Source organism: Carcharodon carcharias, chromosome 22 (assembly GCF_017639515.1).
Source record: "Carcharodon carcharias isolate sCarCar2 chromosome 22, sCarCar2.pri, whole genome shotgun sequence".
Lineage (NCBI taxonomy): Eukaryota > Metazoa > Chordata > Chondrichthyes > Lamniformes > Lamnidae > Carcharodon > Carcharodon carcharias.
Genome location: NC_054488.1, coordinates 21540932 through 21685110, shown reverse-complemented (window position 1 = coordinate 21685110; position 144179 = coordinate 21540932). Strand labels below are relative to the sequence as shown.

General features: G+C 44.8%; 2 protein-coding genes across 5 annotated transcripts; one reads left to right on the top strand and one right to left on the bottom strand.

The window, feature by feature from the left end:
• Positions 1–3066: 3066 nt before the first annotated feature.
• On the top strand, positions 3067–57502 carry LOC121293765 (transient receptor potential cation channel subfamily V member 6-like). 3 transcript variants are annotated; one of them, XM_041217057.1, is made up of 15 exons: positions 3067–3364; positions 5195–5292; positions 9457–9579; positions 11571–11711; positions 18797–18895; positions 23291–23463; positions 28442–28591; positions 28693–28905; positions 31181–31267; positions 33519–33595; positions 35479–35644; positions 43033–43099; positions 43313–43581; positions 47311–47417; positions 56290–57502. In XM_041217057.1, exons 1-15 carry the CDS (start codon positions 3234–3236, stop codon positions 56510–56512), a joined length of 2124 nt encoding a protein of 707 aa, XP_041072991.1. In that variant the 5' UTR covers positions 3067–3233; the 3' UTR covers positions 56513–57502. The 3 variants fall into 3 exon arrangements, with proteins under 3 accessions (XP_041072991.1, XP_041072993.1, XP_041072992.1); XM_041217059.1 differs by lacking the exon at positions 18797–18895; XM_041217058.1 differs by lacking the exon at positions 31181–31267.
• Positions 57503–80329: 22827 nt separating this feature from the next.
• On the bottom strand, positions 80330–142616 carry LOC121293843 (transient receptor potential cation channel subfamily V member 5-like). Of its 2 annotated transcripts, none has more exons than XM_041217230.1 (15): positions 142545–142616; positions 137475–137572; positions 134886–135008; positions 133365–133505; positions 129398–129496; positions 125940–126106; positions 123481–123630; positions 123171–123383; positions 122282–122368; positions 116498–116574; positions 113469–113634; positions 103482–103548; positions 95080–95348; positions 83780–83886; positions 80330–81221 (listed from the first exon to the last, which is right to left on the bottom strand). In XM_041217230.1, the coding sequence occupies exons 2-15, from the start codon at positions 137566–137568 to the stop codon at positions 80981–80983; spliced, it is 2001 nt and encodes a 666-aa protein (XP_041073164.1). In that variant the 5' UTR covers positions 137569–137572; positions 142545–142616; the 3' UTR covers positions 80330–80980. The 2 variants fall into 2 exon arrangements, with proteins under 2 accessions (XP_041073164.1, XP_041073165.1); XM_041217231.1 differs by having other exon boundaries at positions 125940–126082.
• Between the last annotated feature and the right edge of the window lie 1563 nt (positions 142617–144179).

The following is a 144179-nucleotide window of genomic DNA, read 5'->3' as shown; positions in this document are numbered from 1 at the left end:
ATCTCACATCTGGTAGCTATGATGCCTGTATCTGACCTCACACCAAGTCCCATTCACTCATCAACCTTGTGCTTGCTGATCTGCCTGGCTTTCTGGTGAAGTAATGCCTCAAATTTAAAATTCCCATCTTTATGTTCATATTTCTCTATGGCCTCACCCTCCCTACCTCTGTACCCTCCAACTCTATGATTCTCCAACATCTCTGCGTTCCATCAATTCTGGCCTGTTGTGCATCTCCAACTCCTTCCCCCCTCCATTGGTTCAGATCTTGAATTCCCTCCATAAATCTTTTCACCTGCCTCTCCTCTCCTTTAGGATACTTCCTAAAACCTCAAAATCCTATTATCGCTGTCAAATTTGGTTTGATCACACTACCATGAAGCACCTTGGGACATTTCACTCTGTCAAAGGTGCTATATAAATGCAAGTTGCTGTTGTTGGATGTGGTGCTCCTCTCCTGGTGGAATGACCAGAGCAGTTTACAGCAATGTGGAAATAGAAGTGAAGGCATGGAAGTCTTGGGGAGGTCAAAGGAACAATTGTGAAGATGCATTTCTATCCAAAAATACTTTGCCTAGAATTACCTTCCCCTTTAATTCACAGGATATGGGAGAAGTGGCAATGGCACTAGCATGAGATTGTTCATTGGGAAATACAGTACTTCAGAGGATCTAAAGAGGGACTGAGTGAGATGTAGTGTCACATATTCCAACCCTTCCTCTCGGGGAGCTTCCCAATGTACATGACTATCCCCCTCAACCCTCCTCATCACACTCCCAATAGACTGGCTGTGTCCAGCAGCTCACAACTGAAAACAATGGATGAAGCACAGCTCTCTCAGTGATACTCAGAATCCAGCTGAAGTCTCACTTCCTCCTCAGCACTAGCCCTCCACAAAGCTCATGGCTTTCAGCCTCAATTGGGAATAAGCTTGTTCTGAGAACTTGGAGGAGTCAAGATTTATGGAATGGAGAAAGGAAGAAGATCGATGAAATAGAGAGAGGGTGACATTAAAATAGAGAATTTAAAGTAAGACTTTTTAAGCATACAGAGTTGCTATATGTTCATTCCATGAGATCACTTTATAACATATAGGAGTTTAGAAGAACAGCCCCTGACCCATCACTTGGTCTCCCCCAGCCCCAATTCTGCCCGGCCCCCTCACACTCCTGGCTACACAGATCTGCCTCTTTGTGAAAATCACCCTTTGTCTTCCCAGAATTTTCTAAACTTATATCATGGCACCTTAAAGCCCTAGACTATGGGATCAAGAGTGGTAATTTCTTTATTTCCTGAGTTAGATGTAATCAGTCCAAGTCCAGCTTTAAAAATCCACTCAAAATATTGCAAGATAATTCAGAAATGAAGAAAAACATTTGGCCCATTTTAATCCATCAATCCAGAGAGCTGGTAAGGTCCTCCTCTTGCAGCATACAACCCTGGAACTCACTTCCTAACAGAACTGTGGGTGTACCTACATCATATGGACTGCAGCAGTTCACTTTCTCAAGAGCAATTAGGAATGGGCAATAAATGCTGGTCCAGCCAGTGACACCCACATCCCATGAATGAATTTTTAAAAATAAATCACTTTACATTGTTGCTGTCACTGGTCACTCAAACCAATTCCGCTGGGTGGGACATGTGTTCATATGCTGGACACCAGACTCCCAAAGCAATTGCTCTACTCAGAACACAGTTACAGCAGGAGGCTCCCAGGAGGACAGAGTAAATGCTTTAGGGGTGAACTCAAAGCATCCCTGAAGAGGTTGAACATTCCCGCTCACTCATGGGAGACCCTGGTTTGTGACTGACCAAAGTGGTGAAGGGTCATTCAGGAAGGCACTGAACTCATTGAGACTTCGTTGGGAGCATGTGGAGGCAAAGTCAAGGCATTGGAGGGAGCACACAAACCTTCAAACGCCTCATCCACCCAATCCTTCAAGCACCACCTGTCCCACATGTGACAGAGTCTGTAGATTGCGCATTGGACACATTAGTCATCTCACAGTGCACATCTAACTGGACTGGAAGCTAGTCATCCTCAATCCTGAGGGACAGCCTAAGAAGAAGAGAGTCTGCTTGGAAGTTTATTCCACACATTGGTCCCTCATGATCACATTGTGTCAGCTATGACTCAGTTGGTAGCACTCTTTGAGACAGAAGGTCGTGGGTTCAAACCCCACTCCGGAGACTTGAACATAAAGCCCAGGTTGATACCGAGTGCTGCACTGTCACACAGGTGATCTATTGGATGATATGTTTAATCAAGACCCATCTGTCCACTCAGCTGAATGGAAAGGATTCCAAGGCAATATCTTGAAGAGAAGCAGGAGACGTCTCCCCAATGCCCTGGCCAATATTTATCCCTCAACCAACATCACTAAAAGGCAGATGATTGAATCATTTCAGATTGCTGCTTGTGGGAGCTTGCTGTGCTCAGATTGTTGCTGCATGTCCTATGTTACATCAGTGACTACACTTTAAAAATAACTCATTGTCTATAAAGTGCTTTGAAACAGCCTGAGGATGTGAAAGGTGCTACAGAAATGCAAGTTCTTTCTTTACAGCTGTAATTTTGACTTTGAACGACAGTATAAAATGGGCGATATCTGATTCACTGCCCTTTACATGTCTCTTGTGACTTGCATTTCTAGAAGTCATTGGAAATGAATATTAGGAAAACTGGTTGGTCTGATAACACCCATTTTACATGTTGCACAATATCAAGACTACTCCCTCATGTGAAGAAAATCTTTCTTGCATCTGTCCCAAAATGACCTTTCACTAGTCCAACTTTCAGTAATCTAAAAGTGGGTGGCTATTCAGGTGAAGGATCAGAAAGTCATGAATTTTTTAAAGCGTTTGTTAGATAGGGGGCCCTTCCTATGCTGCATTACATTGACCTGGAAACACAGCCAGCAGGACTCAAAGAGTTAAGGCACAAATGTGGGAAATGTTTGTTGCTCCTCCCAAGGGTGTTCCAGTTCCTGCAGTGTGACTACATTATCAGCCTCTGTCTGAGAGAATGTGCAACAAGCTGGATGCACTGAGCTGAAGCTAACTTCGTATAAGATTTTATCTGATTGTTTGCCAACAAGCGGCAAAGCAAGTTTTTGTTTCCTAAAGCTAAGCTCCAACGTTTCATTCTAATAAATCAGCTGGAGACCATTGCTGGAAAAGGTCCCTCTTGATTTTTGGCAGTGTCTCTGTGTCTGGAGTCCAGGGACAAAATGCCGAGGCTCTTATGGGAATGCTGGAGGTTGACCTTCCTGAATTGGCTGCGTGGGCTGGTCCCGGATTTGCAGTCCGAGGAAGGGTTGGGTCCAGAGGTGTTCGAGCTGCATGTGCTTCAGCAGAAGAGGTGAGCGAGTGTGAGTGCGAGACGGTGATCGCAAACGGTGTGCTTGAGTGTGACAGCCGCACCTTGTTGGATGAAACCATTTCCTGCACCCTGGACACTGCCGCTTCACAAATCAGTTTGTGAGTGAGTCAGTGTTCAGTAGAACCCTGATCGAAACTGTCCCAAATCCATTGAGGGGCCAGAGTAAAATGGGAAATAAATAGAGGGAAAACAGTTGTGAAAGAATATATAATACGTGTAAGGATGAATTGTCTGAGGCAAAGGCAGACAGGAAGCACCAACCGGATGATCTAGCACAGAGACCAACCATGCTCCCAGTTTCCTGGGGATCCCAACAGTGGAGCTTTGCAAAGTTTGAGACCTGGAAGTTAAGCTGTGATATTATCAGATGGTAGTTCAATGGAACGGTGTCACATTTGTCATCTGCTAGTTTAACTGAAGCGCTGACCCCTTCTACGCCTCCAGCTTTCTAGGTCTTAAGTTCTCCCTGACCCTCCCCACCTCTCTACACTTTTCTCCTCCTTCATGACCCTCCTTAAAATCTACCTTTTTGAATTAAAGTTATGGTCTTCTGCTCTCATACCCTTTTTGCGGTTCAGTATCAAATTGTTATCTGATAAACATCCTGTGAAGCAACTATGTTAAAGGTGCTATATGCTGTTGTTGGTTCGAATGTTTTAGACCTTCATATGCTAATATTGTACAGTATAATGGGCACCCTGGCATTGCTGTTGGCTTGCAGGCTACCTCCTCATTCTCTCAAGGCAGGAAGGGCCTCACAGTAAGCAGTTGTCACCACAGATGCCATTGGTGCCACCACACACATTGGCATTGGTTGAATCAAGGTACCCCTTTCTCACTTAGTCTGACCCCCAACCAACTTAGAGTGCAGTGAATGCCAACTGCCTATGCGGAAGGAGTTGGAAAGGTCCATCCAGTAGCATTATCTGGCCCTTTGGCCCCTGTAATCAATGAGCCTGGCACAATAATCTGAGTGTACATACATGCAATTGAAAGCTGGAATACTGTAATGTGTGTCCATGTGTATTGTATGTGTGTGTCTAAGTGTAAGCCCATATTTACTGTGGCAGAACCTGATCGACTTACTGTGCATTTCCAGCATTTTTTTCAGCATAAATTTAATGGAAGGCTGCAGATTGACTGAAAGATTTGAGTCATATGCTATCATATCATTAAACTTAATGATCATGCGGGCCCCTCCCCCCCCCTAAATGGGATTGGCACTATTCCATAATTGTCACTAGGTGCCAGCACGAAGCATTCTGAGCTCAGGAATAACAAAGGCTGCAGAATACACTGGATAGACAATCAATTTCTGATAAACATCCCACTTGGGTAATTAAACTATTATTTCTTATTACAAAACTGAACTACTGCATACTCATAGTCTTTTCTGATTCTTTTTTTATACAGAATAGAGCTCCTTTTTTACTGTCCCCATTAAAACACTCCCAGGACAGCTATGGCACAGGTTAACTACAGAGTAAAGCTTCCAATACATTGTCCCCATCAAACAATCCCAGGACAGGTACAGCATGGATTAGACACAGGGTAAGGCTCCCTCTTTACTGTCCCCATTAAACATTCCCAGGACAGGTACAGCACGGGTTAGATACAGAGTGAAGCTTCCTCCATGTTGACCATCAAACAGTCCCAGGACAGGTAAAGCATGAGGGTAGATATAGTAGATATAGACAGCATCTGTCAAGCAGTCTGAAAATACAGAAACAGTGAAAGGATTGAACACAGAAAGCTAGAGCTGGTTGTTGTCAATATATATTAAGGTATCCACTCGTTCTTTATTAACAGGATCAATGAATCACCTCTACTTTTTGCAGCCAAAGAAAATAAAGATCAGGATATTTTTAAACTTGCACAATGTCCATCATTTAATCTTTTGGAAACAGGTGAGAAGGGTTTTAAAAAATATATCTACTCCACATGCACATCATGCCCAAATTTCTATTCTCACAGTTTGTAGTCCTGTTTTTATTTAATGTTAAGACTGCCCATGTGAGGATTTAGAATGAAAACTCTATGTACAACAGTTGCCTGTTTGTCACAATGTAGTTGCAGTAGTTTTCCAATATATGGTGCTGTGGAGCACGTTTCTGACGTTTCCCTCCAACACTGTTCCCAGCTTGTGCACAAAGTCGCTTTTTCTCATCAGAGTCAATTTATTAGACTTTCACAATCTTCTTTATTTCAATTTTAATTTCTGGGCTCTGTCATGGTACAGGGGTTAAAGCAGATGCAGAGAGTCCCGCTGGAAGTTTATGTAAAGTGAGGACAGAGTCAGACTATTCAGAGATGTCTCTATGACCTGTAATCTGCTGTCGATCAGTATTACTGCTGATTGCAAAAATATATCTCAGCAAGAACAGAGATAGGAGCAGGAGGGGGCCACGCAACTCACTGAATCTGTTCTGCCATTCAGTTATATCACAGCTGATCTGTACCTTAACTCTATCTACCCGCCTTATTGCATTATTCCTATCCAATTATTCACATCTGAAAAGCTGGAGACAGTAATATGTCTGATAATTATCTTATTCATTGCAATACATTAATCTTAAAACCCCATATAGAACAATGCACAACAACCTTACATCTAACACTTACATGTGTAGGATTTGGTGAGGGATCATGAGAATGCCTTCTCCAAGCCTGTTCATGCTCCCTGGTCTTGAAGGTAATGGAGCAAAAACATTACTCCTCCTTCTATATTATTTACTTAGTGGCCTGTTCCCACCACCCTGACCCCTACCCCACCCTGTTCCCAGTTGTTTGAATAGATTCCCAGATAGGGACGAGGGAGCCTCACGTCTATTCAATATCATACTGTCACTCCCTTTCAATGCTTGTCCTGAACCATAGCTTTGAACCGTAGCTTTTCAGTTCAGCTCTAAAACAACACATTGCCATTTTATATTGCAGCGACCTACATCCCCCCACCTCTCTCACCCCCATCTGTGTGTTTAAACCCTAACAATCCGTTGAGCTCAACATTATCCAACCAGCTTCTTTAGTTATTGATCCCTATGGACCTATCCTCACAGTGCAATATCTACAGCCCCGAAATTAATCCTTCTCCAAAGTCATCAATGCTTTTGAGGATTTGGGAGAACACAGTTGTAACAAATTTGATCTACATTACTGTTATAGAGTCATAGAGTCATAGGGGTCCACAGCACAGAAAAAGGCCCTTTGGCCCATCGAATCTGCACCGGTCAAACAAGTGCCTAACTATTCTAATCCCGTTTTCCAACACTAGGCCCATAGTCTTGTACGCCACGGCATCACAAGTGAACATTCAAATACTTCTTAAATGTTTTGAGGGTATCTGCCTCTATTACCCTTTCAGGCAGTGAGTTCCAGATTCCCACCACCCTCTGGGTGAAAAAAATTCCTCCTCACATCCCCTCTAAACCTCCTGCCCCTTACCTTAAATCTATGCCCCCTGGTTATTGATCACTTCACCAAGGACATAAGTTTCTTCCGTGGTGGAAGCAGGTACGATAGTGGTATTTAAGAGGCAGCTTGACAAATACATGAATAGGATGGGAATAGAGGCAAAATGTTTTAGTTTGACAGGCAATATGATCAGCGCAGGCTTGGAGGGCTGAGGGGCCTGTTCCTGTGCTGTACTTTTCTTTGTTCTTTGTTCTTTGTCTACCCTATCTATGCCACTCATAATTTTATACATCTCAATCATGTCCCCCCTCAATCTCCTCTGCTCAAGGGAAAATAACTGCAGTCTATCCAATCTCTCCTCACAACTAACACACTCCAGCCCAGGCAACATCCTGGTAAATCTTCTCTGCACTCTCTCTTGTGCAATCACATCCTTCCTAAAATGCAGATTCCAGAACTGCATGCAATACTCTAGCTGTGGCCTGACCAGTGTTTTATACAGTTCCAGCATAACCTCCCTGCTCTTATATTCTATGCCTCAGCTAATAAAGGCAAGTATCCCATATGCCTTCTTAACCACCTTATCTACCTGTCCCGCTACCTTAAGGGACCGGTGGACATGCACATCAAGGTTCCTCTGATCCTCAGTACTTCCCAGGGTCCTACCATTCATCGTGTATTCCCGTGCCTTGTTTGTCCTGCCCAAGTACATCACCGCACACTTATCCGGATTAAATTCCATTTGCCACTGATCAGCCCATCTGACTAGCCCATCTATATCCTCCTGTAATCTAAGATTATCCTCCTCATTATTTACCACCCCACCAATTTTCATGTTATCCACGAACTTACTGCTCAACCCTCCTACATTCAAGTCTAAATTGTTTATATATACCACAAACAGCAAGGGACTCAACACTGATCCCTGTGGAATCCCACAGGCATCCACTCACAAAAACACACCTCGACCATCACCCTCTGCTTCCTGCCACTCTGCCAATTCTGGATCCAATTTGCCAAATTGCCTTGGATCCCATGGGCTTTTACCTTCGTTATCAGTCTTCCATGCAGGACCTTATCAAAAGCCTTGCTGAAGTCCAAATAGATTAGGTCAAATGCATAGCCCTCATCTACACACCTGGTCACCTCTTCGAAAAATTCAATCAAATTGGTCAGACATGACCTCCCCTTAACAAAACCATACCGACTGTCCTTGGTTAATCCCTGCCTCCAAGTGTAGATTAATTCTGTCCCTCAGAATTGCTTCCAATAGTTTCCCCACCACTGAGGTTAGACTGACTGCCTTGTAGTTCCTTGGTTTATCCCTTCCTCCCTTCTTGAATAACAATGCCAGATTCGTTGTCCTCCAGTCCTCTTGCACCTCTCCTGTGGCCAGAGAGGTATTGAAAATTATTGCCAGCGCCCCTGCTATCTCCTCCCTTGCCTCACTCAACAGCCTGGGATATATTTCATCCAGGCCTGGAGATTTATCTACTTCTAAGCCTGCCAGACCACTTAGAAGCACCTCCCTTTCTATGCTAATTTCTTAAATTATATCACAGTCCTTCTGCCTGATTTCCATTCCCACGTCGTCTGTCTCACTTGTGAACACCGACATAAAGTATTCATTTAGAACCCTACCTACGTCTTCCAGCTCCACACACAAATTACCACTATGGTCCTTAATGGGCCCTACTTTTTCCCTAGTTATCCTCTTTCTCTTAATGTACTTGTAAAATAACTTTGGATTGTCCTTTACTTTACCTGCCAATGTTTTTTCATGCCCTCTTTTTGCTTTCCCAATTTCCTTTTTAAGTTCCCCCTACACATTATATCGTCCTCTCGGGCTTCTGCTGTTTTGAGCCCTCGGTATCTGCCATAAGCCTCCCTTTTTCTCTTTATCTAATCCTGTATATCCCTCGACATCCAGGGTTCCCTGGGTATGTTGGTCCCACCCTTTGTCTTTACTGGAATATGTTGGCCCTGTACTCTCCCTATTTCCTTCTTGAATGAATCCCACTGCTCTGATGCAGATTTACCTGAAAGTAGCTGCTCCCAGTCCACTCTGGCCAAATCATATTTGATCTTATTAAAATCAACCTTCCCCCAATTTAGAACTCTGATTTCTGGCCCATTTCTGATCCTTTTCCAATAACAACCTTGAATCTAACGGAGTTCTGATCACTATCTGCAAAACGCTCCCCACTGATACCTCTGCCACTTGCCCAGCTTCATTCCCTAAAATTAAGTCCAGGACCTTGTAGGACCTTCTACGTACTTGTGCCTTTCTTAGAAATAAAAGTAATGCAAAAGCATATCTATCTCCTTACCTAACATGTGATGTGCCAAAGAAGGGTCCAGCTAGAACATTCAGATTAGATCAGGGTAAAGTCGCCCTTCCTTGAGTAACAGCATTGGAACTGAGCAGATCATGCCCCCTATCCAACCCGCCATCTTGGAAAGTCACGGTTACCTGTCTCTGAAATGCCACCCCTCACCCTGCTCCCCCCACCACTCCTCCTCTTCCCCAAAATGGCACAGTGAATCTCTGGATTCCTCCCCAAGTTGCTCAACGTCTCTTCTCAGTTGTCTTTTCTTCCTTTCAGCACCAGCTTTACTAAATCCCACCTCAGGCTCTCTTCATTCTCTTTCTGCAGGCACTATGGGGGAGACAGCGTTACATGTAGCAGCCATGTACAATGCCAATAAGGCAGCGATCGCACTCCTTGATGTAGCGCCTGAACTCATGAACATTTCAATCACGGGGGAGCTGTACGCAGGTACAAGCTGCATTTCTACTGGATTTTCTTCCCATCTGCCTGAGGGGTTTTCAGCATTGTGATCCCGGGAAACCCAAATACAAGTACTGTACACCTCTGCGCATATACAGTATTGTGTGAGGAATAGAGAATGGGCAATGAGTGAGAAATGGAGGATGGGTATTGAATAAGGTGTGGGGGGTGGGTGATGAGTGGAAAATGGGGACTGTGTAGTGAGTGAGGAATGGGGGACGTATAGTGATGAGGAATTGGGGATGAGTAATGAGTGAGGAATGGGGGATGGGTAGCGAGTGAGGAATGGGGGATGGGTGGTGAGTGAGGAATGGGGGGTGGGTAGTGATGAGGAATGGGGCAGGGTAGTGAGTGAGGAATGGGGGCTGGGTAGTGAGTGAGGAATGGGGGAATGGGTAGTGAGTGAGGAATGGGGGGATAGGTGATGAGTGAGAAATGGGAGGTGGGTAGTGATGAGGAATGGGGGATGAGTGAGAAATGAGGGTGTGTAGTGAGTGAGGAATGGGGATGGGTAGTGGGGAATGGGGGATGGGTAGTGAGCGAGTAATGGGTGTTGGTAGTGAATGAGGAATGGGAGATGGATAGTGAGTGAGGAATAATGGGATGAGTGATGAGTAAGAAACGGCGGTTGGGTAATGAGTGAGGAATGGGGGGTGGGTAGTGAGGAATGGGGAATGGGTAGTGAGTGAGTAATGGGGGTTGGGTAGTGAGTGAGGAATGGGGATGGATAGTGAGTGAGGAATGATGGGTTGGGTGATGAGTAAGAAATGGGGGGGTGGGTAGTGAATGAGGAATGGGGATGGGTAGTGAGGAATGGGAGTGGGTAGTGAGTGAGTAATGGGGGTTGGGTAGTGAGTGAGGAATGGGGGATGGATAGTGAGTGAGGAATAATGGGATGAGTGATGAGTGAGAAATGGTTGGGTAATGAGTGAGGAATGGGGGATGGGTAGTGAGGAATAGGGGTTGGGTAGTGAGTGAGGAATGGGGATGGATAGTGAGTGAGGAATGATGGGTTGGGTGATGAGTGAGAAATGGAGGGTGGGTAGTGAATGAGGAATGGGAATGGGTAGTGAGAAATGAGGGTTGGGTAGTGAGGAATGGGGGATGGGTAGTGAAGAATGGGGGATGGGTAGTGAGCGAGTAATGGGGGTTGCGTAGTGAGTGAGGAATAATAGGATGAGTGATGAGTGAGAAATGGTTGGGTAATGAGTGAGGAATGGGGGATGGGTAGTGAGGAATGGGGGTTGGGTAGTGAGTGAGGAATGGGGGATGGATAGTGAGTGAGGAATAATGGGATGAGTGATGAGTGAGAAATGGTTGGGTAATGAGTGAGGAATGGGGGATGGGTAGTGAGGAATGGGGGTTGGGTAGTGAGTGAGGAATGGGGATGGATAGTGAGTGAGGAATGATGGGTTGGGTGATGAGTGAGAAATGGCAGTTGGGTAATGAGTGAGGAATGGGGGATGGGTAGTGAGGAATGGGGGTTGGGTAGTGAGTGAGTAATGATGGGTTGGGTAGTGAGTGTGGAATGGGGGATGGGTAGTGAGTGAGAAATGATGGGATGGGTAGTGAAGAATGGGGGATGGCTAGTGAACGAGTAATGGGGGTTGGTAGTGAGTGAGGAATGGGGGATGGATAGTGAGTGAGGAATAATAGGATGAGTGATGAGTGAGAAATGGCGGTTGGGTAATGAGTGAGGAATGGGGGATGGGTAGTGAGGAATGGGGGTTGGGTAGTGAGTGAGTAATGATGGGTTGGGTAGTGAGTGTGGAATGGGGGATGGGTAGTGAGTGAGGAATGATGGGTTGGGTGATGATTGAGAAATGGGGGGTGGGTAGTGAGTGAGGAATGGGGGGATGGGTAATGTATAATGTATGAGAGTGTTGGGTGTGAGTGTGATTTTGGCTGAAGCTACTGATGTTTTTTGTGAATAGATATTGATCAGTTCAGAAATGATTAGAAATCATTTTGCTAAATAGGGGAAACAGTCCTTCACATCGCTGTGGCAAATGGGAATGTGAGTCTGGTGAAAGAACTGATTAGTCGGAAAGCTGACGTGGTAACACCTCGAGCAACTGGGACCTTCTTCAGAAAAAACAGTAGGAGTATCATATATCATGGTGAGTGGAGCATCCATTCAGGCCTACTATTCAGTATCATTGGTAGAGCTTCACCCACTTTAATAGCTGGGGTATTGCGGTTTCTTTATGCCTGACACTCTGACAGGCATTTCCAGCAGACTGCTACTGGAATGACAAAGACAAAAATGTTGGCTTTAAATTTAGTAACAACATCTGACATCAATGAAGCACCTTAAATGTAGTAATCAATCCCAAAGCACTTCACAGGAGCATAATCAATCACAAAGTGACACTGAACAACGTAAGATGATATTCAGACAGGTGACTTGGTCACACAGGCAATGTCTTAAAGGAGAAAAGAGAAGTCAAGATATGGAAAGAATTAGGGAGGGAATTCCTCTGTTTGGGGCCTTGTCAGCTGAAGGCACAGCCGCCAATGCTGGGGCAAAGGAAATTAGTGATGGGCAGGAACCAGATTTGGAGGAATACAGATATCTCAGAGGGTTGTGGGGCTGGAGGAGGTTAAAGAGATAAGAGGTCATGGAGGGATTTTGAACATAAGAATGAATATTTTGAAATTCGAGGCATGGGCCAGATGCCAATGTGGGTCAGCGAACGTAGCAGTGTTGGGTAATCGAGACTTGGTGTGAGTTGGGTTATGGGCAGCTGAGTATTGGATGAGTGCAAGTTGATAGAGGATGAAACACCCAGTGGGAATGGGCTGAGTTGAGAATTCTTAAGCTTTGGAATGAAAATCGCAGGAGGCAAAGGTTTTAGCTTTGAAATTCCGATCAGCCTATTTCAATGGAAGTGCAGCATAGCAGGTTTTAAGGGCATTTATACCTGGCCAGGCTGCCTTGGCAATCATCCCTGTCATCCAAATGTAGGGCCAGCCCTGTTCGATACGCACCTTCACATTATTTTGCAGACCCCCTGGAAAGTCTGTTTGGACCGCCAGGGACCTGTGGATCCCAGTTTCAGAATCACAGATTCAGATCTTAAGCTCTGGAATTCTCTCTTATGCCTCTCCCCTTGCCATCTCCCGTTCATTCTTTATGGCCCTTCATAAGCCACATCTCCCTGACAAAGTGTGCTGGTTCAGTTGGCTGGGTGGCTGGTGTGGATCTGATTGGTGCCCACAGCATGGGGTTCAAGCCCTGTTCCTGCTGCAGTGGATTTGAATCCTGCCTTCGTGCTCTACCCATTGTGGAGGTTGTGGGGCTGTGGGTCAGACCTGCCTTCAGAAGAGAACTGAAGAAGATTATATGTTAAATTAAATCACCTCAAGGTTAAATTCCTCTAGCAACACAAGAGTTAACATGTTGCAGTACAGTTCAATTCTGCAGTCTCTTAGCACAGTTATTAGCTCATGGTTGCCTAGTGATATTCAGTCTTTATAAGTGATAGGCAATCACCATCACCAACAAGACAAAACCTAACCAAGTCCCCTCAACATCCAATTCCATTACTATCACTGAACCTCTGACTATCAGCATCCTGGGGGTTACCATTGACCAGAAACTGAACTGGACTAGCCATATAAATACCGTAGCTACAAGAGCAGGTCAGAAGATGAGAATTCTGCAGTGAGTAACTCACCTCCTGACTCCTCATAGCATCTCCACCGTCTATAAGGCACAAGTTAGGAGTGTGATGGAATACTCCCCACTTGACTGGATGAGCGCAGCTCCAGTAACACTCAAGAAGCTCGACACGATCCAACACGAAGCCGTCCACTTGATCTGCACCCCATCCACTACCTTAAACATTCACACTTCACCATCTGCAGAGTGGCAGTAGTGTGTACCATATACAAGATGCACTGCAGCAACTCACTTAGGTACCTTCCAAACCTGTGATCTCTACCACCTGGAAGAACAAGGGCAACAGATGCATAGAGACACCACCACCTACAAGATCTCAAAGCCATTCACCATCCTGACTTGGAAATATATCACCAGTCCTTCACTGTCACTGGGTCAAAATCCTGGAACTCCCTCCCTAACAGCACTGTGGGTGCACCTGCACCACAGGAACTGCAGCAGTTCAAGAAGGCAGCTCACCACCACTTTCTCAAGGGAAATTAGGAATGGGCAATAAATGCTGGCATCTAATGAAATAATAAAAGCAAAATACCATACTATTATTTTTATAGAACTGGCAATTTCAGTTGAGGCATTGAAGTGATGACTCATCAGTCTGTTCCTATAGCTCAGGCAGATGTTAACAATCCCTTGGCACCATTTGAAACATTGGGAGTTGTCCTGGTATCTTGATCAATATTGTTCCATAAACCAACACAATCAAAAACTCAATATCACAGAATCACAGAAGTCTAATGGCATAGAAGGAGGCCATTCGGCCCATCATGTCTGCACCGGCTCTTCAAACCAGCATTATGACTTAGTGCGATTGCCCTGCCTTTTCCCCATACCCCTGCACGTAGTTTCTATTCAAATAATCATTTAATGCCCTCTTGAATGCCTTGATTGAATCTGCCTCCACTAGCGCATCATTCATCTCTTGCTATTTTTATATCTTGCTATGTGCACCTTAACTGCCAGATTTGCCCACATAACAGCAGTGACTGCACTTCACAAAGTAATTCATTGGCTGTGAGTGTCCAGAGAATGTGATAAGACATGTTACAAAACCAAGTTCTTCCACCCTTTCTTTCATCATTGTCACTCTTTCATGAAAAATTAGGAACAGGAGAAGGCCATTCAGCCCTTCAAGTCTGCTGCACCTGCTGCATTCAATTAGATCATGACTGTTCTATATCTCAACTCCATTTTCCCATCTTAGCTCCATATTCCTTGATATCCCTACTTAACAATAATCAATCAATTCCAATCTTCAAACCTCCAAATGATCTCCACCATTCACAGCCTTTTGAGAGAGAAGTTCCATATTTTCACTAGCCTTTGTGTGAAAAAGTGCCTCCTGTTGTTCCCCCTCATTGTCGGCTCTAATTTTAAGATGGTTTAACACATTCATAGAAGTTACCTAAACGGAGAAACTCCCACACAACTGTATTAATTTAAAACAAAAACAGAATTACCTGGAAAAACTCAGCAGGTCTGGCAGCATCGGCGGAGAAAAAAAGAGTTGACGTTTCGAGTCCTCATGACCCTTCGACAGAACTTGAGTTCGAGTCCAAGAAAGAGTTAAAATATAAGCTGGTTTAAGGTGCGTGTGTGGGGGGTGGAGGGATAGAGAGACAGAGAGTTGGGGGGTGGGGGGGGGGGGGTGCGTGGTTGTAGGGACAAACAAGCAGTGATAGAAGCAGATCATCAAAAGATGTCAACGACAATAGTACAATAGAACACATAGGTGTTAAAGTTAAAGTTGGTGATATTATCTAAACGAATGTGCTAATTAAGAATGGATGGTAGGGCACTCAAGGTATAGCTCTAGTGGGGTTTTTTTTTATTATATAATGGAAATAGGTGGGAAAAGGAAAATCTTTATAATTTATTGGAAAAAAAAGGGAAGGGGGAAACAGAAAGGGGGTGGGAATGGGGGAGGGAGCTCACGACCTAAAGTTGTTGAATTCAATATTCAGTCCGGAAGGCTGTAAAGTCCCTAGTCGGAAGATAAGGTGTTGTTCCTCCAGTTTGCGTTGGGTTTCACTGGAACAATGCAGCAAGCCAAGGACAGACATGTGGGCAAGAGAGCAGGGTGGAGTGTTAAAATGGCAAGCGACAGGGAGGTTTGGGTCATTATTGCGGACAGACCGCGGGTGTTCTGCAAAGCGGTCGCCCAGTTTACGTTTGGTCTCTCCAATGTAGAGGAGACCACATTGGGAGCAACGAATGCAGTAGACTAAGTTGGGGGAAATGCAAGTTTCTCTGTTGTCTTGCTCACCTTCCTTGCTTTCCATTTCCCTCCTAGTGTTTGACAAGGTGTTTACTAAAACCCGCTTTCACAGCCATATCTCCTTTCTCAGTGACTGTCTCCGTCTCCGACTTACCCCACGTGGATTTCAACTGAAATTCCACCCCTCATGTTTCGAACCCACCCAGGATTACAGGTATCTCCGGGACATAAAACGTTTCTTGGACTGCTGTTCCCGTCACATTCTGAAATCCACACTCGGTGCCATGCGCCGCCATATGAACACACTCGACCTCTCCCTCCAGCAGCACCGCCGTACCCTTTTTCAAAGCTGCGTGCCCCCAGTTTCATTTTATCCTTCGGCTCATCCGACGCCTCAACAAGAAACTTTTTCTCTTTCTCTCAAGTGCTAAGGAACGCAAGCTCCAACAACTCATCGACACCAACACCCATCTAGGACCCTCCACCCCTGCCTATCCCTCCATCCCCACCCCATCTTCCAATCCCAGCCCCAGCCGTGTATTCACTATACCCCCTGACCTTCCCCTCTCCGATGCTGAACGTTCAGTGCTCAGCAAAGGACTTAGTTTCATACCCTTACGCCCTCACCTCAATGAATTTCGGGCTCGGCATGATACTGAACTCTTCTTCCGCCGTCTTCGTCTCCGGGCTCACTTCTTTGGGCAGGAGACCTCTCCCAGTTCAACGGATCCTTTTATCCATCTCCAATATTCTCCCTCCACCTGGACCCCTCCCTCTGGATTCTTACCTTCTCTCGATCTTTTCATTGAGAACTGTCGCCGCGACATTAGTCGTCTCAATTTCTCTGCTCCTCTCACCCATTCTAACCTGTCTCTCTCTGAACTTACTGCACTCCATTCTCTCAGGTCCAACCCTGACATTGTCATCAAACCCGCTGACAAGGGTGGTGCTGTTGTTGTCTGGCGCACTGACCTCTACCTCGCGGAGGCTGAGCGTCAACTCGCAGACACTTCCTCCTACCTCTCCCTGGACCATAACCTCACCACTGAACATCAAGCCATTGTTTCCAGGACTGTCACTGACCTCATCCCCTCTGGGGATCTCCCTCCCACAGCTTCCAACCTGATAGTCGCCCAATCTCGGACGGCCCGCTTTTATCTCCTGCCCAAAATCCACAAACAGAACTGCCCCGGTAGACCGATCGTCTCAGCTTGCTCCTGCCCCACAGAACTCATTTCTCGTTATCTTGACTCCCTTCTCTCTCCCCTTGTCCAGTCCCTTCCCACCTACATCCGTGATTCCTCTGACACCTTACGTCACATCAACAATTTCCAGTTCCCTGGCCCCAACCGCTTCCTCTTCACCATGGACGTCCAATCCCCCTACACCTCCATCCCCCACCAGGATGGTCTGAGGGCCCTTAGCTTCTTCCTCGAACAGAGGCCCGAACAATCCCCATCCACCACTACTCTCCTCCGTCTGGCTGAACTTGTTCTCACGCTAAACAATTTCTCCTTCAACTCCTCTCACTTCCTCCAAATAAAAGGTGTGGCTATGGGTACCCGCATGGGCCCCAGCTATGCCTGTCTCTTTATGGGGTATGTGGAACATTCCTTGTTCCAGTCCTACTCCGGCCCCCTTCCACAACTCTTTCTCCGGTACATCGATGATTACTTCGGTGCCGCTTCATGCTCTCGTCGGGACTTGGAAAAATTTATTAATTTTGCTTCCAATCTCCACCCCTCCATCATTTTCACGTGGTCCATCTCTGACACTTCCCTTCCCTTCCTTGACCTCTCTGTCTCAATCTCTGGTGATAGACTGTCCACCAATATCCATTACAAACCCACCGACTCCCACAGCTATCTTGACTACAGCTCCTCACACCCCGCTTCCTGTACGGACTCCATCCCATTCTCTCAGTTCCTTCGCCTCCGTCGCATCTGTTCCGATGATGCTACATTCAAAAACAGTTCCTCTGACATGTCCTCCTTCTTCCTTAACTGAGGTTTTCCACCCACGGTCGTTGACAGGGCCCTCAACCGTGTCCGGCCCACCTCCCGCGCATCCGCCCTCACGCCTTCTCCTCCCTCCCAGAAACATGATAGGGTCCCCCTTGTCCTCACTTATCACCCCACCAGCCTCCGCATTCAAAGGATCATCCTCCGCCATTTCCGCCAACTCCAGCATGATGCCACCACCAAACACATCTTCCCTTCACCCCCCTTATCGGCATTCCGTAGGGATCGCTCCCTCCGGGACACCCTGGTCCACTCCTCCATCACCCCCTACTCCTCAACCCCCGCCTATGGCACCACCCCATGCCCACGCAAAAGATGCAACACCTGCCCCTTCACTTCCTCTCTCCTCACCGTCCAAGGACCCAAACACTCCTTTCAAGTGAAGCAGCATTTCACTTGCATTTCCCCCAACTTAGTCTACTGCATTCGTTGCTCCCAATGTGGTCTCCTCTACATTGGAGAGACCAAACGTAAACTGGGCGACCGCTTTGCAGAACACCTGCGGTCTGTCCGCAATAATGACCCAAACCTCCCTGTCGCTTGCCATTTTAACACTCCACCCTGCTCTCTTGCCCACATGTCTGTCCTTGGCTTGCTGCATTGTTCCAGTGAAACCCAACGCAAACTGGAGGAACAACACCTCATCTTCCGACTAGGCACTTTACAGCCTTCCGGACTGAATATTGAATTCAACAACTTTAGGTCGTGAGCTCCCCCCCCCCCCCATCCCCACCCCCTTTCTGTTTCCCCCTTCCCTTTTTTTTCCAATAAATTATAAAGATTTTCCTTTTCCCACCTATTTCCATTATATAATAAAAAAGAACCCCACTAGAGCTATACCTTGAGTGCCCTACCATCCATTCTTAATTAGCACATTCGTTTAGATAATATCACCAACTTTAACTTTAACACCTATGTGTTCTATTGTACTATTGTCGTTGACATCTTTTGATGATCTGCTTCTATCACTGCTTGTTTGTCCCTACAACCACACCCCACCCCCCCACCCCTCCACCTCTCTGTCTCTCTAGCCCCCACACACACACCTTAAACCAGCTTATATTTCAACTCTTTCTTAGACTCGAACTCAAGTTCTGTCGAAGGGTCATGAGGACTCGAAACGTCAACTCTTTTCTTCTCCGCCGATGCTGCCAGACCTGCTGAGTTTTTCCAGGTAATTCTGTTTTTGTTTTGGATTTCCAGCATCCGCAGTTTTTTTGTTTTTATCTCTGTATTAATTTAAATGTCATCAGTTTCAGTTTCTGGCTGTATTTGTTTGTCCAGGTGAGCACGTGTTGTCTTTCGCTGCTTGTGTTGGGAATGAAGAGATCGTCCGGATTCTGATTGAAAATGGGGCCGACATTAGGGCACAGGATTACCTGGGTAAGAGTCGGAAAGGGGCGCCCCTCATTTTGATTTCACTGCTGAGTTGTTGAAACAATGCAGAAATGTTGCTCGATGGATTCATACCTTGGAGTGACAAGCCAAGATCTGCAGTGATGTGTGCATTGCACCAGCTGACAGACAGGCTTCTGTTGTGCTCAAATATCATTAGTCTAAGCTGATCCGATCTGCTCACAATAATGTTTGACTGTACGGGAACACTGTGAGTGCAATTGGTCTTCAGCAGTGGTTTGCAGTGAATTGACAGTCCGTATTACACCACACCCGATCCTCTTCTGTTTGCTTCACACCATTTCACCGTTCTGCCAGAAATTACTGCCACCGTGCCGGCGGTAGATCTCTGCAGCAGTGACTACAGCCTTCCTGGTCCTGGAACCTAGAAAAGCATCAGCCAGCAATCTGTCCTCCCTCTAACTAACTCTCTTGGGTGCTGGATTTAGATTTGGAGTCAAGGGATCCCCAAATTCAAACTTGGCTGAACTTCCAAACTCCCTCCCGTCCCCTGCCCCTGCCCCACCCCCATATACACCATTGCACTCACACTCTTACAGAGTCAATATAAACATTATGAACTGTTCAGGGTTTGTGGGGTGGGGGAGTGAGGGGAGTGTAAGGGAAGCATAATTACCTCCCCCAAACCCTCATACTTTGGCTGCCACTTATGCCAGGATTGACAGCTCCCCAGGGGCTTCTGGCTTGTCAAACTCTACCTGTGATCAGAACAAGCTCAGGAGGTCTCAGCACTGGCTCAATTGGTAAGGCTCTCACCAGAGTGACAAGGTGGAGGGTTAAGGTCCCGCCCCAGAAGCTTGAAGTCAAAATCTAGGCTGACACTCCAATACAGTACTGAAGGAGTGCTGCACTGTCAGAGGTCCCATCTTTCAGATTGAATCAAGTCTGCTCTCTCAGGTGGACAGGCAAAATCCCATGATGTTCTTTCGAAGAAGAGCAGTGGAGTTCTCCCCACTGTCCTGGCCAATAATTTTCTTTTCACAATCATCATCCCAAACAGATATCTGGCCACTATCACATTTTGAGGGATCATGCTGTGTGCAAATTGGCAGCCACAGTTCTTACAGTACAACAGTGACTACACTTCAAAAATACTTCATTGGCTATAAAGCGCTCTGGGATGTTCTGTGGTCGTGAAAGACACAAGTTCATTCTTTCTTGGAAAAACTCAGCAGGTCTGGCAGCATCGGCGGAGAAGAAAAGAGTTGACGTTTCGAGTCCTCATGACCCTTCAACAGAACTTGCGTTCGAGTCCAAGAAAGAGTTGAAATATAAGCTGGTTTAAGGTGTGTGTGTGGGGGTCGGAGAGATAGAGAGACAAAGAGGTGGAGGGGGGGGAGTGGGGGGGTGTGATTGTAGGGACAAACAAGCAGTGATAGAAGCAGATCATCAAAAGATGTCAACGACAATAGTACAATAGAACACATAGGTGTTAAAATTAAAGTTGGTGATATTATCTAAACGAATGTACTAATTAAGAATGGATGGTAGGGCACTCAAGGTATAGCTCAAGTGGGTTTTTTTTATATAATGGAAATAGATGGGAAAAGGAAAATCTTTATAATTTATTGGAAAAAAAAGGGGAAGGGGGAAACAGAAAGGGGGTGAGGATGGGGGAGGGAGCTTACGACCTAAAGTTGTTGAATTCAATATTCAGTCCAGAAGGCTGTAAAGTCCCTAGTCGGAAGATGAGGTGTTGTTCCTCCAGTTTGCGTTGGGCTTCACTGGAACAATGCAGCAAGCCAAGGACTGACATGTGGGCAAGAGAGCAGGGTGGAGTGTTAAAATGGCAAGCGACAGGGAGGTTTGGGTCATTATTGCGCACAGACCGCAGGTGTTCTGCAAAGCGGTCGCCCAGTTTACGTTTGGTCTCTCCAATGTAGAGGAGACCACATTGGGAGCAACGGATGCAGTAGACTAAGTTGGGGGAAATGCAAGTGAAATGCTGCTTCACTTGAAAGGAGTGTTTGGGTCCTTGGACGGTGAGGAGAGAGGAAGTGAAGGGGCAGGTATTGCATTTTTTGCGTGGACATGGGGTGGTGCCATAGGAGGGGGTTGAGGAGTAGGCGGTAATGGAGGAGTGGACCAGGGTGTCCCGGAGGGAGCGATCCCTACGGAATGCCGATAAGGGGGGTGAAGGGAAGATGTGTTTGGTGGTGGCATCATGCTGGAGTTGGCGGAAATGGCGGAGGATGATCCTTTGAATGCGGAGGCTGGTGGGGTGATAAGTGAGGACAAGGGGGACCCTATCATGTTTCTGGGAGGGAGGAGAAGGCATGAGGGCCCTCCTTATCGGCATTCCGTAGGGATCGCTCCCTCCGGGACACCCTGGTCCACTCCTCCATCACCCCCTACTCCTCAACCCCCTCCTATGGCACCACCCCATGTCCATGCAAAAAATGCAATACCTGCCCCTTCACTTCCTCTCTCCTCACCGTCCAAGGACCCAAACACTCCTTTCAAGTGAAGCAGCATTTCACTTGCATTTCCCCCAACTTAGTCTACTGCATCCGTTGCTCCCAATGTGGTCTCCTCTACATTGGAGAGACCAAACGTAAACTGGGCGACCGCTTTGCAGAACACCTGCGGTCTGTCCGCAAGAATGACCCAAACCTCCCTGTCGCTTGCCATTTCAACACTCCACCCTGCTCTCTTGCCCACATGTCAGTCCTTGGCTTGCTGCATTGTTCCAGTGAAACCCAACGCAAACTGGAGGAACAACACCTCATCTTCCGACTAGGGACTTTACAGCCTTCTGGACTGAATATTGAATTCAACAACTTTAGGTCGTAAGCTCCCTCCCCCATCCCCACCCCCTTTCTGTTTCCCCCTTCCCCTTTTTTTTTCCAATAAATTACAAAGATTTTCCTTTTCCCACCTATTTCCATTATATAAAAAAAAACCCACTAGAGCTATACCTTGAGTGCCCTACCATCCATTCTTAATTAGCACATTCGTTTAGATAATATCACCAACTTTAATTTTAACACCTATGTGTTCTATTGTACTATTGTCGTTGACATCTTTTGATGATCTGCTTCTATCACTGCTTGTTTGTCCCTACAATCACACCCCCCCACCCCGCCCCCACCTCTTTGTCTCTCTATCTCTCCGCCCCCCACACACACACCTTAAACCAGCTTATATTTCACTTTCTTGGACTCGAACGCAAGTTCTGTTGAAGGGTCATGAGGACTCGAAACGTCAACTCTTTTCTTCTCCGCCGATGCTGCCAGACCTGTTGAGTTTTTCCAGGTAATTCTGTTTTTGTTTTGGATTTCCAGCATCCGCAGTTTTTTTGTTTTTATTTCATTCTTTCTTTGTTGACCATCCATGATTAGGTTAAAGGAAGCCAGTATTTGAATTGCTAGTTTGTTTGCTAAACTGAGGCTTTGTCTGCTGTTTCAGTAATGTGGGGAGATACTAAAAATCCATGGCACTACTTGGCAAGGAACAGGGAGTTCTCCCTGCCAACATTCCTCCCTCTATCAATGCAAATCAAAACAGATTAATTAGTCAGTTATCTATTTGCTTTTGTGAGATCTTGTTGGGTGCAAAATGGCTGCCGCATTTTGTATTAATAATATTCACTGCACTGCACAAGTAATTCCTTCCAAGCATTTCTGAGTTAGATGATAAATCTCTATAAAAATAAAGAAAGCACTTATATTTATGTGGAAAGCAGTGTGAGATTGTTTGATTTACTGATGTTGATTGGGGGACAAATGGGGAACTCCCCTACTCTTCTTTGAATTCATTCACCTGAAAAAGCAGACACAGCCTCTGTAAATTTGTTATATTATTTGGAAAGAGCTAGGAACTAACTGCTATGGGGGTGTACATCCAGGGTGCCACATTTACTTCTGCACAGCAGTCAGATGCCAAGCAACAATGTACCAGTCCTCCAACCCCGTGGAGAGCAGTAAGAAATACACTCAAGGAAGCTCCAGCATTTTGAGTCTAAACGTGTGATTATGTCAAGCTTCAGGGAACTAGAATAACAGCCTCAATTTAATGTCTCATCTGAAAGACAGCACCTCTGACAGTGCGGCAAACCCTCGGTACTGAAGTGGAATGTTAGGCTGCATTTTGTACTCAAGGTTCTGGAATGTGACTGAAGTTGGAATGGGAACTCACAACCTTCTGATTCAAGGGTGGTAATTTTACTACCGAGTCACAGCTAACGCTTAATCTTCTTTTCGTTAATGTATTTAGGAGGTGGAGGCAGTTCTATAAAAGACTGAAGATCCAGTGGCTGGTGAGAGGTGATGACCAGAGGGGGGAAGGAGGATTGGCTGAGATGAGAGGGGCAACCTTTCCCGCAAAATAGAAAACCCTCTATCCTGATATGTCTTTTTTCAGGTAACACTGTTCTTCACATTCTGGTGCTCCAATCAAAAAGTCCTCTCATCCCACAGATGTATGATTTAATCCTGTCCTACGACAAGCCAGAGAATGAGACTGCAGTTGACATGATCGTTAACAGTAACAGACTGACCCCCATCAAACTTGCAGCGGTCGAAGGAAATGTTCAGGTCAGTAACTGTTGTTTCTGTTTACATTGCCTTGTCCACATTTCTTTCCTATTCTGTCCTTGTGACACTGACTTTATACTGAGATACGGTTCCACTGATGTTGACATGTTTCTTCATTTTGCTCCAACTGATGCTCTTCATGTTTGAACCGAGCAAGCGAATGTTGGGAGGCCATTCAATGGTGCAGGTGGGCGGAATTGTCCCAGAAGTGCGGGAGCAGGTGGGAAAAGGGACGTTTTACCCACTGGCCGCAATGGCAGGTTTTCACGCTGTATCGTCCCAATCCCTCATTAATCACGCATTCCCGGGAAACATGCCTGGCCCCGCCATCATCTCAATCCTTCATTAAACCGGGTGCCATAGTTAAATGCTGCCCCTGCAGAGAGCTAGCACTCTTCAAAGGATAGGAAGCTTCTGGGAACTGTCGGCTGCCAAAGGGAGGAAACATGCTTCCCCCAGATTTAGTGCTGCCTCCCTCAAGCATCCACTGGATGTAGTGGAGGCCCGCCGTGATGTCCTCTACCCCGACTCTGTGTGAAGGCCAGCAAGCAAGGTCACTAATCCAGCATGGGAGGCGGTGGCAATGGTGGTCAGCGCCAACACCCTGCAAAAGAGGACAGCCACCCAGTACCACTACAGGATCAATGATCTCATCCATTCCACCAGGGTAAGTCAATCTTCTCATCACTCTCAACTCACAAACTCACAAACCCATCACACACCCACAAGGATCTCACACCTCATGGGACAATAGCACTAACTCTCACACACCCTCACATCTCCATCAGGCTCATATCCTCTGGAGCCCATGTCCTTATCCCATCCATGGCTCCACTCAGCATACAAACATTCCACAGAGTGCCCTGTGTTCTGCTCACACTCTCTTCACCTGTTTTCATATAGGGGAAGCCTGCTCACAGCAGCAGGAAGAGGTCCCAGACCAGGGGTGGAGTGGCCCACATTAGGCCCCTCACTCACATTGAGCAGCGTGTCATTGTGCTGCCTGGTGAGGATGTGGACTGTGTCAGTGGTGACGGTGAGGTCGGTGGAGAATACCCTCGTGAGGATCCTGCACCACATCATCCCTCTCTCCATGCAACTGTGCTCCATGCTCTCCCTCTCCTGTTTTTGACTCTGCTGCTATGCACTAATTATCTCTACTTTTGTTCACAGGGAGCTCTGCCAAGTGACCAACACCCTCAGCCAGCCATTCCCTTAGCTCCATCCAGGTCCTCACCTCCGGCCAACAGGAAACCTCCTCCAGTGAAGAGCTGGAAATAAGTAGCCTGGAAGACCCATCACAGCGTTTACCCACACCCTCCACCAGCGCAGAGACACACACCTCGACCTAGATTCACAGCAGGCTCGGGTTCACAATCTGGTGGTCGCCGCACGAATATGTGTCCACAGCAGGAGGAGGCAAGTTCAGCCGAGCTCCCTGGCATTCGGAGGACTGCTGGGGAAGAGCATCTGTGAGGTCCGAGTCAGATGATGGGCCTCTGGATTCGGCCTTGCAACTCATCGCGGAGAGTCAGCAGAAGGTGTGGGAACATCACACAGAGCGGTTGGAAGCCCTCAACGCAGTGGCACACGAGTCAGAGGAGTGTTTTTGCCTGCTGTCTGATGAAGTGGTGCCCACATGTGTGTGTGTGTATGGAGGTCTCCATGGGAAGGACGGCAGACGCCATGGAGACCCTGGTCCAGCAGAATGTGGAGACGTGTGCAGACCTGCACTCCATTGCAGTAGCCATGGGTGAGTTCCTGCAGTGGCAACGTGAGACACGGGACACCTCAATGTCCCTCCAGGTGCTTGTTCCCCTCAAGGAGTCAGGCTGGGGCCCTTGGGCTCACAAAAGGAGGAGAAGCGGCAGCTGGACACCCCTGTCATCCACTCAGGAATCTCAGGGGATGTCCTCTCCCTCCGAGTCTCCATTGCCTGTGACCTACCCCTGTCACTGCAGAGGGAGCAGCCGGCCCACAAGAGGACAGCCAAGGCAAGCCGGGGCCCTCAAGGCATCGGTCTCCAGAGGACCCACGCTGAAGTCATCAGAGGCAGCCAGGCCAACCATTGCACAAGCTGTCTCCAACCTATTGCAGATGTCAGGGCAGCACCTAGAAGAACTGGTAGGCCTAAAAAAGTTAAGAATTTCTGATCATAAATGGTTGCATGGGTGAACACATTCTGTCTCTTTATAATCTGAAAATATATTCGCTTAATGTGTAATGGTGTCTTTCAGCTTCATTGACAGGCTTTGTGAGTCCTCCCACTGCATATCCCCCCCACTAGCAGTTCAGCTGCAGGCAACTAGCCCACAAGTGATTCTGGAGGGTGAGGTGTGTGTGTGGCAGGGCCTTTTGGAGCCTCGTGCAAGCACTCTCCCAAACATGGGATCCTTCCCCCATCACACTCATCTCAATGTCCCGAGCATTTTCAATGCTGCCGGTGGGGTTCTCTTTCAGTTGTCCATCTGAGCTGACCTGCATCTCCGCCCACCCATTGATCACCGTCCTTTGCAGAACCTCTTCTTGCCCAACACGAGGCTCTTTTTGCTTTCAAGTTTAGAAGCACGGTACTGGTAAAGTTTGTCTTCAGCTCCCCTGCCCTTTCCCCTCCCCCAGTCACCCATCCCCTTTCCCCCATTATTGTCAACTTCCCTGGCATCACCTTCCACCTCCCCACCATCACCTATCAACCAGAACTCTTTTCTTTCTGGGATGTCCAGGTGAACGTGCACGTTCCCTATATTCCTGAAAATCCTACTCCCATCCACATTGCCCTCCCAACCTCCTCCATCCCACCCCCAGGGTCTGTGTCTGCCTCCGAGTCCCTACCAACCACCCTCAACGTCCCTTCTACTGCTACCTCGTGCATCTTCACCACCCCATCCTACCGGCTCACTCTGCCCTATCTCATTCTCACCATTCCCTCCTACCCTACCCATCCTTATGGATTCCTTCCCCTTGTGAACTCCTCCCTCCCCTTGGACTCCTTCCTCCCCCCCGAAACTCTTTCCTCCCCCAAAGTCCTGACCCCTCCAAACTCCTTCCCCCCGAACTCCTTCCACCCTGAGCTCCTTCCCCTACACCTTCCTCCCCCCTTACACCTACCTCCTCAGTTGCTGCATTCTCCCCCATTATACCCTCTTCTCCAGTACTCCCTGCACCCTCCAACATCACCCCTACCCCCAACACCATTGTTCTCCTCCTCCCAACCTCATCTCCAGCCCCCACCCGGTACACCTTCCTCTCCCGCTCACAGCTGGACCATCCTCTCCGCCCCCTTGACAATAATCTGTAACAGACCACGGCCAAGACACGGATGTCCTGAAGCAGACCCTAAACGGTGACCTTCCACCTTCCGTGAGCTGCTACGCGGTGGTGTCATGTCCAGCAGAATCCACCCAGCATGTGATGCACATGTTCCTCCAGGGTCCAGTTGTTGTTGAGCTCCAGCACCTTCTGTTCCTCACATGTCCGCATGTGACCAAGGCCCTGATGGTAAGTCCCGAGTTCTGCACATCACACTTGTCAAGAGTTGTTCTGTACTGGCATGTTTTCCCACCGATTTGACGTGGAGAGATGATTCCGGTGAGCAGGGCTTATAATTAAATGCAAATGTATCAAAATGACGTTCCCAATGTGCGCCAGCGGACGTGCAATGGGCAGAGCGGACAATCACAAACTGGTTTCACGACCAATTCTTTGGCTTTCCCACCATATTGTCCGCTCACGTCTGCCATGACACCTGATGCCATCGGGCACGAAAAATACCGCCCCCTGCCCTTTCCCAAAATCCACACACTCCCACATTCTAGGAGGGGAAAAAAATTACAAGATAACCATCAAGACTGAGAACAGCGTGGAGAACTTATTTTACCCTTTTCGAGAGGAGTTGAAATAAAAAGCGAAGGAGTTATGTTAAACCTTCTATAACCTTGGTTAATCCATATTATAAAAGAAAGAGAATCTGGAGAATGTGCAAGCAAGATTTACAAGGACGATGCCAGAACTGAAAAGTTATAACCATCAGAAACGATGAACAGGCTGGGGCTCTTTTCAATAGAAAAGAAAAGGCAGAGGTGATCTGATAGAAGTCTTTCAAATGATGAAAGAGCTTGAATGGGTAGACATGGAGAAGATGCTTCCAAACATGCTAGAGTCTGGAACTAAATATCAGAAATACAAGATAGTCTCAACAGGGAATTCAGGAGCAAATCATTACTCAGAGAGTGGTTAAAAAGTGGAACTCAGTACCACATTGTGTTTTTGAGATGAATAGCAGAGGTACATTTGAGAAAAAGCTATAGAAGTATATGAGGGAGAAGTGAATGAAGGATATGTGGATCGGATTAGTAGAGGGCTGGGATGATGCACTGTGAAATATAAATGCCCGCACAGAATGTCTTCTTTCTCCGCTCTAGACTCCACGTAACCCTTCATCCAGAGCATTGTCATCAATCGTAGCCCTGCAACTGAAACCAACTAACTTGACAGAGACAGAGGAGAAGACCTGGGCGTTTCCTGCTTAGTTTGGTTCACTTTCACACCCAACTGTGCAAGTGACAGTTAGGACATTGGGACAGCTGGATGATTAAATCTCCATGCATGTGCACTCATCAAGGTGATGGATAACAGTGATGAAGGAATGACAGTCTGTTACACCAGGGGCAGAATTAAGTCCCAGAAAGGAGTCTGTACTCATTTAGCACTTCAAGGCAATCCTAAAGGTTTTCACAGGCAATCAATGAGGTTGGGAGGAAATGGTCAGTCCTGATGCTCTAGCTATCATGTGTGAGGAAAGCTTGAGAGACCAGGCACTCTTTAGCTGCCTATCTATTCCACCAATTTTGTACCATCATACATTTGTGTGACAGTGGGAAACAGACAATAGCAAAGGCCATTTACATCCCTTTTCATTTCTATATCCACCAAAGTCATTTTCTTTCAGTTGAGCTTTGATGTTCTTGCTCTTTTTCAGATGTTCCAACACCTGTTAAAGAGGAAGGAACATGATGTACAACAGCCCTATGGTCCCGTCTCCAGCACTTACTACAGCCTGTCTGAGATCGATTCATGGAATGATGACTGCTCTGTGCTGCAACTAGTGGTCACCAGTAAAACCAAGGAGGTAAATGGAAGAGCACTGTGGAGAAGAACTGTTAGAGTGAAGAGAGATAATAAAGGAAAATAAACAACAATCTATTTCTACTCTTCTGTCTCACTGCACAGGCCCTGAAAATCCTCCGCCTTTCCCCGCTGAAGGAGCTGCTCCATTTAAAGTGGAATAACTATGGGATGTATTATTTTCGGATCCTGGCATTCCTGTACCTTGTCTACATCACCATATTCACGTTCTGCTGTGCCTATCGCCCACTTAAACCAAGGACTGACAATGCCAGCAGTGAGAAAGACTCCACGTTATATGTTCCGAGAACACTGCAGGTTAGAACAGACCATCACCATCATGCCACTCACCCGCTTTGCCCCCACCACACTTCAGAGAACCAACCTTTCCACAATATACCCTGATTATGTTTAATTAATGGCCACTTGCATTTAATTGGCTCAATTTTGTGTCAGCATCAATTTAGTAGAAGGGCTCTATAAAATCTGTGATCAGACCACACTGGGAAAGGGCTTTGGGGCAACACTCTGATAACAGGAGGTGCAGAACTCTGAGTATGCATACTGGTGACCAGAGAAATAACTGGAAGGCAAACACTAAATATTGAAATATATGGTATACACACTCAGAACAGTGGGACATATAGAGGGGTCACTGGGGATCAGTGGGACATAGAGAGAGGACACAGTGGGGTATGTTGAGTATCAGCTGTGGCTCAGATGGTAACACTCTTGCCTCTGGATCACAAGGTTCTAGGTCCAAATCCCACACCAGGGCTTGGAGAGACTGGGGGACAGTGGGATATAAAGTGGTGGGATGTGTAGAGAGGGTATATGATGAGATTTATAGAGAGGACACAGTGAGGTATATTGAGTGTCAACGGTAGCTCAGTTGGTAGCACTCTTGCCTCTGAGTCACAAGATTCTGGGTTTAAGTCCCACTCCAGAACTTAAGCATAAAAATCATGCCTGACATTCTAGTGCTGCACTGTCAGAGGTGCTGCATTTCAGGTGAGAGATAAAAGCCGAGGCTCCATCTACTTGTTTGGGTTATTCCTGGCCAATATTTAACTATCAAAAACAAATTATTTGGACATTATCATATTACTGTTTGTGGAAGCTTGCTGTGCACAAAATGGCTCCATGTTTCCTACATTACAATGATGACTACAGTCGGGCGCACCCCCCCACCCCACACGAATGTAAAATAGGGCGTGATGACATGTCGGCAATATGACATCATCACGGCAATCTCCCAAATTACAAAAGGCAAACAGGCAGGGAAATCGGCAGCCTGCCATTTTGAAAGCACTAATTAACAAAGCTATTAAATTTGTTAATGACCCAATCATCTGGAGAGATAAACAGAGTTAAAAACAGAGACTGATTGGGTCAGCCTGTTCCTGCCCCACGGAACTCATTTCTTCCTATCTTGACTCCATTCTCTCTCCCCTTGTCCAGTCTTTCCCTGCCAAAACCACGATTCCTCTGATGCCCTACGTCTCCACTTCCCCCAACTCCTTACTCCCCCATGGATTCCTTCCCCCTGTTTTGAGGAAAACAGGCACACAAGAAGAACTTTTGCAGATAATCACCAAGAGACAATTACAGGTCTTTGGGCACATCCTTAAGAGTAAGAAACTAAAGCACCTGATAGTGACTGGTAAAATGCAAGGTAGCAGAGCAAGAGGGAGGCAAAAGAGCAAATATGCTGACAGCTTGAGAAGCAGAACGGGTGCAAGATTTGAGAACAGCACCGAGATGTTGGCTGCTATCAAGGAAAATTGGAGAGCCATGATCACCTACCGAGTAAAACATGGCACCTGAAGAGATTGATGTTTTTGGTCTCTTATACCAGAGCTCAGTGAGATCCTACTGGGGAAACAAAATCCAGGAAAGCTTTGTTGAAAGGTCAGAGGCCCTTGTTAAATTGTTTCCTTTGAATCATTGTTGACTTCTCTTTAAGCTGAAATGTCCTATTCTAGGTATGTACCTGAGTCCCTGTAGAGGCTGTTTCTGAAACAAATGATAAAGTGCAGCCTCTATGTCAAACCGAAATCAGGAAGATGTTGAGAGTGAACATTCCTCTGCCCTCTACCATCTGTACAGATAAGTTAGTCTCAACTCAGCAGTGAATACACGATCACCGGCCTCACTCCCACCACTCTTTCCTGTAACTTATGAGGGGATTGTTAGTTGGAGTCCTGACTGATGATTGTTATTCAGTACCTGTGTCCACATGTATGGACATTAAGTGAGAACAGGATTTGTCTGCTCATGATGACTCCTAATGGTGAAACAACTGTACAGGCACCTGAAGCATGGTGAATTGAGGGAGATGCCAGATGTTTGCCAATGCCTATGGAACTAAATGCCACCAAGAGGGAAGGATTGGGGGGAAACCCTCTCCTCTATATGTTATGACTATAAATGATTGGGGTGCACAACATTTTAATTTCCTTGTGTAACTCTGTCTCAGCTCTTGAACATAGAACAATTATCTCAAAAAACATAGTCTTAAGAAAGCCCTTGTTGGGAAAACTTTTATCAGAACTTTGACCAAAGCTTTTACCGCTTTCAATCACTTTGGTAGGAAAGTTACGTAAATCGTGAAGACCATGTGCGATTAGTGGGTGAGATTTGCAGTGTGCTTGGAGCTGTCATCATCCTTCTCTTGGAGGTAAGGGGCTGTCACATCTTTCCTGGCTCACAAAATCAATAAGGATGCTCAGCTCTGAGTCACTTAATCACCTGATTTTCCTGAACTAATAGGTCAGGTTCTCCTGTCAAAATAACCGTGAGGCTAATGGCACTCATCATTAATAATGTGTAAATGGTACAGCGACTTCAGGTGGGGGGCAGATGTGCAGTTAAACTCAAAAATCCATAAGTTGTTGTAAAAGATACCCCGCTCTGTCATTAGCTTCATAAAAGTGCTACCTTGCTCTTTGGCTCACTATTGAAATCATCAAGTGGTGTAAAGCTGGAGTATTTACACAGTCAATGCAAACTGAACTTGCCACAGAAAATTAAGTTCTGCCCATTTCACTCTAAGTACTTTTTAAACCACATGATAAGAGTTAATTACTGCTAGTCAACCTTTCTGGCACTGAAAATTAACTATTACAAATGTGGAGTCACAGTCCTCCAGGTTTTAACTATTGGAGATTTTAAAAATACAATATTATTTCTGTCTCTATTCCCTCTCTTAGTCCAATCTTTATTTCCCTCTGACGAAACCTTGCTGGAAATGTGAAAATAAAAACAGAAAATGTTGGAAATATTCAGCAGGTCTGTCAGCATATATGGAGAGAAAAACAGAGTTAATGTTTCAGGTGGATGACCTTACATTAGAACACTTTCCCTCTCTTTATTTCCCTTTCTGTGCCTGATTTCGCATTGAATTCACTCACTCTAATTTACATTTCCTTCTCAGTCTTGGTGTTGTTACTTCCAAAATTTTTAAGACTCTTTTGGTTAAGTGAATACACAGTTGTTTGCCTGCTCCCAGATGGCCAGCTTCTCTCTCTTCAACATTATCAACTCACACTTTCAGCAACTTGCCACGCAAACAATTTAAAAAGCTAAACATTCATGGGCAAGTCCAACAAACAACAGATGCTGTTCAATACTCTGTTACAGCTAATTATGATCCAATATGTCATGTTAAAAATAAATGTTGCATTGCACCAATCCAATTGTGAATCCACAATTTCTTTGTGGGATGCAGCAACATCACCAAAATGTCACCAAGATCATGGAGGGACACCAAATTGCTTTCCATGAAGTGGAGAGGCAAACCAGCAGTGTTCAAATAGTCATTTAATCATGGGAGACCATCACCCAGGAGATTGGGACATGATCATGAGCCAAACAATGCTGTAAAAATGTCTTTATGGTACCTGTGGAGGCCCTGACCACGGAAGCATCAAAAACCTTGAACTAGGAATGATGATTTTGAGAGGTAGAGAGCTATACTCCATGATGTGAAACGACTTTGATCATAATATTTTCACCATCTTCCATCCTAGCTTCAGTGGGAAATGAACAGGAGCATCTGAAAAAGAGGACACTTGATTATGTCAGATCTGCACCATTTCCAAGTTGCTTTGTAAGGGGCAGAATTTGAATTCAATAAGAATCTGGAATTAAAAGTCTAATGATGACCATGAAACCATTGTCGATTGTCGTAAAAACCCATCTGGTTCATTAATGTCCTTTAGGGAAGGAAATCTGCTGTCTTTACCTAGTCTGACCTACATGTGACTCCAGGTCCACAGCAATATGGTTGGTTCTTAAAAATGCCCTTAGATCAAGGGCAATTAGGGATAGGCAATAAATGCTGGCCTAGCCAGCTCACATCCCATGAACGAATAAATAAAATAATTTTGATTTGTGTTTGAGTTTGATTCCTGTCTCTGTTGGAGTTTGATTCCTATCCCTGTTGGAATTTGATTCCTGTCTCTGTTGGAATTTGATTCCTGTCCCTGTTGGAATTTAATCCCTGTCTCTGTTGGAATTTGATCCCTGTCTCTGTTGGAATGTTATTCCTGTGTCTGTTGGAATTTGATTCCTTTCCCTGTTGGAATTTGATCCCTGTCCCTGTTGGAATTTGATCCCTGTCTCTGTTGGAATTTGATTCCTGTCTCTGTTGGAATGTTATTCCTGTCCCTGTTGGCATTTGATCCCTGTCCCTGTTGGAATTTGATCCCTGTCTCTGTTGGAATTTGAATCTTTTCCCTATTGGAATTTGTTCCCTGTCTCTGTTGGAATTTTATCCCTGTCTCTGTTGGAATTTGATTCCTTTCCCTGTTGGAATTTGATTCCTGTCCCTGTTGGAGTTTGATTCCTGTCTCTGTTAAAATTTGAATTTTACCTTATTAGATTTTTGCCCTTTTATTGTTGAACTGATTGTTCTTTTTTCTTAATAGATTCATGACAAATTGAAATATGGACCCAAGGAATACTTTGGAAAAACTGCCCTGGGTGGACCTTTTCATGTTATCAAGTGAGTCTGAAGGCTAGTCATTATTTACATTGCTGAAACTCCTAGTGAATTGGTAGGGCAGGAATCTTCCCAGTCCCGTGGGGATGGGCTTGAAGGTGAGGAATTTCAAACGTATAACTTAGGTGACCTTCCTGGAAGCAGGCCCAGCAATGGCAGTAGCTAAGTTGTTTAATTAACTGCCCATTTGTGTCTGGAGGAGGCCTGCTGGTAGCTGGTCTGGGAGGTCCGTGAGGCCTCCTTACGCACAAACCCCTCCCAACGGACCTGGGACATTAATGAACCACAGCTGCAGCCACTGGGTCATCATGTGGCAGGGTTTCCACAGGAGTGGCCAGCTTAGCTGTGGCCGGTGTTTATTTTTAAACCATTTTTACATCTTGAGAGGGTACCTCAAGATGGAAGTGATCTCACGTTTCCACCACCCCCCCAACCCACTCTGTCAGTGGCAATTCACTGTTGGGACTGCCATCCTTCCAAGACTGCAAGGGCCTTTGACTGGATCTACAGCCCCTGATCCTGCCCACCATCCTTACTTGGATGATGGACTTGGAGGTGACCTCTTAATAGGCTGTCTCTGGTAAGATCTCCCAGGCAGGTGTCCTGACAGTCAGTGCTCAGTTAAGACCTGGAAATGGTCCTGATGTGTGTGTGTGAGTGTGTGTGTGTGTATTGGTACTAACCATGGCCAGGCCCCCAGGATGCATGGGGTCGGACATATCACATTACAGAGTAAATGACAGATGCAACCGAGACAGACTCCTTTGATTTCTCAGGAATCCACCCAGATGTTAGCCAACCAATCTCAATGAAACTTCACCTTTCTCATGAGGGTTTCCAGTCTCCACCTTTGAAGATCCTGCCTTGGAATTCTCTCCAAAATTCACTAGCACTCCCAAAGGTGTACCTTCCTTTGCTGTAACAACCCAAAGTATGGAGACAGTCTGTTAACTGCAGCGCTTTCTTTAATTTAACTTAACTGGTTCCTCTGCCTGTGTCCCTATCTTATCTGTAACACCTCTTGGCTGGCTCCCCTAAAGCTAAAGCTAACTGCCTCAAACTGACTCTCTGACTGACTCCACTGAATGACCCTTGAACTGCTTTTCACCAATCCATGAACTGATCTGAGAAACCTGTCAACACACTCACAGCGGGTCCCACCCTTGTCACTAGGCAATTACTGGGTATATAAATGTTGTTAACTTTGAGATATGTTTGTGTGCCACATAGTACCAGCTCACTGTCCGATTATACTGGGTTAATCTCCAGAGTGGAGATGGCCCCACACTGTCTGTCAGCTCCAGCTGTGGTGATCCTAAGCTAGTCAGAATGCGTTAACCTGAGCCATGCTGATGGCTCTGTCACTGAGTGAATGACAATTCACCATTATGTAAATCACAGCTTTTAAATATCTCGCATTTGTGGGATGTTTTATTGGAGTTACCCTGTTTTTGTATTACCCTCTGTCTCTTGCTCTGTCTGTACCTGTCCTCTTTCTGTTCTTTTTCACTCTTTCTCTTTCACATTTTCACTTTTTGGTCATTTTCTTTATTTTGTATTTTGCATTCTGCTTTCTGTTTTATTTTCTACTGGCTTTTCCTCTTGCACTTTTTCTTCCTGTCTCTCTAAATTTTCTCTGTTTTATTGTATTGTCACGTCCCCTTTAACTCTTGTGCTATTTTCATATTCTTCCACTTTTCTCTCTCTCTCACTATCTTTTGATTTCTCACTCTGCCACATTGTTTTATCTGTTTTTCTGGTGTCTTTCATTCTCCTTTGATGTGTTTCTTGCCTACTGTAACTCTTTCCTCTCTCCTGTCATCTCTGTTTCATGTTTGTCCTAAGTCTCTCTCTTGTTCCTTTGTCCTCACCCTTTACTCTCACAGCATCTGCTATGGAGCCCTAGTGTTGGCCGTACTAGCATTGAGACTGACATCCTCGCCTGGTGAGACAATCCCCATGTCCTTCGCCCTTATCCTTGCCTGGTGTAACCTCATGTACTTCGCTCGAGGCTTCCGCTTGCTCGGACCATTCACCATTATGATCCAGAAGGTAAATGGCAAAGGATTTATGGCTGTACAAATCAGGTAAATGGTTTACACTGAGATAAATCCAAAAGCTAATTCGATCAAGAGAATCAGATAGAATCAATGTACAACACAGCTAAGCAATGATTTGAATCAAACCAAACAGGTCATTAGTTAATGAACAATTCAAACAAAGTATTATTTGTCACAGAGCCATGGAGACTTACATTTCAGAAGAAAGTCTTTAGCCAGTGTGCCTGTGCTGAATCTTTGTTACAGCAATTCAAAGCTAATCCCACTACCTGATTCTTCTGTACATTCTCCTGTATCTCCCCTCGCTTCCAACATTTATTCTCTTTCCTTAGTAGATGTAATGATGTCTGCTTCAACCATTTCCTGTGGCAAATCTGTGACAACCTTCTGAGAAAGAATTTTTTTTCTAGTCCCTCTCTTCACTCCCTAAGTAACAATTTAATGTTGATGAGCTGGAAACAAGATTCTAGGTCACTTTTTTTGCATTTTGAACTAGACAATGCTGGACTTGCTTCTAACCACATGAAAGGGAAAAAAAAATCATATGACATACAAGGGCACATGAAAAAAACACCATATCCAGTGGAGATCTCAAGGGAATCACGTATTCACACATTGAGTTATAGCTTCATATAATTAGATGCTGGGGAGTACGGGCACACTCCTAAACATAAGAAACTCAGATCACTTATGGAAGTGACTGGCATCCCCACTATACTAAAGCGAACATCTAAGTCAAGATCCAAAACTTGCAACAGCAGCTGCATTTCTGTCACTCTGTCTGTCACAGAATCACAAAATTTTAATGGCACAGAAGGAGGCCATTTAGTCCATCATGTCTGCACGGGTTCTCCAAATGAGCATTATGACCTAGTGCCATTGCTCTGCCTTTTCCCTGTACACCTGCACATTGTTTCTATTCAAATAATCATCTAATGCCCTCTTCAATGCCTCGATTGAACCTGCCTCCACCACACTTCCAGGCAGTGCATCCCAGACCCAAACCACTCGTTGTGTGGAAAACTTTTCTCTCACTTCACATTTGCTTCTTTTGCAAATCACTTTAAATCTGTGCCCTCACGTTCTTGATCCTTTTACGAGGTGTCTCCATGCCCTCCCCAAGGCCATTGATATCCCCCTTCAAGGATCCCAGCACCGAGCCCTGTGGAACCAACTGGAAACAGACTTCCAGTTACAGAAACATCCCTCTACCATCACCCTCTGCTTCCTACCTCTCAGCCAATTTTGGATCCATCATGCCACTTTGCCTTGGATCCAATGGGCTCTCACTTTCTTGACCAGGCTGCCATGAGGGATCTTATCTAAAGCCTTGCTAAAGTCCATGTAGACCACATCAAATGCATTACCCTCATCAACACTCCTGGTTACCTCCTCAAAAAACTAATCAAATCTGTCAAACACGACCTACCCTTAACAAATCCATGCTGACTATCCCTGATTAATCCGTGTCTCTCCATGTACAGATATATTCTGCTCCTCAGAATTCTTTCTAGTAGCTTCCCCACCACCAAGGTTAGACTGACTGGCCTGTAATTTCCTGGTCTATCCCTTCCTCCCTTTTTTAATAATGGGACAACATTAGCAGCCCTCCAGTCCTCTGGCACCTCAGATGTGGCCAGAGAGGATTTGAAGATTACTGCCAGGGCCTCTGATATCACTTCCCTTGCCTCCCTCAACAGCCTGGGATACATCCCATCCGGGCCTGCAGATTTATGCACTTTTAAGGCCGCTAAACCTGCTAGTACCCCCACTCTCTCTCTATGTTAATTTCCTCTAAAATTTCTCAATCCTTCACCCTGATGTCTATATCTGCATCGCCCTTTTCCATTGTGAAGACTGATGCAAAGTATTCATTGAGGATTGTACCCATGTCTTCTGGGTCCACACACAGAGTGCCTCTATGGTCCCTAATTGGCTCTACTCTTTCCCTACTTATTCTTTTGCTCCTAATATATTTTAAAAACCCCTTTGGGTTTTCCTTTATTCCACTAACCAATGCTCTCTCATACATTCTCTTAGCTTTCCTAATTTCCTTTTTAAGTTCCCGCATGCGCTTTTTATTCTCTTCTAGGGACTCTGCCGTATTGAGCCCTCGATATCTGCCGTAAGCTTCTCTTTTTTCTTAATCCTAACCTTTATGCCCCTTGACATCCAGGATTCTCCGGACTTGGTCCTCCCTTTGTCTTTGCGGGAACATGCCTTGTACTCTCACTATTTCCTCCTTGAAGGCCTCCCACTGCTCTGACACAGTTTTATCTGCAAGTAGCTGCTTCCAGTCCATTTAGGCTAAATCATATCTCATCTTGGCAAAATTAGCATTTCCCCAGTTTCAAACTTTTATTCCCAGCCCAACCTTATCCTTTTCCATTACTTTCCTAAATCTAACTGAGTTATGGTCACTATCTCCAAAATACTCCCCTACTGATACGCCTTCCACCTGCCCAGGTTCATTTCCGAATATTAGGCCCAGAACTGCCCCCTCCCTTGTTGGGCTTTCTACGGACTGGCCAAAAAAGTTCTCCTGGAAGTAACTTAAGAATTTTGCTTCCTCCCTATCTTGCACACTAAAACTATCCCAGTTAATATTTGGGTAGTTAAAATCTCCTACTATTACTGCCTTATTATTCTTACACTTCTCTGAAATTTGATTACATGCTTGATCCTCTGTCTTTCCCTGACTGTTTGGGGGCCTTTGGTACACACCCAACAGTGTGTTTGCCCCTTTTGTGTTTTTTACTTCTACCCAAAAGGCCTCATTTGATGATCCTTCCAAGATATCATCCCACCTCACTGCAATAATCGATTCCTTGATCAATATTGCGACCTCCCCCCTACCCCGCCCCCCCCCCGCCATCTCTTCTATCCCCCTCTCTATCTCATCTGAACACCCTATAACCAGGAATGTTGAGTTGCCAATCCTGCCCTTCTTTTAGCCAAGTCTCAGCCATAGTATGATATCATATTCTCACGTGCCTATCTGTGCCCTCGGTTCATCTGTCTTATTCCTCAGGCTCCTAGCATTAAAGTATATTCCATTTAGCCTTACTAAACTCACTTCTTTCTTATCTAGCCTATATTTCCTCTGCCTTCCAGACTCACTTACTAGTGTTTAACTTCTAATTCCATCTCAGCTTCTCTCCCGTCTGGATTACTTTTCAGGATCCCATCCCCCTGCCAAGTTAGTTTAAATCCACCCCAACAGCATTAGCAAACCTCCCCACGAGGATGTTGGTCCCGTTCTTCTTCAGATGTAACCCGTCCAACTTGTACAGGTCCCACCTCCCCCAGAAACAGTCCCAATGCCCCAGGAATCTAAAGCCCTCCCTCCTGCACCATCTCTCCAGCCACACATTCATCTGCTTTATCCTTCTGTTCCTATACTCACTACTGCGTGGCACCGGGAGTAATTTGGAGATTACTTTTGAAGTCCTGCTTTTCAATTTCCTACCTAACTCCCTAAAGTCTGCTTGCAGGAGCTCAGTTCTCTTTCTTCCTATGTCATTGGTCCCAACATGGACCACGACCTCTGGCTGCTCAGCCTCCCTCTTCAGAATACCCTGCAGCCGTTCCATGATATCCTTGACCCTGGCACCTGGGAAGCATCCTGGAGTCACGTCTACAGCCGCAGAAGCACTTGTCCACTTCCCTTATTAATGAACCCCTACCATAATTGCCCTTCCACACTTCTTCCTCCCCCCCTCAAGCAGCTGGACCACCCACAGTGCTATGACCTTAACTCTGGTTGGCCTTCACAGAGGAACCGTCACTTTCATCGTGTTCCAAGGCCGAAAATCAGTTTGCAAGTGAGATGCACTCAGGGGATTCCCTCACTACCTGCCCTGTCCCCTTCTTCTGTCTGACGGTCATCCATTCCCTCTCTGCTTGCACTTCCTTAAGCTGTGGGATGATCATGTCCTGAAACGTGCTATCTACGGACCTCTTAGCCTCTTGAATGCGCCTTAGTGCCCCCAGCTGCTGCTCAAGCTCCAAACCCTGGAGCTCAAGTTGCTCCAGTCAGAGGCACCTCCTGCACACGTGGTCATCCAGACTGCCAGGAGCATCTAGGATTTCCCACATAGTGCAGGATGCACAAATCACAGGATTGAGCTCCCCAGACATATCTTAACCCATGCTTTTATTTTACCTTTTCTCCTACTTGAGTATAGACTTGATGCAAATCTTCTAGGTAGACTATATCCTCTAGGTGCTGCTGACTGCCTGTCCCAGAGTCCCCCCCCTCCCCCCCCCCACCCCCCACACTCTTCTTGAGGTGCCTCTGACTCCATGTCCCAGGATCCTCCTCTCACACTCTCCTCCAGGTCTCTAAGTGCTGCTGACTGCCTGAGTCAGGGTCCTCCTCTTGCACTCCCCTCCACACTTTATGCCCATATACACTGAGGTCTTTCTGCTCCTGCACCCTTTCAAAATTTCACTTCTTATTTTATATTGTCTGTCCATGTTATTTCTACCAAAATGCATCACCTCATACTTCTACGCATTGAACTTCATCTGCCACCTATCTGTCCACTCCACCAACTTCTCTATGTTCTCCTCAGTTCACAACACTCCCAAGCTTCGTATCATTTGCAAACTTTGAAATTGTCCCCTGCACACTAAGATCAAGATCATTAATATATATCAGGAAAAGCAAGGGTCCCAATACTGACCCCTGGGGAACTCCACTACAAAACTTCCTACAGCACGAAAAATTTCCATTGACTGTTACTCTCTGCTTTTTATTTTTCAGCCAATTTTGTATCCACATTGCTACTGTCCCTTTTATTCCATGAGCAATAACTTTTCTCACAAGTCTGTTGTGTGGCACTGTATCAAATGCCTTTTGAAAAATCAATGTACACCACATCAACAGCATTACCCTCATTGATCTTTTCTGTTACTTCAAAAAACTCCAGCAAGTTAGTTAAACATAATTTCCCCTTTAAAAATCCATGCTGGCTCTTCCTTATCAACCCATATTTTTCCATGTTGCCACTAATTCTATCCCAAATAATTATTTTTAGAATCTTGCCCACCATTGAGGTTAAACTGATGGGTCTGTAATTGCAGGGCTTATCCTTACAACCTTCTTTGAACAAGGGCATGATGTTTGCAATTCTTCAGTCCTCTGGCACCTCCCCTGAGTCCAGGGAAGACTGGAAAATTATGGCCAGTGTCCCTGCAATTTCTACTCTCATTTCCTTCAATATCCTTGGATGCATCTCATCCAGTCCAGATGGCTTATCAACTTTAAGTACTGACAGTCTGTTCAACACATCCTCCTTATCAATTTTGAACCCTTCTAGTGACAGAGTCTGTCACCATGGCCTGGGGAATATCTACCTCCTTGGTAAAGACGGATGCAAAGTATTCATTTAATATCTCAGCCATGGCCCCTTCATCCATGTATAAATTCCATTTTAGTTCCCTAATTGGCCCTACTCCTCCTTTTACCACCCTTTTACTATTTATATACCTATAGAAGATTTGGGATTCCCCTTTATGTTGGCTGCCAGTCATAATCCTGCTTCGCTTCTCTAATATGCTCTTTCACCTCCCCTCTGAACCTCTGTATTCCTCTTGGTTCTGCCTGCCTGTCTGTCTGTCTGTCTATCGATCTAACCTGTCTTTACTGGTGGAACAGAGAAAGGAAAATTGGGTGGGGAGAGTCTGACCCCAGCAGTAGAACTCACCTTATAATCCTTCCTTTAATTTTAAAAAGCATTGAACAGTGATTGGGCATTAAACTGGAGATTTATGCCTTAGTCCATTTCAGAACGGAGGCGGGTGGGGATTTAGGAATGACGAATGGGACCCAATTCTGGGGTTCCTGCTCCATTCTTGTTGCGTGACAATCGCACCCTTGCTGGCTCCATTGTTGGGGTGGGTATTTTAGACCTTCTGCTTTTTTTAATGAAGTTATGCCCATTTTGATAGGTGACATGGTTCACAGCTGCTCAGAGGTGTCGTGAACAATGGGCGAATCCCAGTCAGGAATTGGGAAAGCTCTGATAGATAAGTCAAAATGTGTTGACAAATTCACATGCCAAAGTTAGAATCTACGTGATTAGTTAAGCATGTTTTAATGCAATGATTAATGATAGAGCTTTGTTTAGAATAGGCAAATGACCATTAACTTGACTAGCATTTTGAAAATGGAAAAGTATTCAGATTCATTAGAATGCTTTCTCTAGTGGTTAAAGTGCTCTTCTAAATTATACAGGATTGAGATTTGAATTTGAATGTGTTAATTGGACCCCGTGCTTTGATATTTACATTGATTACCAGCCATCTACTGAGCCTTTGAAATAGGTGAACAGATGGCTGAGCTCTTTGACTGATACCAAGTCATCTGTTGAACCTTTGAAGCAGTGGAACAGATGGCTGAGTTCTTTGGTTGACACCCAGCCATTGGTTGAGTCTTTGAAGCAGTGGGACAGTAAGCTATCTATGCCACTATTTCAAAGATTTTAATGCATTCAGCCCTGGAGGCTTTGTTTTTACAGATGTACAATGGTATCCCATTATGAATGCTTGCCTGCACTCCAAGCCTCACGAATGGATTCAGCTCAATGCTGCTTGTTGACACATCTGTCAAGAGGGCTGTTAGCTTTGTTTTGATTGACAGTTTTTTAACATTCGATAGAATTATATTTTTGAAGAGGTTTTTGAATGGCTGTTTGTTTATTTTGACAGTTTCATGAACATCTCAAACATTTCACAATGTTATTATAGTGTGCATGAGTTCTGTCGATGGTGGAAACTATGGGTTATGGAGGGAACATGGGGGTTGGTGAGGGGCGAGTGGTGAAAGGTGTGGTCTAAGGTATCTCACACTTATGTACAGAACTGGGCCAATAAATGGGTCTTTTTCAAAGTGGCAGGTGTTGACTAGCGGAGTACCGCAGGGATCAGTGTTTAGGCCCCAAGTATTCACAATACATATCAATGATTTGGATGCGGGAACCAAATGTAATATTTGCAAGTTTGCTGATGACATGAAATGCAGGCAGGCCTTCTAACCTGCCCATCTCGGTCTCTGCCTGCCTCTGTTCCTACCTTGGACCTTCTTCAGGAGGTGGTGGCCCTGACTCCAGCCTGTCCCCACCAACCCAACGTGAAAATAGCATGGACACTGCTGGGCAAGAGGCAGGCTCGTGATTCAAGATCCTTGCCTCGAAGATGAAAATCCAGGCTAAAAGATTTATAGCACATTAGTCTGAGATACAGACTCATTTCCATTAATGACATGCTATCAACTAGGGAGGCGAGAGTCCAGTGCATATAAATCACAAGCAATGCTGCAACAAGTCAAGTAGTTTGAATTCAATTTTTACTAACATGTTTCTTCTTTTTCCACAGATAATATTCGAGATTATACTGCCGTACTTGGTACTGATGCTCATTTTGCTTCTGGCATTCACATGCAGTAAGTATTCAATGGTTATAAAGTACTTTGAAATGTTTGGTCATCTTTGAAAAGTGCTATATAAGTCCTTTTTTCTCTCTACTTTAACTTTTCCTTTACTATCCGTCTACATTTCAACCCTCCTTTCTGATTCTTTCTGTCTCTGTCCTTTGTGCTCCTCTTGTCTGGTACAGGTAATTTGCTGTGGTTGACAGTGCCCTTGGCTTTATCTAGGTACCCATCTGTCCTTCCAAGTCTTGGATCCTGCAAAGTGGGAATACTTTGTGGATTTCAGCACTGTTCTCTTCACCATGTATCTCCTCTTCTTCGGGCTCGTTAACATGCCACTCAATTGGGAAGTGATCCAGCCTGACATGGCACGATTCCTGTACGCCATGTACACCTTGCTTGCTTTCGCCATCACGGTTTTCCTTGTCATCCACATGATGAGCGAATTGATTCGGCGGGTGTCAAAACAGCATGATGACCTCTGGAGAGCACAGGTGAGATTATAAAATGGTTCATCATTTGATTAAGTCAATGGACATCCAACTTCAGTGGAGGACCAGCTGAAGGTTGCTGCAGTCAGTCAGGAAGAGAGAAATGAGCCAGAGTTTCTATCCCTTATTGCTTTCCAATGCCACCTACTGCTTGCATGCATGGACATTGGGTGAGAACAGCTTGACGGTCAGCTGTGATGCACCTATCTAAATTGCCTTGAAGCCTCTTAACACCGTCCTCATCGCTCACATTCCCACCAAATTTCATGTTGTCAGCAAACTTGGAAATATTACATTTGGTTCCCACATCCAAATCATTGATATGTATTGTGAGTGCTTAGGGCCTAAGCACTGATCCGTGCGGTACCCCACCAGTTACCACCTGCCACTTTGAAAAAGACCCATTTATTCCTACTCTCTGTTTCCTGTCTGCTCACCAATGCTCAATCTATGCCAATATATTACCCCCAATTCCATGTGTTTTAATTGTGCACACTAATCTCTTATGTGGGACTTTATCAAAAGTTTTCTGAAAATCCAAATACACCACATCCATTGGTTCTTCCTTATCTATTCTGCTAGTTACACCTCAAAAAACTCCTGTAGGTTTGTCAAACATGATTTCCCTTTCATAAATCCATGTTGATTTTGTCTACATGAGACACTAATATTCAAAGGATCCAACTCCCAACAAGGAATCAACATCATCATGAGAGGGGAAGAAGGGAATATTAGTGTTAAAAACAAATGAGGGAAAATATATATAATACCCTTTGGTTGAGAGTGCATCCGATATTTTTTTATCTGGGCTACTGATGAGCTAAAACCAATTGGTTTGGCTGTTTTACAATTTCAGTAAAATTACCGGTTATGTTCCCAGATTACCAACTCAGAGAGCATGAATTCAAATCCCACCATGACCAGGTTAACTTAATAAATTTAATGCAGAAAAAAACATGTTAAAATTGTCAGAAGGGGAATCAGTCTAATCAAGAGATGATTCCAACCTAGCAAGTGCCTCAATTGTTATTAAGTCACTTTAAGAAGAGGGCCCACTGTCTTCCCAGGGTGATTAAGAACGGGCAGTAAGTACAACCTTCCTGTCTTGTCCACATCATGAGAACAATTTTTTTTAAGTTCCCAAAGGTATTGAGATTTTGTACTAACACTGACACATAACTGATGAGGTTACAAACGTGATATAAATTCCTTTATGTTCTCCATGCCATTAAGACATTTTGGTTGGAAGGGGGAATTAGTTCAGTATGTCTAAAGACCCTATATAGGTAGCTGAGATCTTCTGGAGGTTGCTGCATTTTCACTGGCTGGTAAATCATTGGCTAGTGTGTATAAATTTGCTGTCATAGTCAAAAGAACAAAATGAAAAGTTGGGGGGGGTTATTCTTTTTTCATGTTGGGATTTTAGTACATGGAACGTTTCAACAGAAATGGCAGGGAAAACAAATCTGGAATAGCTTTTAATGGGGAAATTGGGTAAGTATTTCAAAATGAACAACTTGAATGGGTTTGGAGAAATGATAAGAGAATGGGTCTAAGTGGACTGCTCTTTCAGTGAGTCGGCACAGGCAAGTTGGACCAAATGAGAAAAAGCCAACTGGCTTGGAACTAGATGGATAGTTCTTTCAGTGCTTGTGGAGATGCATTGAATGAAATGGGCAAAGGGCAGGCAAAAGAACCTAAGCATATGGTTGAATCAGGGAACCAGCAGAGACACCATGGCCAGGGGAATGAGTCTAAATGGAAAACTCTTCCAGAGAGCAATGGGTCAAAAGATCTTCTGCTGTCTGTAACATTCTATCACTATATGTAGTGAGGGAGAAGTTCCCAGATTATGTCTGAAACTGGCCACTTTCGGTTTCTTGCTTCCCTCAGGTGCCAGCAGCATCGGATATTGGGGAATGAGGCTACACCTCTACTAAAGGTGGAGGGCACCGAAGGGCCTGAAGGTCTTTAATCGCTGATGTTGTTTGTTCCTATCATTTAAAGTACCAGCAATTTGAACACAAAGCCTGGAATCCAATTGTGCAATGTTACTTCCTAATATGTCTCTGCTGTTTTAATGCAGATGTTAAGCTATTTATTTGAGATCAGTTAACAACTCTATTAAATTAATCATCAATGGAATTTGCTATGGGCATTTCAGAAGTTTGTAGAATAATATCATGAAACGTAATTCCTAGCTTCAGTCAGTGCTTCACAGGGCATCAATGACTTTGTTATTCCAGTTCTGTGCACTGTATTGATTAACTTAATTTCTCAGGATATGGTCACAATGTTTACGCAGGATTATAACTACTGGTGATCTCTAGCTTTGACCCTGTGAAGTGGGAGGGCACCCAATTAACATGGGTTGGGGAACACAAATGCAACTACAGGTGCATACAGACATTCTGGCACCCACCCAGCATAGTGCAATGGAGTTACCAGGTAGCACACCAATCGTGGCCATGCCTCCCTCATTCAAGGAAATTTTTTGCCATACATGGCATCCTTGATTTTGTTGTCTCTGACAACAGCCCACAGTTTGCCAATGACTGCGTCATACTCTTCACTGAAAAACATACAGCTTTGCCCACATCACCAGCTCACCCAGGTACCCATAGGCCAATGGAAAGAGGGTTCTGTATTATCAAATCCTTGTTGAATACAGATAATAACATTGACCTAGCCTTACTGAGTCACCAGACTACACCACTGCAGAACAGTCTGGCTGCATCGGAACTCTTAATGGGTAAGAGATTACACACACAGCTCCCGTGTCTCCCACACACACTTTGACCATGTCTCAAGGCAACTGAGTTGGAAATGGTGTAGGAAAAAGGGGACTACTACCGTGCAAACCAGACCGTGACATATAACCGTTACCATAAAGGACAGGATCTACTGGCACTCACATCAGGGGACTCTGTCTGGGTCCGAGAGCAGAACCAGCCCGGCCAAGTTTTGAGTCATCCACACCCTTATCTTGTGCACACTGACCAGGGTGTCCTCAGGTGCAACAGATCTGCGCTGGTAACCACCAGCAGACAGCTTTCACAGGACTGCGTTGACTACCCAGACAACCAAGAAAACAACCTGACCAATTTGCCTGATGGTTCACAGGTCCCTTCACAGGAAGACTGTGATCCTAGGCCTCCTCCAAAGGAAACAAGAACACAATCCAGCAGACTGATCAAAGCACTGTAAAGTCCTTCCCGATGACTCACAGGTGGCAACAGTGTCTTTGGGTGTAGGGGAGGGAAGTAGGTTGTATAAATGTGTAAACATTTAATGAGTAGAATGAAAGACTTGGGGAAATGTAGTATAAAGGGGGAATAGCTAACATACAGTGATGTCAGATCACATGTCATTGGAACTCAGAGATGCTTCTAGAAGGAGCCTAGTGCTTATCTATCCCTGCACACAGTTCTATATAGTTAATAAATGTTTGGAAATTCCATAATGCCTTTTTTTCCACTAGTCTCTGTTAAACATACCCTGGGACACTTATAACGATACTTCAGATACTCGAAGGAATGAAGAACCCTCTGTTAGTTGGATACAGGAAGTGATTAAGGTTTCCCTGCCTAGTGGGTGCTAATGTTATGGTCTATTTGAAAGAGACTTCCAATTGTGTATCTGGACCAAGTTTAAACCCAGGTCCCAAAGTTGTACAGATGCAGCAGCTAATGATACTTTGACCTTTAATGTTAAACTGTTTCCTGATCAAAGGTTGCTGCAACAACTCTCCTTCTTGAGCGTCGACTCCCAAGATGCTTGTTTCCTCGTTTGGGAATCTGCGGAAGGAAATATGGACTTGGAGACAACTGGTATCTCCGGTGAGTTTAAAGTGAAATATATATCTTGACAAACATTTACATAGACACTGTCCCAAAATTCACCACCTTAAGGATACTTCTTGAAGGTGATTAATCACTCAGCATCTCACTTCCATTTAAACTCATCCATTAAGCTGAAAAGGAGATTTAACTTGCTGCCGAACTCCCCATAACGGAACTAAGAATTCTTGGGTCTAGAGCCTAAGAACATTTGGACCCTTCTGCATCCCATGCATGTAACTCCCAATTTACCGCAACACAAATAGTCATTTGTTAGTACAGAACTTGAATATTGCTGAAAAAAGACATTTTGTAGAAGCTTTTTGTCTTGCATTCAGGACAATCTCAAGAATACCAATGTCAGGGGAAAGCAAGAACTTTATGCAGTACGAGAAGAGAGTGCTGATTAGTTGCCAAGTGGACTCTGATTGGTAGTTGCCATGGAGAATGCACTAGTTAATGGTAATTGGCAGTTAACTGCCAAGCATTGTTCGAAATTTTAAACCAGGCACCTTGACTCTGATTGGTCAAGGCATTGCCTTGAGGAACGAACCAAGAATGACTGTCATTTTTTTAGCTGAAAGAGGTGCAATGTGTGTACATGTTCCTTCTGTCTGCAAAGAACAGGGCCCTATTAATATATGTAACTTCCAGCACATGCAAATGTGCCACACTGAGAGCCCAACTGACAATCTTAAATTGATTGTCAGTGTAATTCTTAGCACACTGAGGGTTATTTGGCAAACATTGTCCAATTGTGGAATAACATCTATTGTTGGAGTGTGTTTTGAGTTTTGCACACATGGGCTGGTTGGATATAATCTATACCTTGCCCGTTGTGAACAGCAGAAGGGACATGCTGTTTGATATGATCTGCACGTCTTTGGGATGTACAGCCTTTATGCCTAGCATCTCACTGGCACTGAAATTCATAACCACATTACTCATTTGTGTGATAGGCAGAACATCTTTTTGGCTTGACAGCAGCATCCTGTTAGTGGTGAATACCACTTGTTTTGCTACTGTATAGTAGCAGCATGAAACAGCTAGCTTCACCTGTTGCTCAAATTTGTGAGATACCTTGCCCTTCCAGGGTAATCTGAGGTAGACTGGGTGCTTTTCAGGGCCAAAATTGTCGGCCTTAGGCCCGTTCTAAGAGTTTGCATGATATATAGCGCAAAATGATCTGATCATGATAGCCATTATCCCGCAGGATGTCTTTGATGCGCCCCATTTCAGGATCAAGCTTGCATGGTGAGCAAATGGTTTGGGCTCTATTTATGAAGCTGCTAATAAGGCCAATCTTACAGCTCATGAACTGTAAGAATCCCAAAGTATATTGACCAGTGAAGATAGGCTTGCGGTAGAGAACCCCCTTGCAGATTTCTCAATTAGTACGTCAAGGAAGGAGAGTTCATTTGACTGCTCCTTTTCAAAAGGTGTGCATTTTGTTGATATAGTCACGCTTGTTAAGGATGCCTATTCCTGTCCCTTTGTCAGGTTTACTGATGTGTGTGTCCAGGTTAGTCGTAAGGCCTCACAATACAGTAAGACATTCACATTGCATGTGAAAATTAGACAGGTTATTTGGGATCCCACAATATGCATACACTAGATCAGCTAGGCGCGCTTTCAAAGATTCAGCGTCCTCAGTGGACACTTGTTGTGGTGGGATGGTAGGGAGTAAAGGAGTTCAAACTCATTCCTAATGACTGGTCCAACTTCATATCCATTGCACCTGCTGCTCAACATGACCAGACCAGTCTTGCTTGGAAGCAAGCTAAAAAAAATGCTTGCTGGACTTGTGTAAAAGCAGTGTGCTACCTGTGATAAAAATGACAGGGTTCATCCTCATGGCTCACTGAGTCTGCATATACATGAGCTGCCCAAGACATGCAGAAGTGATGTCCCTTTACGCCCCATCTTATCTATGACCAGTTCTGCACTGCATGAATTGACTAAATGGTTGGGTGAGTTATTACAACCAGTTTGACCTAGTTTTCCAGGTACATGGTGAAGGACTTCTTCACATTTGCGAAGACCATACAGGGTTTGCATATCGATAGCAATGCTATGTCCATGTCCTCATCTGACATTGCTAGCCTATTCACCAGTGTTCCACTTAAGGAAGCCATAGATATTTGCGCTGCAGCATTATATCATGGTGATCTAGACCCACCACCATTGCATGAATCAGTATTCATTGAGCTTATGAACTCAGCAACTCGCGCTGTTAAGTTTAGCTTTATGCTCAAGTAGATGGTGTCATGGGATCCCCTTTAGGCCCAGCTCTCCCAAACATTTTTGTTGGGTTCCATGAAAAATGTGTCTTTGATGGAATGACACCTAACCTCCTACCGGTTGCATATTTCTGATATGTGGATGATACATTTTCCATATTTTTTAAATTCATTTACGGGATGTGGGCTTTGCTAGCTGGGCCAGCATTTATTGCCCATCCCTAGATCCCCTTGAGAAGGTGCTGGTGAGCTGCCTTCTTGAACCACTGCAGTCCATGTGGTATAGGTACACCCAAAGTACTGTTAAGAAGGGTTCTAACCCAGCGACAGAGAAGGAATGGTGAAATATTTCTAAGTCAGGCTGGTGAATGACGTGGAGGTGAACTTCCAGGCGGTGGTGTTTCCATCTATCTGCTGCCCTTATCCTTCTAGGTGGTAGTGGTCATGGGTTTGGAAGGTGCTGCCTTCAGACTAGCTAAAAGGAAGAACCTGACTTTTAGCCAATTGGTTGTGAATGTTATAGATGTGCTTCTGACCTTAAAAATAGTCTATGAGTCTCCAGAGACAAGCAGATAAATTTAACAGACAGTTAGTCCCCCATAAAACATTGCTTTCTCCATGGCAAAGCCTCGACAAATCAGTCAACTTGCCAATCAATCAGTACTCTCTTCTCCGGTAGTATAAGTTGTTGTGATCATTTGAAATTTGGTATTTTTGTGTTTGTCCTGATGAGTGCAAGATACAAAGCTTTGGCAAAAATGTCTCTCTTTTCAGCAAGGTTGAAAATAATTTAACAAAACCATTTTGTTAAACAGCTTACTCCTCATTTCCCACATCATCGTCTTCTTTGACACCAAATTATTCTTCACTTGTTATCCCCTCTGCTTTGAAGCAAAGTGAGACATACTAAAGTGGAGCTGTTCAGGAAGGAGAAAATAATAAGGAATAAGTCAAAGTCAAAGGAGCAGAGGGAGCTGGTAGTTATGAGCAGTGTCATTTGTGCCATTAACTATTAGTTTATCATGGATAGCTTCCAGCTACTGCAACTGTGGTTTTCTAATGACCAGAACCAACTTTCCCATCAATTTGTTTTGAGTGCGCGGGTGATTTCTTTAAATGTACAGCCCCTAAAATAGTTTTTGTGTGGTGCACATGCATGGTATTTAAAGGGGCCAACTTCTACACAGCCTGCAAAGGGACTTTTGGAGTTTAGAGGGAACGTTGACTACAGTTACCAAACCATGTGCCACCAGCAGTCTGAATAAGCCACTGTATGGAGCTATCTAATAGCTTTGCTGCACTATATAGAGATTTGAGTATGACCTATCCCCAATTTTGGACAGTGGATGAATCAGTAGTCAACAAGAATGAAAACAGCATTATTGAACATCAATAATGCTGAACAATGTGGCTGAAATCCTTCATTTCCAGCCACAACAGCTACTGCACTCAGACAAAGACTACTGAACCAAGCCAAACGCAACACAATGGACTGAATTTTCCCCGCCCCATGATGCTGGGTTGGAAGTGGGGGTGAGGGGGGGATGGGGGTGGGTACAGCCAGAAACAGAGTGGGGAACTGCATTAATTCTGCTCTCCAACACACGCCTACCACTGGGGACCTTTCCTGGGATGGGATGGGAGTCGGATAGGCTGACTGCTCCACAAAGGCAGGCAGCTAATTACAATGCTTAAGGCCCCAAATAGAGACAGTTTTACAGCTTCATAGCTCCTGGTCATGTTCAGAGGCCACCAGCTCAATGGAGGCAGTCTTCCTGCTGGGTCACTGGAGCTGGAGGCTTCATGCCCCATGAATGTCAAAGATGAAAATTTCAGCCAAGCCCAATCCAACAGAGGGGTTTCTTCTCCATTCCAATGGACTGCTGGCTTAAAATTTATTTATTTCTTCACTGCTATGTGCAGTTTTTTAAGGTAAGGGGCTGGAGTTTTAGAGAGGATGTGAGGAAGAATTTTTTCACCCAGAGGGTGGTAGGAATCCGGAACTCATTGTCTGAAAGGGTGATTGAGGCAGAAATCTTTATAACTTTCAAGAAGTATTTGGATGTGCACTTGTGATGTCATGGCATACAAGACAATGGGCTTAGTGCTGGAAAATGGGATTAGAGTAGTTAGGTACTTGTTTGACCGGTGCAGACTCGATGGGCTGAAGGGCCTTTTTCTGTGCTGTAGACCTCTATGACTCTATGACTCAGTGAGGGCACCCCCATGTTGAGGCACCCTTGTGGTCTCCAACCTGCCTCATTGGTGTCCACCTCTACTATTGGAGCTGCAAAGGCTCCATAACAGTTGGTCCTCTGATTGGGTCTGCGACATCAAGAGCCCTCTGTTATCCTAAATAGAATGGCAAAAACAAAAGTGACCAATTAGGAGGCCCCTTTCCGGAACATTCCTGAGCCAGTCCTGTTGTATGATGTTGTATGTGCCTGCATGCCTCTGTAATGTAAACGTGTCCAGCAGAGCAAGGGATAACGTGGGACTAGAGAATAGCACCGCCCACGGTATGTTGTATAGAATTACATGGTAAGAGACTCTGGGGTAGAACAGTCTAGAAATAACACTATGGAAGCAAGCGGACTACCTGCATAGAGCAGCACCTTGCAAGACTGTAACCTGGGATCTGTGAATGGTTAAAGACTACCAATAAACAGTTCATGTTTAAACATGCAAGTCTCAAGATCTCCTCATTGAGACATGTAAAGAACTCATAATACAATATACGATGGCAACAAACAGCACCATGATACAGCATGGTGTGCAGTAGCGGGGTCCGTGGTGATAACCAACAGCAATAGTACCATGGTGATCGGCAGTGGTGATCAGCAGCAGTAAGAAACATGGTAGTTAAATGCATGACCCCGGAACAGATTCCCAAGATATGAAAAACTAAAAGCAGCTGAAACTTAACTAGAGAGATGCGCACCTATGAAGAAAAATTGAAGAAACAATTGAAGAAGCCTCAGCACAGACTTTAAAGTTGAGGAATCCACCAGAGTGGGTGGAAGTCCATCGCAAGCCCCCTGAGTGAGAGTCTACAAGACGGTGAGCAATAATTACAAAAAGAAGCTGTACTTACATTTTATTATAGGTGGCGGTCCCAAGAGTCTCAGCAGATTGTAGGCGCTGGAAGACAGCTGCAGTAAAAAAAGTTTAAAAGGCTGGCAGAGTTAAATAGAGAAACCTGTAGTGCGCAGCAGGAAAGATAAGAAAAAAGATTGCAGAGCTTAAAAAACCTCTTTGCTGCAGAGTTGACGGCTCACAAGTTTAAAAAAAAGCATGCCTGAAGCTTAAAAAAAAGATTTCTGTCTTAAAGCAGCAACATACTTAACGCGGTAAATACAAGAAAAAACAAAACAGCCATGTATAGCGGCTTAGAAGAGATCCTAGAGAGAGGGAAATTCCCAACAGAGTGCCAAGGGCTACAAAAGGCCCCAGAGAGAGGGAAAATCTGCAGAGTGCAACAAGAGACCCCAGACAGGGGCCAACTCCACCAACGGTGACAAGAGATCCAAGAGAGAGAGGGCAACTCTGCCAAGAGCAATCAAAGATACCAGAGAGGGCAATAAAAGACCTCAGAAGACAACAATAGACTCCAGAGAGAAGGCAAATAAAACTCCAGAGAGAAGGCAACAGAGGACCCCAGAGAATGAGATAATTCAAAAGAGGCAAAATGTGCAAAGAGTAAATGAAGCTGTTCTACAGGAAAATGTTTGCATCAGAGCTGAACTGGAAGATTAGAAATGCAAAATTCAAGCTGAGTATATACCCCTGAAAACACAGGATAAACTGAAGTCTTCAATGAACCAAGCTGTTCGAGATCTGAACAAACAAATCACAGAGATGACACAAAGGCATCACAGGAAATAAATACCCTCAATTCCACAGTTTGCAAATCAAAGTGGGAGTTGGGTAAACTCAACCAGATGTACAACCAGGTTAAACATCAGGCAGAAAAGGCACGCAAAGAAGTTGTGACCCTGAAAGACTCCTTGGAGAATCAATATGTAGCTGTGGAAAAATATGGGAAGCTAAAAAGGATATTACTTCAGAAAAAGCTGTACTGGAACCAGCAGTAGCAATGAATTGATGCATTGAAACGCAGAGTAAGTTGTCCAGAAAACAAGAAAATGAACAATTGAAAGAACAGTTAATTGTCCTTCAAGATCAACTGCAAAAGGAATGCATAAACATTCAGCAACATGATGAAATGAAGACTACCTTAAACAGCAGAATGGAAGTACAGCAGAAGAAACTTGAGGAGACTCTCTTGAATTACATGGGAAAGTAAGTAAAGATGAAGTAAATAAGCTTCGCAAAGAAAAGGAAAACCCATTGAAAGACCTGCACACACTACAAGAATTCCATAGGCCAAAGTTTATTCCTCTGGAAAATTATGAAGAGAGGGAAAGTGAATGTAATATCATTCTGAACAAACTGAAGAACCAGTTGGCAGAGAAGACTCAGCAATGTTCCATATTCCAGGAGGAAGCCGAAAGCTACAAGAAACAGACTGAAGAGCTGAAGGAGTGGTTGAACGGAGAAGAGGAAGCATTGAAAGGAAAAGCCGTAGAACTTTCCAAACTGTGAGCGGGTAATGAAGCCATGAATTGCATAATTACAGAAGTGAGATAAGTTAAGACTTCACCGGAGACAGACCTGGTTACAGCAAAACAAAATGAAAGACAAGGACAAAGTTCAATTGCAGACAGAAAAGAGAAAGACAGAACTAAGATTGGAAAATGTAAATCTGACACTGAAACACAAGGCACCAGGAGAAGTAAAAGCTGAGCTGAATGAAAGGATTCATAAGCTTGCAAAATAATTTGAAAATAAAACATCAAACAAATGTTTGGCTGAAATTGTGTAATAAGTGGAAATGAAGGTTCCATTAGCAAAACATATACATCCAGCAGGAACATGGCAGATACCATAGAAAAAGAGAGTTCAAGTCCACTCTAGGAATGAATGGAGTCCTTCCCTGTGGAAGGAGTGGGACAAACCCACAGTGTCTGAAAAAAGCAGACAGATTGTTAATAAGGAGAAATGCAGCTGGAACGAGTGCAAAAAAAGAATTAAATAGTGATAGCCAAGTACGAGAAACACAGAGTACTTCTACAGACTGAGATGTGGAAGAGGTGTCAAGCCTCAAGATCATCTAAATTTGCAAAGTCAGAGACATGAGATGTGGGAGAAGGGATAGCAAGTAAGGATTGTATTACAAATAATTATACTCTGTTGGACAGGAAATTATCTTTTGGAGAAGAAAGGAGGATGTTGTATGTGCCTGCATGCCACCGTAATGTAAACGTTCCTGGAAGAGCAAGGGTTAATGTGGGACTGAAGAGTAGCACTGCCCACTGTATGATGTATAGAGTCACATGGTAAGAGACTCTGGGGAGAACTGTCTAGAAACAACACTCTAAGTAAGCAGCCTAGCTGCATGGAGCAGCACCATACATGACTGTAACCCGAGATCTGTAATAGTTAAAGACTACCAATAAATGGTTTATGTTTAAACATATGAGTCTCAATATGTCCTCATTGAGACATCTAAAGAACCCATAATACAATATACAGTGACAGTAAACAGCACCATGGTACAACAAGTCCCAGTGCCAGAAAGTGCAGGTTTGGAATCCCTGTTTGGCCCTGACACTGGGGTCTCAAAGCTTAAGGCAAAACCCAGCCCCATAGTGTTCTGCCAATAAAAAGTGAGGAAAATCCAATCATCATCAAGCAGTTCACCTTTCACTAAAGTGTCAGCATTTTACTCAAGGTTTTCTAGCCTCCTATCCCCTGTGCCACACACAATGGCCCATTCAAGAAAGCACACCACAGGTGATTAATATTCTCATCAGATTGTCTATGAGTGATGCACAAGATATGACTGACATTCTGACCTAGTGCCCCAGGTGAGATCAGGTGTTCAATGTATCATAAACTGTAAGCTGATCCTAATTCTACTGCTCCGTTGTGTGGCCGTTCAGGCTGCCTTTTCAACCAGCGCTTACACCACACATCTTAATCTATTTTTATAGTATTCACTCCATCAATATTGCAGGATTTTCAATAAGGGACACACTCATTGAATTGAGTAGACCTGTACATGAGACAAAGTAGAGTTAAAACTCAGTGAAAGACCTAAAATGAAAACAGAAAGTGCTGAAAATACTCAGGAGGACTGACAGCATTTGTGGAGAGAGAAACAGAGTTAATGGTCAGAATTTCCTGGCCCTGCCACGACAGCAGTGTGGCCAGGAAATGCAGGGAGCCAGCCAAAAGCCCGTTGACTTCATTGGGAACGGAAGATCTCGCTAGAGGGTGGGGCCGGAAAATTCCGGCCAATGTTGTGAGTTGAATATAACTCTTCTTCAGAATTCTGCAGTATCTTCAGCATAAGCAATATTTTGCTTTTATTTTGCTATTAGAGTATTGTGGATTTGTAAAACAAAAACAGAATTACCTGGAAAAACTCAGCAGGTCTGGCAGCATCGGCGGAGAAGAAAAGAGTTGACGTTTCGAGTCCTCATGACCCTTCAACAGAACAGATTGTGGATTTGTACCCCATCCAAAAGGCTAAGCTAACTTTGCTGTTGTCTGTGTCTTTGTTGCAGAGTGGATAACCGGAATGATAATGCTGTCTTGAAGATCCACTCTTATGGCAAAACGGTGGAAACCAAAGGACATGAGGAAAGCATGGAGAAAGATGAGACATCGGACAAGAATGAAAGCCAGCAAAGGCCGTGTCAGGGGTGGCAGATGGTGAGGCAGAGGAGGATGGGTCAGAATTGCAGCGACCTTTACAATGAGGGCAGTGCTGAGTCCTGCTTCATTTAAAGTCCCAAAGATATTGCCTACAGTGGTCCTTTAAATACTTCTCTTCCAGTTCTATATCAGCCTAATCTTCAATCAACAGTTTGAAGGCTCAATAGATCACAGATAAGCCAATAGTTGGTGTTGGTCTTAGATTTGCTTCTGTAGATTATTCAGCTCAAGTTTACCACACAGACGATAGTTCCTTCTCATTTAATGTAATCTTTGAGATCCTAAATATCTTAATTTTTTCTAGATGGTCGTACAGCCTGTGACTGCTGGTACTGTACCACTCATGTGAGTATAGCCACTTTTTAGCATTGCCAATTGAATCAGGTTAAATACCTGACTGGATGAAATCTAAAAATATTCCAGGGTGTATATCTATATATGCCCAGGAAACAAGTACCCTTGCTCACTCAGTCTATTTATCAGAAAGGGCACAAAATACTGAACAGCAGAAATAAATATCCTGATGTTGCTGATTAAGATGCAGCACCATACCCAATCATTGATATTCTCACAACTGAGAGTTTGGGCCGGATTTTAACTCTATCTCAGTGAATAGGTTGAAATCAAGCTCATATATCACTGGGTGCATGCTAAAAACATCATTGAGTCTCTTTCCTGCTATTGGTTTCTTTTCAGAATGACCATTGGGTCTATTCAAACTGTCAGGGAGACCATGATCTTCATCAAAGGGCATGGAGTGCAGAGGAACAGAAAGTAAAATTAGGAACTTCACCTTTTTGGCTCTCCCTGGCATCTAGTAAGCTATCTTGGCACTATATGGATTTTCCAGTCTGCTTTTACATAAGCACTTAGCTGAGCACTTAAATCAAACCATTCCCACAAGGGGGACTAGGGTCAACATCAAGGCGATAGGAACAGGAGAAGCTTATGCAGCCCCTCGAGCCTGCGCTACCATTCAATTACATCATGGCTGATCTTCACCATAACCCCATTTACTTGCATTAGTTCCAAATCCCTTAATCCCCTTGCCTAATAAAAAATTATCGATCACAGCCTTGAAAGTTTCAACTGATCTTTTGGGGGAATGAGTTCCAGATTTCTATTACTTTTTGTGGGATCCATGAGCTTGTGCCAGTGGAGCGGCAGTTATGGAGTTAATGGGCCTTTATACTCTGCCAAGTGAGTTGTTATTTTGGTTACTAGAAGTGAACGTTCCTTGGTGCTGTAGTGAGCCTGGCCTTGTGCCTTCCTACAGGGCCTCCTAGTGATAAAATCTTCTAGAGCTAAATTGACAATCACAGGAATGTTGCAAGCAGGATTATTGTGGAAAGCAGAAATGTTCTCTGGAATTTTTGGCTCCTGCCAGCAGCGGAAATCATGGCAGGCACGGGAGCAAGATTTGCCGAGAGGCCAAAAAACAGTGTCCCGACATCAGGAAGTTAGTTTGGAATCTTGTTCTCCTGACTTTCATGGCAGCTTAAAGTGAGTCAAGTGTCCTATGGAACTATGTCAGGAACCCTATCTGCATCTCATGAATCTCATTAAAAGCCCAACACACCAGAATCTTGCCCCCCTCTAAATGTAGTGCCCTGCCAAGTGCACCTGGCGAGGCTGACTTCTTCCTGGACTTTCAGGTCAGTAGACCTGCTTTTGTCTTCCTTTCACACCGTCACTGAGAGACCTCAGCTGCCTGTTACGCAAGCTGCGCCGAGATTCGGCACTGAGGAGGGGTGAGTCCAAGCCAGGACAGGTCAAGGAGCAGAGTGGGAGAGTGAATGTCTGTGTGGGTGCCTGGATGTTGGAGCCTATGTGGTGACAGTGGAGCGGGTCACTTCTTACCCATCCCGCCACAAGATTCAACATGCTTCCCGCGGCTGCATAATTAATTATGCGAAGAGCACAGAATCTCCCATGTTCAGCCACCCTGTTCTCCAGTGGAACTCACTCCAACTTTTGATTCCACCATTCTGGAATAGAAAATTTCACTTGTTATGTCAGTATTGGTCTGCTTGATTTGGGCTGCTGAATTGTCAGAGTAGTGGGAGCTTTACTATATATCCAATCCATACCTAGCCAGGGAGTGTTTGATGGAATAGTGTAGAAGGAGCTTTATTTTGTGTCTAACCAGTGCTGCACATAAAATTATCTAGTACATACAGCACAGAAATGAGCCGTTTGGTCCAGTGGTTCATGTTAATGTTTATACTCCACATGAGCCCCCTCCCACTGGATTTACCTCTACCCGCCCTGCTCCCATACCCCTCTATTCACTTCTCCATATTGTATGCACCAAACCTCCCCATAATTGCATCAATGCTCTCTGCTTCAGCTGTTCAGTTCCCCATTCTCACCACTCTGTAGTCTCGATTTTAAAAACATGTAAGCCAATGCATCATTTAAATTGTATGGGATGAATCACTTTTAATCACGTAACCGTGCTTTTATTTCTTTCGTATCAATGAACGTGCGCTGGTTGTGGTGGAGTCCTGTGGGCAGAGTTTGTCTCATGGTGGTAAGAAGATGGAGCTACGGAGAAGAGTTTTGACCAAAGACATCGCTGAGGCTCACGTTGAACTTCATAAAAATAAAGATTGTTTCAACTAAACAGACACACACACACACACACACACACACACACACAGGCACAGACACACACACAGACACAGACACTGACAGGTCAGGGCAAGTCCTTGAGGTGATGGTTTGCCATGGACATTTCATCTACAGAAACTGAACTAGACAATGGCCACTCGGGAATGTGTGGATAGCCTCCTTCCTGCCCCAAGATACAGTAATCACACCCATTGTTGGCATGTACCTGGAGACAAGCACCACTGAGGGTGGGATATGACCACGTAGGGGTGGTCCTGGATGGCCAGGGTGGGACTAATAAGCCAATCGGCTGATTCTATTCATGGTATTCCTTATATGTCAAAGGCCAAGTTCAGGAAGGTGTATAAAGACACAGCCCTCAAGAACATTGTTACTGCAATGGGTAGAATGGCTTGGTCAGCCATTCCAAAGTTGCGCTGGGAGATCTGGTGAAGGACTGACCACATAGGATGGACCCTGGTTCGCGGGATTCCTAAGCAACCAGTGTCTTTGTGAGTATGTACTATTGCTTAGAGATTTAATAAATGTGTCTCACATGTAGTGAAACTGTATTTCAAGTTGTTGTGTGCCATTGATATCAAGAGTAGAGACAAGAACTTTTAGACCAGAGAGAGGGATGTCTTACACTCATCCAGTGAGAATGGTTGTCAGGAGGTGGGGAAGGGAGGTTGTTATCAGGCCAAGCCAACATGCTGGCCTGGCCTTTGTGTTGGCCAAGGCTCCTGTTACAGGCAGACCAGGACCTACTTTACATTCCAGCCATGCCAGGGAAAGTGCAGCCCAGCAGTTGGAAAACAACAGGAGCCACCAACAGGTCAAACAAAGCCATGGTGACTGTTTAAGAGCCTTTTGTGGGGCAAAGAGGAGCAGCAGTGCTCTCCCAGGTCCTGCAAAAAGTCTTGGGCCTCCCCAGCACTCGTCTACCTCCGATCCCCAAAAATTCCCAATTCAGGAAGCAACTACACACACACCCCCAACCACACCCCCGTCCCCAATCCTTGAATGCATCTGCAAGACACTTCCTCCCCCAACTGATCTCCAATCATGGTGGCATCTCTTCTGATCACGTCCAGACCCTTCCCCCTTCTAATTACCAGAGACAGTCACTCTCTTTGCCTGGACTTCAACCCTGTGACAAGCTTCAACCTTTGGCCTACATGCTGGTGTCTATTGTATAGTAGGTAATTAGCCATAGGACACAAGGGACCATAAGCATCTCTCTATTTGATGGAGCTACGGAGAAGAGTTTTGACCAAAGACATCGCTGAGTCTCATTTGATAGAGAGAGAGAGATACTATAGGTTATATATAGCATGAGGCGCACCACTCTGCAAGTGTGGGATAAGGTGAGTTAGATCTCCATGAACTACATATAGTAGGTATGGTTTGGAGAAATAACCATGATTGGAACAGATATTCCATTTACAGATTGCTTGCACAATGAGATGCATTTGTGCCTTTGTTTATGAGGTGAGGTACAATATAGAGGGCAGCACTACCCCACACTATAGAAGATGGATAGCCTGCAGCTGCCTCAGTGCACCAGGGCTGGGAAGGGCTGATTTGAGGCATCTGTTTTGGAGCAATGAGGCACTGCACTCCCCAGCTGCCAAGGACTTCATTCCAGACTTAAACCATCATCTTCTGGATTGTTCTGACTTTTTTAGTATTAAATGGCTGTTCATTGAACTGAGACGTTAGTGAATTGGTTGCAATCTCCTTTGTAATGAGGCGGCACAGACTGTACCTACTCGGCTGAGATCTTATCAAACTATAAACGAAAGGTCCTTTTTATTTATTCACTCACAGAAAGTGGGCTTTGCTGGCTGGGCCAGCATTTGTTGCCCATCCCTAATTGCCCTTGAGAAGGTGGTGGTGAATCAGTCTTGAACCTCTGCAGTCCATGTGGTGTAGGTACACCCACAGTGCTGTTTGACAGGGAGTTCCAGGATTTTGACCCAGTGACAGTGAAGGAATGCCAATATAGTTCCAAGTCAGGATGATAAATGGCTTGAAAGGGAACTTGCAGGAGGTGGTGCTCCCATGTGTTTGCTGCCCTTATCCTTCTAGACAGTAGAGGTCGAAGGTTCTGTTGAAGGAGGCTGGATGAGTCACTGCAGTGCTTTTTGTAGATGGTGCACACTGCAGCCACTGTGCGATATTGGTGGGGAGAATGAATGTTTAAGGTGGTGGATAGGTTGGAAATTGAGTGGGCTGCTTTGCCATAGATGGTGTTGAGCTTCTTGAGGTTTGTTGGTGCTGTACTGTGACTTGTAGATGGTGGACAGGCTTTAGGGAATCAGGAGATGAGTTACTCCCTGCAGAATTCCCCTGACCTGCTCTTGTAGCCACATATTTATATGGTTAATCCATTCAGTTTCTGGTCAATGGATATTGATAGTGGGAGATTCAGTGATGGTAATGCCATTGAATGTCAAGGAGAATTGGTGATGGTAATGCCATTGAATGTCAAGGAGAGATGGCTAGATTCTCTCTTGTTGGAGATGGTCATTACCTAGCACTTGTGTCACGCAAATGTTGCTTGGCGCTAATCAGCCTAAGCCTGAATGTTGTCCAGGTCTTGCATATGAATACAGACTGCTTCAGTGTCTGAGGAGTCACGAATGGTGCTGAGTATTGTGCAAATATTTCACTAGCTTTTCTTTCTTAACACAGATCATGAATGATGCAGAATGTAACCAAAAGTCTTTATGTTAAAATGGAATAATAGAAGCACAATTTTAAAATGCAGGGTCTTATTAAACATATACACCAGATTACGGCTCATGTCAGGCTGATAACCATGAAAAAGTATTTAATTGCCAAGCAACAGGCCTGAGCAGTAGCAATTCTTGACTGAGAGAGTTGTGATTTTTACTCACTAAAAAGGGGAATAAACTGCCTCAAGGAGAGAGACAGGCTTGTCACTATGGCTCAACATGGTGAGTTCCCAAGCTCAGCCATGCTGTCCACAAAAAAGTTACAGATCTGAGCTGAGCTTCTGAGCCCATGTCCTCTCCATCACTAAGATCATCCATTTCCACTTCCTTAACATTGTCTATTACCGCCTCTACCTCACCTACTAAAATCTCATCCATTTGCCTTTGTAGTTTCAGACATGACTATTTCCTCCAGGCCAGCCTCCCACCTTGCACATGCCTTAAACTTGAGCTTATTCTGTAATCTAACTTGCACCAAGTCCTATTCACCTATCACCCCAGTGTTTGCTGACCTACATTGTCTCCCCGTTGGCACTACCTCAATTCTAAAATTCTCTTCCTTGTTTTCAAGTCCCTCCATGCCTTTACCCTCTCTATTTCCATAATGTCCTCCAGCCCTGCAACCCTCTGGGATCTCTGCGCTCCTCCATTTCTGGCCTCTTGCGCATCCTGGATTTTCGTTGCTGCATCATCGGCAGCTATACCGCCAGCAGCCTATGTCCTAAGCTTTTGAATTCCCTTCCTAAACCTCTCCATTCCTCGCTCATCCTTTAAGATGGTCCTTAAAACTGACCTAATTGACCAAGCATTTGGTCACCTATCCTAATATCTTCTTATGTGGCTCAGTGTCAAAATTAATTTGCTAAGGCTCTTGAAAAGTGTCTTGGGACATTAAGGTTATATAAGTGCAAGTTTATGTTGTATAAATGTAGTGATCAAGGAAACAATTGTTATCTTTCTGAAATGCAGGTAGAAGTCCCTGTACATCAGTAGTGTGGCATTTGATTAAAGATCCTAGGTGCCAGGAAACATGTCTATTCTCTGAGTGTATTGTCCATTATAAAGTTATGTAAATTACAATCAACCTTCAGGCCATTATTACATGACATAAACAGGGGTTGACTCCAAGACTAGGCTTACGTACAATCATAGGAAATAGGAGCAGGAGGAGGCCATTCAGCCCATCGAGCCTGCTCTGCTTTTCAATAAGATCATGGCTGATCTGATTGTGGCCTCAACTCCACTTTCCTGCCTGCTCACCATAACTCTTGACTCCCTTGTAGATCAAAAATCTGTCTAACTCAGCCTTGAATATGCTGAATGACCCAGCTTCCACTGCTATCAGGGGAAGAGGATTCCATAGACTAACCATCCTCTGAGAGAAGAAATTCCTCCTCATCTCCACCTTAAATGGGAAACCATTTATTTTTAAACTGTGCCCCCACATGCCAATTGGGTGAGGGACCAGCATCTGAGTAACCAGCATGAGTTAGTCCCTTTTGGAGAGCAGGGAAGAAAAGAGGAAAAGAATAGTTCCCTCACTAACACCGCCAATTGTTTTAAGGGGTGATGAGCTCTGGGGGCTTGGAATATCTTAGGTTCCAGGCACAACTTACTTTTTATTTTATTCTTTCATGGGTGTCACTGAGAAGGCCAACATTTGTTGCCCATCCTTAAATGCAGAAAGTCATGGTGAACAGTTGTTTCTCAGACTGGAGGGCGATGTATTGTCCACCAGGACAAAGGATTAAAGCCTCTGCTCTTTTTGGTACATACATATGAATGGCTTGAACTTAGATATTCAGGGCATAACATCAAAGTTTACAGATGACACAAACCTTGGAAATTTAGTATATAATGAGGAGGACAGTCATAGAGTTTGGGAGGACAGAAGCACACTGCTGAAATAGGCAAACATGGGAGATGAAATTTAAGGCAAAGAAGTGTGAAGTGATATGTTTTGGGAGGTAGAATGAGGCAAAGCAGCATAAACTAAATAGTACAATTTTTAGAGGTTTGCAAGAACAGAATGACCTGGGGATGTATGTAGAGAAAACTTTGAAGGCGGCAGGACAAGTTGAGGAGGTTGTTAGAAAAAGCATATGAGACCCTTGACTTTACAAATAGAAGCATTGAGTATAAAAGCAAGGAAATCATGCTAAACCTTTATAAACACTGATTAAACTTTAGCTGGTGTTTGTGTTCAATTCTGGGTACCACACTTTAGAAAGTATGTCAAAGCCTTCATGAGGCTGCAGAAGAGATGCACTGGAATGGAGATAGATGATGGTGCAGTGGTCATGTCACTAGATTAGTATTGTAAAGGCCTATGCTATGTCTCTGAGCTCATGGGTTCAATTCCCCACATAACAGCTATTAGAATTGCAAGCTAGTTTCAGTAATGGTAACTCTAAAACTATCATTGATTACCATAAAAAATCATATGCCCTTTAGGGAGGGAAGTCTGCTGGCCTGACATGTGGCTCCAGACCCACCAGCAGTTTGGTTGACTCTTAAGTGCCCTTGGAAATGACCTTGTAAACCACTCAAATCAAGGGCCATCAGGGATGGGTAACAAATGCTGGCTTTGCCAGTGATGCCCACATTCCATGAAATAATAAAAAAAATGTTCCTGAAGATGAGGGATTTCAGTTCTGTGGAAAAGCTGGAGTTCTTCCCCTTAGCAAAGATGTGATTTGATAGAAGTGTTCAAAATCATGAGCAATTTTTATAGGATAAATAGAGAAAACCTATTTCCAGTGGCAGACACAGATTTAAGGTGATTAGCAAAAGAAGCAGAGACAACATGAGGGAACTTTTTTTTATGCAGCAAGTTCTTGTGATGTGAAGTGGACAGTCTGAAAGGGTGATGGAAGCAGATTCAATTGTAACATTCAAAAGAGAATTTGATAAGTGCTGGAAGGGAAACAAAAATTTACAGGGATACCCGGAAAGAGCAGAAGGGTGGGGCTAATGGAATAGATTTACCAAAGAGCAGACATAGACACAATGGGCCAAATGGCCTCCTTCCATGCTGCATCAGTCTAGGATCCTAAGACACGGGATCAGAAGCTCAGCAATAGGACGTTAATGTCACAAAATGTCCGACTCAACCCGAGAATATGGCCAATGGGGGGTATATTGTTGTTGATAAGATACAGCATTTGCGATGACAGGGTAGAAGGGGTTGTGGTTGAAGATCATGATTGGCTGGAGAATATGGAATGGATCACTGCAGTTTTACTGTCCCCATTCCTGGTATGTGCCATCTCTGTAGAACTGGAAAATTCGCAATTAAGTATCTGAATTCCATCAATGGTAGCTCAAAATATTTAAAGGAAAGGTTTAACAGCCCAATTAGAGAATAATGGTGGAATTCTCCCATCCCACCCGTGGCAGCTTTCGTGGAGGATGGGAGCGGAGAATCCAATAGCAGACAAAAAATCAGAAATCCACTGGCATAAAAACAGCTTGCAATTCTCCCGATGGTGGTTTTATGGTGGGTCGGTGACTAGCGGCGTGAACACCATTTGCATTCATTAACATCTCATGAATGCTTATTAAAACAGCTGCTCGCCAGAACCTTGTCACACCTTCCAATCTCCCATTCACACCAGCGGGAAATTATTTCAGCCTCAAACCCGTTTGTAAAGGGGTGGAGTGCACAAATTGGATGTTAGTTCAATGGTAACTTTGAGGTGAGTGCAACATACTTAGCCTACCTGCCATAGTGCTGTGCCGGTCTTGTTGTGATGAACACCACACAGCTGGGGCTGTAGGTTTGGTCTGCTCTTGCTTTTTGCCTACATTGTCCTGAGGAACATCACTGTGCTGTGGTATTCATGCAGGCCTCCACTTTCAGAAACTAGCACTTCAACCAAGAGTGGGGTTGATGAACACAATGTGGGCAAGGGGAAAGGAAGGCTGTGGAATGGCATTGAGGGGAAGGGCGAACATGAGGGGGCCTTTCTGGCCCTCTAACTTCTTGTTGCCGCCGGAGTGAGCAGGAGTCTGCTTAGAAAGAAAAGAAGACCTCCTTGCGATGAAAGCCACTGAAAGCTAATGGCTTCATTAGCGCTGTTAAAGGGCTACTCAGAACTCAGTGGCTTCACATCACAGTCACTGCATCTCAAGAGTAACACATAGGAATGTAGAATTTGGGAATGGTCAGCAATAGTGAGGGAGACACAGCTGCATCATATCCGGCCTTCCATCAATGAAGGCCTGTCACCTGTTCACCTGGTGTGACACTCCTAATGAGCCAAAGGACATCCACTCACATCAAACACATGGGAGCACCACCCCCTGGAAGATCCCCTCCAATTCACTCACCATCCTGACTTGGAAATATATCGCCATTCCTTTACTGTCACTGAGTCAAAATCCTGGAACTCCCTCCCTAACAACACTGTGTGTGTGTCTACACCACATGGCCTGCAGTGATTCAAGAAGGCAGCTCACCATCATCTTCTCAAGGGCAATAAGTGCTTGACTAGCCAGCGATGCCCACATCCCATAAAATGAATGAAAAATAAACAAAAAACTGACCGGTCATTAATATGCCACATCAGAGGTTGGAGTATAGAGCTAGATTGAGTCACTCATCTCAGTCAAACTTTAGCATCCCACACAGAGCTCAAGATGTTACATATCTGTGATGTTATCTCTGTGTGCTAGTGTCTCAGGGACAAGGCAGCATCAGCCAGCATGTAAGTAGGGTGGGAAAAACTATGGATCCTTACAGTGTCTGCACATTTCATCTTCTGAGCTTCACTTTCTTGCCCCTCAAATTTTTAATTTCTTCAATGTTTCCTTTCAGAGAGAAGGTAAAAGCACATTGGGATCCAGGGCTCAATGCTGCTTTGTCGGGGTCCTAATGCAATGGAGGAGATAAAGGAGGGAGAGGCAACTCCGTGTGCAGCTCCAGTAGGAGGGACATGGTCAAGCGGAGCCATAGCAGGAAGGAGGGTCAGGAGGAGAGACCCAGACAAAGGGGGTGACTTGCCAGACCTAGGGTTTATCATCCAAGAGTCTCCTTTTTACAAATGAGTGACAGGCAATGCTGTGCATCTGTGCTTGTCCCAAGATATGGTACATCACATATGCCACATTCTCCATGAAGACCTGACATCATGTGGAGTTGGAGCATGTCCCTTGCCAATGGCTTTGAAGGTGACCACAGTGCTAAATTTCTTTGCCTCTGGTTTTTTCAAAGGATCAACAAGGGAACCTGTGCAGCATCTCTCAGTCCACAACACATCGATGCATATAGGAGATTACAGATGCCCTTTACAGAAAGGCCCATCATTATGTCATGCTTGCTCTGGACGAAGATAGCCAGGCTGCGAAATTCACTGGCTTCACCACCAACTCAGCCTTCCCAAGAGCGCAGGATGCAATAAATTGAACCCATGTGGCTACACGGGCTCCATGGCAGCAGCCCCTAATGTTTATAAATCACAAAGGCTATCATTACATCAATGTACAACTGGTGTGTAATCACCAGAAGCATACACTGCATGTTTGTGCACGGTACCCTGGGAATTGCCATGATTCCTACATCCTGAATGAATCCCAGGTGCCTGAGGTTTTCAAGGGGCCATTACATCTGTAGGGATGGCTGCTTGGGGATAAGGGGCACCCACTGAAACACTGACTGATGACACCAGTGCATCGCCCTCAGAGTCCTTCCAAGGAGAGGTACAATGCTGCTCACAGCTCCACACACTCCCTTGTACAGCAGATCATAGGGCTTCTGAAGATGCACTTCAGATGCATGCATCACTCAGATGGTTCACTACAATACACGCCTGACTGGGTTTCCCCCATCATCGCAGTGTGTTGCACCCTGCACAATCTGGCAATGCAAAGAGGTGAACCACTGCCAGAGAACGAACTGGAGGTGGATGAGAGCTCATCGGAAGATAAAGATTCAGAGCCCCAGGAACCTCAGGAGGTTGCTGAGGATCAGTATGAGCGCGATCACGCTAAGGAGGAAGGAAGGTGTGGGAGATGTGCCTGTGATACGTTAATTGCTGACAGGTTCCAGGAAGAGTAAAGTCAAGTGAGGGAATATGGCTACATCTCTCTTAGCCCTCAATGCCATCTTCTTTCAACTCAGGGGTGTCCACCCACTTGCAGTGAGAATAAGTTCTGCATGCATACTTGCGTGCTCTGGCCTCATGAATCATGATTCATATAACCATCAATATATTCACAAAAGTGCAATTTGTTTACATGTTTACATGTATAGCACACCCGAGACCCAAAAGTGACACCAATTTTTCTTTCAATTTTTCTTTTCTTTCAACTTTCCTAACTCTACCGCCATGCCTGGATGCAGCCCCGGCATCTGCTGCAGAGGTGGAGGCAGCCTGCTGACTGCTAATTCCAGATGTCTGTGATGACCTTGGTAGACATCCTCTGGTGGCCCGTGGCCTGGAGGGCCTTGGCCTGATAAGAATTACCTACTCATGGGCAGAAGTGCCCTCAGTGGCCTGAGAAGCTGGAGTGGATATAGTCACAGGAAGAGAGGGCTGTGAACAGCTGTATTCTCTTGGAGTGTCCTGAGAGAAGGCCCTGGGGTGTCCAGTTGACGCCCATCCTCCCTCTGGGTGTCTGAGGGCCCCACCCTGACTTCTGCAGGAGATGGTGCAGCAGGAGGGAGGTCAAGGTGCCTCGTCCCAATGTTGCCTACATCTTGATGATGCTTATCAGGATGTGTGGCCATGGAGTGCAGGGCTGAACACAAATCCGGCAAGACCTGCTGGATCAAGGTCTCCATGGTGGTTGCCAGCCCTCCCATGGTAACCTTGAGACACTTGCATGTCAGAGATATGACATAAGACAGAATGTGGATGGACTTCTCCAACGTTCGCTCTAGTCTGCTAGTGACTGTCATTGCACCTACAGCAAAGATTTGGCGGCCACTTCCAGAGGCTCATCACCTGACTCTGACTGAGCAGATGGCTGGTCTCCAGCTGCCCTCTAAGTGCCAGAGACCTAGGCTATCCCTGCCTCCAACTGCAGCGGGAACATGCCAGTGAGGTGTTCCAGAAAGTGAGCCCCAGTCTAATCTACAGCTGTGCTCCACCAAGTTGTGAGTCTCTGAGCTGGTGGAGGGTGTGTGTGAGCACTTTGACAGTTCTTCCGGAGCTTCCACTTCGGATGTGCTCTGGGGGCTCGCACTGGTGTTCGACTGGCTTGGGGGGCTCGATCTGCTGGTGTCTAAAAAATAAAAAATAGAGTTTCAGTTAATGAGCATGAGCTGTGTAGGACTGCATGTGACTCACTGTGATTGTCAGGATTTGATGAAGTGATGGAGCTGTGATCTGTACTGGGTTGGTGGGAGAGGCTGATCTTCCTTTCCCTACCAGAGCAATCCCTATCCTCCGCAGTCAGCTTGGCTGCAGCCTCCTCAAACTCAGTGTGGGCAATGATTTTGGCTGTCCCTCCCCCAGTCTGAAATCTCTTGTGCCTATTGTGCGCCAGCTTGGCCTGTATGAAGAAGAAAGAAAGGCATGTGATGAGAAGGGATGGAGCAGAGGTTGGGTGAGATGCATGTGCCCTGTGTGTGGTGAGCAACCCCCCCCCCTGCCGGAAGGGCCAGAGAATGGAGTGTGCACAACATTACAGGTGGGATGGTGGTGATGTGAAAGTCTTGGTGGAAGAACGATTGTGTGAGATCCCTGAAGAAAGTAGCTGTTTGAATGTGTGATGTCGTGATGAGAGTTTGATATTCACCAACAATCACCAAGATATTCACCAAGGCTCCTTAGGCAGCACCTTCCAATCCCACAACCATTACCACCTAGCAGGACAAGGGCAGCAGATAGATGGGAACACCACCATGGAAACTTATCCATCAAAGTTCCCCTCCAAGTCACTCACCATCCTGACTTGGAAATATATCATCGTTCTTTCACTGTCACTGGGTCAAAATCCTAGAACTCCCTTCCTAACAGCACTGTGGGTGTATCTACGCCATATGGACTACAGCGGTTCAAGAAGGCAGCTCACCACCACTTTCTCAAGGGCAACTAGGGATGGACAATAAATGTTGGCCCAGCCCGCAAAGCCCACATCCCACTAATGAATAAAAAAAAATTGGAGGGAGTTGAAGGAGGACTTACCCTGGCGGAGCAGATGAGATCATTTATCCTCTTCCTGCACTGAAAGGTATTTCGGGCATGGCTGCCAGCCACGCTGACCTGCTCTGCGACAACCTTCCAGGCCGGAGACGTGAGGCTGCTGTGCTTCCTGCAGCCATCCCTGGGATACAGGACTTGCCTATGTGCCTGCATTCCTCTGATCAAGGACTGCAGGGTCTGGTGGATGAAGTGGGGTGCTGCCTTCTTCCTAAGGCTCTTGGCCTTCTTCTCCTGGCTGCAAGACACTCTGCATGTGTCCGGAAGACGGGTGGGCTGGAGAGAGTGAGGTTATGTGTTGGACTGGCCTTTAAACATGGCGCCTGGACCGTCAGCCCCTCCAGTTCACGGCGGGCAGATGAATCAGCTCCCAATCTGCCAGGTGATTCAGTCCGATACTCGCCTGTGCATAATTAATGACCCTCCAAGCACAGAATCTGGCACAAGTTCCCACCATTCCGGCCAGCAGGGTGAGCGCCGCCAAAACCACTTACCCTGCACTTAGTTCCTTTAATGGAAAATTCCACTCTAAATGTGATGTTGACATATTTCTGTCAGCAATGATGCTTGTCTGAATACAGATTTGACAAGCAATGAACCAACAGCAGTGTGGTAGATGTATAGTGGTTTATGTTACTGAGCTATGAGCGTATAAAATTGAAAGATAACAGAAGACCACTAGCCCATCAGGCCTGCCCCTCACCATGATGGGACAGAGCATTATAACTAGGCACTCCTTCCCTTACCCTGCAGCCATGTCATCTCCTAAGAGAGACAAAAATAAAACAGTGAAAAATTCCAGCGTTAGTGAGGGCAAAATTACTCTGGAGTATTCCTCTCTCAACCCCTGACTATTAATCTACAAGCCTCAACAAATAATCCAGAAAACTTGAGTTCAAATCTTTGGGAATTTGAACTTAGTTGGGAAAAAAAAGAAAATAAAAGATTGATATCAGGAAATGTGGCCATAAAGCTGTCAGATTGTTATTAATTAACCCATTTGGTTCAATAACGTCAGTTACCCAGTCGGATCTATGTGTGACTCCAGTCCCACATCAACATGGTGACTCTTACCTGCTCTCTGAAGTGGCCTAGCAAGCTACTCAGTTATATCACATAGAAGAGGGCACCATCGCCAAGGTTTACAAGGCATGGGTAATAAACGCTGCCATTGACAAAAACACCCACATCCTGAGAATTATATTTTTTTAACTAATTGAGCACTCTATGGAATTAATAGCAATACACCAAACTTTCATGGTTGAATCTTACTTAATGGAAGTATTTTCTGAAAGGATGTTTGCATGTTCATGCCATGTAACATGATAAATGTCATCCTACACCTGGGCTTTTGAATGTTCCTTTTTTGAGCTTCAGAACGTACAAAACTGAATGTTACCGACCATGTGAATGTCCAGTCTGGTTTCCCCTTTACCTAGGTGGACAATGAGGCAAACTAGGAATGCTAGGCAGGGTGTTGAGGGAACCATAAACATTGCAATACATTGAGGGAATGATGTCCAGTGGAATAATTGGAAGGCCATACACTATCAAAGATGACAGGCTTTAGCCCACTTGATTATTCAAGGGGCTGATAACTGTGTTGCATAACAAAACCTATTGGCCCAGGCAACATTCCAGCTGTAGTGGTGAAACCTATGCTCCAGAGCTAGCCATGCCTTCTATCTAAGCTGTGCCAGTTCAGCTACAATATTACTATCTACCTGACAATATGGTATGTTCTGTTCACAAAACACAGGCCAAATACCACTTCCAATGATCAGCAAACCGATGCAAGGAGTCATCAATAAAAGCTCATGTTATAGGAGGTAACATATTGGCATGGATAGAAGATTGGCTAACTAACAGAAAACAGAGAGTAGGCATAAATGGGTCTTTTTTGGTTGGCAAGATGTAACGAGTGATGTGCCATAGGGATCAGTGCTGGGCCCTCAACTTTTCACAATTTATATAAATGACTTGGATGAAGGGACCAAAGGTATAGTTGCTAAATTTACTAATGATACAAGGATAGGTAGGAAAGTAAGTTGTGAAGAGGACATAAGGAGGCTACAAGGCGACATAGATAGGTTAAGTGAGTGGGCAAAGATCTGGCAAATGGAATATAATGTGGGAAAATGTGGAATTGTCCATTTTGGCAAGAAGAATAAAAAAGAAGCTTATTATCTAAATGGTGAGAAATTGTAGAGCTCTGAGATTCAGAGGGATCTGGGTGTCCTGGTGCATGAATTACAAAAGGCTAGTATGCAAGTACAGCAAATAATTAGGAAAGCTAATAGAATGTTGTTTTTTATTGTGAGGGGAATTGAATATTAAAGTAGGGATGTTATGCTTCAATTGAACAGGACACTGGTAAGACCACACCTGGAATACTATGTACAGTATTGGTCTTTTTTTTAAAGGAAGGATGCAATTGCATTAGCAGCGGTTCAAAGAAGGTTTACTAAATTAATACCAGGCGTGGGCAGGTTGTCTTATGAGGAAAGATTGGACAGGTTAGGCTTGTATCCTCTGGAGTTTAGAAGAGTAAGAGGCAACTTGACTGGAACATATAGGATCCTGAGGGGTCCTGACAGGGTGGATGTGGAGAGAACGTTTCCTCTTGTGGGAGAGTCTAGAACTAGGGGTAAAAATAAGGGGTCTCCCATTTGAGACAAAGATGAGAATAATTTTTTTTCTCTCAGAGGGTCGTGAGTCTTTGGAACTCCCTTCCTCAAAAGGTGGTGGAAGCAGGGTCTACGAATGTTTTCAAGGCAGAGGTAGATAGATTCTTGGTAAATAATGGGGTGAAAGATTACCGGGGCTAAGCGGCATATCCCCCACTCTACAATTACCACCAAGCCAGGGGATCAACCCGGGTTCAATAAAGAGTGCAGGAGGGCATGCCAGGAGCAGCACCAGGCATCCCTAAAAATGAGTGTCAACCTGGTGAAACTATAACACAGGACCACTTGCGTGCAAAATAGCATAAGCAGCAAGTGATAGACAGGGCTAAGCAATCCCACAACTAACAGATCAGATCTAAGATAAAAGCAAATACTGCGATAGATCTAAGCTCTGCTGTCCTGCCATATGTAGTAATGAATGGTGGTGGACAATTAAACAACTCAGTGGAGGAGGAGGCTCCAAAAATATCCCCGTCCTCAATGATGGAGGAGCCCAGCACATCAGTGCAAAAGATAGGGCTGAAGCATTTGCTACAACCTTCAGCCAGATGATACATCTCGGCCTCCTCCGCAGGTCTCCAGCATCACAGATGCCGGTCTTCAGCCAATTTGATTCACTCCACTTGATATCAAGAAATGGCTAAAGGCATTGGATACTGCAAAGGCTATGGGCCCTGACAATATTCCAGCAATAGTACTGAAGACTTGTGCTCCAGAACTTGCCGCACTCCTAGCCAAGCTGTTCCAGTGAAGTTACAACACTGGCATCTACCTGGCTATGTGGTATGTCCTGTACACAAAAAGCAGGACAAATCAAACCTGGCCGATTACTGCCCCATCAGTCTACTCTCGATCATCAGTAAAGTAATGGATGGGATCATCAAAGGCATTATCAAGCAGCATTTGCTTAGCAATAACCTGCTCACTGACACCGAGTTTGGGTTCTGCCAGGGCCACTCAGCTCTGACTTCATTACAGCCTTGGTTCAAACATGAACAAAAGAGCTGAACTCCCGAGGTGAGATGAGAGTGACTGCCTTTGACATCAAGGTAGCATTTGACAGAGTGTGGCATCAAGGAGCCTGAACAAAACTGGAGTCAATGGGAATCAGGGAGAAAACTCTCCACAGGCTTGAAGTCATACCTAGCACAAAAGAAGATGGTTGTTGGAGGTCAGTCATCTCAGCTCCAGGACATCACTGCAGGAGTTCCTCAAGGTGGTGTCCTAGGCCCAAACATCTTCAGCTGCTTCCTTCCATCATAAGGTCAGAATGGGGGTGTGCGCTGATGATTGCGCAATGTTCAGCACCATTCGTGACTCCTCAGACACTGAAGCAGTCTATGTCCAAATGCAGCAAGACCTGGACAATATCCAGGCTTGGGCTGACAAGTAGCAAGTAACATTTGCATTGCACAAGTGTCAGGTAATGACCATCTCCAACAAGAGAGAATCCAACCAGTGCCCCTTTGTGTTCAATGGCATTACCATCACTGAATCCCCCACTATCAACATCCTAGGGGTTACCATTGACCAGAAACTGAATTGGGCTAGCCATATAAATACTGTGGCTACAAGAGCTGGTCAGAGGCTAGGAATAGTGCAACAAGTAACCTGTCTCCTGACTCCCCAAAGGCTATCCACCATCTACAAGGCACAAATCAGGAGTGTGATGGAATACTCCCCACTTGCCTGGATGAGTGCAGGTCCCACAACGCTCAAAAAGCTTGACACTGCCTAGGGCAAAGCAGCCAGCTTGATTGGCATCACATCCACAAACATTCACTCCTTTACCACCAATGCACAGTAACAGCAGTGTGTACCATCTATAAGATGCACTGCAGGAATTCACCAAGGCTCCTTCAACAGCACCTTCCAAACCCACAACCACTACCATCTAGAAGAACAAGGGCAGCAGATAAATGGGAACACCACCTCCTAGAGGTTCCCCTCCAAGTCACTCACCATCCTGACTTGGAAATATATCGCTGTTCCCTCACCATCACTGGGTCAAAATCCTGGAACTCCTTTCCTAACAGCACTGTGGGTATATCCACACCACATGGACTGCAGCAGTTCAAGGAGGCAGCTCATCACCATCTTCTCAAGGGCAACTAAGGATGGACGATAAATGCTGGCCCAGCCAGCGAAGCCCACATCCCATGAATGATTAAAAAAATAATAATAATTTGGCAGGATGTGATTAATGATTTCCTCTGTACTAAGATCTGTACTAAGGCCTGTAAGTAGACAAAACTGTGATACATGGAGTTCAATGCTGGGAAGTCTAACTTTGAGCTGAAGAAACATAGATCAGTGGATTTTCAAAATGGTGACAAGATAGGAATTGTTGAGCCTCAGAGAGATTTAAGGGTCCATATATATAAATCAGTAAAAACTTATCGACGGCTACAAAAATATTTAAAGAGGTTAATTAAATGTTTTTATCAAAAAGTGGGCGGAATACAAATGGGTAGAAGCTGTATGAAACTTTGATGAGACCTCAATTAGGGTACTGTGTTCAGCTCTGAGCACTACACCTCAGGAAGGATAGACTGGCTTTGGAGGCGCTGCAGTGCAGATTCAGCAAATGATACTGAGGGTTAAAGTTTTAAATTATTAAGACCGGTTACGTAGGCTAGCCTTGTATTGTCATGAGAATGGTACGTTAAAGAGTGAGGTGTATATGATGATTAAAGCATTTGGTTGGGCAGATAGAAGGTGTGACCTTAAAATTAGAATGAGACTGCTCAGGGGTGATGTCAAGAAACACTTCCTCACATAAAAAAGGTAGTGGAAATCTGGAACTGTTTTCCCAAAAGGTTGTTGATGTTAGAAGTCAATTAGAAGATTCTGTAAGTTGGTACTTGGAGATATACAGGGAATAGGTTATTTCAGCTGTGCTGGACATACATCAGCTCCTAAGATTCCCAAGCAATGAGTTCTTGATCTCAGCTTCTTCTTCAGAGCAAGTCTGTAAACTTAAGTTCTGTGGCTAAAGGCCTTTTTTTTCACAAATATCAATTTGTTACTGGCATCCAAGTAACGTCCAGTTTTCCCTCCACTAAGGAGCTACTACCAACAACACAGAGCGAGAGGCAATCTAAACTAGGCACTATGAGCCTACCATTTACAGAGTCTCCCCTCAACACTGTTTTAGCTTATTATTCCTGTGCTAAATCTCACCATAGCCACCATAAGGGTTAAATGCAGTAAAGATATTACATCATTTTAGGCATGAGTGAATGAGAACAAGTCTTATCTACAATCTGATCTCAACCAGCTCCAAGCTATTATCACTTGTTGCACTATAAGAATTTCAACCATCTGCACGTGAAACGAATCAAGATTGAAACTCTGCCATAATCCCCTCAGGCAATTTGTTTTTTACAGGTTTACAACGATCCACAATCTATGGGCCAGAGATGGATCTGACAAGGGTGCACATTCTAATGACAATCTCTGTTTAGAATGTGATCAATCCCTGAAAAAACAGGAACCTCTTGGAAGTGTTTAACATGTTTCCCTTCATAGAGGAAGATAGGGACAATCTGTTAAGAACAAAGATAAATTACCCTGAGCCTCAACTCAAGTCCTATGAGGATAAGGAGTTTCAATCAATTACTTCCATTAGTTCATAGTCTAATCCTACTTATTCAACAATTATAACTACTTCTGAATCCAGGGTTATCCTTTGCTTGCCTGGTCCCTGAATAATGCTTCTAGATGGTATGTGGTCAATAGAGTGTTATCTGGATTCACGGTCTCTTCCATTGACCAATAAAGGTAAAGAAAAATTTTAAAAGAAAGGCTTTTGCAACCTCAGGGCATCTCAAAGTGCTTTACAGCTGATGAGGCACCTTTGAAATATGGTCACTGTTGAATGTAGGAAAAGCAGCATACAAATTGTGCACAGCAAGCTCCCAAAAATTGCAATGAGGAAATGTCCCATTAATTTGCTTTAATGATGTTATATTGGGCAAGACACCAGGAGAACTTGCCTGCTCCTTTTAGTGCCATGAGGTATTTCACTTCTGTCTGAGAGGGCAGACAGGGTCTCAGTGTAACATATCATCTGAAAGGTGACACCTGTGACAGTGCAGCACAGCCTCAGTACTGCACGGAAGAATCATCCTAGATTGTGTGCTTATTAAGTGGACTGGGGGTTGAAATCAGCAACCTTCTATGTTACAGAAAAGTGTGCTACGCATAAAACCATGGCTAACGCAATGATGGTTATAGATGTACACTATGATATGGGATCGTGAATCGTCTTGGTAACCTTTTCTAACCTTTCTTTTCACAGTTGTCGAAATGTCATGGAAAACAGTGTGTTAGATGCCAGGCTATTCCTGTATATTTCACACCATGGACCAGCATGTGCAAGTGTGGGAAGCAGTCTACCTTGTGGCTCACACAAGAACTTATTTTTCTCTCCTGACAGCTTGCATATTTGTGATGGTACAATTCCCACTTGATCAATATACAGCCTGACAATACACCAGCTGAGTCACCAGAGCTTCCCAGAGATGATGTTTGTCATAATTCACTGGGTAGCACTCACCTCTGAATCAAAGGTCATGAAGCTGAGTCCCACTTTGGAGACTTATGCACAAAATTTAAGCTGACAAAAAGTGCAGCAGTGAGAGAGTGCTGTACTGTCAGTGTTTCTGTCTTTTTGATGAGATGTTAAACCAAGACCCTTTCTGTCCTAAACAGAAAATGCTGGAAAACCTCAGCAGGTCTAACAGTACCTGTGGAGAGAAAGACAAGAGTTAACATTTTGAGTCTGTATGACTCTTCTTCAGAGCGGACTCGAAACATTAACTCTGTTTCTCTCTCCACAGATACTGTTAGACCTGCTGAATTTTTCCAGCATTTTCTGTTTTTATTTTAGATTTCCAGCACCCACAGTATTTTGCTTTTACCCTTTCTGTCCTCTCAGGTAGATGTAAAAAGTCACATGTGGACAATATTTATCCCTCAATCAACATCACTACAACAGGATAATTGGGCATTATCACGCATCTGCTTGTGGGACATTGTTCTGTGCAAATTGGCTGCTGGGTTTCCAAAATTGCAAAAGTGGCTGCACCTCAAAAGTACTGGACTGACTGTAAAGCACTTCGAGATTTCCAGGGTTGTGAGAAGTGTTATGTAAATATAAATCTCTCATTTTCTCATTGGCAGTGAGTTTATTTTGATCCACATTAATCAATTTGCTTTTAGGGACACCTGGAGGATTGCATATTACAACCAGCACCATAGTCATAAGAACAATGCACAGAAAGACGCATCTCTGATGGCCCAGTGGAAAAATTGGCTTTCAAGAGCAAGCTGTAATGGAAAACACATTAGGAAGGACTCAGATTCAATCTCCAGATAGCAGTTGATTAAATTAATGCTGTGGGGCTGGAGGCTGCAATTGAACTCAGGGTCCCTGAGCCTGGGAACCCATTGTTGATCATGACCGCTGGAACACTGTACATGTACTACACAGGGATGTCATGCAAAGACAGGATCTGGATTGGCAATGAGACTCTCTATGACAAAATAACCTGCCGATACTAACAGGATAGCGTGCTCACAGCCAGTGGTTGTGTTACATAACTTAGTTAATCCAGGAGGCTGGACTAAGAGCCTAGAGATGTGAGTTCAAATGCTACCGTAGAACAAATTTGGATCTTTTGTAAAGTTGGTATCAATAATGGTGACCATGAAGCTACTGGATTGTCCTAAAACAACTAATCTGCTTCACTAATGTCCTTTTGGGAAGGAAATATTTTGTTTTTACTCTGTTTGGCCTATTTGTGACTCCAGACTGACAGCAGCATCGTTGACTCTGAAATGGCCTAGTGAGCCTCTCAGTTGTATTCAACAAGGTGGCTCACCATCATCTCCTCAAGGGCAAATGGGATAGGCAATAAATGCTGGTCTTCTCTGTGATGCTCAAATTCCATGAATAAAGAAAAAAAATCTCAGCTTCTAAATCAAGGATAATTCAGTGTGAAGTCGGAGTGGCAACATACCTCTATCTTTGGATGAGGTAGTGGTGAATATGGGAGTTGGGAGGTGTCTGTGTGTGAAGTAGGGGGCAATGGTGAAGTGGCTGTGTGTGACGTGGGAGGAGAGTGAAAGATCTGGGTGCGAAATGTCTGTGTGAAGTAAGGCGTGTGGGGTTAAGCAGATAAAACAGATCATCTGGCCATTGCAGTTTGTGGGACCATGCTGTGTGCATATTGGCTGCCATGTTCCTTACTTTACAACAGTGGCTACACTTCAGAAGTACTTCATTGTATGAATCTAATTCCTTTCTTTTAAACAAGCTTCATGAACTAGGAGGGTTGGAGCTGAGGTGCCTCTGTGAAAAGCAGAGTAACTGTTCAGTTGGCCTTGGGGGAAGTGATGTTTTGGCTGGTCTGTTGAGTAGAAGTGTTTTGACATACTCCACGGTTCAAGAAGTAAGATTTAAATCTAACCTCAAGCAATGGAAATCTCCCTAACAGCATGGGGGAGCACAGATGGCAAGCAACCTCTGATTCAAGCATCAGTTTTATTTCACCAGGTTGTGCAACAAAACAGCAACATGCAGCATTACAAATGATCGAATATCATTTCATTCTCAAGATCCCGTTCACTTCAAACTCCTGAACTTGACAAAATCAGTGGCAATTGTGCTAAGTTATGATGAGATGTTTCCAACACAGGGAGCAAGATCAAATGAGTAACTGTAGGAATGCAGGCCTGAACACATTCAATTTGGATAAGGTGTGTAATATGGGTTTTGTGGGAATGGACGGTGGGGGTTGAGGGTAGGCTGGAATTACAGTGAGAAAAAAGCGAAGAGCAAAGACAGAGATTAGTTTCAACAGAAATGTTTCAGGAAGGAGTACATTCCACAGTTTAAGAAATGAGATGCTACACTCCCTGCAGAATGCCTTACCACACATGCATAATGAGGTAGACGATAACAGCATTTAAAAGGGCATTGGATAAGTATGTGAAAAGGAAGAGTGTAAGAGGCATGGGAAAGAGCAAGGAACCCAAGAAGCAGAACAGAATTTGTAGTCCACCTTGTAGGTCAGAAAAACAATCCTCCCTCAAAAATCTACCCCTCAAATCTCTTCCTCAAATGTTCCCACTTTATCAGCCCCCACATCCTGCTTCATAGAATCTTAAAATAGTTATAGCACAGAAGGAGGCCATTCAGTCTATCATGTGGTACAAGCTGTCCAAAAGAATATTGCACCTATTGCCACTCCCCAGCCTTTGCTCGTACCCCTGCAAGTTTTTCCTTTTCAGGTACAATCCGATTCCCTTTAGAAAGACACGATTGATTCTGCCTCCACCACACTCTCAGGCATTGCATTCCAAATCCTGACGATTTGCTGTGTAAAAACAATTTTGTTCATGTCACCAGTTTTTGCCAATCACTTTAAATCAGTGTCCTCTGGTTCTTGATCCTTCCACCAATGGGAACAGTCTCTCCCTAGCTACTCTGTCCAGACTCCCTAATGATTTTGAATACCTTTGTGGTTTCACACATTCACCACTCTCTAGTTAAACCTAAACTACAGCAGTTAAATCTTCCACGCACTGTTCTTCCAAGTTTGAGCCTTGGAGAGCTAGCACTACCACAGATTCTAAGGACTGTATGGCTTCCTTTTGGAGTCGCTAAGATACTCATAAACAAAGGCACAAATCTGAATAGAGATTTATTAGATTACATATACATATTAGATTTATATGTCACATCAGTAGTTAGAAGTTTCAATCTTCATGCTGTTCATCAGGCAGACATCTTGCACACACAGACAGTAATGCCATTGGTCTGAGGAATTCTGTATTCTCTCTCTGCACCGAACAATCCTCAATCACTCCCAGATATACGTTATCCTATGTGTAAACCATCTGAAGGCCACGATTAGATTCCAGCCTGTAACTCATTCTGGGTTATCCAATATCTTATACGTCACCATCTGAACCACTCGATTAGAACCCAACCTATAATTTACTCCTAGGTATCAATTATAAAGCACTTGAATCCCTCCCAATCAAACATAAGCTTCTCATAGTTTTCAGAGAAGGGGAAGGATACTTAGTAAATATAGTGAAGTTCAGCAACATTTGCTGAAAGGGGAACTTTAGAAAGTCCCCACCATCAACTTTTCACCAAACCATATTGTCTGAGCAAAGTATCAAAGCACCAATGATCCTTGCCACCTCAAAACCTTTAGTTTTCTATATGATAGGCTCCTTTCCCCCATGTAAAGTTCCCTACACGTGAAAGGAGAATGGGCAGATGCTCCACAGCAGAAAAGCCCCAGTGACAGTTGACACAGAGTCTCTCAGAGTTTACAGATAACACTCGGCTTCTTTAGCTTCATTGGGTGCTTCATCAGAAAAGTGAACCCTGGCTCTGTGCCGGAGAATGTGCAGCTCTATGCTGGAGTTCTGCTCAGTTTCATTCCCAAAGGGGGATGGTTGGTCATTTTGCCCTTTCTCAGCTTTGTTCCCAGATTCCCGATGTTCTGCCGCCTTTGCATGCTTGGGACTGCTGCAGCTCTTCACATTGCTATCGATCGTGTCCTCCACCCTGTGAGACCAAAATAGAGAGGTCACACAATTGACAACTCGCATTAGCATCGTAAACATCTCAAGGTCTTTTACAGAGGACAAATAGAAAGTGGATGATGAGTCTTTGTGAGAAAGTTGAGGAGGAGGCCTGAAAGACTGGTCGACAAGTTGTGCTTGAGGATTAGCTATTGATGTTTGTGGGGTCTTGCAGTATAGGATGCAATCCTGGTGCCGGAATCGTGAGACCCAAGGTATCCCCCAATATTGGGCCTCATTTCCATTGGGAATGCAAGCTGCACAGAGTTGCTGGCAAGGCATAATTGAGGATCAGGCTGCCAAGACACTAGCAGGGGCCCTTAGGTAAGTGAGAACATCAGGAAGGGTGGGTGACTGAAAGGAGATGGGTTGGGATGCAGTAGGGAGGGGCTGATGATGAGATAGAGGTGGAGATAGGAGGGTAACTAATCAGTGACAAGAGAGGTGGCAAATAGTGGTGAGGTGTGCTATAAAGAACAACGAACAAAGAAAAGTACAGCACAGGAACAGGCCCTTCAGCCCTCCAAGCCTGCGCTGATCATATTGCCTGTCAAACTAAAACATTTTGCACTTCTGGGGTCTGTATCCCCCTATTCCCATCTTATTCATGTATTTGTCAAGCTGCCTCTTAAACACCAATATTGTACCTGCTTCCACCACCTCCTCTGGCAGTGAATTCCAGACACTCACTACCCTCTGCATAAAAAACTTGCCCTGCACATCTCTAAAGTTTTCTCTTCTCACCTTAAATCTATGTCCCCTAGTAATTGACTCTTCCACCTTGGGAAAAAGCTTCTGACTATCTACTCTGTCCATGCCACTCATAATTTTGTAAACTTCTAGCAAGTCGCCCCTCAATCTCCGTCGCTCTAGTGAGAACAATCCGAGTTTCTCCAACCTCTCCTCATAGCTGATAACCTCCAGATCAGGCAGTATCCTGGTAAACCTCCTCTGCACCCTCTCTAATGCCTCCATATCCTTTTGGTAATGTGGCGACCAGAATTGAACGCAATATTCCAAGTGTGGCCTAACCAAGGTTCCATACAGCTGCAGCGTGACTTCCCAGCTTTTATACTCAATACCCCTGCTGATGAAGGCAAGCATGTCATATACCTTCCTGACAACCTTTCCACCCGTGTTGCCACTTGCAGTGACCTCTGGACCTGTACACCCAGATCCCTCTGCCCGTTGATGCACTTAAGGGTTCTGCCATTTACTGTATAATTCCTACCTGTGTTAGGCCTTCCAAAATGCATTACCTCACATTTGTCTGGATTAAACTCCATCTGCCATTTCTCTGCCCAAGTCTCCAACCGATCTATATCCCGTTGCATCCTTTAATAATCCTCTTCACTATCTGCAACTCCTCCAACCTTAGTGTCATCTGCAAACTTATTAATTAGCCCAGTTACATTTTCCTCAAAATCATTGCAGCAAGGGGAGGGTTAATTAGGAAGAGCAGGAAATTAGCATACGTGGCATGGCACAGTGGGGAAGAGAAGAGATGTAGTGGTGAATGAGGCATGGTAAGGGATGGGGACCAGCCTGTTTTTTTTAATGTCGGCTCTGAAGGAGAATTCCTGCGCTTGGTTCCTCCAAGGACAATGCACTGCCCCCACCGACCCCACACCCCCAAAAACCCTACCCCCACTCCCCCACCAACCCCACTCCCCCAACGCCCATCCACCCCCTGCACCACACCCCACCAACCCCATCCCACCAACACCCACCCACCCCCCGCACCACACCCCACCAACCCCACATCCCCAACAACCCCAACCCCCACCCCCCATCAACCCATTCCCCCAACGACCACCCATCCCCCCACACTACACCCCACCAACCCCACCCCACCAACACCCACCTGCCCCACCAACAGCTCCCCCCACTCAAAACCCATCCTACCCACTGTTCAACTGCATGTCGGCCTGGTTTTCCTGAGTGCAGTCAATGTTGTCAGCTGCAGAGCAAACCAATGTTACAGTGAGTACCTCAAAAAGGTGCTAAGCTCCTTATTTTCGTATGAAAAGGGCCGATGCATGTTTCAGTTGTCGACACTGCACACTGATTTTTTGGCTATAACCAAGATGGTGGGAAGTGCACTTCCGGCTCATAATGTAGATCTGCTTCCTGCCCTCCTTATTGGAGGATTAGGAGCCTTTAGGCAAATATTTTTTCACTCTTTAACAATTCAATGCCTCACTTACAGTTTGTGGCAACCGGATTCAATAAGTACCCTGTGCCAGGAACAGGCAAGAGGGGAGTTTAACACAAAATATAGACAAAGTTTGCATTCATTCGTTTCCCTACTTGTTTTTCCCTCCAAATTCCAGTGCAGATATTGTAAAACAGGAGGTAGTTTCCCAACCCCATACAGCCTTGTCCACCAACGGTGCATTATTTTTGAATCTTTATGATTTGAATATCATGCACAACTCATGCCCAAATTCCTAGTTGCCTGGTGCAAAATGAGAAGGGAATCCCTCTCGGATATTTCTTTTTCCTCGATCTATGCTGTTGGAATAGCTTCTGAGCTCTCACCAGATATACCAGTTGTTGTCAAGTCCAAGCTTCACCCCACTGATACCAGCACGAGACCAGAAATATCTTGGGAGCCACCGTTCCAGATGAATCATTGACGCCGTAATCTGTTGTCGGGAAGAAATAAACTTTATTACTTGAGTGGCTGAACAGAGCACTTTGGGACATCCTGACGTCAAGGTGGATACAAATGCACTGTTTGTGTCAGCTGTGGATCAGTGGTAGCACTCTCACTCCAAGTCAGAATGTTGTGAGTCCTTCTAGGGGCTGGGAGCGATATAAAGGTTTGCAAAGAAAGTCAAAAAGGATAGTAAAAGCTGAAAAAGGAGTACAAAAAGAAACTTGTGAAGGATTAACACAAAATTTTTTTACAGTTAATTATATCAGAAGATAAAGGGAAAGGTGGGCCCTTTAAAAACAGATCGTGGCAATATATTACAAATAAAAGAAGGAATGGCAGACTTGTGGAATAATTACTTTGTGTTCACCGTTGCAACAGAGGAAGAGGACAACATACCTGACATTACAGAGAAATGGATAATTAATCAAAGACTGGAACTTAATGAAATTAGCCTAAGCATAAAAACAGCTTTAGAAAAAAATGCCTCTAAATACTAACAAAATCCAGGTCTTAATGGTTTATATTTCAACGTTTAGATGAAGAAATTGCAGATGCTTTAACCATAATTTTTCAAAGTTCTTGTTTGAGGAATTACCCCTTTAAATTGGAAAATTACAACTGTAGCTTCATTATTCAAGAAAGGTGAGAGGGAGAAACCAGGAAATTATAAAACTGACAGCCTAAAACCTATTGTGGGGAAGCTATTTGACTCTTTAAGAACAGGGTGACTGAGAACTTTGAGAAATCTGAGCTGATTGGTGACAGCCAATATAAATTTGTTTAGAGAAGGTCATGTCTAATGAATCCTAATTTAACTATTTCCTCAAAAAAATTCAAGTAGTGAACAGGGGAATGTCTATAGATTTAGTTTATATGAACTCCCAAAAGGCCACTTGATAAATTTTCACATACGAAGCAGTGAGCCAAAATTAAAACTGATGGAACTGAAGGCAAATTTCTGATCTAGTTAGGATATTCTTTCTCTGGTAGTCCCTCGAACCTTTGGCTCAGGCAGTACTGGTGTGATCTATTCCAACATCGGAATAGAGATTCTTCTTTGGTTAAGGTCTTTGTGATCCTTTTGGCTTCTATCTCACCATGATGAAATTTATCCAACCTGTAAGCTCTCTGATTTTGATAATCACATTCCTTTCTTCCATCTCTTGGTGCTCTCTTTCAAACTTTCCCTTTAGTTCGTTTGGTACTTTATATTTTTTTAAATTATTCATTAATGGGATGTGGACTTCACTGGCTGGGCCAGCATTTATTGTCCATCCCTAGTTGCCCTTGAGAAGGTGGAAGTGAGCTGCCTTCTTAACAACTGAGTGGTCATTTCAGAGGGCATTTAAGAGTCAAACACATTGCTGTTTGTCTGGAATCATGTGTAGGCCAAGTAAGGATGACAGATTTCCTTCCCTAAAGGGTAATAGTGAACCAGATGGGTTTTTACAACAATCGACAATAGATTTGTGGTCATCATTAGACTTTAATTCCAGATCTTTATTGAATTCAAATTCCACCATCAGCTATGGCGGAATTCAAACCCAGGTCCTCAGAGCATTACCTTAGGTTTCCGGAATATTAGTCCAGCGACAATACCACTACGCCATTGTCTCCCTGGGGGCTCCATGGGGGATGAATCACCGGTTTCATTGTTGGATCAATAGTGATGTAATGCTCAAAATCTTCAAATCATCCAACTATCTCATCAAAACAATCTGGGTACAATTGTACCAGATCTTCCTTGCTTATGACTGGACAGCATCTTTCAATAGCTATAATACCTTCGATCCTCGGTGGTTTATGGACATTATCTGCAGCTCTTTACAACTGCTTAGCCCCAGGATAGCAGGACCATCTGTTTCAGCAATATAGAACACAGAGTTAACATTTTTTCCTTTGGGTGTCCCTCCAATTTGGGTTGTTCCCAACTGTCGAATCTCAGTTACCCCATAAGGCATATGATGTTGCTCGGTTTTTGTGCACCTTTCCTTGGGTACCCAGTTGCTTTTAAGTTTTCAGGAAAGATCCGGTCTAGTCTGAATAGGATGATGTTACGCTGTGCTCCGGTATCAAGCCTCATCTTCAGATTTATGGTTGTGGGCTTACTTCTTACCCTTTTCCTGATCTGAATGATTGTGTGAATTTATTTTCTCTGGGAACTGGCACATCCAGCCATTTCATGCAGTTGTATGGTTCCTATGCCTATAGTGTTCTCAAACTCACTATCATCTTCCAGGGTATGGATGTTTTAGTTCTTTCTCCTTCTCATTCGCCCTGCTGCTCTGTCTCTGATAATTCATTTACCATCTGCTTCCTTTGTTCTGCATATCTTTTCCCAGTGATTGTGCTTTCCACAATCTCTACAGTTTGATCCATATGCGAGACATTTCCATATGCCTGTGAACTCATGTGATCATCAACAGCTCCTGCACGTCTTTATCTCTGTCCAGTGCGCATTCTTTTGTGCTGTTTCACTGCATCAATCCTGCTGCCTTTCTCTTGACTTAACTGAAAGCTAGCAGTTTGGGTCGTCAGTGTCTTCATCACAGAATCAGAGAAACACAGAATCACAGAATTGTTACAGTGTAGAAGGAAGCCATTCGGCCCATCGTGTCTGCACCGGCTCTGAGCATTTTAACTTAGTGCCAATCTTCTGCCTGTTCCCCGTAACCCTGCATATTGTTTCTATTTAGATAATCATCCAATGCCATCTTGAATGCCTCAATTGAACTTGCCTCCACCACAGTTCTAGGCAGTGCATTCCAACCCTAACTACTCACTGTGTGAAAAAGATTTTTCTCAACTCGCATTTGCTTCTTTTGCAAATAACTTTAAAACTGTTTCTGTTTCTCAATCCGTTTACAAGTGGAGACAATTTCTCCCTATCCACTCTGTCCAGGCCCCTCATTATTTTGAAAACTTCTATCAAGTCTCCTCCCAGCCTTCTCCTCTCCAAGGAAAACAGTCCCAACTTCTCCAATATTTCCTCATAACTAAAGTGTCTCATCCCTGGAACCATTCTCATAAATCTCTTCTGCACTCCCTCCAATGTGTTTACACCCTTCCTCTAGTGTGGCGCCCAGAACTGTACACAATGCTCCATCTGAGGTCTAACCGGTGTCTTATATAAGTTCATCATAACCCCCCTGCTCTTGTACTCTATGCCCCTATTAAAGAAGCCTAGAATACTGTATGCTTTAGAAACAGCTCTCCCTACCTGTCCTGTCACATTTAATGACTTATGTACATATACACCCAGGTCTCTCTGCTCCTGCACACCCTTTAGAATAGTATCCTTTATTTTGTACTGTCTCTCCATGTTCTTTGGACCAAAGTGTATCACCTTACACTTCTCCACATTGAACTTCATCTGTCAACTATCTGCGCACTCCACCAATATGTTGATGTCCTTTTGAAGTTTTACACTGTCCTCACAGTTTACAATTTCCCAAGTTTTGTGTCACCTGCAAACTTTGAAATTGTCCCCTGCACACTAAGATCTAGATCATTTACATATATCAGGAAGAGCAAGGGTCCCAATTCCGACCCCTGGGGAACTCCACTACAAACCTTCTTCCTGTTGGAAAAGTACCCATTAACTATTACTCTCTGTTTCCTATCCCTCAGCCAATTTTGTATCCATGTTGCTACTGCCCCTTTTATTCCATGACCAATAACTTTCCTCACAACAGACTTGTATAGAATGCCTTTTGGAAGTCTATATACACCACATCCATGGTCTTGCCCTCATCAACCATCTCTGTTACCTCTTCGAAAAACTCCAGCAAGTTAATTAGACACGAGTTTCCTTTAACAAATCCATGCTGACTCTTCAGAATCAATCCAAATTTTTCTATGTGGATATTAATTCTATCCCAAATAATTGTTTCCAGAAGTTCCCCCGCCACCGAAGTTAAACTGACCGGTCTGTAATTGCAGGGCAGATCTTTACACCCTTTGTTGAACAAGGGTTCAATGTTTGCAATTCTCCAGTCCTCCGGCACCTCCTCGAAATTCAGGGAACATTGAAAGATTATTGCCAGTGCCTCTGCAATTTCCACTCTCACTTCTTTCAATATTCTCAACGCATCTCATCCAGTCCCAGTGCCTTATCAATTTTAAGTACCGACAGCATATCCAATATCTCCTCCTCATCAATTTTAAACCCTTCTAGTGGCTGAGTTTCCTCCTCTGTCACCATGGCCTGGGCAGCATCTACCTCATAGATGCCTCTTGCCTCCATGTGTAAATCCCCTTTTTAGTCCCTAATCTGCCCTACTCCTCCTTTTACCACCCTTTTACTATTGATGTGCTTATAGAATACATTGGGATTTCCTTTTATGTTAGCTGCCAGTCTTTTTTCATAATCTCTCTTGGCTTTTCATTTTTGCTTTTTCACTTCTCTTTAGAGCCTTCTGTATTCAGCTTGGTTCTCAATTGTATTTGCTGCCTGACACCTGTCATAAGCATACTTTCTTCTTTAATTTAATTTCTATGTCCTATGTCATCTAGGGAGCTCTGGATTTGTTTGTCCTATCGTTCTCTTTTTAGGGAACATACCTTGACTGTGCCCAAACCATCTCTTTGAAGGTAGCCCATTGTTCAGCTACTGTTTTTCCTGCCAACCTTTGCTTCCAGTCTATCCAGTCCAGCTCCGTTCTTGCCCCATTGAAGTCTGCTCTGTGCCAGTCGATTATTCTTATTCTGGAATGACCAATATCCTTTTCCACCATAATCCTAAACCTTATGATACAATGATCACTATCCCCTAAATGCTCCCCTACTGTCACTTGATCTACTTGGCTTACCTCATTCCCAAGAACCAGGTCTAACAGTGCCTCCTTTCTTGTTGGACTGGACAAATACTACTGTAGGACATTCTCCTACACAACCTAGGAACGCTTGTCCCTCACTGCCCCTTACAGTACCACTATCCCAGTCTATATACAGGTAATTAAAGTCCCCCATTATAACTACTCTACAATGTTTACACCTCTCTTTAATTTCCTTACAGATTTGTTCCTCTATATCCTTCCTACTAGCTGGTGGTCTATACACCACCCCGAGCAATGTAATTGCACCCTTCTTATTCCTTAGCTCTAGCCAAATCGATTCTGTCCTTGAATCCTCTGACACATCCTCTTTCTCCAGGACCGCAATATTCTCCTTAACCAAAAATGCCACCCCTCCTCCTTTTTACCCTTTCCTATCTTTTCTGAACATTTTGTAACCAGGAATATTTAACACCCAGATCAGCCCTTCCTTAAGCCAAGTCTCCATTATCACCACAACATCTTAATCCCACAAGGCAATCTGTGCCTGTAACCCCCCAATTTTATTAACTATACTCTGTGCATTCACATACACACAGTGTAATCCTGAATTAGACTTCATTACTTGCTCCCTTACTCTGACTCCATCTATTAACTTACTATTCTCTATTTTAGTGCTATCTGCCTCTCCCAACATTCTGTGCACCCTGGTATTACTTTCTAATATTCTCTCCTGGTTCCCATGCCCTTGCTGACTTAGTTTAAAACCTCCCCAACGGCACTAGCAAAATGACCCACAAGGAACTCAGTCCCGGCTCTGTTCAGATGCAACCTATCCAGCTCGTACAGGTGCCATCTCTGCCAGAGCCAGTCCCACTGTCCCAGGCATCTAAAACCCTCTCTCCTATACCATCTTTCCAGCCACACATTCATCTGCTTTATCTTCCTATTTCTGTACTCACTTTCACATGGCACTGGGAGTAATCCGGAGATTACTACGTTAGAGGTCCTGCTTGCCAATTTTCTACCTGGCTCCCTAAATTCTGATTGGACGACCACATCCCTCTTCTTACCTATGTCATTAGTACCAATGTGGACCATGACCTCTGACTATTCGCTCTCCTCCACAAGAATGTCCTGCAACTGTTCTGTGACATCCTTGACCCTAGCACCAGGGAGGCAACAAACCATCCTGGAGTCACATTGACAGCCACAGAAATGTCTGTCTGATCCCCTAACTAAAGAATTGCATATCGGTACCGCCCTTCCGCTCTTCTTCCCTCTTGTACAGCTGGGCCACCTGTGGTGCCATGGACCTGGCTCTTGCTGCACTCCTCCAAGGATCCATTGCCTTCACCGATATCCAGAATGGACAACCCGGTTAGTGAGCAGGACCTCTGGGGACTCCTGCAATACCTGTCTATTTTTCTCTTGGACTGCCTGGTGGTCACCCATTCCCTTATCTTCCTGCTTGCCTCTAATGTGTGGTGTAACCACCTCTCTGAACATGCAATCCACGTAGTTCTCTGCCTCACGGATACACCTCAGTGATTCCAGCTGCTGCTGAATCTCTGAAACGCAGAGCTCAAGCTTGTGCAGCTGTCTACTCATGGCTACATGTGCTCTGGCAGTGTCTACAGCCTGCAATATTGTGAGCTTCTTTTTCCCAATCAATTCTTTTTGTACTTCAAGGTGTGCAGGGTTCCAAATGAGCTGATCTAGAAGCCTTTCATCTGTATGCTTAAATTTACATTTTCTGGCTTCATTTTTCAAACTTGCTATGAAATTGTCAACAGGCTCACCCAATTCTTGCCTCAGGCCTTGAAATTCATATTGGTAGATCCGATGATTTGAAAATGGCTGAAGGTTAGTACTAAATTTAAAACAAAATTGTCTGGGTTTCTGTTGTCTTCAGCCAGCTCCCAGCTACTAATAAATTTAACCCTTTCTCTCCTACCCACAAAAGGTTGTAGCTGACCCTTTCCTCTTCGTGAGTGCCTTTTAGAAACCTGCTGAATATTAGCCCACACTTTTGTTTAAACTTATCAAATACCTCTATGACCTCATCAGCCTACTAATTCATCATGGGCTAGAGGTCTGTGTTTATTGCAGCAATGGCCACTCCGTTTTGCATGATTCATTCAGTTTTGTTCTCCTTTTCTGGTACTAATTAAAGGTTGATTTTTCAATTTAATCAGCATTGAATTCATTTAGAATGTTTGGTTTTTTGCTCACAAAACCCTCTGATACCACCATGTAATGTCTTCTGGTTCCCAATAAGTTACAAATAATCACACTTTAGGTTCAAAATGCTGGAGCTTCATTAAGTGTATTTCTTGCACCTCACCATATAGCTGGTAGACTGATGCTTTGTTACTTGGCACATAACCACAGTGCAGCAGAAAATCTGGCAGCCTGAGATATATATTCACATAACTCTTTACAAATAATTGAACGATACAACAATATAGCAGTCAGAGACACCACACAGCTCCACCTCACTCCACTTGTGACTGAGAAGGCATCAGAAGACTCTCCACCATCCAGGACACAAGCAAACATGCCTTTGTGGAATTGCCATACCATAGGGATGAATTTTTCAGGACAGCCAAATTTTTTCATGACCTTCCATAGGTCCTCACAACTCACTGTTGAATGCTTTAGTCAGATCAACAAAGGTTGAGTACAAGTTGCAGTTCTTCTCTTGGCATTTCTCCTGGAGCTGCTGTGCAGTAAACACTATGTGAGCTGAACCATTACCTTTTCTGAAGCTGCATTGACTCTCTGGTAGGAGGTTCTGTGTGTAATTAAGTCATTTTGTAGGACTCTTCAAAGTATTTTCCCAGAAATGTGCAATAGAGAGATTCCATGATGGTTGTTGCAAGCTCGACGATTTACCTTCCTTTTGTAAGCGTGAACCTTTGATACATCTTTGAATTCATGAGGAATGGTTTGGTAAGTTTTTCAATGAGCATTGTGCCCCATCTTGTATATTTCACCTGGTATTGCATCTGACCCTGGTGCCTTGCCGCCCGACAGGAGACTGATTGCTTTCATGATCTCAGCTTTGGTGGGGTGTCAGTGAGTGACATGTTGACTTCTGTTTGGAACAAGGAGACAATTGGCTCATCATTAATTGTTTAGGGCCGATTCTGAACATTGACAAAATGTTCTGCCCTTATCTTCAGGATTTTGTTCTTGTCTGTAATCAGTGCAGTACCATCAGAGTCGAGGAGAGAATGTCTAGAAACTTGTGGACTGTATATTGTCTTTGGAGCATCATAAAGGTGTTTAGTTTGGTATCTGTCTGCGTATGATTGTATTTCTTTTGTCTTTTTGCTTAGCCAGTGAGCCTGTACCTCTCTAAGCTTTGATTGAATGATTTGAGAATGGTTTTCTTTGATGCAGATGAATGGTTGTTTAGGTCAGCTCTAAGGAGGCAGGGTTTCTCATGCAACAGAGCCTGAATCTCCTCACTGTTTTCATCAAACCAATCCTGGTGCTTACAGGTGTTGGGGCCCAGATATTCTATAGTGGTTGAGTGCACCAGGTGTCAGAAGGCTATCTAGTCATTCTCCATGCTGTGAGAGACAAGCTTAAGACCATCTATTTGGCAATCCAGATCTTGTGAGAAGTTTTGCCTCTTGGTATTCATTTTGAGTCTTGAGATGTTGAGTCTCTTATTGACTTTTTTCCCCTGGGCATGTCTCTTGGGTTGAATATAGATCATAACCTTTAAGACAATGGGTGGGATTTTCCGATCCTGCCCGCCGCTCGGATTGTCCAGTTCCACTGTAAGCCAATGGTTTCTGGCTGGACCACCAAATCTCCCACAGTGGGTCCCGCCACTATAGGGCTAGAAACTCCCAATGAGTCTTTGGTCAGTCCAACAATCTTCTCCAAACATGGTTTTGGTCAGCCTGATATGCTGCCTGTCCTTCCTTCCAATAATAACATAGTTAATTAGATGCCAGTGCTAAGAGCGCGGGTGCATCCAGGATGTCTTGTTTCAGTTTGGTAGATAGATTACAGTCTTGGTAATAAGGAGGTCAAGTTCTGTATATGTCTTCATATGTTGTTGCTATTACAATCTCCATTTCTCCCTATAACTCCCTCTTAATTCTGATGGTTTGAGCTAACCCTGGCATTGAAATCATCAAGGATGCTGAGTGTCTTTGACCTTGGCACTGCAGTACAATATTCTTGGTCTCTGTGCTAACACAGAATATTTACTGAGTCTGTTGAGGTCAGAAAAACATCTACATTATTGGATCACTTACGATAGCTTCCTTGCCATGAGGTCTGCAAGAAAGAGCAAGATCATGAGACATTGCATCACTTCCTGTGATGCTGTATACTGTCTTATTAGCATTTCACATAGCTAGAATTAACCCCTTATACTGCATGCAGTAATCAAATATTCTAGCACTCCACAAAATTTATCTTTCACCTTTTGAAAGTTTGTCATCGTAGGTGCTAAGCACTGAAAATGGTGGTATGACTTTTCCCTGTGAGGCAAGGTTACAATGTCATGAGTCATCTGTGCCTTTTGGAAGGCTGGCAAGTTTGGAAACTAGGTTGGACTTGATAGCAAATGCTACTCCTGATTGACATCGTTCTCCATAACTGCGCTCAATTCCAGGAGGTGTATCTATCTCCAGCTTCTGTAATTTGCTCTTCATCAGCTAGGCAAATCTCAATTAATGCTGCTGTGGAACTTCTGTTTGGCAAATTCTCTCCTAACTAGGGTTTTTCATCTCATTTGTCTGTCTGCTCTAACATAGTCCATGAATGCTCACACAGTCCACGTGCCAATGGTAAGCAGTATTACCTTTGTTCTGTTTATACTTGTTGTGCAACTGCTCTAATGGGATCCCCATCAATGGTGGTAAATTGGCTAGGCTAAGTAAAGCAGACAATGTTTCAGGAACATTTTATATTCCCTTCCTCATGCCATGGAGGTGAGCAGTGTGATCCTGAAGAGGGTTGTTCAATCACTCACAGGGCTTCCAAAGTCCACTGCCTCGTCAATCTGGTGAAAGATAATCCTATGGCTTGAGCCACCTGTGTGCATGGTTGCAGCTACAGCTTCCAGTGCATCCTCACCTGCTGCTCCATTGCCCCCCCAACACCACAGGACTCAAAAGCTGTATGAAGATGAATTGTTAGGTGATGTCATGACTTGTGCGTGAAACAGATTATAGTGAGGGAGAGTCGCTCTACATCAACCTCACTCTTCCATTCAGGCACATCTGATTCCAGTGACAAGACAAAGTCGAGATGGCTGGAGATGACTCTGGAGGCAGTGGATGACCTTGATACCTTGAGTACCTGACCATGCTCCTAGCACTCCACAACTCTTTGCTTAATCACTTTTATGACCTTTGAATTTGCATTGAACTCTTCTGCCCACACCACTGAGTAACACTTTGTATGCAAGGCTAGGCAAATCCTAACTTACCAATGGGGAGACACATCAGCTAGCCTTGCTTTGTGTTGCCCACCTGTTGAGATGGTTTGCCAGGGTGTGGCCGCTGCCACATGTAAACAACTACTTGGAACAAAAATGAGACCTGGGTGCTGGTGAGGACTTGCAAAAGATGAATCTCTCCAAAGAGTGCAACAGCACCTCGTAACAGAGATACTATCCCTCCCAGATGCATCCCATGCAACCAGGAGTTGGTTAGGCCAATTGGCTGGATGGCTAGAGGATGGTATAGAATAACACCAACAGCACGGATTCATTCCCCATACTAGCTGAGGTAGGTCTTGAGGCCTACCTCCTTGCCTCGTCCCATTGTGATATCACAGCATAAACCACGATTAACAACCCTTGGACAAGGAAGATGCTACATGAAGAGAGTGAGTGAATGCCTTCACGAGAAAATGGGTCAGAAAGAAAATCAAAGGGAAAACAGTACTAAAGAACTGTTGCACTGTTGGAGATGCCATCTTTCAAATGAGACATTAAACCATGGCCCTGTCTTCCCTCTCAGGTGGATGTAAATAATCCCATGGCACTATTTTGAGGAAGAGGGGAGTTGTCTCCCTGATGTCCTGGCCAATATTTATCCCTTAATTAACACTGATTTTAAAAAATGCTACATCACTGTTGGCCTTGCTGTGTGCCAATTGCCTACCACAGGTCCTACAATGCAACCATGACTACACTTCAGAAGTACTTAATTGGCCGTAAAATGCTTTGGGACATCCTGAGATTGTGAAAGGTACTATATAAATGCAGGGAAATATTTATTTCCCTTGCAAGTACTGTCATCTGTTGGGGGCATGGAATTGGGTCCAATAATGTAAAAGGACAACAAGCTAAGAAAATCCCATTTCTCTTCATTTCTTCCCTACATTTCAGGCACAAACAAACAAACTAATGCTTATGAACTCAGTACCTGCGCTTGCCAGAGTACATCCAAATTCTTCATCACCTTCCGGAGTGTCTGGGCAATCAAGAAGATGAAGAGAATAGCCATCAGCTGGAAAGTCATCATAATGTAGGACACATATAAGATCTTGACCATGAAAGGCGTGTACTTTTCATAGTTCAGTGGGATGTCGAGGAGTCCAAAAAAGAGCATGAACATCAGAAAAAGCAGATTCTTATAGTCATTAAAGCGAATCCACTGGGAAGGATCAAGCTCTTGGAATGACATGTGTATGGCTGGAATGAAAAAAAAATTGTCAGCATCAAACACTGAACCTCACGGTGTAACTTGAATATGGTTTATAGGGATTGTCAAAAAACATTTATCAAAGAACCACACAAGAGACATGTGGCGAAGATAGCAGCACACGTAATTAAGGGGAATTTGGCCATTTGTATAGAGGGTGAGAGGGAGGTTTTATGACTGATGCAGTTGGTAAAACAGAATTATTTAAAAATCCCAGAGGGAAACTTTAAACGACTATCATAACCTATAATTTTAAGTGTTATGTTTGAGATGCGACTCTAAATTCAGAAATCAGACCGCCAGTTCGAGGTTTTACGTTAAACTAAATTAAATATTTTGTTAATTTATACAAGTTAAAATATATAGGCATGGCTACAAATTACTACGATCATAATTTTTAACAAATTCCCAAACTAATCTTCATTAAGGCAACAGCAACCCATAAGCTTAACCAAATACCAGGCAAAGTATTTTCACCTTATGCATTCAAAATGAGATTCTTTTCACTTTGGTTCCTGTGGGGATGGTTGGAGGCTTACAGCTGCCTTTTGATCTCACATTGCCTCTGCTCTACACATCCGAAAACTGCTGAAGTTATACCTAACACTGTCCATTGAATGTAAATTCTCATTGTGTCACCAACCTCTGAACTAAACCTCTCTAACAATAAAACACCTCCCATAGTACCTATTTTATTAGTAATATAAGCATATTGCTTGGCATCTGCTAGATAGGTGTCTGTTTTCACCTCAGTTCTTGAATGCTCTCTTCAAAAAATGCAAATGCACTCTATCTCTCTTACCTATCAAAACTAGTACCTATCAAAGCACCCAGACTAGCTGGCTTTAATCCAATTAAGACACACCCACAAACTAAACCTCTATTTTAAAAGAAAAATATTTTCCAGCAATATTATATACATTAATTGCTTCACGACAGCAGTAAGCAAAGGATGGGATTTTCTGGCCCTGCCCATCGCTGGGAATGTCTGGTCCCGCTGAAAGTCAATGGACTTTTGGCTGGCCCACCACATACCCTGTGGCAGGTCCTGCCACAGCAGAGCCAGGAAACCACAGTCAAAGACAGCATGATTTGAAAATTTGCAGATCACACAAAATGTAGAGATTTCAAGAGAACATAGACAGGCTGGTGGAATGGGCGGACAGATTAAATTTAATGCAGAGAAGTGCGAACTGATTCATTTTGGTAGGAAGAACAAGGGATTGCAATATAAAATAAAGGGTACAATTCTGAAGGGATTGCAGGAACAGGGAGACGCGGTTGGGGGGGGGTGCGGTTTGTGTGCAGAAATTATTGAAGATGGCAGGGCAGATTGAGAAAGTGGTTAAAGAAGCACACTGGATCAAAGAGTTTATAAATAGAGGCATAGAGTAGAAAAGGGGGTTATGATCAATCTTTATAAAACACTGGCTCAGCTTCAAGTGGAGTATTGTATCCAATTCCGGGCATCACATTTTAGGAAGTATGTAAAGTCATTAGAGAGGGTGCATGAAAGATATGTGAGAATGTATGAGAGATTTCAGTTACATGGATAGATTGGAGAAGCTAGGGTTGTTCTCCTTAGGAAAGAAAATGTTGAGAGGAGATTTGATACAGGTGTTCAAAATCATGAGGGGACTGGACAAAGTAAATAGGAGAAACTATTCCCGATGGCGGAAGGGCGAGATCCAGAATGCACACATTTAAGGTGCTTAGCAAAAGAACCAAAAGCTCCATAAAAAGCTATTTTATGTAGCAAATGGTTAAGATCTGGAATGCACTGCCTGAGCGTGTGGTGGATTCAATCGTTGTTTTCCAAAGGGAATTGGATTTGACCTGAAGGGAAGAAATTGCAGGGCCACAGAGAAAGGGCAGGGGAATGAGACTAGCTAAACTGCTCATGCAGGGAGCTTTTGTTATGCCACAGTTAGTGTGTGTGCAGTTAAGGGCATCCCATTATAGCTAGGGTATAAAAACAATGGTAAAAGTGTAGCAGATATTTACTGGGATGTTCTCAGGGATGAGGGGATTATCAATAATGGTGGGAATTTTGTGAAGCTACTTTACATCAGGGCTGAGAAGGAATAAAAAGCTGAGATAGAGATCTTCAATATTGCCAAGGGGTACAACAAGCTAAGTAAAGTTAGATTCATTTCACTGGTTGATGAGATAATAAATTGGGGACATCAATTAAAAACAATGAGAAAAAAATTAAAGAGATTGAACAAAATATCTCCATAGGGACAGTGTTCAAAATGAGCAGTTCTACTCACAAACCATTCTTGAAGCAGAATCTATAAATTCTATTACTATGGAGTTGTTTGAAAGAGAGGATCATTAAAGATCCAGTGACCTGGGTATTAAATTTAGTGGAGGGGGTGGTGGTGACATGGTGGGGGTTAAGCAGGTGAGGGCAGATTTCGACAAGCAATCTGAGAAGCTGGATTTTCCTGCATGTTGTGGAGTTTTGTGCATTTCTGGGGACAGGTCCCCCACCTGGACATTAGCTTCATTGACTTTCAGTCAGGCAGAGCCCTGGAAAAGGCTACAGACCAAAGTAGGAAGGAACCCAAGTTTGGAAAAGAGTTTGATTCCCGGAGGAAGGAGAAGTTTGATTCTAAACCCCGGGGGTGGGGGGAAGTCTGATCTCAGATCCCAGGAGTCTCTGTATGGAAGGGAGGGGTTCTGATGCAGGGGGCAGAGCTTGAGGGGCCAGGTGCAAACACACCTACTGCCTCTGACCCACAAGGAGTGCTGTAAGGGCATTTCCCTTCACTCCAGAAGCTCTCCTTTAGCTGTTAACTTATAAAACTGATTAAATCAGAGTCTGCCAGCCTCATCAATATATTGAAATTGTCAACAAAACAAAAACAAAAACAAAATTACCTGGAAAAATTCAGCAGGTCTGGCAGCATCGGTGGAGAAGAAAAGAGTTGACGTTTCGAGTCCTCATGACCCTTCGACAGAACTTGAGTTCGAGTCCAAGAAAGAGTTGAAATATAAGCTGGTTTAAGGTGTGTGTGTGGGGGGCGGAGAGAGAGAGAGAGAGAGAGGTGGAGTGGGGGTGTGGTTGTAGGGACAAACAAGCAGTGATAGAAGCAGATCATCAAAAGATGTCAACAACAATAGTACAAAAGAACACATAGGTGTTAAAGTTAAAGTTGGTGATATTATCTGAATGAATGTGCTAATTAAGAATGGATGGTAGGGCACTCAAGGTATAGCTCTAGTGGGGGTGGGGAGAGCATAAAAGATGTAAAAAAAAAAAATTATTTTTTTTTTATAATGGAAATAGGTGGGAAAAGGAAAATTTATATAATTTATTGGAAAAAAAAGGAAAAGGAAGGGGGAAACAGAAAGGGGGTGGGGATGGGGGAGGCAGCTCATGACCTAAAGTTGTTGAATTCAATATTCAGTCCGGAAGGCTGTAAAGTGCCTAGTCGGAAGATGAGGTGTTGTTCCTCCAGTTTGCGTTGGACTTCACTGGAATAATGCAGCAAGCCAAGGACAGACATGTAGGCAAGAGAGCAGGGTGGAGTGTTAAAATGGCAAGCGACAGGGAGGTTTGGGTCATTCTTGCGGACAGACCGCAGGTGTTCTGCAAAGCGGTCGCCCAGTTTACGTTTGGTCTCTCCAATGTAGAGGAGACCACATTGGGAGCAACGAATGCAGTAGACTAAGTTGGGGGAAATGCAAATGAAATGCTGCTTCAATTGAAAGGAGTGTTTGGGTCCTTGGACGGTGAGGAGAGAGGAAGTGAAGGGGCAGGTGTTGCATCTTTTGCGTGGGCATGGGGTGGTGCCATAGGAGGGGGTTGAGGAGTAGGGGGTGATGGAGGAGTGGACCAGGGTGTCCCGGAGGGAGCGATCCCTACGGAATGCCGATAGGGGGGGTGAAGGGAAGATGTGTTTGGTGGTGGCATCATGCTGGAGTTGGCGGAAATGGCGGAGGATGATCCTTTGAATGCGGAGGCTGGCAGGGTGATAATTGAGGACATGGGGGACCCTATCATGTTTCTGGGAGGGAGGAGAAGGCGTGAGGGCGGATGCGCGGGAGATGGGCCGGACACTGTTGAGGGCCCTGTCAACGACCGTGGGTGGAAAACCTCGGTTAAGGAAGAAGGAGGACATGTCAGAGGAACTGTTTTTGAACGTAGCATCATCGGAACAGATGCGACGGAGGCGAAGGAACTGAGAGAATGGGATGGGGTCCTTACAGGAAGCGGGGTGTGAGGAGCTGTAGTCGAGATAGCTGTGGGAGTCGGTGGGTTTGTAATGGATATTGGTGGACAGTCTATCACCAGAGATTGAGACAGAGAGGTCAAGGAAGGGAAGGGAAGTGTCAGAGATGGACCACGTGAAAATGATGGAGGGGTGGAGATTGGAAGCAAAATTAATAAATTTTTCCAAGTCCCGACGAGAGCATGAAGCGGCACCGAAGTAATCATCGATGTACCGGAGAAAGAGTTGTGGAAGGGGGCCGGAGTAGGACTGGAACAAAGAATGTTCCACATACCCCATAAAGAGACAGGCATAGCTGGGGCCCATGCGGGTACCCATAGCCACACCTTTTATTTGGAGGAAGTGAGAGGAGTTGAAGGAGAAATTGTTCAGCGTGAGAACAAGTTCAGCCAGACGGAGGAGAGTAGTGGTGTATGGGGATTGTTCGGGCCTCTGTTCGAGGAAGAAGCTAAGGGCCCTCAGACCATCCTGGTGGGGGATGGAGTTGTAGAGGGATTGGACGTCCATGGTGAAGAGGAAGCGGTTGGGGCCAGGGAACTGGAAATTGTTGATGTGACGTAAGGTGTCAGAGGAATCACGGATGTAGGTGGGAAGGGACTGGACAAGGGGAGAGAGAAGGGAGTCAAGATAATGAGAAATGAGTTCTGTGGGACAGGAGCAAGCTGAGACGATCGGTCTACCGGGGCAGTTCTGTTTGTGGATTTTGGGTAGGAGATAGAAGCGGACCGTCCGAGGTTGGGCGACTATCAGGTTGGAAGCTGTGGGAGGGAGAGCCCCAGAGGAGATGAGGTCAGTGACAGTCCTGGAAACAATGGCTTGATATTCAGTGGTGGGGTCATGGTCCAGGGAGAAGTAGGAGGAAGTGTCTGCAAGTTGACGCTCAGCCTCCGCGAGGTAGAGGTCAGTGCGCCAGACAACAACAGCACCACCCTTGTCAGCGGGTTTGATGACAATGTCAGGGTTGGACCTGAGAGAATGGAGTGCAGTAAGTTCAGAGAGAGACAGGTTAGAATGGGTGAGAGGAGCAGAGAAATTGAGACGACTAATGTCGCGGCGACAGTTCTCAATGAAAAGATCGAGAGAAGGTAAGAATCCAGAGGGAGGGGTCCAGGTGGAGGGAGAATATTGGAGATGGATAAAAGGATCCGTTGAACTGGGAGAGGACTCCTGCCCAAAGAAGTGAGCCCGGAGACGAAGACGGCAGAAGAAGAGTTCAGCATCATGCCGAGCCCGAAATTCATTGAGGTGAGGGCGTAAGGGTATGAAACTAAGTCCTTTGCTGAGCACTGAACGTTCAGCATCGGAGAGGGGAAGGTCAGGGGGTATAGTGAATACACGGCTGGGGTTGGGATTGGAAGATGGGGTGGGGACGGAGGGGCAGGCCGGGGTGGAGGGTCCTAGATGGGTGTTGGTGTCGATGAGTTGTTGGAGATTGTGTTCCTTAGCACTTGAGAAAAAGAGAAAAAGTTTCTTGTTGAGGCGTTGGATGAGCTGAAGGATAAAATGAAACTGGGGTCACGAGCAGCTTTGAAAAAGGGTACGGAGGTGCTGCTGGAGGGAGAGGTCGAGTGTGTTCATATGGCGGCACATGGCACTGAGTGTGGATTTCAGAATGTGACGGGAACAGCAGTCCGAGAAACGGTTTATGTCCCGGAGATACCTGTAATCCTGGGTGGGTTCGAAACATGAGGGGTGGAATTCCTCCAAATAAAAGGTGTGGCTATGGGTACCCGCATGGGCCCCAGCTATGCCTGTCTCTTTATGGGGTATGTGGAACATTCTTTGTTCCAGTCCTACTCCGGCCCCCTTCCACAACTCTTTCTCCGGTACATCGATGATTACTTCGGTGCCGCTTCATGCTCTCGTCGGGACTTGGAAAAATTTATTAATTTTGCTTCCAATCTCCACCCCTCCATCATTTTCACGTGGTCCATCTCTGACACTTCCCTTCCCTTCCTTGACCTCTCTGTCTCAATCTCTGGTGATAGACTGTCCACCAATATCCATTACAAACCCACCGACTCCCACAGCTATCTCGACTACAGCTCCTCACACCCCGCTTCCTGTACGGACTCCATCCCATTCTCTCAGTTCCTTCGCCTCCGTCGCATCTGTTCCGATGATGCTACCTTCAAAAACAGTTCCTCTGACATGTCCTCCTTCTTCCTTAACCGAGGTTTTCCACCCACGGTCGTTGACAGGGCCCTCAACCGTGTCCGGCCCATCTCCCGCGCATCCGCCCTCACGCCTTCTCCTCCCTCCCAGAAACATGATAGGGTCCCCCTTGTCCTCACTTATCACCCTACCAGCCTCCGCATTCAAAGGATCATCCTCCGCCATTTCCGCCAACTCCAGCATGATGCCACCACCAAACACATCTTCCCTTCACCCCCCCTATCGGCATTCCGTAGGGATCGCTCCCTCCGGGACACCCTGGTCCACTCCTCCATCACCCCCTACTCCTCAACCCCCTCCTATGGCACCACCCCATGCCCACGCAAAAGATGCAACACCTGCCCCTTCACTTCCTCTCTCCTCACCGTCCAAGGACCCAAACACTCCTTTCAAGTGAAGCAGCATTTCACTTGCATTTCCCCCAACTTAGTCTACTGCATTCGTTGCTCCCAATGTGGTCTCCTCTACATTGGAGAGACCAAACGTAAACTGGGCGACCGCTTTGCAGAACACCTGCGGTCTGTCCGCAAGAATGACCCAAACCTCCCTGTCGCTTGCCATTTTAACACTCCACCCTGCTCTCTTGCCCACATGTCTGTCCTTGGCTTGCTGCATTGTTCCAGTGAAGCCCAACGCAAACTGGAGGAACAACACCTCATCTTCCGACTAGGGACTTTACAGCCTTCCGGACTGAATATTGAATTCAACAACTTTAGGTCGTGAGCTGCCTCCCCCATCCCCACCCCCTTTCTGTTTCCCCCTTCCTTTTCCTTTTTTTTCCAATAAATTATATAGATTTTCCTTTTCCCACCTATTTCCAGTATAAAAAAATATAAATTTTTTTTTACATCTTTTATGCTCTCCCCACCCCCACTAGAGCTATACCTTGAGTGCCCTACCATCCATTCTTAATTAGCACATTCGTTCAGATAATATCACCAACTTTAACTTTAACACCTATGTGTTCTTTTGTACTATTGTTGTTGACATCTTTTGATGATCTGCTTCTATCACTGCTTGTTTGTCCCTACAATCACACCCCCCCACCCCCCCCCCCCCCCCCCCCACCACCTCTCTGTCTCTCTAACCCCCACACACACACCTTAAACCAGCTTATATTTCAACTCTTTCTTGGACTCGAACTCAAGTTCTATCGAAGGGTCATGAGGACTCGAAACGTCAACTCTTTTCTTCTCCGCCGATGCTGCCAGACCTGCTGAGTTTTTCCAGGTAATTCTGTTTTTGTTTTTGTTTTGGATTTCCAGCATCCGCAGTTTTTTTGTTTTTATATATATATATATATATATTGAAATTGTCAACCTGACTCCTGGGAACGGGCCGGCTGACTCGGGTTAAATCCAGAATGGGAAGGTTGGATTTCTGAAATTTTAACCTCTAATCTGATCCCAACTGACCCGAATCTGTGTTTAATATCCAGAGCAGGGGGCTCAGTTGGAGAATGATAAAGCAGATTTGATGGGGCCAGTTTCTAAGTTGGAACATTCTGTGATTATATGGTTCCATTGTAGTAAATTCTACAGTTAAAAATCTGAACAAAAAAAGTGGAGAATGTTGCATTTGCTGTTTGAACAAAATTCCAATCAATATTGGGGCAATACATCATTTTGGGAAAGAAATACACTTAAAGTCAATATATAATACCCACATCAATAAAACATTAACAAAATGATATGTATTTAAAATTACCTGTTGTAAATCCTATAACCACCATCACCATTAATATCACAAATGTCAAGAATTTCTCCAAAATAATCTGAGGAGCAATGAAAGAAAGCTTTTAATTAACATTTTCCGCAAAGGTGGGTACATATTGTTTATCTGTCTACACGGCTACGTTGCCTAGCGACAGCATATATTGGAAATTCAGGTCACAGCTGCCCATTAATTTCCTGACCACAAACAGTATAAAAGGTATGTGGAAATGCCTCCATTATAATACCAAAGGAAGGAATGTTACATGAATGCATCAGCCACTATTATTGACCAACAGTTGTTTGTGGTCTGAGAATTTCTTAAATCTTACTAAAGAAAGGTTTTAATAACTAGATATAAATTCATTGCATTCCTCAATCATTGATAAAAAAAATATATACACATTTGATTTACAGGATGCAGCACAGGGGTATGAATTTTCTACATTCAGCTCTACTTAGCTGACTGCCACTGCTTTGGGATTTACAATCTATTGAAACACAGGAGTGAGAAAAGGCCATTCAGCCCCTCTAGCCTGCTCTGCCATACAATCGTTACAAAAGTATAATAATTTTCATAACATTTTTCTGGTTTGTTGTAAAGTAGGTTTATGGGTGTAAGTATATTTGGTTCTATCGGTGTGATTTAATTACATTTGAAGTCAGGTAGACTGCAAGCTTGGAACTATCAAAAGAAGCTAGGTGTAGAAATGTGCTTGAAATGCTGATGAGTAAACATGGGGCAGAATTTTCAGTTTGACGTGCGGAGGTCAGGCTTGCGATGAAGTCTGACACATGCCTGTCATTAATTAACGGGCTAGTTAAGGCCCATTGGTCTTCAATCGACGGTGATTTTTAGGCGCCCATGCGATCTTCGGGTCGGCGCATGGGCGCAACGGGCAGGCGGGTAAGAGACTTCTTAATAAAACTCATTCACGGGCGGGATAAGAGGGCTCAGTGGGGTCGTCAATCTGCTTTGTGGAGTATTTATTGGAGAAAGTATTTTAAACTTGCCTGTGTGATCTGCAGCAGTTCAGAACGCATCACAGCAGCTTTCTGTGTACTTTGAACATCCAGGTCAGCACTCTGCAGTCAGGAATCTTTCGTGGGCCTGTAGCTTTCCAGAAGCCTCCCCTTAGCCTGGGTGTGGGATCTGACATGTCCACTGGAGGCAGCTCCTCTGAGGAGGGAGGAAGGGCTAGAAGGAGGAGGAGGCCAGGGGAGGCACATCAGCCTCCAGGGGAGCCACCTTTGGCAGTACAGGCGCAGGTACAAGGGGCGCAGGGCCAAGATGTAGTCCAAGTGAGCCAGAGGCTTTGTGGCCATTGCTGGCTTCCCCCACATCCAGGGTGCTATAGACTGTACACGTGGCCATCAAGGCGCCAGCAGGTGAGCCCGGTTCCTTCGTCAACAGGAAGGGCTTCCACTCCATGAACGTGCAGATAGTGTGTGATCACAGGATGCTGATTCTACAAGTCTGTGCAAGGAACCCAGGCAGCTCCCACGATGCCTACATCCTCAGACACTCCCAGGTGCCGGGGCTCTTCAGTGCTCCAGCCCGGCTGGATGGATGGCTGCTGGGTGACAAGGGCTATCCCCTCAGAAGGTGGCTCATGACGCCTCTCCACCATCCAAGAGCAGAAGCTGAGCAGCAGTACAATAGGAGCCAGGGCACCACATGGGCTGTGGTGGAGAGAGCCATTGGTTTTCTCAAGATGCGCTTCCGATGCCTGGACTGCTCAGGGGGTGCACTCCAGTACCCCCCAGATCGTGTCTTGGTGATAGTGGTAGCATGCTGCACTCTCCACAATCTTGCGCTGGAAAGGGGAGAAGCAGTGGACGATGAAGACGTCAACGCATTGTCTGTGGCTGCAAACGATGAGTCCAGCACTGATTCCAAGGATGATCATGCACAGGGGAATGCTGAGGTGGTAGACGCTGACCCGGGACTACACCAAAGAGGCAGGGACACCCGGGAGGCTTTAATCCAATGAAACTTCAGCTAGCTCAACACAAATGGATCAGCAGGACCAGCCTTGCCTGGTGCTTGCACACTCGGCACCTAAGTGCAAAAGCTGCCAGGTCATCAACTGCAACTAAGGGCCTTTGACATAAATTTGAATGTCCACACAAACACTCATTGCATTTTTCTTACACATACACATGCAGAACAAATGAACCACCCTCAGCCATGGTCACACATCCGAATTTTAATTTCAACATCAGATGTTCTCCCAATTGCAAAACAATACTGTAAGCAAGCAAAAATAAATTCTAAGAACGTAATCTCGGGCCAACACAAAAGCAGCGGTGAAAAACCTGTGTTGTGCTTAATGTTTCTGTTTGCGGGTGCTACGTCTTGGTGCTGCCCCATCGCTCGGAGTGGCATCTGAGACAGCCTGCTGACTCTGCTGTCCTGTTGACCTCGATGACCTTGGCGGTCATTCTCTGGCCCGTGGAGCCTGTGCTGGGCTCGCCTGGGAGGGATCTGCCAGTTCCACAGCTGGCATCTCCCCAGTTGTCACAGCCTCACTGGATGAAACGGTCACTGGCAGAAGGGCGGAGCAGCTGGCGACCTCACCCAGAGGGCCATGAGAGGAGCCCACAGATAAGACAGGCAGCTGCTGCGCTGACGTGAGGTCATCTCAGACCTCCCTGCTCACTGTAGATAGATGTACAATGAGCTGAGAAGCTTGAAGCCCACACCATCTCCCACATTGGCACTGACCAGCTGTGGCCAATGCTGTTGTGAGGATTTGCAGGTCCGAGCGTAACCCTAGGAGAACCTGATTGTTCTCCTGGAGGCCTCTCCACGAGAGTCGCCACTCTCTCCATGGAGGAAGCATGACACTCAGCCAGGAGGCTCATTGCATCAGTGATGCTCCGTGAGGACTCCTCCACCACGGACACCAAAAGAAGCACAGCTTCATGCAACACACCCAGATGCTCCCGCACCCCTGGCTGCATTTCCTGCAGCTGCTGCATCGCGGACAACTCCAGAGGCACATCATCAGGCACCGACTGAGCATGTGCCTGGTCCCCTGCAGTCCTCCAACTGTTGGTGCCATCGGCACTCTCTGTCTCTGCCAGCTCCTCCAGCGAATGTGAAGTGCCCTCTCCACTGTGCCCTGGGACACTAGCCGATGTTCCAATGCCCACCGAGGTGCTAGTATCTGTGCTGGTGCCTGTCTCACAGAAATGGTGTGACGCAGATGAGACTTGAGGGCCCTTAGATGTGAGAGGGGGCATCCACAGCTCCTCCTGCTGGCCATGCTCTGATGATGCTGAAATGAACAACAAGGACAGTGGATCAGTTAGCGTGCACACAGTGACACACTTCATCCCTTTCCCCCTGGCTCATTATGCGCTCAACCTTCCAGAACCAATGGACAAGAACATTGGTGGGATGGTAAATAGTGAGGAGGATAGCCTTACATTACAGGAGGACATAGACAGGCTGGTCAGATGGGCTGATCAGTGCCGAATGGAATTTAATGTGGATAAGTGTGAGGTGATGCACTTGGGCAGGACAAACAAGGCACGGGAATACACTATGAATGGTAGGACTGTGGGAAGTAAAGAGGATCAGAGGGACCTTGGTGTGCATGTCAACTGGCCCCTTAAGGAAGCGGGACAGGTACATAAGGTGTTTAAGAAGGCATATGGCATACTTGCCTTTATTAGCCGAGGCATAGAAAATAGGAGCAGGGAGGTAATGTTCCAACTGCAGAAAACACTGCTTAGGCCACTGCTACAGTTCTGCGTGCAGTTCTGAAATGTGCTTTATGGGAGGAGTGTGATTGCAGCAGAGAGAGTGCAGAGGACGTTTACCAAGATGTCGGCTGGCTTGGAGAGTTTCACTTATGAGGAGAAATTGCATATACTGGGGTTATTTCCCCTGGAGCAGAGGAGATTGAGATGGGACATGATTGGGCTGTCTAAACTTATGAGGGGCATAGATAGGGTCGACAGAAAGGAACTTTTCCCCTTGGGATCAGTAACCAGGTGGCATAGATTTAAGGTAAGGGGCATGAAGTTTACAGGGGATGTGATGAGCTACTCTTGCACACAGAGGGTGGTGGGAATCTGGAACGCACTGCCTGAAAAGGTGGTAGATGCAGAAACCCTCCTAACGTGTAATAAGTATTTGGATTTGCACTTGCGATGTCATGGCATACAAGGCTATGGGCCTAGTGCTGGAAAATGGGATTAGAATACTCAGGTACGTGTTTGACCCGCACATCCTCAAAGGGCTTTTTTCTGTGCTCCACACCTCTGACTCCATCAGTCTGTGAACGAGCAAGGTTGCAAAAATAACAAATTTAACACTCATCAGTGCTATGGATGTTGGGAGGACATTGCGGATCTCACTGTTGTTGACCTCAAATACCTGGCCGTTCCACCCCAGCCTCACCAACACCAGTTGACCTGGGAGCATTGGTGCCTCTCAAGCTCAAGGGCCTCCTGCTCAAAGTGGCTTAATATCAGGTGATGAGTCTGGCCACCTCCCGTCCTCACATGCTCTGAGGCATTATGAGCATTCTTCTCCTGAGAATGAGAGAACATCATTCATTACGGCAAATTGCACATGGACTGTGCATGCGATCGCCACACCCCAACCACAGTGGGCCACATCAGGCCTCCCTGCTGCTGCTGATGATCACTTACACAAAGATAGTACGCCTGCTCCCAATCCCCCCCCCCCCAACAGCCGCCGTGGACACATGCTGCATACATCACTTTACGCCTCCAGCCATTTGTGCATAAGTCAGCTGTGTCCAGTAACTGAAGTAGGAGAAAGCCATTTGGAATTCCGCTGTCAAGTGGGTACTGTGTTAACATGCTGGTTTTGTTTTTAAACCTAAAATCTATTTTGGACTGTTGCCTTAAAAGGGGTGTGTAACTAGGAGTCAGGTTAATTAAGAATTTTAGGAGTTGTTATAGTAGTAAGTAATTATAGCCTTATGTATGTACTTGAAATCTTTTATTTTGTAAAAAATATTTTAATTTAATTTTTAAAATCTCTAAAGGTCTTGGTGGATTCATTACTTCTGAATTCAGTGCACACATCTTGTGTTAAATACAAATTGCAAAACCGTTGCAATAGCACAACCATGTTTCCCTTATGGACTTGGTATGCCTGGCATGCATCATTTGCCATGTCATAACACAATTCAATCAAAGCTGACCTATATCTCAAATCCATTTTTCCACCTTCACTCTTTATCGATATCCCTACTTGACAAAGTCAATCGATCTCAATCTTGAAAGCCCCAGTTGGCCCCCAGCTTCCACAGCCTTTTGGGGGAAGAGTTTCAGATTTTGACTATCCTTTTTGTAAAAGAGCACTTCCTGATTTCACTCCTGAATGGCCTGGCTCCAATTTTAATTTTAAGATTATAAGATAGAAATTCACAGGCAGCCCTCTGGAGAGCTGGTGGCTGAAACATTCCTTAACCCTGGGCTAGTTGTAGCCCAATCATGCTCAGATGGCTCAACGCATGCTGATTCAAACTCTATACTAACCTCCAAGGTATGTGCAGTGTCCCCAGTCCCTGAATGCGCTCAGAATGATACAGCACAAAGGTAGGCCTTTTGACCTATCAATAACTGGAGCTCCCTGAAACCATCAACTCGTCTTAAAACTTTTCCACTTCAAGTTCCCATCCAATCACCAGTAGGCGAAATGAACATCAGATTTATTGGCTCTGACATCCTTCAACCCTGCCCTCCATTTAACCTGGCTGTTATGCTGGCAACTGTAAAAGAATTAAAAAAACAATTCCAGTGGAAAGGGTTGAATGTTCTGGTGAAATGCTAACAGGTTGACGCTGGAACAGGGGAAGTGCTGGTCAATCAAGACCAAGATCTTTCTAGTTTACTGCTACATGATACAACAGCAGTGGAGTTGTTGACTAATCATAGACTAATTGATAGAGGTTGATTTTATAACTGACCCAAACAGGAGGAAAGTCTTAGCACTAGAGAGCTCTAGAAACCATTAGTCCAAGGTCATCTGTTCCTCCTGAGCATGTCATCACCACATATCATGTCTCAAATTATTCAGGTACTGTCTTCCAGGGTGTTAAGCAATCTATCCTGACATGTGAGTTGAAATGCCAAGCCCCAAAATATGGTAGTCAACGACAGATCTAAATTGTAGGGAGGGGTGATGGTGGGTGGTTTCCAATAGGGCTTTGCTCTGTTCTCATATGCCAGCCAAAAAAGTTCCACCGGGGAAAGGGTGTAAGGGGGAAATGGCCCAGAAATTTCACCCACAAAACCTTTTAACGGTTTCAGTTGAACCCTTGGCAGCAGCATGATGCAGTTCCAGTTCTGCTGGACAGGTGGTCTTACATGGCAACCCACAATGCTGACAGTGAAATGAAGCCACTGGAATTTCAGGCCACAAAATTCTGACCATGGGCTATTGATGACCCTTCTAAGGACTTTGTTTAGAAAACTATTTTAAGCAATCAGTCAGATACTTCAGTGTTATGTGATAAGACATGATAAATAAGTTTCAGAACAAGAGCAGTGCCATTCCTGAGACCTCAGCTTCACCCGCTCACTAAATGACAATGTCACTCCAAGAGCATGGGACCAGCAGAGGATGGAAATGACACATAACATGTCACAGACTGACTCTTTATGCCAACACAGACATTTCCCAGCAAGGCACCCTGCCAGGGACTCAAAGATAGACCATGGTTCAGTGAAAAATAGCATAAGATTCATTCCTCAGATTCATTATGAAAGATATTCATGATGATATGTTCAGTCACAGAACGATGCCAATACATTATGGATCATTGCTGCTTTATTAAAACAGTGGAACTTTGCATAAAGTATAAATATCAAAATATTGAATAACATTGGAAAAGTTCCAGACACAGCGGTCTCAATTGTAACACAGCTTACTCCGACGGGCGGGAGATTGTCGGCGGTGAAGGGGGAGGAGAGTTAAATATCTAGAGTGACCAAACCGACCCCAACATGACCCCATTCCCATCCCTTTCAATTTCAAAAAATGCATTAATCAGGCCACAGATGATACTCCCACTAAAGGCTGTGTTAAAGCCTAATTAACACAGTAAAGTTGCAACTTGATGACATCATTGGAGCCATGACATAAATTTAATGGTCCATGATTCCTGGCAGCTGTCCTGAGACAGAAGCTGACGGCTTCCCAAAGTAAGTGGTTCTTTGTGCACTCCTTGTGGTCCAGGTTGTGCAGCAGTACTGCCCCCATCCACACCCCCTGCCCCCACCCCACCCCCAGGCCCCTCATGATAGCCTTCGACCTCCCCAATCCTGCTCTCCAGCTTCCCCTCAGTCATACCAATCACCGACCTTTCTCCCTCCCCTCAGCCGTCCTGATCACCTATCTCCTCCCCTTCCCTAGCCCTCCTGAACTCAGTGGCCTCCTGCCGCTAGTGTTCCCACCTGCCTGCCAGCCAGGCTGGTCAGTTACCTAACTGTCAGGCTGGAGGCAGTCCTACAATATGTTAATGACTTCCTGTCATTAAGCTTGGCAGGGCCCCTGTGTCCTCAGCCTTGCTAGCTTCTTCAGCCCTCGCCGCAGCCTCCCCAGTTTCCTGCTAATATCAGGTCTATTCCTGTCAGTAGGGCAAAGGGAATGCAATCATTGTTGACTCCTTTCAATTGAATCAATGAATTGAGAATAAAACTTAGGGATCAGAAATTGCTTTAAGCTAATTTTTGGGCATGAGGTTAGCGATTCACGATCTGCCCTGCATTATGTGACGCAGTTTCTCGCTTTAGGCTCCATTCTTAGTGTTATTAGTGAACGAATGCCGAATACACCCATGATAAATTCATCTGTCTGCGATTATAACCCATTTAAAATAAGCAGATTGTTGCTGGCAATAAAGTCACAGTCAGAGGAATGTTATATCAACCTGTCAAGTGTCCATCCACAAATAAGATTAATTTATGGGTTTAAATTGATTGTGAACCAGATTATATGAACCAAAGATAACCCATTAACCAGTATTTTGGTGTAGATTAGCAATTGAATAACAATTAAAGCCCCATTGCCAAAGTTGGCGAGGAACATTGTATACAGGAGGAAAATGGCCTGTATCTTCCATGAAGTGGCAATCAGAGTTGCATCGCCACTCTGCTCCTACTTACTTAACTGGATATGAAGCCGCTCCTTTCTTTCCCAACCTTCTGACTCAGACTGGGCGAGAATAGTGTAATGCAGCGGGTTCCTGAAGCCTTCTGTTGAGGGCTGGAGAGTCGGAAGTAAGGAAGACACACCCCCTTTTCTCTGGCACTAGCTGTCGTCAAGCAGGTAAGTTTCAAGGTTCAGCCACTTTGAAAAGCTAAGGAGAAGGTAAGTTTGTAAGGTAAATAGGTAGGATTGGAGGTTGGGGCTTATTGGGTGCTCAGGGGGTCAGGTGGTGTGGGAGTCGGGTAGTCATTGGGGGTCAGGTGGTTAGTAGGGGGATGTCAGGTGGTCAGTTGTGGGGTGGGTTAGGGGGTTGCGGTTGGGTGGTCAGATGGCTTGGTCACTGCAGAGGTGGTCAGTGAGGTGCGGTCAGTGGGGGGGTCGGGTGGTCAGTGGGGGGTTTAGGTGGTCAGTGGGGTAGTCAGTTGAGGGGGTGATCAGTGGGAGGGTCAGGTAGTATGGGGGCCGGGAGGTCAATGGGAGGATCAGGTGATGAGTAGGGGGTGTCGGGTGATCAGAGGGATTGGTCAATGGTGGGGTGTTCCTTGCGGGGGGCAGGTGGTCGGGGTGGTGGTGAGTGAGGGGGATGAGCTATCAGGCAGTCAGTGGGAGGGTGGGGACGGTAGTTGGGGGAGGGGACAGCAGTCAGGGAGTCCTGTGGCGAGTAGTAGGGGGCCCCTTGGGGACCGAGGGAGTGAGGGGAGTCACTTAGGATGTCAGGGCGGTAGTTGGGGGCGGGGAGTTAGTCGGGCTGGTCCCTTGTGGGGCTGGGGGTTCTGTGGGGGAGTCATGGGTGTGGGACGTGTCCCATGATGAGTCGGGGGGAGGGGTTTCCGAGGTGTTCCCATGTGGTGGGGGGTGGGGGGGTGCGGTCGGTACTATAGTTACCCAGAAGTTAGAAGTGAGTCAAATTCTTCTAACATTTTCTGGGTGAATACTGCTGTAAGACAGTCAAAACCACCTGAAGTTCACAATTCATATCATATTTTCAGATGGTTCCCATTAAAGGGCAACTGCCCAACGGAAGTTTGAACTTGCCGGGCAATTTCTGTGCAATCCTTATGTGGGGACTTCAATGTCTTTGGGATCTTTGAGGTACACCCCTGCTATGATGGCCCAAGAAATGGAAGCTACAGGCACCAATGTGTGGCTTCATGACATTGGTGGTCATACAATCTTGATACCTGGTGCTCCTGTTCTCAATTTCAGGGTTGTTACCGAGGATAGGCCCCAATCTAAGGTCAAAGGGCATGGTTTTTGGAAAAAAATATAAGCAAGGGAGAATTGTAACTTGGAAGGTCCTTTCCCAATGACTGATTCTGAGTGATATGCAGTGACTTGGAAATAGACTGGTCAGCACTAAGGTGCTGAATGGGGTCATGGTGGTGGGTGTGGGTGAGGGGCGGAGAATAGGGGGAGAGGGAGCTGACATAAAAAAGAAACAGAAACTTTAGCAATCTAGAGATCTGGGGAAAATTTTCCTATACCCGCTATCAGGTAGTGACATTTTTAGCGCAGGGTATGAATTCTCCCTCATTCCTATTCCCAGTAAGATCAACCAGTGTTTTAGAGGGAATCTTTCCCCCGCCCCCATGCCAAACTTATCAATAGTCAATCAGTTAAATTTCATTGGTTTTGCTCAGAAATTTCACTTGTAGTGAAGTGTTACACTCTGTTCCTATTTGTTCCTTCCTGTTTTTAACGTGTTTCCTGTTCAGTATTAAAAGAACGTTTCAGTCTAGAACCACGGACTGTTTGTCCCAAGTGTAGGCTCGGTTTGTGTACCTTCTGGAGGAGGATGGCAAATGGCCCAAGTATCCGGAATCCCCGAGCAAAGTATATGGAATTGCACCAGGCCAGCACGATGGCGAGAGCCATGAAGAACCCCTCAGCGCCTGCACTTGTCAGCCTTAGAATGAGAATCAATAGCACCAGGAATGCATGGCAGATTCTGTTGAGGGAAAAGCAGGGGACAAAGATTAAAGTGAGGGAACAAAACTGTGGTAGATGCAAGTTATCCACTTTGGATCTAAGAAAGATGGATCTGTATATTCTAAATGGTGCAAAGCTAGGAATTGCGGAGGAGCAGACAGATTTAAGGGTCCATGTATCAGAAATCAGTAAAAGCTAGCTGACGGGTACAAAATATGATTAAAAATGTGAATGGAATATTGGCTTTTATCTCATGGGGTTGGAATCCAAAATGGAAGTTATGTTACAGTTATATAAAGCTCTGGTTAGACCGCGTCTGGCATTACTGAATTCAGTTCTAGGCATCACATTCACTTCAAGGAGGACCTACGACCTTAGAGGGGATGCAACGCAGATTCACCAGAATGATAATGGGGCTATAAAAGGCTTAAGCTACGAGGATATAGTGCATTACCGAGCCTTACATTCCCTCAGATATAGGAATTAAGTGGTGATCTACTTGGGGTGTTTAAGGTGATTAAAGCAGTTGATATGGTAAATAGAGAAAAGTTATTTCATCTGGTGAGAGACTCCATAGTGTATAAACTTAAAATTAGGCGCAAAGGGTCAGGAGTAAAAGTCGGAAGCTGTTCTTCACACAAAGGGTAGTGGAAATCTGCAACTCCCTCCCCTAAAAAGATGTTGAAATTTGTGGTCAATTGAAAATGACAAAACTGATATGAAAGATTTTTGACAGGCAAGGATATTAAGGCATATGAGACTTAGGCTGATAAATGAAATGATGATATGGATCAGCCAGGATCTAATTGAATGACAGAACAGGTTTGAGGGGCTGAATGGCCTCCTCCTGTTCCTATATTCATGTGAAAAATGGATTGAGAGAAGAAATGTGGGAAGAGAGAGGGATGGGAATGAAAGAAAGAGACAGAGATGGCAGAAAGAGAGATAGGTGGAGATAGAGGAAGGGACTGAGGAGGGTGGGAAATTACATAGACGGAAGCAGAGATAGACAAGTACTTGGAAAGGAAAAAGTGAATGACGGATGTAATATTAGGGTGATCAGGATTGAAAGGGTTAACGTGTGGGACTGGAGAAGCAATACCATGCACCTGATGACGTAAGAGACACATGATCATGAGTCGAGAGGGAGAATCCTTCTGGCTTAGACTGAGTAACACCTAGTCATGCCTATCCGTATATAATTATGTTTATCCAATAAACCAGTTATAGTTCAGACATACCTATGTCTCAGCCATTGTTCCTTAGCCAGGCACAGAGGAGAAAGGTAAAAGGTTTGGAATTCCAACCATAGTTGAGGAACTCAGAGTAATTAAATCTTTGTCAAAATGATGACTTTTAAAAATGGGGAGAGAATAGGAGGCAGGAATATTCAGGGAGGGAGTTCTATAAATAGTGGGGCTGAGATGGTTGCAGGCTCTTTCACCAACGGTGGGACAATGAGAGAGGAATGCACAGAAAACAAAAATTAAAGAGCAGTACAGAGAATCTTACAGCACAGGAGGCCATTTGGCCTATCATGCCTGTGCAGGCTCTTTGAAAGAACTAGCCAATTAGTCCCACTATCCTGTTCTTTCCCCATATCCATCTGAATTTTTCAAATCTTTTTTTATTCTTTCACAGGATCTGGCTGTCGCTGGCTAGGCAAGCATTTGTTGTCCATCCCTAATTGCTCTTGAGAAGGTGGTGGTGAGCCATGTCCATGTGGTGTAGATGCACCCACAGTGCTGTTGGGGAGTTCCAGGATTTTGACCCAGCAACAGTGAGGGAACAAAGATATAGTTCCAAGTTAGGATGGTGTAGGGCATGGAGAGGAACTTGTGGGTGGTGGTGCTCCTATGCATCTGCGGCCCTTGTCCTTCTAGGTGGTAGAGATCATGGGTTTGGAAGGCGCTGTTGACGGAGCCTTGGTGAGTTGCTGCAGTGCACCTTGTAGATGGTACACACTGCTGCCACTGTGTATTGGTGGTGGAGGGAATGAATGTTGAAGCTGTTGGAAGGCATGCCAATCAAGCAGGTTGTTTTGTCCTGGATGATTTTGAGCTTCTTTGAGTGTTGTGGGAGCTGCACTCATCCAGGCAAGTGGAAAGTATTCCATCACACTCCTGACTTGTGCCTTGTAGATGGTGGACAGGCTTTGGGGAGTCAGGAGGTGAGTTACTCTCCTCAGAATTCCCAGCCTGTAACCCCTCTTGTAGCCACAATATTTATATGGCTGCTCCATTTTGGTTTCTGGTCAATAGTAATCCCAGGGTGTTGGTAGTGGTGGATTCAGTGATGGTAATGCCAGTGAATGTCAAGGGGTGATGATTAGACTCTCTCTTTTTGGAGATGGTCATTGCCTGGAACTTAAGTGGCAAGTAACGTTTGTGCCACACATCAGCCCAAGCCTAGATATTTTACAGGTCTTGCTGCGTACAGGCACAGACTGCTTCAGTATCTGAGGAGTTGCAAATGGTACTGAACACTGTGCAATCACCTGCAAACCTCCCCACTTCTGACCTTATGTTGGAGGGAAGGCCCATCCTAGTGGAAGTCCAATTCCTTTTTGAAAGTCACTATTGAATCTGCTTCCACCAGCCTATCAAGCATCACATTTCAGATCGTAACACGCAGCGTAAAAAAAGTTATCCCATCTTCTGTGCCCACACCCTCCCCCAACACTGTTTAGTTGAAATAATATCGCAACACATGTAAAAATGAACTGCTGCCCATGGAATTGGACAGGGAAGATGTGCGACCATCTGTAGGATGTCATAGTGAGGGAGCTGAGAAAACTGAAAGTGTAAATATCTGCAATTTAGCATATTAACATAAGGTTTAACTGGATTTTTGTAAAATAAATCTATGGTCATTATGCTCACATTATAACATGGAATGGGCCTCCAAGGACAGTTTTCCCAAAGTATCCTTCTGTTCCATATCGTAAGATGTCAGCAGTCTGGGGAGAAAAAGATAAAATAAGCAACTCACAAATATTTCTTAACTTATTCATTCATGGGATGTGGGCATCGCTAGCTAGGCCAGCACTTATTGCCCATTCCTAATTGCCCTTGAAAAGGTGGTGGGTAGCTGCCTTCTTGAACTGCTGCAGTCCATGTGGTATAGATACACCCACAGGGCTGTTAAGGACAGAGTTCCAGGATTTCCAAGTCAGGATGATGTGTGGCTTGGGGGGTGGGGGGGGTGGGGGTGGGACTTACTGATGGTGGTGTTCCCATCTATCTGCTGCTCTTATCCTTCTAGGTGGTAGAGGTCACGGGTTTAGAAGCTGCTGTTGAAGGAGCCTTGATGAGTTGCTGCAGTACGTCTTGTAGATAGTACACACTGCTGCTACTGTGATATTTCTTAATACATAGGGCAGACTTTCACTTTTAGCAATGATGGAACGCTCACAATAGTGGATGGGAAGCCTCAGCCATGGCTTAGTGGCTCACTGTCTGAATCAACTACCACTCCAGAAACTTGACCCCATGATGCAGGCCTTGGCACCAGTGAGATACTGAGGGAATGCTGTACTATCGGAGGTGCCATCTTTCAGATGAGACATTAAACAGAGGCCCTTCCTCTAAGGTGGACATAACTGATCACATGGCTACATTCTGAAGAAGAGCAGGGGTGTTCTCCTCAATAGCTTGACCAATATTTACCCCTCAACCAATATCATTAGAACAGTTGATCTGGCCATTATCGCATCACTGTTTGTGAGAGTCTGCTCTGCAGAAATTGGCTGCCTTGTTTCCTACATTATAGTAATGACTACACTTGGTTATAGAGCACCTTGGGATGTCCTGAGGCTATGAATCATGGAACGGTTACAACACAGAAGGAGGTCATTAGACTCACTGAGTCCGTGCCGACTCTCTGCCAGAACAAGTTAGCGAGTCCCACTTCCTGGTCCTCTCCTCGTCACCCTGCAAATATTTTCCCTTCAGGTGCTTATCCAATTCCCTTTTGAAAGCCACAGTTAAATCTCCACACTCTCAGGCACTGCATTCCCGTTCTGAAACAACCGCTGCTAGAAAAAACTTTTCCTCATGTCGCCTTTAGTATTTATGCGATCTCTTTAAATCCACATTGTCTGGTCCTCGACCCTTCCATCAATGGGAAAAGTTTCTCTCTACTCTGATTTTGAACACTTCTATCAAATCCCTTCTAAACCTCCTCTTTAAGAAAAACAACCCAACTTCTGCAATCTAACCATGTAAATGAAGTCCTTCATCCCTGGATGCATTCTTGTAAATTTTTTCACATCCTTTCTAAGCTGCGGTATCCAGAATTGGACACAAAAATGAGGCCAAGTCAGTGTTTTATCAGAACTTGAATGTTTTTATGCCTCTATTTATAAAACTTGAACCTTTTTAACTACTTTCTGACTCAGAAAGTCACCTGTCACCTTCAACAATTTGTGCAGATATAACCCCAGGTCTTTCTGATCCTGCAACCTCTTTTAGAATTGTAGCCTTTATTTATATTGGCCCAGAACTTCCATTCCCCAGGAGAAAGTACCCAGGAAGTACCCCAGAAAATGCACTGGTAGGGGCCCCCGGAAGTCCCCAGGCAAGGACTGCACAGGAATTGCCTGGGAGGTTGAAGCTTCCAATGGGTAAAAGGACATTTCCCAGCACTGGAAACATTCCGAAACTCCAGCTTAAATCGGTGATTTCAGATGGTTCCAATTCTTTTAGCAGAACAGTCGCCAGGAAAAGTTAGAAGGATTAAAAGCACTTCTATCTTCTGGGTAACTATACTAGTGAACTCCCAGCCTTCCACTGGACCCCCCAGACTAACACCCCCCCCACCACACCCCTGCCCCAGCGGCCAGCTCCTCCACTGCCTAACCACCCGACACCCTCCCCCAACAACCCACACATCCCACCTCTGCTCCTGAACCCCTGATGACCTCCCAGCCAACCACCACCCACACACCTGATCTGCCTTCCGACCACCTGACTAACCCCCAACCCCTGTTCACATCCCCAACCCGCAGACTATCCACCCACCCCCGACTACCATTCAACACCCAGCTATCCCCTGAACCCCCCAGATTACCCACCAGCCCCCAACAGCCCTCCCAACCCCCAGATTACCTATCTCACCCCAACAACCCCCTGAACCCCGACTAGCCCACACCCCAGGCTAACCCCCACCCCCACCCCGACTACCCTCCCCACCCTCCTGACTAACCTCTTGACCGCCCTACTACCTATGCTCCCAACCCCCTGACCGCCCTTCCAACACCCTCACCCCTGACTCCCCTCCAGACCTGCCCTGACCACTTGCCCCCTGACCTATCATTCCCCCTCCCCCTGACCACGTGACCCCCACCACTCAACATCCCTCACACACATATCTTCTCCCTGGCTTCTCAAAATGGCTGGAATCTTTAAACTTAACAGCTTCACGGCAGCTAGTACCGGAAAAAAGAGGTGGGACTTGCCCTGACGCTGCTACACTGTGCTGGAAGCACTCGAGAGCTGCTGCTCTGCACATTCCTCATCAGGCCTAGGATGCGAGATCAGGCGAGAAATGTGCAGCTCTCAACTTGGGTGAGTATAAAGGATCCAACAGTGACTGCCACTCCACAAAGGTTCTTGCCCATTATCTCTCCTCATTCTGCTAACCAAAATGTATCACTTCGCACTTGTGTGTGTTAAATTTCATCTGCCACATGATTACCCATTCCACCAGGCCATATCCTTTTGTAGTCTATCATTATTGCCCTCACAGTTCACAGTACTTCCAAGTTTTGTGCCATCTGCATTTATTAAAATTGTGCCCTGCACACCCAAGTCTAAGACATTAATATAGAGCAAGAAGAGCAGCAGCTCCAATACCCACCCTTTGGGTATCCTACTCTGTACCTTCCTCCAGTAATTAAGATAACCAATCACTACTGCTCTCTATTCCCTGTCACTCAGCCTACGTGGTATCATGCTGTCACTGTCCCTTTTATTCCCTGGTCTTCAACTTTGCTGACAAGCCTATTGGTTTGAATCTTGTGCCCTCCCCCAAAGTGAGTTTGGTGGTGGAGGGGCATTTAAACAGGCAGGGGTGTGGCAGGGTCCCACCTCCACCCTGATTAAGTCCATAGCAAGAAGGCCAATGGACGGCCTTCTCCACTGCCAACTGAGGCCCATAAGCAGCCAATTAATGCCCACTTAAGAGCCTCATCCCACCACTGCTGGTATTGGAGGTTGTGGGGGTGGAGAGCGGTTTGCCTTGTAGGAAGCCCAACAAAAAAACCATGATGTGTTTGCTTGTGGGCTCCCAGATGGGGGTCCCTCAATCAAAGGCATGATTGAGGGACCCAGCATCGAGAAGGTGGTGGGGGGGGCCCACTGAAAGCCACCCCCTGTCTTTGCTGCCAACTCCCTTCCACCACCCCCTTGATCCAAGGCCTTGGGTGGGTGTAGTACTGGCAGAAGCTACCACCTCACCGGTGGCACTAATGACAGAAGAGTTGCCAGCCTCTAATTGTCTGGAAGCTCAGGCTGCCAGCCCTCCAGCATAGGTCTGGAGTCTCCAGGAATTGAAGATCAATCTCCAGGACATGGCTGTGTGCAACCCTGGAGAAAAATCATTGGGACATTTAAAAAGCTTGTTTTTATTGTCATTTTATTTAAGCTTTTCTCTTTGCAAGATATAATAATATTGAAAATGGGAGAAGTTGCTGTTCAGCATTTGGGTAATGAGTCTTTTTGCTTTCCAACTGACATGGCAAGGCAACGCATCATAAGGATGGATTTGTTGGCCAACTAATGGCTGGAGCGTGGGGCAAGTCATGTGATGAAACCTCCAGGGATACATTTAATCACAATTGGCAATCCTGCTGGTAGTTCTGCCTCCAGGGTCTTTGGTCCTGGAGGAAGGCCCGTTGCTGGGCTGCCAGCTGCCTGAATGGCGCTCAGTTTGGCAGGGCTTCCCTAAAAGACACAATGTGGAGCTCCCACCACCTCTCCAGCCCACTGGCAAGAGCCTGTCACCTCCATTAAATAGAACCCATTTTGTGCCATTTTATCAAACACCATTTGGAAGTCCATATACACCACAACAACCATATTACCCTCATCAACTCTCACTGTTACTTCATCAAAAAAACAATCAAATTAGTTTAACACAATTTGTCTTTAACAATCTATGCTGGCTTTCCTTAATTAAGCCATGCTTGTCCAAGTGCCTGCTAACTTTGTCCTGGTTATTGCTTCTTAAAGCTTTCCCATCACCGAGGTTAAACTGACTGGTCTGTAGTTGCTGGTTTTATCCTTACATGTTTTTGAACAAGGGTGTAACATTTACAATTCTCCTGTCCTTTGGAAGCACCCTGTTGTCTAAGGAGAATCAAAAGATTGGGAGTGGCCAGTACCTTTCCAATTTATGCCTTTAGTTCCCTCAGCATCCTCAGTAGTATTCCATCCGGCCTGGTGACTTATCAACTTTAAGTACAGCCAATCTTTCAAATAACTCCGCTTCATCAATTTTTAGCCCATCTAGTATCTTAACTACCTTCTTGTTTACTATGACTTTGGTAGCATCCTCTTCCTTGGTAGACAGATACAAGGTAGTCACTTAGTACCTCTGCTATGCTCTCTGCTTCCAAGTGTGATCTCCTTTTTGGTTCCTAATCGGTCCCAACCCTCCCCTCACTACTATTTTGGTGCCTTTAGAAGCCTTTTGGGTCCCCTCTTAGTTATGTAATTGAAAATTCTCTCTTTGTTTTGGGATGCACCTGTTATACAAACCACCTGGTTTTCCTTTGGAAATCTGGACAGGGTACAAAACAGATTCCCGACTGCCATCTCCCCAACATCACAAAAAGTGAATATCACAATTCCCCCACGTCTCCATTCTTCAGAGAAGAGCAAACATTCTGCTGGAACCAATGCACTGCACCTCCATGGACAGATTGAAGAACAGGCAACTGGTTCATAGGCCTTTTCATTTTTCACTGCCATGTTCTTCACTGGACTGTAGTTTGAAGCCCACATTGGGCATAATGGAAAAGTTTAATTTGGTTTTTATCTAAGGCTGAGCTGCTTCCACCAATAGTCAAATGATCCTCAGCCACATTAACTGCCACCTGCAGGACAAAGCCCTATTCCACCAGTCATGTGTATATCACCTTTAATGAGAATTCCCTGTTCTATCTGTTCTAAATTACTGTTGATGAGATTACTGTCTGAATAGGACCTTCCTTTGTCCACAATTTAGAACAAGTGTTAATCAATTTAGTTTAAAGGGGTTAGCACCTTTGCTGAGGTAAGTGGAGAAAGGATGGACCAATGAAGGCATTGACTGCTTCTCATCAAAGTTAACTTCTGGGCTTATATTGTCAACAAAAACACTTTGCACATTTTTTACTTTCCAAATGCTAGGTTGGTCTCAGCTGCACAATCAGTGGTAAGCTTACCAGTGTCTGTCAATAGCACTCTTAGCCAACTATAGGAAAACTCCCTCACATGTGGCTCTCTCCAAGGGTGACACAATTTGTCACATCCCTGAAGAGAGAGACAGCACCTCCATAGCAGACAAATAGAAGCTTGGCTTAGATAGATTTCACTGGAGTTTTTCACTGGGACATTTTTTAAGTGCAATGATAGTTTCCAATCCCCTCACACACCAGCTAAGCAAAAAAACACATTCCTTACTTCTATCAGGAGGATGGCAATGGCTCCAAAGACAGAAATGATCTCCCCCACCAAGCGGATGTAATCTTCTTTTGATACATAGCACAGCTGGAATCAAGAGGCAGAGAGTGAAAGTTACACCCACTGCACTGTGACGGTTCAAAGGATGAACAGAAGTTAATGCCAGTGTAAGGATTCTAATACAGAAAGCAACTTGCATTGCACTACTTCAGGCAACTAGGTTCTGCACAAACCAAAGAAGAGGCAGATGTTATAGTCCTTATGAACATCCACATTATGAAGAGTTCTACATTTATTAGTTCTTTCAGCGATATCTTAAACAGGTTTGACAAAAAAATAAATCTTCACAAATGCTCCCTTGAAGTCACTATATCTCAGCCACAATCTCTGTACTAAACAACTTCTTAAAAATAACACAAAGATCAATTTCACATGAAGATGTTAAGACTCTGGATGATAACAGCACTCTAACCATTCCATTCACTTTGCTCATTTTGGTGGATTTCTCTACTCTCCTCTGTCTCAGTGCCTGAATACATTCTGAATAATTAAGATATGTGATTCTGCATTGATTGGTGGCAATGCCTTGTAATTTTTATTTGTATCATAGAGAAGGTCACCCAAGCTGATCTCTCCCGTCCCTTTAATTCAATTTCTACACAAGAAAAGGTAGCAGTTGGGAACTATGATATTCAATGGATACCATGCAGGTTTGGTAGCAGGGGACTAGTTTTTTGTACAAATTTCACATACCCTGAATTCTGATATGTGGTCCCTTAGGCGAGGCTTCCTGATGTCAGTACAAACCCAGAAATTTCACTGCCTGCCCCCACCCCCACAACGCTTCAAACATCAGCTGGCACCATTGGCACATGGTTATGGTACTAACATTTAGTGGTGCCTCTTCCAGAATCTGAGTGTCTCTAGGGTCTGTGATATTGTCACGCCGTGGTATAAGAGGTCGAAAGATGCAACAGGAGGTGAAAATGATAATGTAGATGAAGTAGAAGAGAGTGAGTGTCCGGAAATAATACTTTCCATATTTATTCCACTTGAAATGGATCAGTGCCTTGATCGCAGGGAGGTTGAGGATTTTCAGGGCCTGCAAAACAAAACCATGCGAAAACACTCAGCGTTTATTACTTTACTTTACTTGGCCACCTTTAGAGAATGTTTCTGTCTGGAACTCCTTGGCTCACCTCAACTTCATTACTGCACACAACCAGATCAAGGACAGAGTGGTCGTCATCCCAGGAATCGATACCAGAGAGGTCATAGAAGGTAGCGGAGACAGACCTGAAAAACCACTGAATGTGGTATTTCTTCTTTCTCATTAAATGTTGAAACAGCTGCAAGATATAATACACATCCAACATGTTAGTACCGTCTATTTTTGTCTGCTTGAGAATGGGACTGTGTACTCAATGGGACACAATGTATTAATCAGTGAAGAGATAGAGTTTATAGAGGGCGGTAGGCCAGGGATCAGTAGTGGAGATGTGAAGATGGGCAGGTATTTTGCAGATCATGGATTCTTCAATCATCATTTTAGGAGCTTAAGAAAGTGGGTTAGAATCCATGGTGGTGCAGATTGCACATGAATAATTAAAAAGAAAGAACGTTACATAGCACTTTTTATGATTGCTGGATGTTCCAAAATACTTCACAGCTGAATAAATAATTTTGAAGTGTATTCATTCTTGTAATATGAGAAGCACACCAGCCAATTTATACACAGTGAGGCCCCACAAATAGCAATGTGATAAATGATCAGATAATCCATGTTAGTGATCTTGGTTGATGGATGAACATTGCCAGGACATTTCCTCAGCTTTCCCTTGAAAAATGCCGTGGGACCTTTTAGGTATATTTAAGAAAACAGATAATGTCTAGGTTTAATGTCTCCTCTGAAAGACAGCATGTCTGACAGTGTAGCACTCCCTCAAGCACTGCACTGAAGTGTCAGCCTGGACTTTGTGCTCAAGTTTCTGGAGTTGAGTTTGAACACAAACCTCCTAGCTGCTGCTGAATCAAGCCTAGCAATGGTAGGAAGTGGCTTTATGGGCCATATAGCTTCTTTTCACACCAACTGGAAAATTTAATCGACTTTGTTTCCAATTTGTACCTTCTCTCACCTTCATTTCTGGCTCTTCCCTTTCCTTCCTTGACTTTTCTATCTCTATTTCTGGGGATAGACTATCAATAAACATTCATTATAAGCCCACTGACTCCCATAGCTACCTCCAGCACACTTCCTCCTCAACTTCCTGTAAAGGACTTTAATTCCATTCTCCCAGCTTCTGTTTTGATAATGCAACTTCCATACCAACACTTCCAATATATCCTCTTTTATCCTCAACCAAGGAATAGCCCCCACGGTTGACAGGGCCCTCAAACAGGTGCACCATATTTCCCGCACATCTGATTTCACCCCTTCCCCTCCCCTCCAGAACCACAACAGGATTCCCCTTGTCCTCATCTTCCACCCAAACAGCCACCTTATTCAACGCATCATCCCCCACTATTTCTCCAGCATGATGCCCCCACCAAACACATCTTCACCTCCACTCCCCTTTCAGCATCCCACAGGCACTGTTCTCTCTGCGATAACCTGGTCTACTCCTCAATCACCCCATCACCCACTCTTCTTCCTGAAAGATCAGGAGGCACAACACCTGCCCTTTTTTCTCTTCTCTCCTCACCTTTCAAGGCTCCAAACACACCTTCCAGATGTAACATTGATTGATGTGTATTTCTTTCAATTTAGCATGTTGCATTCACTGCTCAATGTGGACTGCTCTGCATTGGAGAGCCGAAACACAGATTGGGTGATCACTTTGCAAAATACCCTGGTTCAATCTGCAAGCATGGCCCTGAGCTTCCAGTTACCTATCATTTTAATTCTTCACCTTGCTCCATGCTCACCTCTCTGTCTTCGGTCTCCTACACTGTTTCAAATGAAGCTCAATGAATGGTCAAGGAACAAAACCTCACCTTTCAATTAGACACTTTACAAACTCCCATACTATAATTAAGTTCAACAATTTCAGACCATAACCTTGGCCACCATTTTGTTTCTTTTTCCTCTGCAGGCTTTGGGTTTAGCTTGTTTTTCTGATGTTTGGGCTTTCAGATAGCAGCTACACCATTCTGCCATTTGCACCTCCTCTAGGTACATTTTTTGTTTCTTTATTTGTCCCATTACCACTCCATTTGGCCTTGCACTGCCAATCTTTTGTCATTTTGTCTTCTGCCCTAGTACAGCCCTTCCCCTTTATTCTTTTTCCCACATTTCACTTGCTTAAAACCTATTAAACTTGTTCTAGTTCAGATCAAAGGTCATTGACCTCTCTCCACAGGTGCTGCTTGACCTGCTGAGCATTTCCAGCATTTTCTTTATTTCAGATTTGCAGCACTTTGCCAGAGTAACTGAGTGTTGATTGGTGTTTGGATAATATACATTATTGAGTTGGAGCTCTGTCTTTTTGGGATTTAGGTTCTGTATAATATTAAACAGGAAAGAGAACTCTCTTCCTTTCAATCCCTTGCATACCTGGTCTATACTCCTTTCTGTATGTATGAGTCTGATCATCTCAGTGGTGATGCCTCTCCCTTACATGAAAATGTGAGGATGGTAAAGTGTCGAATATTCCCTCACCTGGACATTTCCTTCTAAGGCAGCAAGTTTGAAGGGAGTCAGTCCATCTTTGTTTGTGATCATTTCTGCTGGATTTCCATTCTCTGGATCGAGAGACAGGATGAAATCATACATCTGTGCTGTGTAACGCTGGGCCTGCAATGCTAGGTGATGCAGAACAGTGTTACCTGAAATAAATCCATCAGAGGAAAGAAATGTATGCAGTGCTTTTCATAACTTCATTAACACCCCAAAGGGCTTTATAGAAGTACCTTGGAAATGTAGTCCCTGTTGTCACGTTGGAAGCAGAGCAGCTAGTTTGTGCATAGCAAGCTCCCACAAATAGTCAAGTGGCAATGACCAGATAACCTGTTTTCAATAACGTTCTATGGGATAAATATTGACCAGAAGTACCCGAGAGAACTTGCTGCTTTTCTCCCAAATAACTTCATGGGATCTTTTATGTCCATCTGAGAGAGCAGATGCGGCCTCAGTTTAACATCTCATCCAAAAGACAGCACATCTAGAAGTGCAGCACTCCCTCAGTACTGCTCTGAGAATGTCTGCAAAGACATTGCGCTCAAATCTTTGGAATTGGACTTAAACCTATGACCTTATAACTCAGAGACAAGATTGTGACCAACTGAGCCACAGTTGACACCAAATAACTCAATACGTCAAGAATCTGAACATTGGGTTCAATAAAAAGATTTAACATTAAGTTCTAGAAGTGAATAGTTCTAACCTGCTGCACATCCCAGTCCACTACAACAGGGTTCTCTCAGAGGTAATAGGACACCAGAGTGAGACATTATTCTGTATGAGTCGCTCCCTGCTTTAGAATAATTTAATTTTGTGATCTCTGGTGAGAACCAAAAATTCATCATCTGGATTCAGTTCTGGGCACTGCGCCTCAGAAAGGATGTACTGGCCTCTGAGTGGGTCCAACACAGATTCAACAGAACGATATCATGGCACAATAGGTTAAATTATGACGACAGGATGCATAGACGAAGTTTGTATTCCCTTGAGTATGGAAAATTAAAAGGTAATCTAATTGAGGTGTTTAAGATGATTAAAGGATTTGATAGTGTAGATAGAGGGAAACTATTTCCTCTCGCAGGAGAGTCCAGAACAAGGGAACAACTTAAAATTAAAGCTTAAACAGGCCACGGGTGGTGTCAGGAAGCACTTCTTCAAACAAGGGGTAGTGGAAATCTGGAACTCTCTCCCCCAAAAAGTTGTTAAGGTTTGTGGTCAATGAACACTTTTAAAACAGAGATTGTTAGACTTTTATGAGTCATAGAGTCATAAGCCTGAATTTTTGCAACAACAGAGAACCTATCTGTCATTACAAAAATGGCTCCAGAGGCCATCTGGAAGTCCTGCCCCGGAACACAGCACCTACTATTTTTGCAGGTGGTAATGGGGGTGGATTCCAAATTGCACATCCATGGTTCACAGAGGCTGCTACCAATATAAAACAGCATCTGCCTCTAGTCCTGTCTGATTTTCATCAGCTTGGAGTGGGAAACATGTGTACAAATAGACCTGGTAGGAGCTAGTCTGAACTTTGCAGAGTTGTTTGGATAGGTAAGGCACCATTTTAGATAGGTAAGGAACCGTTTTAGATAGGTAAGGTACGCTTTTGAATATGGTCCTGGGGCACCTTTGGGGGAATTCAGCTGCCATTTGGGAGAAGTAAAGTGCCATCTGGATGAGGTAAATGTTGTTAAAATTAGGCATGAATGGGTGTTTAAAAAGTGCTTAAAATCATTGGAATTGTCAAGCTCATTGGTAATGCAAGAGAGCATCAAAAGGAGCTGTCAAATGGAACAGTCTAAAGGAGCTGTCAAGCTGTCATGGCATTTATAACTCCTGCCCTTTAAAGATTTGAAAAAAAAACTGTGTAGTATTTAAAAAATCAGTGCTTGTTATTTCACTTTGTCTGTTGACAAAAACCTGAGTGTTATCATACAGGGTTAGTGCTGCATGACTGATTCAAAAATCTTCCATTATCACAATGGGATGCCTTAGTTTACAGTCTGATTGACAGCTCCAAGTGGTTACAGATTCTTTGAAGTGGGACTATGAATTTCAATATAAAAACAAAAAGTGCTAGAAAAACTCAGCAGGTCTGGCAGCATCTGTCAAAGTTCCAAAGAAGAGTCATATTGGACTCAAAACATTAACTTTGTTTCTCTCTCCACAGATGCTGCTGGACCTGCTGAGTTTTTTCAGCATTTTTTGCATTTATTTCAGATTTCCAGCATCTGCAGTATTTTACTTTTAATGCTTGTTTTTATAAGGGATTAAAGGAAATTAAATGTAGTGAATGGGTTTTTCTCAATGAAGGTGATTTTTTTGAAATACTGAATTCTTTAATAGACGCTTAAGTGCTTTATTTAATCTCAGCATGGGTCCCGAGGTCTGTCCATGGTGGATACTGAGTGAGTTGGCATGGTGAGTATAAGGGCAAAGAGTGGCGGGTGCGGGACATGGGTTTGCATGAGTTGGCACTAAGTTGGCATAGGAGCTATAAAGGGCCATGGGGCTGGGTAGGATCACATAGGTTGGCATGGAGGGTATGAGGGGCCATGGTAGGGTGGGTAGAGGCACTTATGTTGGCAAGGAGAGCATGAGGGGCCATAGGGTGTGTGGAAAGGTGCATAGATTAACATGGAGGGTATGAGAGGCCATGGGAGGGGTGGGTAGAGGGGCAGGTAGTCTATGACAGGCCATGGGGAATGGGTGGAGAGCATGAAGTGTCATAGGTTGATATGGATGGGGCATGGGGAATGAGTGGGAGGTCAGGAAGAGTAAGGGGTGAAGGCTGGAGGGTGTTTTATGTTTTATTATTTTTTTAAAGTCTTCGAACAAAGTGTCGATGCAAGGAGGCAGGCCTTCCACCCAGCCCGCTTCCACACCCGGCAGCCTCTGCATTGTTTCTGGGATGTCTGCCATGGCTCCCAGAGAACCCGGTAGCCTCGGAAAGAAAATCCGAAGTTCTGGGGCACTTTCACCCAGGTCAGGTTTGAAGAGCTGGGAATTGTCCGAACTCTGCACTCCCAACCCAGGAAAAAAGATTCAGGGCACAGACACATTTATAGCACAGAAGGAGGCTATTCAGCCAATCGAGTCATTACCAACTCTCCACAGAACAATCTAGTCAATTTCACTCCTCCACTCGATCTCCATGCCCTTGAAGGCTTATTTCCTTTGAGTGCCAATCAATAATAAGGGTATTAAGGGTTGCAGAAGCAAGTTGTGTAAATGGAGATAAGATACAGATTAGTCATGATTTAACTGAACGGTGGAACAGGTTTGAGAAGGTTGAATGGCCTACTCCAATTCCTACGTTCCAACTTCTGAGACTAGTAAATCGGAGTATCATGCATGCCGGGGGATTGGGAGCGGCAAGAGTCGTTCAACCTGTACCTTGACTTCTTTGTCAATAACACTCCATTTTTGACCCTTACCAAGGTAATCCTGGGCCTTAATGTCGGCACCATTTTCAATCAGGAACTGGACGATCTCTTTATTCCCAACACAAGCAGCAAAAGACAACACGTGCTCACCTGAAACAAAGTGACAACAACTCAAAAGAACTAACTGGAGACAAATAAACTGAATCAATGCAAAGGAAGCAGAAAGTGTCTGAGCAAGCGAGTATCCTTGACAGTCAGCGATACAGCTACAGTTAAAGGTGAAAGAAGGGCAGTGGCCCATCAATTCCTACCTCCCTGTAATCTAACTGTCCTGGCTAAATTTTGAACACCACAAATGCATTTTGTCTCTGCCACCTTGCCTGTTAACAGGAAGAAATTTAACCCAGAATAGCTGGTCTTGTAATAAATTAAAATAGTTGAAAACTGAGAAATTCTCCATTTGTAGATTAGAAATATTTAGAATCAGCTACAAGTCAGAAAAGTGAAGACAAAAACAGGCTGGGAGAGTTAGAGTACCAAAGGGATCAGCTTCAGTTTTGTCCAATAGCTTTCTGTTGCCCTGGACTATTACCCAGCTGTTCCCCACAGGAAGGAAAGGCTCTTCACACATATCCTCTACAAGCAGTGTATCCCAGAGATCAAACCTGAGAACTTTATATCAGTGATTCATGAAACTTTTGTGTGATTTTCACTTTGAGGAATTGATACTTATAGGTTTTGCCTGCCATTCCTCCCACATCACACAACCTGTTTTCCCACACTAACCCACACCCACTGACCCCCATTCCCTCTGAACACCTTTTATAACACATTTCCCACCATGACTGATTATTCTCATACTTTCCTGACATTACAGGCAACCCGTCAAGTGGTTTCTCTGTTTAAATTCCCACTGCTCCCAGTTCCACCTGAGACTGCACACCTCCAATTATCGGATAAGCTCCAGATGTCCATACCTAAAGTATCACTAGTGCTCCGAGGGATATTTGCTTTATCCCGCCTATCTGTGGGCATTACCACTGATACGTCTTAACGTCCTATGAAAGAATATTGCAGACAAAGTTTCCAACATTTGGAGAAATGTCAGCTAATGGAAAGCAAACATGAGAAGCAACAGAGGGGATTCAGGTGTCAGGAATTTTAGTTAGGAAGAAAAGTTAGGGAAGTTGGATGCTTCTCTTTTGAAAAGTTTTCAAGATTATAAGAGAGATTGAACAAATTGGTCTTTGTTGTGAAGGGGCCACATGATAAAATTTAAGAACTTATGAGTAAAGTGGAAAGACGGGCAGAATTTAATTTTACATAAAACAGTAATGAATTTTTGGGTTATTTGCTGGGTCAGATCAATGAAGTGGGCAACAGGTGACCTCCAGGTACAACTAGATTTCCTGGCAAGAAAATGGGTCAAGTGTGCTGTGAAGAGGGGAAGGTGATTTGAGATCATCTAAAAAGGCATGGCTCGTCCCACAGCAATGGAACAGCAACCATTGCCTGCTCAATATGAAATGAGAAATTATGGAGAAACTGATGGAGAGAAAAGGTTATAAAAAGTAGATATGATGAAATTCTAATTAGCACACACTGATTAGGCCAAATAGCCTGTTTCTGCATTCGCTGCTCCCAATGCAGTCTCCTCTACATTGGGGAGACCAAACGCAGACTGGGTGACCACTTTGCGGAACACCTTTGATCTGTCTGCAAGCATGACTCAGACCTTCCAGTCGCTTGCCATTTCAACACACCACCCTGCTCTCATGCTCACATGTCTGTCCTTGGCCTGCTGCAATGTTCCTGTGAAGGCCAATGCAAACTGGGGGAACAGCGCCTCATTTGCCGATTAGGCACTTTACAGCCTTCCGGACTTAACATTGAGCTCAACAGCTTCAGTCCTCTATCCTCTAGAGCTCTGAACTCTGTCCTCTATCTTCAGTCCTTTTTTAATCCCCATTTTAAAAAAATTATTTTTATTTTTTATTTACTTAATTTTGTTTTACTTCATTTATTCGTAGTTTTATCCCTTTTTTATCCCCCCTTTTATCCAGTTTTTAAACTTTTTCCCCATACCCCACCCCAAAAAGGACCATCTGTCACTTGTTCTGTTATCCTTTCAGAATGCTGACCCTTGTCCTGCTATTAACACATTCTGCTTTCTTACTTTTATTCCTCCATCAGCACCTTCTTTAGTCTGCACCACTACTATTAACAATCTCTTTGTCTTGTGTCCATGACATCTTTGTCAATCTCTCTTTAGCCCCCACCTTTCGCTGACCTTCTATCCTGCTTTACCTGCTCCACAGCAACCCCCACCCTCCCCCCCAACTCCCACCCTTAAACAATATAAATTCCATCACATTTCTACTTCTCTTTAGCTCTGAAGAAGTCATATGGACTCGAAACATTAACACTGTTTCTCTCTCCACAGATGCTGTCAGACCTGCTGAGTTTTTCCAGCATTTTCAGTTTTTATTTTATATTAGCCTGTTTCTGTGCTGTATATTCCCTTGGTCCAAAATGGTTTAGACTGCACAGGTACTCACTTCTTATTTAATCCAATCCCAGATCTCAAATTAACTGCAGGAATTGACCAAGGGTCCTTAGGCAGCATCTTCCAAGCCCACGACCACTACCATCTAGAAGAACAAGGGCAGCAGATCGATGGGAACATCACCACCTGGAAGTTCCCTTCCAAGTCATTCACTATCTGACTTGGAAATATATCACCGTTCCTTCACTGTCGCTGGGTCAAAATTCTGGAACTCCCTTCTTAACAGCACTGTGGGTGCATCTATACCACATGAGCTGCAGTAGTTCAAGAAGGCAGCTCCCACCACCTTCTCAAGGGCAACTAGGGATGGGCAATAAATGCTGGCCCAACCAGAGAAGCTCACATCCCGTGAATGAATAAAAAAAATCTCCTCTTCTTGTACTCTAGTCGAAACAATGTTTGCCTCTCCAGAATTGGCTATTGTGTTAAATCTCTGAGATTGCTTGTCACACAGACTTTCCCATAATGACAGCAAAGAATTCTGCTGGTGTGTCTGGTCTAGCTCCTGCACAAATGGAATATTTGAGAAATCAAATGCAGACAATGACATGTACCTTTAAGAAGCTGCAGAGTGACATCACTGTGTGAGAGACTGGAATATAAAAGTACACCCTCCATGTTGGATGCTCACTATTGCCTGTGCTCTCTATTGCAGATGCTCACTACTGCCTATGACCCTGTATCAGCAAGACTATGTACATTTTATGAGTCTGGCATATAGTCAAGTAATCAGCCTATGTAGCTTTTAGGACCCAGGCCAAATCAAGGCCTATGCAGAGTTGTATATAGTTGTTGCTAGTAATAAACTTCAGCTACTTGTGTGCAACCAGAACCCTTATCAGTCTCAATATCTTATTTAGTATATATAGCACAGAGATAGATCCCTTGAGGTCTACATCGAGATCCTCTACATATATGGTGGCAGCAGACCGTGACATTCCACACCACTCTCTCACTTTTCCTGCTTCGAGGAAATGTCATCGAAATTCATGAATAAGACATGTTAGCGGAAATTGAGATAAATAAACGTATATATTTGGACTGCAATGGGTGGTCAACTACAGGAAATGTGTTTTTGACAGGGAATGATCCTTCCTTCCAAAAGGAAAACACAGACAAGGGGGCAAAGTCATAAAATTCAGTTAAAACCAATTAAATGCCCCTAAAGAACCTCCCCAGAAGATCAAAGTGGCAATGGAATATGTAGTTGGGAAGTTAAGGCATTGGGGACATGGAGAAAGGGGAATCGGGATTAAGATGACATAGGGTTGACATGGTTCACAAAATGCTGGAGTAAACCAGGCAGTGTACTTTTGTTCATCACACAAATGGGATAGTTGATGGTGAGGAGCAGTTGAAGGTTTTCTGTTACTGAAGATGTCCAGCTGTATTACTAAAGGGGAGGATTGTGATTTCCTATACATTCAGAAGCAAATTATGCTGAACACTTACCGTAGTAAAAGAGGTTATTTTCGCTTCTCCTAAAAAAGATCCCGGTTGCACGTGATGATGCCAAATCGGCTCCTCGGTTTATCAGTTCTTTAACCAAGTGAACATTTTCATTTGCCACAGCAATGTGCAGGGCTGTCTTACCTATCCAACAAAATGATATGCAGTCAATTCCGGTTGCTCATGCCATTCTCCTGCCCCAAACCCCAAGCACCACTCACTGCTCAATCTCACATTCCTCACTCGCTGCCCATCCCCTAATTCCTCACACACCATCCATACCCCCATTCCGCATTCCTCACTCACTGCCTATCTGCCCATTCCTCACTCACCGCCCATCCCCCATCCACACTCACTGCCCATTTCCCATTCCTCACTCACTGCCCATCCCCCATCCACACTCACTGACCATTTCCCATTCCTCACTCACTGCCCATCCCCCATCCACACTCACTGCCCATTTCCCATTCCTCACTCACTGCCCATCCCCCATCCACACTCACTGCCCATTTCCCATTCCTCACTCACTGCCCATCCCCCATCCACACTCACTGCCCATTTCCCATTCCACACTCACTGCCCATCCCACCATTCCTCACTCACCTCATATCCCCCAATTCCACACTCACTGCCCAACCCCATTCCTCACTCACCTCATATCCCCCCATTCCTCACTCACTGCCCATTCCCTATTCCTCACTCACTGCCCATCCCCCCATTCCTCACTCACCGCATATCCCCCCATTCCTCACTCACTGCCCATTCCCCATTCCTCACTCACTGCCCATCCTCCCATTCCTCACTCTGCCCATAACCCCATTCCTCACTTGCTTTCCATCTCCCCATTCCTCACTCGCTGCCCATCCTCCTATTCCTCACTCACTGCCCATCCCCCCATTCCTCACTTGCTGCCCATCCTCCCATTCCTCACTCACTGCCCATCCTCCCATTCCTCACTCACTGCCCATCCCCCCATTCCTCAATTGCTGCTCATCCTCCTATTCCTCACTCGCTGCCCATCCTCCCATTCCTCAATTGCTGCCCATTCTCCTATTCCTCACGCTGCCCATCCCCCCATTCCTCAATTGCTGCCCATCCTCCCATTCCTCACTCCCTGCCCATCCACCATTCCTTACTCTGCTCATCCCCCATTCCTCACTCCCTGTCCATCCTCCCATTCCTCACTTGCTGCCCATCTCCCCAGTCCTCACACTGGTCATCTCCCCATTCCTCATTCGCTGCCCATCGCCCTGACTCCCCACTCTCTGCCCATCCCCATTCCCTATCCCCCATTCCTCACTCAGTACCCATCCCTCACTAATTCTCCCTCCCCCATTCCCCACTCATTATCCATCTCTCATATCTAAAAGATTACTCAATGCCACAACTCAATCAATACATCAACAAACTCTTCAATCTTACCTATCAATGTGTTTTGACCCCACCCATCCTACTGTATAACTCAACCCAAACCATTTTTGGTTACCAAGAAACAAAAGAAACAAATGCAACTTTGAAGACTACCTTCATACAGCTCAGAGGTGGCCGGTACATTGATGAGATCTGGCACTTCTTCAAGGAGCATGGTTGCAACATCATAATTACTGTACAATGCTGCTATGTGCAATGCTGTCTCACCCATCACTCCTATCAGGAAATAAAGCAGCTATAATTACACAAACTACTGGGTTTACGTTAAGCTGGCATTGCTAACATTCCAGGAATGTCCTGGAGTCTTTGGAAATTAAAGATCAAATCTTGGGCACAGCTATAAGTTAGAAATCATCAATGGTGTTAAAACAATTATCTCTTAATTTTCTTTGACAGCCATTATAATATTGGAGATGGGGAAACAAGCTGTTTGACTGAACAGGAGAATTGAAGTTGGCAGTCGTGCAAAGAAATCTCCTTGAACATGTCCAATCCAGAGTTGGCAACCCTGCTTCAAACACTGATCATCCCATGGTGCTGCACCACAGTATCACAGTCAGTGCGTCACTCCCAGCCCCTACATCAAGTGTGATTATCAATCATTCACCAAACATATGCAATGAGTATGAAGCTGCAATTAATGAGGCTTAGCAAGTATTATGATGGTCGTCAAGGTCATTTGATTATTACCCATAATAAATCAGAATGAATCATTTGGAATATTGGCAGCAGTGCACAAACCTCTGTTCCCAGTGTAGTGATTGGAATTCATCACTATACAACAACAACATGCGTTTATATAGTACCTTTTAAGGTGGTAAAATGACCCAAGGGTGCTTCAAAGAAGCATTATCAGACAAAAAAATGACATTGAGCCAAAAGAGGAGGCATTAGAACAGGTGATCAAAAGCTTGTTCAAAGAAGTAGGTTTTAAGGAGTGCTTTAAGGGAGAAGAGAGGGTAGAGAGTGGAGGAGTTTAGGGAGGGAATTCAAAAGCTGAAGGATTATGGACAGAGCCAGCAATATGGCCAACTCAGTGATCTGACCTCCTGTCTAATGACAGGAGTCTTGTAAAGTAATTCTTCAAATCCCTAACTCTCCGGTTATTACTGGCTTTTCTGAATGAGAGTGTTAAAATGTCATCTTAGATATAATGTTGCCTCTGAATGCTCTGTTGTGGGATGATATAAAGATTGGTATGCTATATCTACCAAGAGAGGAGGAACAGGCTGGGAATGCTGAACGATAATAGAAGTCTTTAAAATTATGGAAGAATTTGCTAGAGTAGGTACAGAGGACAAAATGTTCAGTAGCACATGGAGATAGTTCTGGCGGTGCGGGGTCGAGCATGTCTGAACTTTATCATAAACCTTATCAGGCTCCCCAGCATGTTTCACCTTCTTCAAGGGATGGGGTAATGGTGGGACTGTTTACCTGACTGGCCAATGTAGGTAGCTAATTAAGCTATTTGAGGGTTTAATTAAGAGCATACATCTGGATGTTCCAACTGGTATACAGGCTATCCATATAGTATAAGGGTCTGGTATATACGGGGTTAATGTGGGACTGAGCACAGTATTGGCGACACAGGGATGTAAGAAGGCACATGACCCAGAGTGTGGTCAGTGTGCTGTTGGCCAGTTATGTGTTAAGATCTAGACATGGTGATAGCTCCTTGCCTGTACCCTTTATTGTATATATGTAAATAGATACAAATAGTTAATTAGGACTTGCTGTGAACATACAGAAGATTATGAAGACTTCCTTAATAGATACTTTCTGTAATCAACATCACTACAAGCCATCGACCCATGTGGCTGATGGTGAGAAGGAGACAGACCCCCAGCGGCAGTCCAGTAGCCTTCAGAGTTGGAACCTACATTCAATGGGGAAGACACTGCATTTATAAACAGCTATAACCCTGGCAGTGCCCATTACCATAGAGGGCTTTCCCCCTCCCATCTAACAGCCCCAGCTGTTTAGGCCCTCATCATATCCTTCACTTGTGACTGGCAACCGTAAATGGAGGCACCCTCATACCTCCCAATAGATTTCAGCAGAGTCACCCTCTGGCAGTGGGGCTACAAATATTTCAGTGTTGGGTCGCCTCCTATTGGCCGCACAGACTTGCAAGCTTGCCCGCTGCCCTTAATTGGACGGGGCTACCAAAGGCAGCCACTTAATTGGTTACCTCTTCTAAAATCTCCTTCAGGGTCCCTCCACCAGCATTCCTGGGTTCCCAACCAGCATTTCATCCCAACGGTGGGATCGGGATAAAGGAACAGCTATTCTACTTAGAGAGAATGTCCTCCTGTTGGGAAGAGCAAAACTAAAAGCCGTCAATATAAAATAGTCACCGCAAATTCAAGTAAGGAAGTCAGAAGAAGGTTCTTTATCCAGAGAGTGGCAGGGATGTGGAACTCACTATCACAGGGTATGGTTCGGGTAAATAGTATAGATGCATTTAAAAGGAAACTAGACAAGCATATGTGAGAGAAGGGAAGAGAGGATTATGCTGATAGAGCTAGACGAGGAAAGATGGGAGGAGGCTCAAGTGGAGCAAATGATTGATTGGGCTGAATGGCCTGTTTCTGTGCCATTTGTCATAAGTTACAGTCTTCGAACAAAATGGAAATGTCAACCCATTCATTCCTTTTCTCAAAATAAAGTGCAGACTCTCACCTTTTTCAAAAGGGTCTATGGAGGGAGACTCAAGGAGTTTCTTAATGGCACTGACATCATTTGCTCTTGCAGCTATAAACAGAGGTGTTTCCATGATTCTGTAGGGGGAGAATCCCAAAGATCAGATTGAGGTCATTGATGGCAAAGTTGAAGGAGTAAAACAATGAGGATATTGATTGTCACACCAATCTGGTCGAAGCTAACTTGATTGGAGGACATGTTGCTCTCCAGGCTTGTTACTTTGTCTTAGGGTTGGTGAATAATCCTCCCAAGGAATCACAGAATCCTACAACATAGAAGGAGGCCAATCAGCCCATTGTGCCTGTGCTGGCTCTATGAAAGAGCTATCCAATTAGTTCCACTGCCCTGGTCTTTCCCATTGCCCTATTAATGTTTCTTTTTCCATTATTTCTCCAACTCACTTCTGAAACTAACCTTTGGGTCTACAATTTCAGAAGGACACATTCTAAATCCTAACAATTTTCTGCATTAAAAAAAATTCTTCATCTCCTCCTGGTTCTTTGGCAGATACATCAAAAAGTTTCACCCATGAGATACTGAGGGTAGAATTAGTACAGCAGGTCACAAGCTGAGAATGCTACAACTCTCAAAACTATACTTAACCCAAGCTTATTTTATGCAAATGTGATAATACATTTTGCCTGTTCCCAGCTTGATCTCATGTAAAATTATCACCTATTCATCTCAATAAGTCTTTTTACATTGACTGGGTCTAATCTGCAGACTGAGGGTAGTGAGAATCATATGTGACCAGTGAAAATGTTGAGTATCTTCAACACACCACAATGTCAGGATACAGTTACCATTGATACCATTTAAAACTGACTGTAAAAAAGGTCTACAGTGAACCGAGTAAATACATCGCTTAATGAGTCACCAGACGAGTTCTGTGTTATGCACTGGGCAGTAAAATGGATACTACAAGCACTATATCAGCCATCAGGCTAGAGAGATAGCAGAATAAACAGATAGACAGATTGACAGTAAATATTAACATAGAGAGATAAATAGACATATAGAGACAGGGATAGACAGCAAATGGAAATATTGTTAGAGAAAAACATTATATTTATAGATGGATAGAAATGGATATTTGCATAGTATAGATTGATAAAATGGATACATGCATAGAGATAGAGATCATCAGTAATTAGATACATAGTGAGAGGCAGGCACAGACACAAAAAGATAAGAGATACACAGAGACAGAGAAAGATACAAGAAACATAGTTGGTTAATAGGTACATAAGATAGACAGGTTGTGAGCTAGATAGATTAGTAAACAGAGTGAGAGATAGAGAGATAGAGTGAGGGAGAGAGAGATAGAGTGAGGGAGAGAGAGATAGAGTGAGGGCGAGAGAGAGAGATAGAGTGAGTGAGAGAGAGATAGAGTGAGGGAGAGAAATAGAGTGGGGGAGAGTGAGAGAGATAGCGTGAGAATGAGAGAGTGAGATAGACAGCAGGAGAGCGGGAGAGAGAGAGATAGAGGGAGTGAGAGAGCGCGAGATAGTGAGAGAGAGCGGGAGAGTGGGACAGAAGGATAGAGTGATGGAGAGAGAGATAGAGTGAGGGAGAGAGAGATAGAGTGAGATAGAGAGAGAGAGATAGAGTGAGGGAGGGAGTGGGAAAGGGAGTGAGAGGGAGTGTGAGAGAGGAGAGTGAGAGAGGAGAGTGAGAGAGGAGAGTGAGAGAGAGAAAGAAAGAGAGAGAGAGAAAAAGAGAGGGAGGGAGAAATAGAGTGAGGGAGAGTGAGAGAATGAGAAAGAGAAAGATGGATTGAAAGAGAGAAACAGACAGAGAGAGAGAGATAGAGTGAGACTGAGAGTGAGAGAGAGAGTGAATGAGAGAGTGAGTGAGAGAGAGGGTGAGAGAGAGGGTGAGAGAGGGGTTGAGAGAGAGTGTGAGCGAGAATGAGAGTAAGAGATGGAGTGAGAGATAGAGATAGAGTGAGATAGAGAGAGAGAGATAGACCGATGCCAAATCTGTGTTGTTCAAAATGTCATTAAAGTGGAGTTAACTGTGGAAAATGTAGTGTAACACCTTCTAAATCTACTGCTGTTCCCATTCATCCCCCACCTCTCCACCCCGACCCCACACACACAATTCATGGACCGATAAAAACATGCAGCAGGTTTGCTCCAACCTACGATTCAGGCCTGAAGGAGATTATTTTCTGCCTGTGTCATTGCATTTATTCCAGCCTCTTGTTTGCAATATTTGGTTAAAACAAAACAGGATTTGAAAAACACGAGGCTCACTAAGGATATTTAAAAAGATTTCCATTGAGAAAGCACTTTCACAACCTCATGATTTCCCAAAGTACTTTACAGCCAACAAAGTAATTTTGAAATATAGTCATTGTTGTAACGTAGGAAACCTGGCAGCTAATCTGTGCAAAGCAAGATCCCGCAAACCCATGTGATAATGACCAGGCTTTCTTTTAGTGGTGTTGGCTGAGGAATGAATAATGCCACTATGAAAATCCCCTGCTCTTCTTCAAAATAGCGCCATTGGAAATTTTACAGGCCCCTGAAAGAGCTGACAGGGCTTTAACATTTCATCTGAAAGGTGGCACATCCAATAGTGCAGCATTCCCTCAGTACTGCACTGAAATGTCAACATGGATGATGTGCTCAAATCTCTGGACTGGGACTCAAAGTGAACCTTCTGACTCGAGAGGGGAGAGAGTTAGCACTGAGCTTGACGGACATCAAAATTAATATAATTACCTGGAAGAACTCAGCAGGTCTGGCAGCATCGGCGGAGAAGAAAAGAGTTGACATTTTGAGTCCTCATGACCCTTCAATAGAAGTAGGTGAATCCAAGGAGAGGGGTGAAGTATAAGCTGGTTTAAGATTGGGTGGGGGGAGGGTGGGGGGGTGTTGTGGGGGGTTGGGTGGGGGGAGAGAAGTGGAGGGGGGCTTGTGGTTGTAGGGACAAGCTAGCAGTGATAGGAGCAGATAATCAAAAGATGTCACAGACAAAAGAACAAAAGAACACAGAGGTGTATTGGATCCTCACCGTCCAAGGGCCCAAACACTCCTTTCAAGTGAAGCAGCATTTCACTTGCATTTCCCCCAACTTAGTCTACTGCATTCGTTGCTCCCAATGCGGTCTCCTCTACATTGGAGAGACCAAACGTAAACTGGGCAACCGCTTTGCAGAACACCTGCGGTCTGTCCGCAAGAATGACCCAAACCTCCCTGTCGCTTGCCATTTTAACACTCCACCCTGCTCTCTTGCCCACATGTTTGTCCTTGGCTTGCTGCATTGTTCCAGTGAACCCCAACGCAAACTGGAGGAACAGCACCTCATCTTCTGACTAGGCACTTTACAGCCTTCCAGACTGAATATTGAATTCAACAACTTTAGGTCTTGAGCTCCCTCCTCCATCCCCAGCCCCTTTCTGTTTCTTCCCCCTTCCTTTTGTTTTTTCCAATAATTTATATAGTTTTTTCTTTTCTCACCTATTTCCATTATTTTTAAATCTTTTATGCCCCCCCCCACTCCCACTAGAGCTATACCTTGAGTGCCCTACCATCCATTCTTAATTAGCACATTCGTTTAGAAAATATCACCAACTTCAACACCTCTGTGTTCTTTTGTTCTTTTGTCTGTGACATCTTTTGATTATCTGCTCCTATCACTGCTAGCTTGTCCCTACAACCACAACCCCCCCTCCACTTCTCTCCCCCAACCCAACCCCCCACAACACCCCCCCACCCTCCCCCCACCCAACCTTAAACCAGCTTATACTTCACCCCTCTCCTTGGATTCACCTACTTCTATTGAAGGGTCATGAGGACTCAAAATGTCAACTCTTTTCTTCTCCGCCGATGCTGCCAGACCTGCTGAGTTTTTCCAGGTAATTCTGTTTTTGTTTTGGATTTCCAGCATCCGCAGTTTTTTGTTTTTATCAAAATGAATATGTTGTCCGATTTTTTATCTTCCTTGAAAATTTCTGTGTTTGAATACATTCATCACACAACATAAAAGCAACTTACTGCACTAAATGGTTTAAAGCTTGGTGGTAACAGATCATCCCTTTTACACACCCATCCTTTACACATGGTACACATTCACCCTTTACACACTAACACATTACACACCTGCCCATTACAAAACTCACCCATTACATACCTATTACACATTCGCCCATTACATATTTGCCTGTTACACACTCATCCATTACACATTTAATCTTTACACACGTTATACACTCGCCCATTACATGCTCGTCTGCTACACACTTGCTCCAAACTTGCTGGTTACACAATCATTACACATCTACCTGCTACACACTTTCCCATTACACACTCACTTGTTACCACACTCGCTCTTTACACACTTGTTACACTCTTTACACACCCATTACACACCTAGCCATTACACACTCACCTATTCACATATACCTGTTGCACAATCAACCACTATACACTCACCGTTACACACTTGCCTGGAACACACGGTTACACACTCACTCGTTACAAACTGCCCCACTATATACTCTCCTGTTACACATTCATTACACACTCACTTGTTATAGGCTACCCTGTTACAGGTCTGTCCAATTTTCTTTCCCATTGACTTTGATGTCACTCAGTGACTGATTCAGTAAGTAACTAATGCAGAACAAGACAGGATCCCCAGGCTGAGTTCCAACCTATCATTTAGTTGGCATTTATACAGTGCCCTTCGCTACCTCAGAGCATCTCAAAGTGTTTTCACCAGGATCTTTAGGTTTAGGAAAGAAGAAATGCACCACCTAAGGATCCCTGTTGGGAATGCTGGTCTGCAATGGGCAGAATCAGGCTCCAACACTGTGATCAAACAGACATTCATCACAAGCGAGCTCAGGCAGCAAGTGCTATGAGGTCATTGAACAACGGTATGGGCACCACAGCTGATCCTCACTCTCTCAGTGCCTACCCATGCCCCTCTTCTGGCAGGTATCATGGGTACTGAATGATTTATTTCCTCTCCCTAACCCAGGCCAGCCCCGTCAGCTGAGGAGGCTTTTTTGTACAGACAACAGGCACTCTGTCTCACCTCTTGTGCTGCAAGACACGAAGCTCATCAATTCTCTCCTGCTGCGCAATCCTGGGCTGGAGTATCAATGACAGCTCGTTGACACATTTGGAGACGGACCATCGACCATTTCCCAACACAAGTCCCATCATTCTTCACTTGTCGCCTCCAGCTCTTTCTTTCTGTGCCCGGGAAGATTAGCTGTCAGGAGCCAGAGCAAAGAACTCCCTCTATTCCCAAAATCTCCAAAAGTCCCTTAAAATCACCTCAAGTTGGTGAGAATTTGCTGTGAACCGGCTCCTGCTCAGAACCCACATGCATTCAGCTTGTATTCTGCACTGAGTTCACTTCCTGGTTTAACCCTCTACTGCCTGCCCAGCTGTTTCTTCTTGCAATGAACAAAACAAAGGGGTCCCTTGCCTCCCCCCGCAGTGTAGAATACAGGGGTGAGGGAGGGGTGCAGGAGGCAGTTCCAAGGTATAAGATGTAGGGACACCTCTTTTATCCTTCATTTGCTCACAGTCTGGTTTGTGAGAGCAGCCCCTTTAAGAAGTCACTAAAGATTGTTGGTGACACAACAGCTGACTTGAGGTGGTCACTCCTACTGAGGGCGTCGTCATGGCAGCCAGGAGAGATTTTTTTCCCTCGTTGGCAAACTGTCCCATTACAAAGTGATTGATTGGCAGGGGAATAAGGGAGATGTGAAGATCTCAGATAATTTGCTGGAAAACTGCAGTTTGGGAGATTGTAAGGACTCTTGTCAGCAAATACAAGCAATCAGCAACAATGGATAGTTTCATTTCTGTGAGCAATGTTTTGGTATCTGTGAGAAGGTTGAACTCGCTACCACGGGGAGTAGTTGAAGCGAATAGCATTTAATATTAAGGGGAAGCTAGATCAGTACGTAAGAAAGGAATCGACGGATACGCAGAGAGGGTTAGGTGAAGAGGACTAGGAGGAGGACTGTGTGGAGCACAGACACTGGCAGTGACCAGGTGAACCAAATGGCCTGTTTCTGTGCTGTAAATTCCACGCCACCCAATGTCACATTGTGTAACATAGCTAACCTGCCCAACATCCTGTTTAAAGGTGCTAAGTCTCACTGGGGTAACAGCTCCATGGGCACCATCAACACTCAGTACCTGTCTGAGTGCCCACTCTTCATGCTGTAGCCTAGTTTGCCATGGTCAGCCACCCTGATCCAGTCCTCACGGGGGCACATCCAATAGAGGCCATTTGGTGGAGTTTTTGAGCAGAAGTACCACAGATCCAAAGTTTCGTAGTGTTTAGTGAAGGCTGGGAAAGGCCCGACAGAGGAAACGTGCCTGCCGGTGGTGAAAAGGCATTTAGGCTGATTAAAGGGCCACTTGAGACCAGCTATCCTTCAGCCCACCAGGTTAATGATGGTTTAGAGAGGTTTAGACACACAAGTCTACTGTGCCTCCAGACAGCCACCCAGGAAATCTTGCCGTGTTTGCTAACGGCCTACCAGAAGGTTCCATGTTCACAGGCACTCCGTGCCCAATCGAGGGACCCAGCATCAGAAAGTCAGCCCGTGGCCTGGCATCCGATCACCATCCGCACCCCACCCTCCCCCCACTGGCAACCCCCTCCCCATGACACCCAACCTGCCCCACTAACCTCTCTTCAGGAATC

What these genes read in the sequence shown, in the direction of transcription:
- LOC121293843 (XM_041217230.1), bottom strand. Translation starts at nt 137,568, where the DNA reads ATGGAAACACCTCTGTTTATAGCTGCAAGAGCAAATGATGTCAGTGCC. An exon ending in CCTTAGAAGGAAATGTCCAG is followed by an intron (nt 123,631 to 125,939) that starts GTGAGGGAATAT and finishes TATATCTTGCAG; the next exon opens with CTGTTTCAACATTTAATGAG. An exon ending in TGTGCAGTAATGAAGTTGAG is followed by an intron (nt 123,384 to 123,480) that starts GTGAGCCAAGGA and finishes TTTGTTTTGCAG; the next exon opens with GCCCTGAAAATCCTCAACCT.
- LOC121293765 (XM_041217057.1), top strand. Translation starts at nt 3,234, where the DNA reads ATGCCGAGGCTCTTATGGGAATGCTGGAGGTTGACCTTCCTGAATTGG. An exon ending in ATTTAATCTTTTGGAAACAG is followed by an intron (nt 5,293 to 9,456) that starts GTGAGAAGGGTT and finishes CTCTTTCTGCAG; the next exon opens with GCACTATGGGGGAGACAGCG. An exon ending in TAGGAGTATCATATATCATG is followed by an intron (nt 11,712 to 18,796) that starts GTGAGTGGAGCA and finishes TTGTTTGTCCAG; the next exon opens with GTGAGCACGTGTTGTCTTTC.